Source organism: Atractosteus spatula, chromosome 5 (genome assembly GCF_055471065.1).
Source record: "Atractosteus spatula isolate fAtrSpa1 chromosome 5, fAtrSpa1.hap1, whole genome shotgun sequence".
In the NCBI taxonomy this organism is placed as follows: domain Eukaryota; kingdom Metazoa; phylum Chordata; class Actinopteri; order Semionotiformes; family Lepisosteidae; genus Atractosteus; species Atractosteus spatula.
This window is the reverse complement of record NC_142710.1, coordinates 62,624,336-62,730,557: the sequence shown is the minus strand read 5'-3', so window position 1 is coordinate 62,730,557 and position 106,222 is coordinate 62,624,336. Positions and strand designations below refer to the sequence as shown.

General features: G+C 36.6%; 2 protein-coding genes across 2 annotated transcripts; one reads left to right on the top strand and one right to left on the bottom strand.

Annotated features, from left to right (window-relative positions):
• Positions 1-32,615: 32,615 nt before the first annotated feature.
• Positions 32,616-62,308, bottom strand: hdac11 (histone deacetylase 11). Its single transcript, XM_088917564.1, has 11 exons — positions 62,085-62,308; positions 59,473-59,532; positions 59,063-59,211; positions 58,336-58,436; positions 55,981-56,097; positions 51,765-51,807; positions 48,385-48,461; positions 48,027-48,089; positions 40,614-40,710; positions 37,772-37,950; positions 32,616-36,439 (listed from the first exon to the last, which is right to left on the bottom strand). Exons 2-11 carry the CDS (start codon positions 59,505-59,507, stop codon positions 36,197-36,199), a joined length of 1,104 nt encoding a protein of 367 aa, XP_088773690.1. The 5' UTR covers positions 59,508-59,532; positions 62,085-62,308; the 3' UTR covers positions 32,616-36,196.
• A 2,028-nt stretch (positions 62,309-64,336) lies between these two features.
• On the top strand, positions 64,337-104,182 carry nup210 (nucleoporin 210). Its single transcript, XM_088917343.1, has 40 exons — positions 64,337-65,079; positions 67,731-67,867; positions 68,567-68,698; positions 69,550-69,646; positions 70,547-70,697; positions 71,580-71,712; positions 72,161-72,319; positions 72,730-72,798; positions 73,446-73,552; positions 74,402-74,542; positions 74,896-75,033; positions 76,054-76,209; positions 78,526-78,724; positions 79,188-79,333; positions 80,045-80,263; positions 80,703-80,876; positions 82,338-82,530; positions 82,755-82,861; positions 83,404-83,508; positions 83,601-83,702; positions 84,306-84,434; positions 85,402-85,529; positions 85,769-85,904; positions 86,078-86,140; positions 86,679-86,858; positions 87,003-87,083; positions 87,375-87,506; positions 89,149-89,307; positions 90,465-90,556; positions 90,647-90,821; positions 91,041-91,216; positions 92,749-92,969; positions 93,652-93,788; positions 98,529-98,649; positions 99,347-99,493; positions 100,043-100,293; positions 101,294-101,510; positions 101,845-101,967; positions 102,066-102,137; positions 102,656-104,182. The coding sequence occupies exons 1-40, from the start codon at positions 64,913-64,915 to the stop codon at positions 102,757-102,759; spliced, it is 5,676 nt and encodes a 1,891-aa protein (XP_088773469.1). The 5' UTR covers positions 64,337-64,912; the 3' UTR covers positions 102,760-104,182.
• Positions 104,183-106,222: the final 2,040 nt, after the last annotated feature.

Sequence of the window (106,222 nt, the reverse complement as noted above, 5' to 3'; positions counted from 1 at the left end):
TTGCTGACTTGTAGAACTGGAGACCTGGGTTTAATTCTTGGGGAGCTGTCTGGGTGAAGTTTTTTGTATTTTCTCCATCGGTGCCCTTGAGTTTCCTCTGGGTGCTTTGGTTTCCTCCCACGGTCCAAAACCATGCTGGTTGGTTAAGTGGCTACTGGGGAAATCGGCCCTGGTGTGGTTGTGTGCATGTTCGTGTCTGTGTGTGCCCTGAGATGGACTGGCATCCTGTCAGGGTGCATTCTTCCTTGAGCCTGTTGATTGCTGGGATAGGTTCTGGCTCTCCCACAACCCTGTGTTGGATAAAGAGGTTAGAAAATGGATGGGTGATTTATGATGTGAAATGCCATCCATCGGAGCTTAAGATGGAATCACCCAGCCTTTTCCTTTTTAGGTTCCTTAGACATTCGGATTCAGAAATCGGCAAATTACAATTTCACTATTGCCTGAAGTGACAAATGGTAGAGTTTGAAGGAAATTCTCTGATAATGACAATCATGATTGTATAACTAATGAAAGATGATGGTTTTTAAGGAGAGGCGAAAATATCAAAGGGAAGAAAATAAATGCATTTAAACTCCCCTGTTCTGTTTGTATGATCTTATTTACTTCCATGAAACTGATTTTGTGGCATACACGTTCCTTTCTATTAGATGCTGAGCTTTGAAGAAAATGAATCACATCAGCATGACATTCTGAGTAATACATACAGCGAATGCTTTGAGATTTATTTTTTAGAGTCTAACCAATTGAAACCTACTGCCGTATTTTAGATCTGAATTTTACAGACCATCTCCAGACTTTGATTTGAACCCATTTCAAAGCTGGTTGACTATAGGCTTCTATAAACCCTTTTAAGTTGTCCATACTGATCAAAAGATACATTTTGGCAGCCAAAAATTCACTTTTAGTGTCTATCCATTACATTAGACCAACACATAAAGGAACTAGAGTAAATAGAACTATAAACAGTAACATTTAGATGTGCACTAAAACTGTCCAAACATACTGTAGGCGAAGGTTTAAATCTACAAATAAAAAATTCACATTAGTAGCACATTCCCATACAACTTTAATTTGAAACAGCCTATACATTCTTATGTATGAGTAAAATACATTTGCATTGACTGGTAATTCTTTACTAGTCAAGAGGTGGCTAAAGAAGTTTGATTTCTCAGCATTTGCACAGATATATTAGAAGACATGTTAGTGCAATAGCTATTAGTACTACTAAGATTAATAATAACATATTACTACATATCATTGGTCAGGTTCTTTCTGTGTTAAAATCAAATAAAAATTATAAGGCTGAAAATGTGTAAGTACAATGACCAAAAATACAGTGTCATGGGTTACACTCGCTCAATGGTACTGTGATCACTAGTGGATGTTATGACAGACACAGACAAGAGCACCCACAGAGACAGAGTACGGTTGCCGTTTTGTATGCATCCTGTTTCTGGCTGAATGTTCTACCTCGCTATGGGGGAGGGGTTTCAAATGAAAATTGGATCTACATGTTGGTCTTAACTGCTGCATGAAATCAATAACACATTTATTTATTTCAAAAGAACGTGGAATTATGGTATGCCATGCTGTGTGATATACTGTGCAGAGCTGATGTAAGCCAATTTACCATGACTATCTACAGGGTAAGCATTTTAGTAATTAGTCTATAAGTTATCATCCATTTTTTAAGCCAATGATTTCCAAATCCATGCAAACATATTTCACTACATTGCAAACCCAAAACCTATCTTGCAATATAACATATATATATATAACATACAAATAGATCGTACAATGACTACATTTATGTTGCCATACACTTTGGAGACAAATACCATGTAAATATTCTTATAGTATCAAAAACTAATATACTGTACATTCAGTATTAAAATTAACTTTATTCTTGATGCACTACTCTCTTTTCTGCTCTACCTCATGCTTAGCAAAAGAAAAAACCCACACAGGTATGGTATACTGTATATCATATCGTATCCTTTAAATCACTGTTTGATTAGATTTGTTCAGCAAATATAAACATAAATATAAACAGCTTCCTTTAGTTTGCTATATTTTGCTTTTTATTCTAAATCTTTAATAGGTTAAATATGCATGAAGAAAACATCTTCAGAATAGTTAATATATAATGCAGTTAGTCCATATACTGTATTATATTATCTGTTGTAAAAAAGTATGTCTCTTATATACTTATCATTAAGTTGCATAAAAGATAGTGTTCCAATTTTTAGATAGCATTAGATAGATTTTTTACAGGGTACTTTATCATTTTCTCTAATCTACCATATAATGAGATATTTGATCTGAATGTTTCTCATGATGTACTGCATTCAGGTTAGTCTTATAAGGTAATGAGTAAACATGAAAAACTCTCTACCTTGTATAATAAACTATTTACATTTCTAATTGTATTTTGTCTGAAGATGAAATCCTTTCACTAATGACTTATAAGAGTATTAAAATATGATGTCTGTTGTTCCATACTACTGTATATCTGTTACTTGCTGCAGCCAACAGAAACTAGAATGTTGCACTCTGAGAAATGCACAGCTTGAGAATTGAATAAAGATAATAAATATTTGATAAATACATACTTGTCCACCATGCATTAAAGGTCCTTATTACATTTTGCTAATATATCCAAGTTGTATTTATCCAATACAGAACTACATAAGAATGCCTCCAGTTCACAAAGCAAACCAGCTTAATAAACATACTTCATAACCTAACCGTCAGACATTATGAACACAACCATGACTACAGTAGTGGAACCAGCTTCTTAAGACAACCAGCTTCTTAAACTGCTGATGTATAGACATACACCAGTGAATGGCAACTCCAACTCTTAAGGCTGCTAATTTGTCTGGATTTCATTTCAGTTTTAATCTGAATTATTTAATTGAACTATCTGAATTAATAAGGTTGAAAAAACTGATCAGATTTGCCTGCCCATTGAGGTTTTTATTTCATGACATGCTGCAGGTTTCACAACAGAAGGTTAGCACCAATTGGATGAGCAGTATATCCCTCCCTGAGATCACTGCAAGCGTTTAGGAGCTGAGAGAGCCCTCACTGCCTAGTCTCCACCCTATCCTCGGCATCGCTCTGCTGTGCCAGTTGTCTAGACTCAAGCTTTTCTGATTGAGCCACTAAGGTGCCCCTTCGTCAGCTGCCAGTTCAAATATACGTATAAAACCTGCAGGCATCCGGTCCTTAAGGACTGGGATTGGCTCTCCCTTATGCATACATTCCTCAGTAATGAAAACAATATTACATTTCTGTGCATGATTCAGAATGTAACACAAGTAACTATTTGTAAGAATGCAGGAATATCCAAGAATTGGAAACATGTTTTATGTTTTTAAAGCAAAAGGTACTTTTAAACGTTTTCATAATCCAAGATACAGTTCTTAGCAAAAGACTGAAGCTAAACGCATGAAGACATTCACTGTGAACAAATAACCTGATAATGATTGACGGCCATGTAGAGCTGTCAATTTAGGAAGCAAACCTGCATCTAAAAGAAGATGATTCTCATTGCAAAAATAATCTAAAATGCAATTTGCATTAATCTGATACATGCGAGCTATGGATTATGTCTGCAAGGAAACAGGACATTTGCATATTAAATTAAAACACAGAAAGACTACTAGAGGAATTTATTAAAATAAGCAAAATGATATAATACTAAGATTTATTTCACATAGCAGATTTCAATGTTTGACGTTTTTTAATACTTAATATTTAAAAATAGCAGCAAGCAACTGGAAACCAAAATGAATGCTTCAATATTTCAGGTATATCTTCACATCCCTCTTAATCCACCCAGCATAAGATTAAAAAAAATGCAAAGATTTTACGACAACAAAAAACCTTTTTCTGAGGGTAAAGGTTTCACACTGCAACAATATGAAAGAAATATGATTAAAAGAAAAGGCTGAGGTGAAATTCACTTCAAATGTATTAATTCAATTTTTTATGTTTTCTTAAAAGTTACATTTTAGCTTCTTAGAGGTCTTGAGGAACTTTTTTCAGCAATATTAAGGTAATGCCATAAACGAAAACAAAACAGTATGTAAGCTATTAAAAAGTCCACATAAAAAACCACATCAGCTATATGACTCTGGTCCAGTCCTGTTTAAAAGTTATCTGTTAATGTTTTTTTAATAAAGTGCACACTTATTAGGGAGATCAATTTCTACCACATTAAAGTTTCCACATTTAACATGATTTGTCTTTTACCTACTCCCCATTTTCAGGAAGAAAGAATTGCCAGGAGCCCTCATATTTAAAAACCATAGTATCTACCTCTAAAAAGTAAATCATCGGTTCACATAATTCACTATGTACACCTCTACCTGTTTTTAGCATTTGCACAAAACTGATTCTCTGTGGTATTTAATATTGACATCACTCTTGATATAAATATTTAAACAGATCAAACTTTTTTGCATGGCAAATATGACCCCTAACTCTTCAAAATGACAGAAGTTGTAATTAAGGCTTTAATCCAAAAGCAACATACTAATTTTCTATGTGAATATTGCATTGGGATATAAATAATGATACTGCCATTTCTTTTATTTCAGTGCTTTTATTCACAGATTTGTTATAAAGCTTAATCACTGAATCTTTTATTCTAAGGCCATCTATGTGGCCTATGCTGTATGTGATCAAAAATGATTACTCAGATCGTTTTTTATCTCTGTCTATGACAGCTGTCTTTTGCCTTTCAAAGATTTTTCAACATTTTATTACTTAAAAGAGTTAAATAACAGAAGTTAAAAGAATTAATAATCCTGTTCTATACCAATTGTGTTAGGAGAGTGGACAAAAAACATTGCCTTCATTCAGCCTTTAAATAGGTGTGCACCATGTCTAGTGAGATAACCTAATCACTAGACATGATGGCCCCCTGGGACAGGAAGTGGGTGTAGTGCACCAGGAGAAAGAATGACAAATACTGTTGTTGAAGAGGATGTGGAGACTCAACCCTTTTGTGGAATGTTCCACTTTATCTTAAATATTATTTTATGAAGCAGAATCTGTTAACAATGGGAAATGTGCTAAAGGCGTTAAAAATAAAAAATAAAGAAAATGAATAAGAACAAATCAGATATCTGTACCATTGGGGTACCAGGACACAGAAGATGTTGTAATATGGTCATTGTTCAGTACAACTCTGAAAATATATGATTAACCACTGAAAATCTTGTATGTACCTTTCACAGAAGTGCATCTGTATGAGTAACAAGAAAATGTATCACTTTCCTGGCAAATAGACTGATATACCACAGTGTGCCAGTGTGCCAACATTAAAAGATCTTATTTCAGGGGACTTTTGCAAAGGGAATCCAATTTTATTAGATTTTTCAAGGAACAGCAATGTTTGGTTTACATAATGTTTCCTGAGACAGTAAAATGGGAGAGATCAGTGATGTAGAGTTGCTTTAGTAAATTGTCCTCGTTTAAGAAAGGCTAAATTAATATAAAACAAAAACCACCAGCTGGGCTTGTCATTGAAGTGATACGGAGCATATCACTTCCCTGCTATACAACAGATATAGATCTGTCAAATATTAAACCCCTGTTGTGAATTGTAAATTGGAGAATTTGGGTTTCCAGTCATTTTAATTTGTGTGGTGTTCATTATGTTAAATTTTGCCCTTTTTCTCAAACTCTGAGCAAGCTTTCTTTATTAAGCAGAGTCCTGGTGTCCTTTGTAATAGCAATTTAATTCTTTATACTTTAATGTTAATGCAGTACAGTGAACTGTAGATGATTGAGGTTTTCTGGTACAGCTGTTGGAGAATACTGGTGAAATATTCTGAAGGCAAAGGGAAATAAAGGAATATCATCCAATATTTATTTTAACATAGCTTGCAAATTAACAGGCGTAACATAATCATCTTCATTAGTTATATATTTCATTGGCTGACATTTAGTAAAAATAAAAAATAGATTAGTAGTAGTAGTAGTAGAACAATATAGAACACTAATAGCCTAAGTAAAATATCATTATAACCACTGGGTTCTTATATTCAAAACACTTAAGAGCTGAAACCCACTTTGTTTCCAATGAGGAAGCACCAAAGCATTTTGTGCGTAGTGCCCATTGTTGTACAAAACACTAATGAAGCCCCTGATTGGTGATTTCTTTCCTTTAGGCATTAACATTTTTCCTACAGAATGTATGAGATAAAGAATTAATTGAACTTGATGACGTCACTTTTTAGAAACTTGTCAGCGCTGACTACTGTTCTGCATCCTCTGTTGTTACTATTACCCTCTGTAAACAGCACATATGATTTGACATTTAATGCATTACATGTATTTTTTCTGTTTTAGATCAGTGTCCATGTTATTATTCCCTTCTGTCTATTGTTCTGTTGAAAGTTTTTATATAAAACACCTCATAATTTAAAAAGCCTAATCATTTGGGGAATTGAAATATTAACAAAAGACCTGCAGCAGGGAACCAAGCATTCAGAAAATAAGTTTAATTAAGTTAGAGTTTAGAACACAATGACATATTTCAATTTACTGAATGGCGCATAAAGTATTTTTTTCAAAAACATGAAATGAAGTGTATTTCATTACAGTAAGAATAGTATTTGATTGTTATCTGCTAAATGAGACTTTCTCAGAAAATCTGCACTCTGTGTAAATGTGTGCTTCAATGACAAAACATCCTACATGAAATAGGATTATTTTGATAAAGAAAGCTGAAACATATAAGTACAAAAGAATGGATGTAACTGTTAGTTGCAATAGTTATAACTTATTTCCTTAAAAGGAGCTGTCCCCTATAATTCTGCTTTACAATACATTAAATTCACTAGAAACAACACCACCCATGAATAAAGTTTTCCTGAAAGGATTACGGAGTGTTTAGTAAAAAATTTGTCTGAACCCGCTTGGCTGAAGGCTTTCCTCCTGGCCAGAGGACGAGGAGGCTGGGACCCCAATCCAGAGTGAGGAGTGACCAAGGGGCGGCTGCAGAGGTGGAGAGGGGGTAGAGACGGGATGCAAAAGACATGCAGTATGCGAGGGAGAGAATGCGATCACCTATGGTATTCACAGTGTTTTAGGAGAGGAAATGAGTCAGGCGTGATTGCTAATGACTGACACCCGCATCTTATTGAATTTGGTTGTTGTCATCCCTCCAGAACTTTTGTTACAAAAAAACTTTTTGTTCATAATTCAATCCCAAAACTTATTATGCATTTGTTACAGACTCCATTTAAGGGATGCCGTGCTTGCTACTTAGGTAATTAACTGTAAAAAGGGATTTACAAAACTTTAGGTTATGATGTGCACATCAACCAATGGAACTCATATCCATGGTAAGAACAAATCCTTCAGGCTGATTCAATATACAGTAAGTGCAGAATACTGACTCTAAAACAATAATTAGCATCATTTTAAATTGAAATCACACACTTCCAGAAAAGCTACCTGCTAGAGTTCGTGTAACTGTTGCAATCTCTAATGACAGCTGACATCACCTTTAGCTCCTACTGCATATCTTAGGGCAGCCTTGCCTGACAAGCGTGCTGATTTGGAGGACTACCCAAGTATCCTGATGCACTGGATAAACTGAGTGTTCCAGTGAGACAATACAATATTTCATTAAGTAAAGAAGCTGAGGGCTGAGATTCTCCATCTAATAATACAGTACGTAATACCTCTGAAGTGTTAGATATATGAAACCAAATGGCCTGAGTGTCCACAATTTTGTGGTAAATTTATTAATCACCCTTTCATTAAAGCCAGTCAACTTCTCACTAATTGTAACAGTGAAGGTAAGAGAAATGTCTGAAAGGGCAAAATATATCTATGAGACGTCTCATTTGTTTGAGGTTTTGTTCAGTTTTCTTTTACCCCATCTTTAAGATTCTTCACCACAATAAGATTTTGAGAGATCCAAACAAGTAAAGTGTTGGAATTGAAATTAAACTGAGATGTAAGGACAGGTTTTGTTTATTCCACTCTCAAACAAACCAAAGGGTTGCTGCATTGGAGGAAGCAGTGGGGTTGATGGAAGGGAATTTGAGAGAAGAAGACTGGGAAGGAAAGGCAGGAGCCCCATGTTTATACCGTACGCTATTGAGTTAGTGATTGGCGAGAGCTTAAGGCTTGTCTTTCCCCTGAACTTTCATTATGAACTCCATTTACTTCGGGCAATTTATTTTGTAACTTAGTGCATACAGAGGCACACGGATCTGTGTGTGCTAATAGAAATACAGATGACTAAAGCACGATCAGCAACCAATAGAGTTCGAAAGGCCAAAAAGGCCTCCTCTCACTTGTAACCTTGTTGATGATCTTATGTTAAAAAAATGCTTATATTCTGCATTTCTAGTGTGACAGAGGTGGAAGAGGGAGTGAGGAGCCAAGTTCTGACATTGAAACAACTGAAAGGGTAACAGGATATGCTTTTCATTTCCTGTCATATCTTTGGGAAGTTGGCTTAATCCTACTTGACAGGTGTCAGATAATTCCTTCCGACGGGCAGTTTTAGGCATCAGAACAGACTGGCTAATTACACATCGGGTCTGTCAGCTGTGGGAGTGAACAGAAGTGGAGAGTTTTGCTCAAGCTGTGATGAAGGTCTTTCTTAGTTAAAAATAATTAAAAATAAAGTTTTAATTAAATTAAGTTGTTTCTTAAGCAAAATCAAGTGTTTGAAAGCAGGTTTCCAAATTTTGTAAATCATTGTTCAGTAAAAGTTCTAGCTTACTTTTCAGATGATAAACTTTAGTTCTATATTATTAATATACAGTAGACATATGCTTCGATATAGTGTACAGTAGTTGTCAACATACAGTACTATACAAATCAACATACTGTAGTTCAACCATATAGGTCAATAGCTTTAGAAATAACACACTAGCAAACAAGGAGAAAATAAAAATCTACAGTTTGTTTTCATAAATTGCTGTTTTCTCCATTGAGGAAAATCCAGTATGTAAAAAACATAATTATGTCTTTCCACTAGGGACTGAGAGTATGTAAATGTTTTCAAACTTAATAAAAACATAATACTCGCCTAAGAAATGTTATAGTTACCGTGGGCCCAAGAAAAAAGAGTTTGCAAATGAGCTTGGCATTTAAATTGCCCTGTTATTATCCATTCTGCTTTTGAAATTGTCTCCACATCTAATTATCAAACACAGCTGAGTGCTCCTTAATTTTTCTATACTCTGTGCTCCTCTTTCACAACAGTCCACATTATCTAATAAGAGCTCATTTTTTCCATCAGCATTACTAATAGTGATAAAAAAACCGTAAATGTTAATTAATTCAAATATTAATTAATATAAATACTAATTGATCAAAATAATAAGTGTAATGGGAAAATCATGGATTACCATACAGATTACCAGACCTCCCATAACACAAGTTATTGTTTTTTGAGAATCAGATATTCGTTATTGAGTAAGGTGCCCCAGAATACGAACAGATCATGAACTGTCATCTCCACAACCAGAGAACCTCTGAAAATTTCTTTTCAGCAGTGCTATCTATACTGTATGCCAGCTGACCGTGCCTGTAGGAGAAAACAGCAAGTGCGTGCAGACCTCCAGTTTCTTGTACTCGTAAAGGAACTTACCTGTCTTTAGATAAAAGAAACCGAAGCTGACGTGTGCAGACATGCATACCTGCTTCAGAGAGCGTGTGGCTGAAGCGCACGCACGGATCTGACCTCTCATTGTGTACTGTAGCTACTCACGCGGATGTCCGTGATCTTCTATCAGCCAGGGCCGACCTTTCCTTTTCAACCTCCTCAGTCTCTGAACAGTAATCATTGTTCCTTTAATTCAACTAATTCGGCCCAACCCCTCCCCCCTCCACTGAAAATCTTATATTATCATTTTTCAATATTTTAGGTGGAGCACAGGGTGAAAGGGTGACAATAGGAAAATGAGATAATAACACAAATAAGTGATTTATTTATAAATCCCTGCAAGTACAGTATGAGGTTTATAAATCAAAGGCTGTGTCCCATCTCTCTAGTTCCTTCTTCTGTCAAGACATTTCTGATTTCTCAGTCATGCATGTCAAAATTGTTACTTTGGGCATTATTAATTTGTCATGAAAAGAGTCAATGTTGCCTAATTATCTGTCTAATGGCTTTAACAATTATCTTTAACAATCCCAAAACTAGTCAACACTGGACAGTTGGAACTGTTGATAACAATGTGTTTCGAGAGACTTCATTCTGAATTCACAATATATGCATGACCTCAATGGTATTATTCCGTGCACTGAATATCATGTCTCACTGATACATAAATCAGTTGTCATCCAAATGATTAAGTTATCAAAATAATTTGAACCTTAAAAAGATGGTAAACGCATAAAGCTTTTAGAAAATCAAAGAACAGAGACAGTTTGAAGCCTCTTCAAGGAATTGAGGAATATTTACTATTACATTACATGATTAAGGAATATAAAAGATTCATGTAGATAAAATGTATAATCATACCATAGCTCTAATTAAAATGATAGCCCATGTTCATTCAGCTCTGGGGTAGTGACACCTGTAATGGCTGTTTTGAAGACATTAAACATATTTAAAACCAAGTCCTTCCACAATAAAAGAAGAAGCATTCAAGTCCTTTAGTTTTAATTGTCTCATTATTTAAATCACATTTTCTGCTGCAACCTCTTTATAACTGGTAAAACATCAGTCTTTGGCCACTGTCAATACAATCTTCCTCACTGCTGACAGGCTTTTAAGATTAATTATTTTTAGAAGCACTCATCTGCAGCACAGATTGAAGACAAAGGTAAGAAGAGGAACCCAGGCATTTGGCTATAACAGCAGTCAGTGGGAGATAAAAGTCCCTCTTAGTGTTTTTCTTACAATTCATTATTGCACATGCAGGCTGAAAGCTACAGAGAGAAAAATAAAGAGGACAAAGAGAGTGAAAGTGAGGTCATTTCATTGGTTGTATTATTTTAATTTCCTCAGGTTCCCAGTCACTTTACCAACAAACAATAATTTTCTTCCAACAACATTTTAAAATCGGTATTGTTTCTACAATATATCAATTTGCCTACAATCTGTTAATGGGCTCTTGATTTAATGAATAATTCATGTGCAACCTAAAGGCTCTTAGCCTGGATCTTTGTTTTTTTTTTCAAAACAGAAAAAAACATTAAAATTTATGCATAGGCTTTAATTAGTCTGCCACATCTTTCACTGTGGTACACTTCTGGATTGAAGTGAACTGCACTTGTGACACAATGACATTTCCCTAAATTACATCTGAGAAGTGCAAGTTATTTAACATTAATAAAAAAGTACCCCTCAGTAAGTTCCATAGTCCTGCAGAGGATGTGACATGGATTATATTAAGGCTATTATTCAAAGACAAGTGAAAACCCAAAGTAATTACTATAAGACCAGGAGGCTTGGTACATGCAAAGAGTGAACACTGAGTAGCAATTTTGCTGAGATAAAGGGAATTAACATTGAATTCCTCACTGGAGATAAACTGCGTCAACACAAACGAGGATACTTGCATCTTCTAAAGCCTTTCAGTCTCTGAAGTCAGTGTTTTCAAAGGCTTTCCTTTGAAGCTGGTGTCCATCAATCCAGAGGAACCCCAGCTGTCAATGTGGCTTTCTCACAAATAAACAGAGGTACACAAGACTGTGTGATGCTGACAGCTTATGAAGGTTCCCTGCCAGAGCCGATCTCAGACACATACCTAACTGTTTATGTAGTGCATGGCATCACTTCAAAAGGGAAACTCAAGCCAAGCTACCAAGTGATCCATATCTACAGGTCCCAGTGCACACTGCTTTCTTATATTATAGCTACAAATTACATAATCCCTCACCTGTGCCATGAAACAAAGAATAAGGGTCAGTCTTCAAAAAAACTCAAAGGTGAAAAGGGCTGACCCTCACTGGCAACAAATTGTGGGAATTTGTTTTGACTATAAAACCTATAACCTACTGTATATATGTCCTATATATTACTGTAAAACCTGTACAGTATTTGCGTGTTAAAATCAGAATCATCTTTAAAATGAACAGACCTGTATGAAGTGTACTGTATACCCTGATAGAGACACTGTTCATAATAACCTGACCTTATAGAAGACCTTCCACTGTTACATTCAGTAGTTCAAGATGATGGCTTGTTGTCTTGCCAGAAGACAGAGCAATTGTTGTATATCATGTATTCCACTAGGGATAAAGTTAATTAATTGTAAGGCAAATTTTCTTTTCTGGATCCATCTCCTTATGTATTTGGACAGAGAAATTTGCAATTTCTGAAATGTCAATTACTGAGCCAAGACTACTCCTCACTCAAGGGGACTGAACTAAATTCTGGCAAAGAATTCCCTTTTATTTACCTCATGTATCTTTTTCTCATGCCTTCAGCTGCTTCCTATCTCCATGTTTATTCCCAGTACAGCATGCCTTCTTTTCAGCACACCCAGTATTCGTATATCTGTAATACATTCATTTCAAGACCTATACTGGTTTTAGTATCTTTGTTAAAAATACAGCAGTCTCTCAGACAGTGAAGGAGACGTCTAATTCTGTCATTTCCAATGAATGGTCCTTTCCCTTCAAAAACTATTCAAACTTGAACGTCAGGGGAGAAGCCTTCCCAGTCCTATGAGCACATTAATTTCCCATAAAGTGGAAAGAAACAAAAACATTGTTCGGTTTGTATTGGCAAATATCTTTGAATGTCTAGCAAAACAAGCTTTGTCTCCCATTATTTGAGCATAAGAAAATCAGACTAACATGTGGTTAACAGACTCACAAAACATAAGAGCTGCTTTTTCAACCTTGCCATTCTCTACAGCTAGTACAAGTGCCCATGTGGCAGAACTATCCTATTAAGCACTATCTCGTGCAGATAGGCAGCTAACTTTGACAGTGACACAGAACAGGTTAGCAACACAGAAGCAATCTTTAAACCAGCCCATACTATATATTCTACTGTATGTGTGCTTGTATCTTCACCCTCCACATCTTCACATTTTCCAGGAGCTTGTAGATGGGCCAGCAAAACTGGAGCATGCTTCTTTTCTTTTCAAAGATGAAAAACAGTTGGACCTAGGATTTATGATGTCTTGGCAGGGTTGGGGAACCAAATTGCTAAGCCCACTTCTATTTCTGTGTTTCTATCCATTAATCCTGAACAATCTATTTCTAATTAAGTAATTGAGTACCATGTAAAGAAGCACATATAATAAAAAATATAATTGGAACCATATGGTTATGTCATTGATATACAGTATAACCAGAAAAAAGCGTTTAATGTTCTGTGTGTGCCAATTTTGGAAATACAGTTATGTAGACAAATAAGCATATTTGGATGGCAATGCGGTTAATTTTATTATTTTTGCTGCAGTTCAACTATATTTGTTTGTTGCTATCATTACGAATTGTAAACCTAATGACTTAAATTTCTGTCATTTCTAATGTGTTTGATTTCATGATAATGTTACAACAGTACGACATGCATGACGTGTGTGTGGGAAATGTGTTAAAGTGATTGTACCATGGACTGCCTGATTTTGAAATAACTACACAGGGCAGGTGCCCTTCACAGTATTGGACAACAAGTAAAAATGCAGTGAATCCGTCGCTACACTTTTATGTAACATAACATACTGTAATTGAGTGGTGGCTGTCACGATCGTTACTCCTCCTCTTAAGGGCGCTCCAGACCTTCCTCGTTCTGTCCCATTCCCCACACCTGTTCTTTATTCCAACCCCTCTTTAGTTCCACCTTTAAAGCCAGACGCAGGCGTTTGCCCGAGGCTTCTCATTGAATCCCGTTTCGTGAGAGCCCGGGGTCCTGCCGCGTCTGGCTCCGTTATGGTTTTAGTTTCCTGTTCCTGATTCCCTGCCCCGCCGGTCCCGACCCGGTTCTGGTTTTTAATTACTTTGGATGGATCCCCTGGTCTTGGACTCTGTCACCTGTATTGGATTTCCCTTTTGGATTTATGCTTGGATTGTTCGCCCCGGACTCACTTCCCCTGGACACCTGCACTTCTTGGACACGCCCCCTGTCTCCCTCCCTACTCCTGCATGTTTTTATTCCTACTGTGTCTTCACCAACCGGATCGCGTCGTCTGCATAGGGCCCGGAAAGAACTGTTCCTGACAGTGGCCCAGTGGTGTGACTTTTGGGTCCTAGGTTCAAACCGAGGCCGCAATGACTTCCGCTTAGAGTTTTGATGTTCTCCCCATGTACAGTATGAGTGGATTTTGTTTAGATACTCCGCATTTTTTCCAAGGATAAGCAGACCAGTCTCTAAATTGTCCTTACATGTACTGTATGCCCTGTGATGGACCAGCTTCCTAATTAAGGGGGAAAAAGTGTTGTGTGTGCTGGGCTGGGCTGTGGGCCTCCATGGCCCTCTTCCAGATGACGGTGGCTGTGGATAATGAAAGAACACTTGAACTGAATTTAATAAAGTAAAAATAATAAAATACACAGTCAATATAATATCCATACTGAAAACAACAGAAGGCCTGGAGGTGTAATGTTTTACTCCTTGCTTTGTACCAGTTATGTGTAGTATCATTTCATGTTTTAGCTTAGCAGTTTTCATCTAGGGGCCATTTCAATTCAAAACCAGGTGACTGGGGAATTTGCCACTCATGGTAATATGAGTTAAGTCTACTTCTCATTACCTTTGTCATAAAAGGAAACAAAACGTTTATTAAAACTTTGGTTCACATGCAAATAGACCTGTGCCTTTCTGTTGTAAATGGAAGCTTGTGAGAAAACAAAACCTCTGCAGATTGTATATATTATCTAGATTGCACAGTGTCCCCGTAAAGTTCCCCAGTCTCTTTCAGACACTTCACAGTCCTGTCATTAACTCTGACAGATGCAGGTAATGAGCAAAAGAATGAGACTCAATTGAGCGTGTACTTCGTTTCACACTCACTGTAGCACTGCCATTTCAATAACTCGCAACTGGCGAAAAGACAGGGGCTAAGCCCTGAACTCCCAACAAGGGACTTGTAAAATCGAGTCTGCGGATATTAGCCAGATCCAAACCTGTACTCGGCAATAACTAGAGTTAAGATTCCATTCCTCATTCTTTTAAACAACCAGGCAGGGTTTTTCAAGGGTGATCGTGCAGTCATGTGATACAGTAGAAGCTATTCACATGCTAAGCTTCTTGATGTGGCTGACTGCTCTGAAAAACTCACTGAAAAATGAGTCCACTATAAAAAATGAGGTGCGTGTCAAGCTTTTCCCACTCCGAGTCTGCAGTGTTAAAGACTCAACTAACACTACCAGGATCATTTGACATCTCCTGCTGTATCTCTTGCTCGCTCCTGTATCTCTCCTTCTTCTCACACAACTGACCAGACAACAGCATGGGGAAGTGAGGATAAGCAAAAGGTGTCAACTTACAAAATGCAATTTTTAAGTCAACACACATCCACCTGCGGTTTTTCTCCCAGATCTTCATAAAATATTTTTTGTGTGAAAGTAATCTGTCACGATCCTCATCCCTCCTCTTAAGGGCGCTCTGACCCTTTCGCATTTTAGTTTATTACGTGCACCTGCCCCCCGTTTTGCCTGTTATTATTTAAGCCTGGTGCTCCCGCTATTCCTGGCTCAGCATTGGGAGATGGACGCCCGGAAGCCCGCCTACCAGCGGGTTCAGGAGAGACCCGACGGCACAGGCTTCACTCCGGCGTCCTGACCATCTGAGTTTTTAACTGCTTGTTCCTGTTCCAGATCCCATTCCGGATTTTAACTCTTGGATGGTTCTCTTGGCACCTGGACCCTGGACTGCGCCGTGGACTTCCCCCTTGGACTCCTTGGACATGTTGGCCTGCACCACGCCCCCCCAAACACTGGATCACCGTCGTCACGCCCCCCCCGTCTGCCATCCTGTCCTGATCCTCATTGTGTTTTCCCTGTTGTCCTTCTCCACTTACTTCCGGATTATACCGTCTGCAAAGGGTGCTAAACTACACTTCATGGGAGCCTGGACCGGCTTCCGGTACATAATCCCTACATAAAACAATAATTTAAGATTAATTCTCCTGACCGATGATGTGTTGGTAATTCTCTGATATGGCTGTAAACCTATAATGAGTCTTTTATTAAGAAATAGGTAAAACATTAGAATATCAGCTGCAAAGTCCCGATGAATTCTATGCTGAACAGCACAGGAAAAATATTTAAACATGTCCAGCAGAAACCAGGATGAATTCTGGCCAAATGATCCACTGCGGTCTGGTATGGCCTCTACCTTTTCCTTAATCTCTGAAGGTGCCAAATGCATAACAGTTACAGGTCGAAATGCTCAATCGGTAAAAAAGTTCATCTAATAATCTTAGACGACTTCTGCAGGTCAGTAGTTTGGTTGTTCAAATAAAGAAGTCACAGAATGCAAGGTAGATTTCTGCATCCTTTTAGAAACTTTAAGTCCTTCACCTTATCCAGCAGCTGTTTTCATTCAGGAAATCCGACATCCTGTCACAGTCATATCCTTCATCTCACATTAAATTCTTAACTATAAGTTTACATTGGATTATCAGACAATTCATAAAACTCTTGGATGCCTCAGCTGACTGTTTGGATTGTCTAAAACAAATAAATTGTCATTATTTCAGTGCTTATCTTTTGCACAGTTTTGTGTTGTCTACTCTGTTCCTAATTATGGTTTAAATGTGATGCATCTTGCTCCCAGCCCATCTGTGTTTTTCCACTCTCTCTCCCACTGTTTCTCCTGAGAGTTTACAGTGGTTAAATATGCATACTCTTCATTTTGATAAAGACTACAGGTGCATTTACATCCAATCAGCTACTGTAATCAGTACAGTGACATTCTCTGCATGCTTACACAAATACCCATCTGTACTGAAATGTTAATGTGCCAATGATCTTAAGATAAAGTGCTTTACTTTGGACATGTTAATTACCTGTGTGAGACCATTGATTTTATTGTAAACAACATGTATTCCTAAGAAGACAAAAGAAACAACCCTAAGGTATTTCTTTCAAGTAACATTTGTTTTGACAATAAGCCCATGTTCAACATGTGTTTGTAGTTAACCGCAAAAAACAAGAACCTAAAATTTGCATTTTTATGTTATTATCTGAGTTTATTTAATCAAAAAAACAACATGGTCCACATAAACGTTTCATGTGCAATGTAGAGAACATAAATGTTTTTGTACTAAAGTGTTACACTGTTCTCGTGTAAAAACGTTCTCCTGTCTTTTGCCTACAATTTTGTTTCGAGTACAACTATGTTTTATTTTTAAATTATCTCCAGTTGCACAAAATAAAAGGCATTCTTTTTGTAAAATGGTGGAAACTATAGTTATATTCAAATAATAATAATACCTTGTATATCATATTTACAGTATCCATGCTCACACAGATGCTTGATTATTTCTCCTCTTAAAATCTAAATTTTACCTTGTATTTGCAAATGTAAGATGTCAACATGCAGGAAAAAGACATGAGTCCAGCTAAAAATGTTTTACAGTGGACAAGTGTGGCTTTCATACCAAGAACTGTAGTTTTCACTAGAATCCTTGCCAGAAATCTCCCCTGTGAATCTTCCATTTATTCCACATAATTGCAATAATAGACCGAACTATGAAATAGCATCAAATACTTTTTTTTGAGAAATAATTGCTTTTGGAGAAAAGAAAAGATGAAGTAATGCTAAGAATGTCACTGCCAAAGCACTCAGGGTACTTATTAGCATTGTAAATGTACCTTCTCATCTCTCTCCAATTTGCCTTATGCTTTTTTTCATTTTTCTTTTAAAGACTTATTATATTTATTTCACTTGCAGAAATGTTTCTGACGTAACACTATGTAACAAAACAGGGGGAAAGATTTATATATTGTTGTTTCATCTCCTTCCAAAATAATTTCTTTCAATCCTTATGTCAAATTGCATTATTCCCATTGTGAGCAGAAAACAAATTGTCCGGGGCACTATGACAAAATCACCTGCAAGCCAATAAACTATTTTTAGTTTATTGGGTGATTTGTATCAAATAATAACACTGTAAAATGTAAAACATGAAATGATAATGTGCCATTTTTTATATAGATTTTTAAAGATATTTTGAAATAAATTTACTAGACATGTTTTTAATCTTTGCCAGTTGCTATTAAGTGAGTTAAGTAAGGTTCCTCACAAAATCATTTTATACTAGACATTCTTGCAGTGCACATTTCAGGAAGATTACAATAATCTTTCATGTAGCAGTTTACATGCTTTAAACAATTAAAATTTACAAACATTACACAAAGAGACTATGCTACGTTTTGTAAAAAAATAATCTCAAAGCAATTGATTCTTGGTCATTTTTGCGTAAATGACGTGTACATTAAGGAACGTGGATGTAACGTAGTCGAATAGCATAAAGCGAAATGTGGAAGTATTTTTACTTCACGAATATCGAGGGCAGTCGAAAATTGTGTGAAAGTAGAATCGTTTATTGAGTTTGTGGAAACTCGGCTTAACCCTCTCGGCTGAGGGCTATCCTCCCGGCCATAGGACGGGCAGGCCAGTACACCCACTCTCGGTGAAAAGGCGACCAGCGGGTAGCTGCAAAGGTAGAAACTGGGTGTAGGAGGGATGCAGAACGAGAGAAGAGGAGGAGAGATTGATGTGTGGTATATATGGTAATCTGAAGGCTCCAAAAACGAAACGTTGTGTCTCTTGTCTTTTCCGTTCAGCGTGGAATACACCTTTACCTGTTCCTTTGCAGCCTACGGATGCTGACGCAGCTCCGTACTTGAACTTTTTCAGCCTATTTGCGACCCGTTTTGGCCTCTGCTAAATCTTCTAGATTTCCTTGTCATTCCTCCTCCTCCTAACTGGGATACATGCCCCATTCTCTCAACGGCATTCCGTCTCTTTCTGAGAAAATAAATCAAGATTGGTTGTGGGTTACGGCAGCTGAGTTTAATTAGTCTGGCTGCCCTCATTCCTCCCGAAAGTTTTATTAACTGTATCGTCATATGCATCCAGGTAAACGCCACTGCAAAAAAAATTAAATGTATGAAACTCCTTCAGAATGACGTATCTTGAATCAATAAATTCCTCCAGTTATGCTTTTCAAATTCGACGAAAAAATAAAACAAGTGCTATTTTTATTGGGGGGGGGGTTCTGTAAAAATTAATCTCACACAATTACTCAAACGCATCCTCCCGCAGGATTCCTGTACCACATGGGTGGACATTTGTGAAGGGTAACGGAAATGAGGGATTGACGTGGAATCGAATAAAATGTGGTTCAATGTGTGGTGAGTTGCTCGTAAATGTCAGATATTTGTTTAATCAGCTGTATGCATTATTCCTGTGAATCAGCACAATTGTGTTCTTATACTGTATGCCAAGAACATACCACAAGCAGACACTAAACAAAATGTGTGGAATTTATAAACTGCTGTTTATAAAGTACTGTACATGAGGCTACTAATTGCTTCAACAGTAGTTTCTTATGAAGCAGTGGATTACATTAGCCACTTTTTCATAGTTTTTTCTAGTAATTCAAAGAGCAAGAATGCATTTCTCTTAAGGCATGTGGAAGCAATTACTGTATGTAAGATAATACTAAATTTGCTTTTAATTAAGAATGCTTGTTGCTGCCATGTAGAAATGCTGTATAGTGTATCTTCACCACGATCTAAAAATTCCTAAATATTTACTGTACACTTTATAAATCGGATATAACTAAATTCCAAAGCCTCATATGCTATTTTGTTTAGAAGGAAATCTTTATTAGACAGGTTCCAGATCTCCTACTGGGAAGGGATGATTTGGGTTTTTTCCTTTCCTATTGTTGGTAATCCTACAGTACCTCAGTAGAAAAAAGTACTCAATTGGTAACATTTACATCTCAAATCTATTTGTTACATATATTTATTATTCTGTCTCCTAAGGCTGTAAATAAAATTGTCTCCATTTACAGGATTGTCTGTCTTGACCTCCTTGGTTGCAAATGGAACTTATTAATGTTTCATACATGGAATATATTAATTCTATATTAACATAAGTGACATAAACGTGATAATATCTAACCTCTGCATGTTAGTAACAACATCTCAATCCTGACCATAGCCTGAACCCCTAACCCTAGCCTTGGGTTATTGCTATGGGTAGTTGGTTCCATCTATAGTATGTTCTAGATATTTTAATAGCAGATTTATTTTCCATGAATAAAGTGCAATTTTGCAACAGCTAAAACAAAATATGACCAAATATACTGGATCTGCTGGGCAATTTAGTCTTAATGTACATTGAAGTGCAAGTAAAACAAAAAAAATGATTTCATTCTGTCAGGATATTTGAAAACACATCTTGTGGACTGCTGGCTCTTCCATATTGACAACAGATGGTTACCGCTAACATGATGCATATGAATTTTAAAACTTTGACAAACTCAAAACAAAATTTAATTTCTATGCACAGACTAGACCTTGGAAGACTCGTCAAATCCATTTCAAATTCTGAAATACCTTATGCACATCCAGACGGGGACTTATAACTGACATTTCTTCCCCACTTTTACCAAATTCCCAACTAACCAGCAAACACAATAAGATTTTAACTTCCTTTGCAAAGTTTCATCACTGAGAGCAGAGAAAACAGCTTGTTGTTTTTTCACCTGATATTTTTTTCTTTCCTCATTGACATTCCACACTCTTTAAGTTAAGGTGATTGGGAAAATCTCAGAAGTGACCTCCCTAAGCTTCTTTCCATGCCACCTTGAATTAGATCACACTGAATGGGCACAGCAAGCGGGTCTTTGTATTACAAACAAAATAAAAGCCAAGTTTAAATCAAACGAATATTCCTTTTTTAACATCTTGTGAGCTATATCTGACGATGAGGTTTATGTTTAATGCTACCTTGCTATAATGGGATTTTCTATGTAAAGCTGTGCTAGAATTTTGAAAAGCTAAAAAAAACACATTAGCTTATTTGGCATTGTAGCTGGCTAGCTCTGAATCCATAAATATTGAAGATGTTAAAGTTGTGTGTGCAATATTCTTTGAATTTTTTACTTAATATTTAGAGGAATTTTTTTTCTTATATAACAGTATTCCTATAGCCTGCAATGACACAGATTAATAATACCTTCAGAGCAGCTTTTCTGGAACGACCTAATGCAAAGTCAATTGGTGAACTGCCCTCACACCTTGGAAGTGTATTTAACACAGTAAAATCAACCAACTGAAGCACTCTGTTAGTGACGTTTTGGACAAAGGTCTCAAAATATTCAATTTTGCTTCTTAATATGGTAATCTTAGTATGTTTAATTAAGGATGAAATGACTTCTTTTGGCACTTTGCTCTTGAAAGCTTAGCTAATGTACCAAATGTATCTAATTAAATGCTTGCTGGCATACTTTGACTAGCTTTTAATCAGTGTACTCTGTGAACACATTAGAAAAATATTAGCATTTTCTTAAGGCACACGTAGTTATGAATTTACATTAGGAGTTTTATCTACTTTCAATTTTCAATCTTAAATGAAAATAAGAATTTTCTCATTTTCCAAAAATGGCAGATTTCCCTTTTGTCAAATTTTAACACATGAAATAAACGTGGCCGTGCGAGAAGCACATTGCTTTTTGAAGAAGACAATGACAATACTGTATATATGGAAAATAGACAAACAGCTGTACATTCTAGAAGTAGGGTAGCTATTCTACGACCATGTTGGTTTGGAACTGTAAATCATTGTAAGCTAATTGCAACAGCTGGAACTGCAGTGCAGCATAACGGCAGATATTTTATTACTCTTTTATATTGGAGTTGTCTTCTCGTACTTAAATAGCCATGTACAGAACATAAACGATCAAGTCAAGTATGTACTGTAAGTTTAGCACCAACTCTAAAATCTTTCTTCCACAGATTATCTACTTTTTCTTAAATTACAACATGCTGCATTCTGTGGAGGGAATCACCAAATTTCACAGTAAAGATAGTGGCTGATTTTGTCCTTTAAAAGGGGGGCTTCGGATAAATGACTTGTGCGCTAACAATAACCTTCTGCATCTGTCTTTCCAGTCACACTACAGCCAACACAGTACGCATGCAGTAACTTCCTTCAGGACCTTGAGAAAATCTGTACCACATGCTGTACAGTTAAAGAGTTTATGAAATTCCGGGATTAATTCTCATGATTAACGAGATTAATTATTTTTAAATCTATACTATTTCTTTCAGTTTTTCATGTGTTATATCACTGCCTGTGTCATATGGTACAGTACATAACATGCAAAATTTCAAGGCTTCATTGCAGTGTTTATTTACATTTGGTAGGCTTGTACCAAAACCATAGTACATGCTTAGTGGTGGGGGATGTACTGTATATGCGGTTACTATCATAATAAATGGTTTTAAAAAGAAGAATTGTTACAATGGTGTCACAATCCGGTTCTTTCCGGGCCCTATGCGGACGACATGATCCAGAATTGTGAAGACACAAGGGGAAAAATAGTCATGCAGGAAAGGGTCAGGAAACAGGGGGGCGTGTCCAAGGTGAGCTGGTGTACTGGGAAAGTGAGTCCGGGCGAACAAACAAAGCCGAAGTCCAAACGGGGAATCCAAACGGGAGAGAAGATTCCAAAGCCAGGAGATCCATCCAGGGATTAAAACCATGAGCCGGGTCGGGACTGGCGGGGCAGGGGATCAGGAACAGAAAGTTAAAACCATAACGGAGCCAGACGCAGCAGGACCCTGGGCTCTCACGATGCGGAAATCAATGAGGAACCAGGAGTAAGGTCCGCGTCTGGCTTTTAAGGGGGAGCGGGATTAGGGACCAGGTGCAGACAATGGGGCAGAACGAGGAAGGGCTGGAGCGCCCTTAAGAGGAGGGGTTAGCGATCGTGACAAATGGCAATTTAGCCACCCAAGGTACAGTACACACAGATTATTAACACCCAGGCACAACTGAGAGCAGTCAACGGCAGGCATTCTTGAAAAGAAAAGTCTGATTTTCAACTCCTACATGTCTCTTGCTTATGTTCAGGCCACCACTCAAGTGCATTACAACAGTGCTTTCTTTTGTTCTCTTAGACATCAATGCCTGTCTGGTTCCAAGGGGAGCTGTTACAAGTTTAAGCTATTGTCCACCACATCTCAGTATTCCTTTCCATTTCCTTTGCAAAATGTGTCTAGCAAGATTTCTCTGAAATTGTGTATTCCCCACCATTATCTCTATTTCTTCATTAAAAATGAAAGCTCTCATATACTGCATATAAAATTCGGTCAGCTAATGAAAATTCAATTTTCTAAAAACAGTCCCCTGATTGTTTTTCCACCATGTTTTTTCAGCAAAATGATTGTGGAACTGCAAACATTAAGCTTTGCGTATGGGTCTAGAGAACCTAATGGTTTAAAATATAGCTGCTGTGCTATGTCTACAAGCTCCAAGCCCCAGCACTAAAAGTAACGGTATTTCCTTTTTTCACATCCCAAAAGAAAGTGTAAAAGTACCATGGAAACGTGGTTCACATAGCATGGGAAATAATACAAGTAATTTGTAATGTCCATAAAAGGTAAAAAAGAAAATAATTCTACACAGGATATAATTATTGTTTTGTAATCATAGCTAATGCATTTTGATAACTAGGTGCTTTGTTAAGTTCAACATTGTATCTTTTATCAGTCTAACTTACAAACTTGGACTGCACACTGCAGTACCAAGCCAACGGTAATAATCGGGACTTAAGAATGTTTGGATATCACTGTTGAAATCTGTCATACAGCTCCTGGAGGGATTAAAGACAGTTGTTGCCCACTTTACTGATTCAAAGCGAGCCATTTCTGTGCCAAACAGTTCAATGAGCAGAATGCAGCAGACAAACTGTCTGCATTGCATTGTTCTCCGATTAGGAGCATGAAAAGGTGAGACTTTCAATCATAAATTGATCGAATATCTGGCAGAATCAAAGGTAAATTCATCTCAACAGAAAGGTGTTTTCAAAAGCCTGTCAAGCAGAGTTTAATGCAGGGTACTGCTGATGTTTCTAATACGAGAAAAGTGCCGTTTCAAAAGATCCGTGGAAGTAAATCTTTGATCTTTGCAGAAAAGTAGTCCTGTGTGTATATCGGCAACCTTTCCTTAAAGTGCACTGAGCACTTTATCCTTGCCTTGTCATCTATCACTTATAGGACAGTTCCATTATGTTAAGGCCTCACTGACTGAAATACAGGGAGACCACATGGCAGCAACAATGCAGTTATAACAAATAACAACAGTGAAAGAGAATTAAAAGGCTCTTCTTCCTTTATAAATCTACCGATGCTCTCCTTAGTCAACAGTTGTATTGACTATTGCTGTTGATCAGGAATTGATGTCATCAAGTGGAAACCAGCTTTCATCAGGCATTTTGATCCTTTTCCATAATCCCCTCCTGCCGGTGGGTCAGCAGTGATAGCCAGTCACTGCTCATCTCCTCCCAGCCACAATTTAACTCCTCTCTCCTGTTCCAGAGCCAGCATGAGGCTCTCTCCTCTGCCTCTCCCAGCCTTCGAACGGCAGTCTTTCTGTCCCTCCCAGTCAGCCCAACAGCTGTCAGCTCTCTCCACACTGATTGTACAGAGAATATTCTGCATCCAACCTCCACCGAGAACAAGCACATCTGCCACTCTTTGCCTCTGCAGTCTTGTCCCAGATCTTCATATTTGGCCCTTTTCCTCTCAAAGGTCTCCCCACGCCCTTCCTTTCATGGCACCGTCAGCTCAATGAGGATGATCTTTCTCACTCCTGGGACCACATCACTACATCTGGCCTTAAGGATGTTTGTACAACCTCAGGAAGCTTCAGCCTTCTTCTAACGTCCACTCTCATGTCCCATGATGGAGCTTTATGCAAGACAGAATCTTTGACTTTCCTTGACCTTGTCCACATCTCGCCCTATTGATAAATGAATGCAACTGCACTCATAGATTTCCCATGAGCTTGCTGTTTCTTTCATCTCATCCTATTGCAACCTATTTATTAGTAGGTACCATACATTACAGTTACTGGGAATAATTACGTGCCATTTATAATTTGCTACTTGACAGAAATTATCAATACAGGAACTACTGTATAACAGACCATTACTACTGTTGTTTCTAACACTAGAAAAGATGGAGTGCTTTTTCAAAAGACTTGGACCCTGAAGTACAAATATGCTTAAACTTATGTTTAAAAACAAATACACAAAGTTAATCTATATTTGACACTGTGACCCATTTTAAAATAGCTAAGTGCTTCTTATACATTTTGTTGTATATCCTATCCTCATCAGCACAAACACTTGTCATGCTTGCTCTGTTCATCTTAACAGATGGGAGGGACAAAAAATGTAGACTGGAAAATGTTCGCAGCTGTCTGAGGTGCTGTGTTGTTGTTACAATTAACCTGCTAACCTCTAGTTCCTGTATGGTTGCACTCAAGATAATTACTATGCTGTTTCTTTTTCTCTGAAGGAGGAGGGTTACAGATATTCTGTAATATAAACTGCCTGGGCAATAGTAATGTTAGAAGAAATTCCATGACATCTGACACATAAGGTTTAAAATAAGCACAATAAAGACTATGACACAGCTATACTGTACATGTAAACTTGCTTTAATGTTACAGTGATTTGGATTAGTAAATGCCCAGTAAAGAAGTAAAGTTTACTTCTAGTGAAAGATAGCCTCACTTTTTAAGTGCACACATTAAACAGGCAATGGTAATCTGCCACACTTGTAATATATCTGGAACATGGCCTGATTTAGGCTGTGTAATGATGTGATCTCATAGTCTGACTAATGGTTAAGTACCTCCAAGAACTGCCCTGGCTTTTAGAAAATATATTAACCTTTCATTAATCAGAGAAAGCATATATTTTCTCTCTCCAATGCTAGAATCCCCAGCAGGATTGTACAGCGCCATGCCTGAGGAACAAGGTGACCAAACAATGATGAGAGTCAAAGGGTTATGCTGTCTAAAATGTACTTGTGTGGGCAGTGTTGTTTTTGGATATTTTTATAAAAAACATTGTCTTATAGATTCAGTGGTGTACATGGCTTTAAAAACATAATATTTATTTGGGCTTTACTTACACATTTCTAACAGTGACCTTATGTCTACATTTTAGATTTCAACAATTTTGAATGTCCTAACTTGCTATCAAGTGATTACAACAATGTGACATTGCCAAGATTGCAAGCTAAAAGTAGCACTGTTCCAAAAATGAAAAACTGACATCATCTGCAGGGCTGCATATAAAACTAAATTTAAGATGTTTAGCAGGACAAAGTTGTGGTTGCACAAACTTGAATTAATTACTCATATACTAACCTTTGTGGCTCTGACATTCCATCCCATTCGCAGAGAAATAATGAACTAGATAGTAGTTAAACGCTAGATTGGTCTCTTTAGAGGAAAATCAAGGTAAACCCCTTATAACAGCATGTTCATGTGGACTTACAGTACATACCTTCTACAGTAGGTGGAAATTCCACATCATACCATGTCTAAATGTTTTTTTTTCTCCAGCTGCTCTGATTTCCTCCTAAAAACATGCGCTTTAGATCTGAATGGCCACACAAATAAAATGGCTTGAAATGCTGTATCTGTGGCACACATGATAGATTAAGCTACCTGTGTATCACTATGCCAAAAACAGTTCTCATTCAGTTGACTGAATGGTTGACAGATAGCCATCACTTCCAAATCATACAGTACATGGTTTATGTATACTGTACCTGTGTATTTATGCAGTCAATAACTACCTATTTTGTGTGATCTTCTGATAACATTGTTTAGTTATACAAGATGAAAAAAGCCTGATTTCAAGCATTAGTCCTCTAAATAAAAGTAGTTTTTCTTATCTTTGCCACATTTCGTTAAGCTGAACCTACAGTAATGTGTATTTCAATAGAGCAATAGAACTCCTAAAACCAGTATGTTAAAATGATAGGAATTGCCTGGGTATTGCAAACACATGTAACCACTGTGTTGTAACTATTCCCAGGTGCAAGTAGTAAGAAACAAATAAGCATTTGTTTCTATTGCATGTTTTTAGCCATTCCAGCAAACATGCAGCTGTAGCAATTTCCATTAATGTTGTTTTGTCTTATCTTATCTAGTGTTGTCCGCCATCACATTAAATGTTCTCTTTCCTACTGACATCCAGAGGAAGACAAATGTCTGTCAAATTGAAAATCAAGATTTCTGCTCCAGTTATTTCACATTGCTTAGTCATCATAATCAAGTGTCGTTGGTCAGTCGAGAATGTTGGGAAGGTATCCAATTTACATTTACATAGAAGTATTTAGTGTTAATCTAAGGTTTTGTGCATTGCACAGAGGTGACAATAAGACTGGCTGTGCAATTGCTCTTGCAGGACTCCTATTGCACTAATGGAAAAATCTCTCATGTGTTCCTCTTTTGTCAGGTGCAGACCAGCAGGCAACACACATAATTTTCTTCACGTTAGGAACCTCCTCCTGTGATCCAGCCAAAGTTGCAGGATACTGAAATGATAAGGGTGGTCCAACAAGAATCATACCAAGTCTTACTGAATTCCTGTAGTAATGTGATTTATTCTCCTGTTTCTACAGAACGCTTTCTCAATATTTAAGTATGGCAAGAATGCAATCCTAATGCAAGACATTTCAGGTCTTGTCACTTGACTCAGAAGTGTGCAGATTCTAATTTTTCAAGTTATTATTACAGCTAGACGAGGGGATTAATTCAAGACTATAAAAATAGGATGTGTTCAGATTACAAAAGTGATTTATTTTAATCAGTTTTCTCAGAATAAAAGATTTCCCTACCAAAGCTGAGCTTGTGCACAGTGTGCAATAATTAGCATTTGTAGCCTGAATCTGTTAGCAAAAAGTATTTTCAGTGACTGCTGTTTGGAAATTGGATTAGGTCAGAATAGATTTGCGAAAATATACTGTTTAAATGAAAAACATAGATTTTTTTCCTTTTTTGGGGGAGCTGTAAACAGCATTTTTCTTAGCCTCAAAACCTTGATCGTGATAAATTAACATGAGAGTAATTTACAACCACGCTAAGAGCATAAGAACTTACAATATCATGGTCTCTAGTATCCTGTTACAAGAACTATTGTAATCACTAAAATATTTACATAATCCTCATGTATTTACTCAAACCATTTAATAAAAATACAACTTTAAAAATGTGTGCAAATCATCAGCTGTTATTTTTAAAGTTGTTAATTCTCCAAAATATTTGAAATGTCTACTTTCTGTGAACTAAACTCCCTGAAGAATAGTATTTATTCTTGTCATTGGTATTTCCAATGCCCCTCGTAATTAAATGTTTTGATTTGTCGCCACAGAACTGTACACTACTTCCTGGTTAAAGAGTATTAACATTAAGAATTCACAGCTTAAAACAGCAACAACTACAGCATCTATGAAACCTGCTTGCCTTTGAGACAAGGCAGTACAATTGTAATTCATATTTATTTGTAATTTATTTGTACAGTAATTCATATATCTCTATGCAACATGAAAATCAGGAAGACAGGAGCATGGCTTAGCTCTAAAACACTGATTGAAGTTGTTCCTGTAATCCTTAATTAAATAAAACCTATAAGAGTGAAAAAAAACACATATGTTTGTAAGACTTCAAAGCATGTTTTTCATGTCCTCTAAATTAATTTTAATTCTGAATTGCAGGCTATACTCTTTGACACGTCAAATTTCTCTATCCCTGGGCAACAAAGGTGCCAATTACCACAGACAGTCATTGTATTTTAAAAATTGTATTTTCTTTTATCAAGATCCAAGTCATTTGTAATATAAAAGGATTCCCTTGGAATTAAACATCAGTGGAATGTGATAATTATTACATTCATTTGTCAATGAGATCTAGTCTAATATGGTACTAATTAATTCACAGCAATTTTCTACACTATAGAAGCATTTACACATGCATTGTTTTTCATATGATTTATGTTTAGAGCCATCCTAGATGTATAATTCAAAGATTCAGAAAGTTACATAGAAAACAGAATAGAAAAGGCTAAATTTATAGTGTAAGTAAAAGAAAATCAAGGCACCATAAAGATTCAATATAAGTTCTGGAATGGACTGTCCAGCAATATAAAGAATAAAATTAATGAAAAACAATAATAATTTTAAAAATTCATTTTTACAAATTTATTCTGAATAGATTCACAATATATTTAATAAACTGTATATACAAATACATTAAGAAAATTTCATAGTGAGAACCAAAAAAGTCACTCAATAAGAATTATCATATGTGTACAGATTTTGGATAATGATTAATAATGAAGAATTGGTCTTGTATTACTGACAGTTACTCAAGTAATGCTGAAAGTTGATTGGGCACTGGTGATGAGGTGATTTAACCTGTTTAATGTCAAGAAAGAAAAATGCAGAAATGAGCCAATATATCCTACTTATCAAGGAAACACCTTCGTACCATTGTTATATTGGAAGATGTACTAAGTCAGCATCATTTGGGTTTGTCGATATGAAAAATTTTAGGCCACAGTTTAGGAGATCAGAATCTTGATACCACACCATGATCAATGAAGAGGTCCAGGTGTGCTGGTCTGGGCAGGAGTGTCTAGTGGCTACAGAATTTCACTCATAGTTATTGATAGCAACCTGATCGCTTGGCACTCCATAGATCAAGTCCTCAGACCTGACTTTCAGGCCTTTCTCCGGGCTCATCCTGACATGACACTGCATGACGCAAAGTCCTAATGGTATAACAGGAGCTCTCTCAAGAGAATTTGACTGTTATATCAAGGATGCCCAACTCATAAGACTTTAGCTCCATTGAACATTTATAGGATGAGCTGGATTGACATAAGGCTGGGAGATACATGAACAAAGCCACATGCTTGTCCAGGCTTTTAAAGAGAAACAGCACAGAATTCCACAAGGCAGCATCATAGCCTGGAAAAATTCAAGATTACAATATACTGTGTCCAACAAGTGATCTGGATGATGACATTTTCATCAGCATAAGTCATTAATAATAATAAATAACTATTATTATTATTATTCATTTCACTTATATAGCGCTTTTCTGGACACTCCACTCAAAGCGCTTTACAGGTAATGGGGACTCCCCTCCACCACCAATGTGCAGCCCCCACCTGGATGATGCAAAAGCAGCCATGGTGGGCCAGAATGCTCACCACAGCCCAGCTCTCAGTGGGGAGGAGAACAGAGTTAATTCAATTCGTAGATGGGGATTATTAGGAGATCCTGATTAGTAAAGACCAATGGAAAATTTGTCAAGGATGCTGGGGTTATACCCCTACTCTTTTTGAGAAATGCCCTGGGATTTTTAATGACCACAGACCTCAATTTTAACATCTCATCCAGGTGCTGACCACACTCATACCTGCTTTGCTTCAGTGGGTTGCCAGTTGTGAGTTGCAGGGTGATATGGCTGCTGGCAAAACAACTGAATGGCCCGTATGGGGAATGAACCCGCAACCTTGGGGTTATTAGTACCACACTCTAACCAACTGAGCTAACCGGTTAACTGAGCTAATATCAATGCTATGTCCGTTTAACATAGTACTAGTGTGCCTGCAAGAAGTTATCTTCCTTATAGCTATGTGAATTTTGTGCAGTTGTTAGCGATGTTTCTTTTGATGCTGAGTATACATATGTAATAGTTCAAGCAGGTAGCTGTGTCAGCATGCGTAGGCTGCAAAGGAACGGGTAATGGGTTTATTCCATGCTGAAAAGAAATGGAATGGAATATCAACATGGAATAAACCTGTTACCTGTTCCTTTACATATTTAATATACATATACATATTTAAATGTATTGCATTAAGGATTTTGAGGAAAACATTTCGTAACAGATTTAACATAGAACAAATTTAAGCTGAGATATAGAATGCAGACTAGAACTAGTGGAGGTCCTGAAATCACTGGGAGAAATTAAGTGAATGAATGGAATCTTAGTGGGTCAATAGGCATGAAATGGAGTCACCTTCACAAATTATTAATCATGCCTCAGGTTTTATAGAAAACTCACTTTCCCACAAATTAAAACTTATGAATAAAATATTTCAGGTTTAAAGAAGCGTTCTTTTATTATTATTTTCTTATGTGATTATGTTAGAAGTGATTTAAGAAACTCACTGCAGAAATTGCTCTGGAATCCCAATGATCATCTCCGTGGTACATGGCTTGATGGGTTTTAGTATCAAGACTATACTTTGCAAAGACAATTCCAGCTGACCCCAACTGCTATTTACATTGTTACCTGGCTAATAATTTCTTTTTAAAAGGTTCCCTAGATCCCTTCTTCTGAAACACCTGAGGCAGAAAAAAAGCAATTACTGCTCTTGCAATTACCTTAAAAGCCTTTCTTACTGCTCTACTTCCTTTGCTTTACACTCCAAATGTCTAAATTTGTGGTGCCTCAGAGTCTTTGATCCCAGCGAGATTAGACGCAGTTCACCAGCTACGTGAGAAAACACATAGGAAGGGAACGGTGAATCGGACCTTCTTCTTGCTAGTGACATGCAAACAAATCAGATAGGACTTATTCTGAACGCAGAGAAATCTCAACAGCTGTGTGAAAGCACAGCCTACTCACACAGCTGAACAAATCGTTCATTGTGTATAGGGACTGCATTTTGTACAGCTTTTTGTGAATGCTAATTTGAACGGAAATACACAACATAACAAAAATATCTCCCCCACTCTACAAAATCTGTGGTACCCCCTCAATATTTCAAGCCTAAAAACCTCCATTTCTGAGATCACACCAGATTGGTAGAAAAGTACAGTATAACTGGACAGACACAAATAGTTACTGTAAATACTGTAGTATGACTGGACAAAAACGGCACTAGTTAAGTCCAATAATGTCAGGAAGGGGAATGCTAACAAAAAGCCATATTTCTTTGTAGAATCAGTTAGTTTTTAAATATATAATCATCAGACTATAAGAATGCATATTTATTTTCTTTTTCTGTTGTATTTTGTGTATATTTTTTAAAAAAAGAAAAAATGTATTAAATCTTGGCAACAGTTGATATTCTTTGTACCCAAACAAGCTTGCTTTAACAGAGCTCTAACTCAGAAGGTTTGTGAAGTGCAAAGCAGAGCCCAACATGCATTTCTATAAAAGCAAACCTGCATAACATATTCAGCTCCTTCCACTGCCGTTTGAAGTGAAACGAGAACGCTATAAATCCAGCAGCAGGGTGGAACTATAAAGCCACTTAGGATTGTTTCTGTGCAAGAGAGAATGGCTGTTTTGCAAGATGTCAGGTGCACAGATGTTTGCTTGTATCAGTGTAATAACGAAGAATCGCAAATGCCTAATGATGCAGCTAAGTCAATGGTTCATGACTGCCATAAATAGACCTCTAGTGTTGGCTAGGGCCACACTCAAAGTCAGATGATGACCACTCACTGCTCTGGGCTTGGAATCCATTATAGAGCTCTCTGCCACCCCTGAAATCTGCAATTTCTAAAACATACACAACATTTCTCTTTAGTGCACGACATGATACAAGTAGTTCACACATGACACAGGCGGGTATTTAAGATGAGACACAATGGACTGGTTTTAAAACATTATATATTTTAATATATTAATGTAATATATTACATGTCAACCACAGAAAATGAACAACTAAGGAAATTGTCGCAAAGGTAACAAAACGTATATTGGTTTGGCACCTCTGTTATATAATATCAATCTCAATATACACAATATTAATTACTTTTAAAGAAATTCACATCAGTTACATACAAGTATAAAAGCTTCAAACCTCCAAATCTCAGAACTACAGTTAATTTCTCAGAAGTCCCAAACTAGGACTGCAATTAACATTTGCTGATCCTGCAATCTTTATTCAAATGGAGCATTTGTGCATCAGAGATAATACTAATTAACACTATCATTGTTACAAAGGGCTACTTTATTAAAAAAATTAATAACTAAATCATCATTATTGAGCCATGGTATCAACTAAAAACTTTTTTAGGATTTTAATCTCTAATAATCTCAAATACAAATATGCAGTCCAAAAATGGTATCTTTGGACAGATTATGATACCGAGTCCAATTGGGTATACAACACTATCAAGGATCAAATTAACTGGAAGACTGAATTAACTACAGTATTTTTCATTTTTTCCATTTCTAATATTTGTTTGATTTAACTTCACATTTCACCTCCACTCTCTACGTTTCTTTTCCAAAACAAATCATTTGCAGTACTTTAAAAAGTACTAACATCCCAGGGTACCTGAAACTTACGTTTGAAATGCAGCATGTTTCTGTACAGGATACTAAGATGTTCTAGTGAGGAAAACTTTTGAATCTAGTAAACTACTACAAAAATCTATTTTAAAAAGCAACTATTTCAAGGAAGAGATGTTTCAAGGGGTATATGCTCATTTCTAAAGTTCCACAAGACATAAATCCATTTTGAGTTTTTCTGACATTTTCATCAGGAAGATAAAATGGGTGTTTCTGTAAGTAAATAAGATCATTAAAGATTAAGAATGAACTCAAATGCAATTCAACAGAGGCGTACTCATTCTCATTGGAACACAAATTTGTGAATTAAAATAAATAAAATTGGATAAAAAGCATTATATAACTGTAAAGCTTTAATTTTATAAGATAAACTACTATACTGCAAGTTTCAAATTTACATTAGATGTGCATGGTTTAAAAGATACCAAGAAATTAAATGTTATTCCACTCGGCTGATACTTTGTCTGCTTCTATAATGAAGGCAGACATATCATTAAACTAAGCCGTCATGCCCTAAAAGGTAATAATGAAGCAACAGTGGGTTTACAGAGATCACATTTACAGCCATTCAATGAAAAACCCACAAATGAGGGTCAGATTTAACAACTGAGCAGCACAGTTACAAGATCTATTCAGTATATAGACCAAATTATATTAATTTTTATGACAGTAAACTGATGTCGCAGAGGACCAAATTGATAAAATCTTTTATGGCATCTTTTTGCAAGTCAGTAAGTAATTTGGTATTGTTCCAAGAAGCTACTAAGCTTTTTTTAAGCAACTGCATTTGTGAAAGAATATTGATTGTTACTTACAGTATATTTGCTCTTAAACTGATAATAGCCATTATGAACATCCTGGCTAAATCTAGAAGGTTAGTTCACAAAAATGCATGTTAATAGCCTTTTAATGTACTTTTCATTTTCCATAAAGTAATCAAGGACTTTCATATTTTTCTCTTAGTCACCTGCTTAATTCTAAAAAAAACTATGAAAGGGGCTATTAAATGTAAACAGAATGAGAACACCACTCTATATGAATAACGGTTCAGGAAAAAAATATTTAAAGAAATAATTCATATAAAATCTATACAAGTTCTAGTTTTGAAACGTACAATTTGGGGTTTTGTGTTGGAATAGTGTTCATTTAAAAAAATAAGGTACCAATAAATAAGCTTCACTAACAAAGATAGTGTTCAATACAATACTTAACCATGACATTAATTTAACAAATTGTCTTCGGTGGGAATTCAAGTTACTTTGTTCAATGCAAACTTGCTACACAAATGAGTAGCCCAGTTCACTAGGGCACAGAATATAAGATGTTGTTCCTTACAATATTTGAATTGTTGAAATACATGTCCTTTTGATAAAAGCAGACTGAAAATGTACACCATCTTTTTTGTACCATTACAAGAAACCAGACTAAATTCACCTTTCTACAGCTGCCTTTCAAGCCATGTGTAGCATATCATGGTCTTTTATCACATCATGTAAAAAGGCATATTACAAATTATATCTTTCAGAAATTGCATGATATGAAAAACTGTTAAATATGTTCACTCTAACTGAATTTGAGGAATATTCTATGAGTGAAAGACTTAAGTTTCCAAGTCTCCTGTGGCTTTATACAGTACTTCATTGTAGTGTATTTAAAATGAGATTTTGTACCATTGCACAACATGATCTACAAGATTAATCAAGTTAATGCGGCAGCATTTTATATTATTTTCATTCATTTCCCCTTGATGTTCTCCCTTCTCATGTGAGTTTTCTTGCCCTTTTTAATGTTGTCTAGCTTATTATTTCTTACTTTAAGACTTCGAAAAACATAAGACCGTGAGCAATGTCATCTAACTTATGATGTTAATAGGTAATATGTGAGAGTATACACATATGGTTTTCTACATTAGTCACGCTAAAAATACCCAAAATAATCAAGAAGATCTACATAATTGATTTCTTAAAATGGGAAAAATTGACTTGTTTTTAAAATACTACTCATTTGGAATCACACAATGTTAAAGGAAAAATGAATCTGCTATTATCACAAAACTGAAAGATCACTTAACAGGTCACATAACAGTTTTCTGTAGTTTTCTTTCCAACTGGTTTGAAAATGCTAGCGATGATGTTATCATGGTTTCTCTGAGGAGGTCAGAAACATTCGTTTAATGGGGGTTGGTTAGACTGACCGACTGCACTATTATACTCTGACATGAGTAAAACACAATGTCTGCAGTTTAGGGTGCAGTTAACAGTCATACATAAAAGTACATGTTTGTACTGTTGTATGTCTTATAAAGCTATACTGCAGATATACTGTATATGAAACAAATTAAAAACATTTTTGCCGTTTTCTATACAGTCTTTATGCATTAAATGAGTGATATCACTGTCTTTTCTTCCCAGTGTTTTCACACACCTATCGAAATCAAATGTAGATGTGGTAGCCCATATTTAATTTTTTTTTAATGCTCAGAGCAAGCAGTTTCTTCCATCACATTTCATTCTTCCATGTGTTTCTTCAATCACATTTCAGGTCATTATTCACATTCAGAGTCACAACAAAGAGCACGGAGGTCAAAAGGCAGTACAAAATCAACGCCATAATTATTGTACAACTACTCATGTGAGCAGAAGTATCTAGTACCATTGAACAATACAAATAGTAAATCAGTATTGATATCAGTAATATCAAAAGCTGAACAATTCTCTCCAGAACTACTATGAGTGAAATTAAAAGTGTAGATTTTACAAGGAAAACTTTAAGAGGATATGCCACAATATAAATAGAAGATTTTGAACTCAGTCTGAAGTTAAGTAGCCAACATATACGTCAAGGGAAATTCAAAAGGAAAGCAGAAGGGTAAGAGCGTCAGTTGGTAGAGAGCCGAGTGCCAGCAGAAACAGATTTGCTCATCATCAGGGGAACGTGTGAAGGCCCTGCTTCACGTGCAGCACAGTCGCAGTCCACCAGACCTTGATTATTCAAGTTAATTATAGAATCGGCTATTATCCGTGCCGTCCTCTTCTGATATCCCCCGGAGGTCACCATGAGGATCGGTATCTGCCTTCCACGCGCCGCCTTGAATATGATTTCATCCCTTTTAATAATGCCCTGGGTAATCGAAAGGCAGTGGTTGGTCTTTTTTGCTTCCTCTCATTTTATCATTAATGAAAAGACATGGTCCTCAATGCATGCATGCAATACTGGTGAGGTAATGTACATTTATGCCTGATCCTTATCCACAGAAACTAGCTGCCAACTTCTTTAAGTTTCCTTTTGCAGTCCAGGGACCTGAATTTCCACGCAGAGAGTGACTTACTCAAGGTGATGGGAGTGTGACCCATAGGAACAGGATGGGACGGCAGGATGCAGTGTGGTTTCCACATCTGTCACTACAAAACTTTGCCTTTTACTTAAGAACACTACACTACGAAGTATGTGCATGCACAAAATCAAGGTTTCACTTGTGGTTTCCACCTTAAGTGGAAACAAGGTGAGCTAAAATAAAGTGCAAGAACAATAAACCATATCGCAAAACCAAGTTGTTTTTGTCCGACAGAAATAGTGTATGAAATATTGTTATATTGGTGTTAAGTGGCCAAAAAATATCTGCATTACAATAGTGCAAGTTATAGTACAGTAAAATACAGTTGTGAGTTAAGGGTTTTGATAAGGGTAACATCTTGTACAGGAACAAGGAATGAAGTGACTTTAAAAACAGATTATGCAAACTATTAATGTTACTACTTAAAGTGACAATGATTGCTAGGGATTTGCTATGGCAAACAGTACAGTGAACAGATTGTCCAGGTTCAACAAGTGCCAGGAGCAGGACGATGGAATACTATTGTACTGGGCTGTTGTGCTACTGAAAAAGGCAATGGGCTGGAGAAGTTTCTAGTCTGACAATTGAGAATAGGATAAGAGGCTGACAGCAGAGTGATGCTGATTAATCCTGGCTAGCCTCTCAAGACAGGATGATCTAATAGGAGAGCATGTGGAATAATCAATTGCTTCATTCTCAGCATGAACTATAGCAGCTATTGCAAGCAAGCTGGATTTGCAAGTTTCAAATGGTCTTGTACTCGGGGGGCTTGTAGCACGTGTAACACGAAGTCAAATTGAAATTAAATACAGGAAAATAGTGGTAAAGATTCATTTAATCTTCACGAGAATATGTTTTTCTAAAAAAGCATTACAGCAAATCAAGCCTCTTCCACTCCCCTGGCTATCTAGTTACTGTATATTTCTAATTATAAAACCATGTCAATTCCCATGCTCGATTTCAAAACTTTATCACACTGATTTAATATAGAATACATAATTCCCTCTAGCAATGAGTTAATGCATGTTCAGCAATATTGATTGCAGCCCTCTAAGGGTCTATACCTCATTGCCAGCAGGCAAAGTGGTCAATAATGACAAGATTGAGTGTCTACACACCTGAGGCGAAATAGCAAGGCCCCCCAGTGGATCTCCATCCAGGATATCAGTGCCTGCGTTGTAGACGACGATGTCAGGTCTCATTTCGTTCAGCGCTCCCTCCACATGAAGCTCAACCTTTTGCAGATATTCTGGGTCCTCGGTGCCCCAGTCAAGCTCAACCTTTCTCTTTATTGCTCCTGAAGTGAAATGGCATCGGCAGTTAAATCATAATTAAATCAAAACAGCCACGCGTGCTGGGATTGGTCCAGAAGGCTTACTGAAGCTTAGAATACCCTACATACAGCCCCACACGTTGAGACACCACCAGGGAAAAACGAGATTTTACAGTTCTCATGTATCACAATTATTGTTTCTTAGTAGTGTATCAGTGACATCCTGGTACAGAGCACCCTAAACCTCTAACAATATTAAAACACTACAGAGCAGACTGTTTTAATATCCCAAATTAAACTTGTCAGGTAGTTGTTACCCTTGGACGTTTAGCAGTAGTTTTTATACACTTATTTTTTCACACAACTCTGAAACACAGGAACTATTTTTTGCAATGGACCAACTAGAGCGTTCTGCTGTATCATTGAGAATTGCAGGGAAGGGCTATATGAACATCCTACAATAATTAAATTGCCATCTATATCAGTGAATAAAGCTCCGTGCCAGAACAATTCCTGCTCTCGTCCAGCTGACAGACGAAACCTGTAACTCTGAAGAAGTTCTGTCCACTGCATTCCCATCAGTTCACAGAAAGAAAATGACAAATTGTTATCCTTCTATAAATGTATTTGATGAATGAGTGATAGTCCTATTGCTTTTAAAAGTGGTTTACATTGTTAAATATATGCCCAATCATAGCAGCAGAATTTTAAGAAAAAATAATAGTGACATCTAGAGGTAGAAATGAGAAGATACAAATTTGGATATCTTTATTAAGCAAATGACTACACTTTCACAGACAACTTTATTGAATTATGTTTGCGGGAATATAGGTGAATCGCCAAGAACACAAACTGTAAAGCAATCCTTTTGAAATGATTAGATCTCTGAGCTATACTGATTCTTTTTAGTTCAGTACCCCCCCCAAGCTCCAACCTCACCGTCTGAGAAATCCATACTTTCTCTAATGTCACACAGTGCACAACACTGCCACCTGTAGGAATGTAAATGCATTACATTTCACTTCTGAGACTACACCCTTGCGTTTCCATCTTTTCCAAATGGTGTCAGCATTTTCACAGCAGACAAAAAGCTTGTGGCATTTTGTTTTTACTAAGCCTTTAATTATGTGAAATTAAAACTGCACAGACTGATTCAGTGAATATGCATATCAGTTTACATGCATTCTTACTCTGATGAAGCACTGTAATTAAAACTGAATGACTTTACAATCCTTACAGGTGTCCCAAAGATATAGAGTAGATCCTGCTGAAGGTATACCTGCCAGAAACGTATTATGAAAGTATTTATTAAAACGCTGAACCATTTAATCAACCGATGTTTTCCATTGATATATTAAAAAACACTGTTGTCTCAGCATTTTAACTTTAAAGTAACAAAAGTCGTGTCTGTACTGCAGTGTTTGCTACTTCAGCTGCAGCAATGAAGCAATGAGATTAGTTTTACACCTGTAATTACTATCCATTTGCTTATCTGTTATCACTATCCGAGCCTGCACCTGACCCATCTCAAGCTGGAACCAGGCTGATGCAGAGTTCTAACTGAATAAATACTGCTGCACTGCTGCGAACTAACTGAAACTGTCCCAAACCAGTGCCCTTGCTTAAATAATACATTGCACACCTTAAACGACTAAGCCTTGAAAACGCATTTGTGGAAAGAAATCGAAAGCATCGCCAGTGTGAAACATTCTTAAATGGGTCTGGATTTAGATACTTGTGCCTCTCTGCTCTTTTGAAAATGATGCCATTGAATGAAAGGCAATCTAATGACGTGAGTCCAGGCAGCACAAGATGCACAGTATACCAACTGAATGTCATGTAAACTGTTGCCCAGCAATCGCGGCATAATATTTAGAAACAGTACCCGTAGGAAAGAGAGAGAGTGACTCGACCACAAGAGAAAGACAAAAAAAAAAGACTCTGACAAGTGTTCTGTATCTCCCGTGAAAACAAAGGACTTTCTCAATGTTTGTCATATACACTACAGTAGTGGAAATAATTCAGAAATTTTGGAGACATATTTGAGCTGTTTGAGAATACATTTGCTTGGTAAATAGTTGTTGGAAGGCAGCCCATACAACAGGATAGAAGTCAATCAGCAATGGCTATAACAAAGCATGAGGGAAGTATGGGGCTGCATCACATACACTGAAGAAGATACAGGCAGATTCTCATCCACCATGACCACATCTCACTGGGACTCCAGGCATTCAGCCAATACAGTGCAAACATATCTGGAAGGCAAAGAGGCTGATGGAACACTCACAGGGAGGTCATGGCCTATACAAAATCCTGTTATGAACATCATCAACGCCATATGAGGTAGCACTGATGCTGAGAAAGTTAAACAGCAACCAGACAATTTGGATGAACAGTAGCATGGGGAAAGTGGCATAGGATTTCGAAATATTTCAGTGCTCTTCACAGAATGTCATTCTCTGCAAAGAAGCAAAGGCTTAAATATAAAATATTAATGTCACGAACAATTTAAAGTATTTGTTTTTTCTGTAATAATGAATTACACTCATGTTTATGCATTCATGTAATTCACCATACTGGTACTGTATATACCCACTTTGTCCTGCATTTCAAATACCTTACACATCTTTACCCTTATCAAACACTGTAGACATCCTTAACATTTTATATCACAACCTATGACTTACGTTTCGCATATCCATCCCCAGGATATATGTATCTATTGTAGGCATCCATTATGTAGACCCTGTTGTCATCCAAGAAATCTCTCTCATGTCCATTGCCCTAAAATAAAAATAAAACATGGTTCCCATAAAAGCTTTAGGGTAAAAAGGCATGCACAAACCAGGAGATATTCCCTTGCAATCAAGATGGTGGGAATCTCAAACCGGCTGTTGTACAGTAGCTGAGGTTTTCTCCATTAGATAGGGTTAATAAACGTCCAGATTTTCCCAGACATGGCTCTTAAATCCCCATTCAGAAGAAATTTTAAAATATCTTAAAAACTCTGGAATGTATCCCTTACTCTCTTTCTCCAAAGGTTTTCAAAGCAAAATGGTCCTTGGGATTAATGGAGTGTTGGTCATTTGAGAGAGAAAGACTGTGCGTGATTATAGTCAGAGACTTGTCTTGTTCACTGCCCTTTGGGTCACTGTGAGTAAGTACGATTTTTCCAAAGCTTCCACCCTAGGCTCAACCAAGATGTGAATTTCAGTGTCTTATCTGATGCCTTACTCACGTCCTGTCCATACCAGTCTAGGCCCGAGCTTATAGAAAAGCTCTATAACATGTCGCATCTATGAATAAATGAATGGAAAGCATAAAACATATTTGTATCGCCCCATTTTCAAATGGACTGTCATCTCGAGTAGCAATTTTGTGACTGCCTTCTTGTTTAAGTCAAGCTATCCGATTTCATTTTGTGTTCCCCTGTTTTTTCTTCTCTCCAATCTTTTTGAGATGTCAGTGACAAAATACCAGAACATCACTTCAGTCCACGCAAAGACGTGATGAGTACTGCAATTCTTTTTAAAAAAAAGTCTCCAAATCTCTTTTGTGCTAAAGGAACTGAAGTTAAAACCATCTAAAAGCAAGCTTAAGAACACTTTATTCCCATTTATGTTTACATCCAATTTGTTCTTTTAGAAACTGCACTATTTTTAAAGATAATCATCTGAGGACCATATAATTCTACTGTCACTGAATTACAGATTTGCATGTCCAATACAGTTCATAAAGATACTGCAAAAGGTACTTAGACAGTTTGTGAATCATCCTCATACACTTTGAGATAAATTAAGCCTCTTAACTGCCCACTGTTTTTAGGCAGAGGATAATGTTTCTTATCCAGTCATATTCTTGTAAAGACAAAATAATTTTTCATATGCTATCATATTGGGCTACAACTGCAGTGTGTGCATAATCAAAACAGAGTTGAAATAGTTGCACTGTAAATCCAAAACTCACATTAAAGTGAAAACAAGCTTTTTAACAAATAGAAATCACATGGGATAGCTTTACTACATTTTTTCCTTTTTAAATGAATGCATCAAAATTTGTGATATATCATTTAGAAACACCTGTACTGGAATTTCACTAAACTGTATTAACACAAGAGACAATGCAGTAGGCAAATTAGGTACAGTAATTATCTTGTAAACAAATACAGACTTTGAATCAACACACACAATCAGTACATCATTTTCATGTCCTGTAAATGTTAATGCCCATGTTAATGAGAAGCTCACATCCCCCCAGTACAGCTATCATTACTAAGAAATTCAAGTTAATTACTATAGTTAACACAACTCTAAAGCCATACATTCACAAAGCTTCCTTCTAGCTTGTGCTACTTGTATTTGTACTCCATGCATTTGAAACAAATATTAAATTCAACAGTGTTTAAAAAAATAACCTCAATTACTTCCTTTCTTGGAACTGCCTTTAAAGCACATCTTTGCAGTGCTAAATCTTAAATAACTAAACCATATCATTTTCACCACAATGTACCAGTAAGATAAGTTCTGAAGACCAAAGTAATGTTAATATCCAAGCCTTTTCATTTCAGCATTAATAATGACTCCTATGGAAATGTTCAGTTTTACTTTCATTATTACATGGATAATGTATCAGTCGTGAATAAGCATAATTTATATTTTTGCACAAAAGAACCAGGCTTCAGTGTGAGCCAACAGTAGCTTTTTTGTTTTGACTTTCATCTGCTAGCTCATATGGGTCTGAAATTCATCTGAAAATAATCATACTGGTTTTGGTTTTTCAAATTAATATCTTTTTAATAGTTGTGTTTGATCATTTTCATTTCAAAAGTATTGATAAACACGCGCTTTTTTGCATTTTAGGTATACCTATTCGCTAAGGAAGACAAAAGAATAAGTTTAATAGGGCTTAGGCAAAATATTGATTATTGTTTACTAAGTTTTTTTATAACAAATACAGACTGGCCGTGCCGGGATTCAATAAATGTTAGAATAGAAAATATATGCTAGAAATACTAAAAAACAAAGCCCTAGAGAAGAGGACGCACATTTGCAGGTAATTACAGAGACCTGCTGGCAGAACTGATAAAATACTGTACAGTACATCATCTTCTGAGCCCCCAGATTAATAACAAATTATAAAATTTAAAAATATATAAATAATAATATAAAAAATAATTTGAAAAGGAACTTTATTAATGGTTTTGTAACTAGGATGCACAAGACAAGCCTGCAAGATAACAGTAACAGGGGTCTTCCCAATTATAGTGATTGGACTAACAGATTAAGGAGGAAACAAAATCACTTCATAATTGAACACCATGTGAATTAAGCTTTGGGTACCCATAACCCTAAGAGCCCCACTGTCAAATAAATTAAATTGTATTTTTAAGGCATAGCAACCACGTCAAAATTAATCCTCTTACTTCTTTGACTAAGAGATAAAGCATGTGTTCCTCAATTTCGGAATGCCCTGAAGGAGGTATTCTCAGACTTCCTATTTAGCTAAGGATTCATGCATTTATAATTAAGATAAAAACATGACTTTGTTTGGAAACTTTCTTTAGAGAGGATATGACCAATAGGAGCTTGCATTCGTAAAACTGCCTGCTCCAGAAAGATAGCAGGATTACAAAAGGGGGCTGCACAACAAAATAAGATTTTCAAGTATTCCCTTTTAACAGGCCCCAGAAACCATCAATTTATTAAGAAATTCCACAACAGATTTTATAGGAACTACCCTTTAGGTACACAATGTAAGCACGCGTGTATTTCAAGAGGAACTTTGCTATTCAAGTATACCAAGTGGAAATAAACAAATTTGTATTTTCTGAAATTCAATAAGCTATATGTAGCTTGTAGAAGTTTTTAATAAACTTTAATTAATTTAATTAACGTTTAATAAATGATTACAAACATGAGTGGAATTAACAAAAAGTGTTGAACACAAGTCTTAAATTGAAACAATACCCAAAATAATATTAATACATAAATATAAGTCTATGGCCACTAGCCAGTTACCATCTATCAATTGTAATTAAAATCTCAGAATAATTAAGTTGGAAATATCAAGAATAAGGATTCAAGATTTTGAATAAGATGAAGCACTAACATAATAACACAATTACCTCCATTTAAAAACTATACTACATGAGACATTGGACATGAAGTCAATATACTTTCCATATCACTGTGATTAACACCTCTAGGATGATGTAGTCCATAAATTTCAATTATTTATCAGTGTGCATACTGTAGACTGTAATACTGCTGTGTGTGAACATTTTCTGAAACTAGAGACCTTGTTCCAATGTCTGTGTGTAGTTTGTTCACGCTTGCATGAGAAAGCAGAGACTTAACTTTTTCAATTAATAACCTTAAAACGAAATTGCAAGATTCCTTATTTTGCTATTTCAATTTTCAAATTAATGAGCTAACAAATTCAAATAGCACATCATAAAATATTTGCATATTCAAGCATAGAATTGGACCTCAAAGCTTTTTTCATAAAATGCAGCAAATGTGACACAGTACCTGACAACTGTATGAAGTCAGCCAAAATTTCTGCCCCTCTCCCTTTTCCTAAGTTACGCATAGGCAGCATTTTCTTTCCAGTTTTTATGCTTCTGTGCAGGTCTTTAAAGCCTTTTGTTCTTTCCACAGCACTCATGAATTATTTACCGAGTATAAGTATTGATCGGATTTCCTTGTCTTGTTCTGTCAATAGGTAAAAGCTGTAATTATAATCAAGCCAAGTTTTAAAATGAATATGACAGGTTTGGACTTCTTCCAAGAGTCCAGTGAATCATAGTTCATGGTCAATTCTAATTCAATGAAAAGGCAAAATCGCTGTGAGAGTCAAACGAGAAGTGTCATTATGGAAAATAATGAAAATAAGAACTAATCAAGACACTCGAGTACCACTAATTAAAACGCATTTCATCTATTATAACCCACATGTAACATGGAAAAAGCATTGTTGTCTTCAACACAAATGCCCCATCTACAGAGGAAGAGTTGTAGGAATCTGTTACTACATTGCTAAGGTCTTATCCCTTTCATGTTCTTGTTTTCAGAATAAAATAAATATTCTTAGAATTACAGACATTGCCAGAATCTCAGTACGATGCTATGTGACAATAAACTACATTTTGTGAGTTGAAACCTAGTCCTGTACAAACACAGGACATAAAACATTACAGTACATGACTATCTTTTAAATATCAAGAAATAATTGCACGGGTATTGATACAATTTTGTTTTGTTACAAATGATGTTCCAAAAAGTCTAGGTGATTACAAAGCACCAGCAGCAAGTAGGCTGTAAGGCGTATTTGCTGACACAAGCAAGAAATGAGTCGAACCCTTCCACAGTTTGATCCAAGTGACACAATTTCCTGTGCCTGGCAAGATTCCATAGCTGTAAAATGTAACCTTAATAAAAATTAACAAATAAAAGTCAGCCTGATACAATAAAAAACTATTCAAAGATATTTAGTGTAGGAAGTTTTTTTCTTTCTAATAAAAAACTTTAAGATTCGAAAACTAATCAGGAATGCTGTCATTTCTAGATACGTTATACTATACTAAGACTGCATTATTTGATTAAGAGCTACAACAAGACTTTGCCAAGAGACATCACTGTAGCAATGCATATCTCTTAATACAGCTGTATATATAAAGCTAAATTGACTACATTTCACAAAGACCTCTCATTTTTCTGTATTTACAACTTGTAGCAAAATAAAAACAAATTTCTAACCCTTTATAGCAAAACAATTTTAAATCAAGTGTACAATTTATACTCCATTTCTATTAGCAAATATGTTTTTGTGCTTGAAAACGATGTACAAAATGTGTCTACTGTACATTGAATATAGTACTTTCTATAATAAAATCTGTATTGTGGGGACTGACAAAATATGATGTACTTACAAACTAAAATAAAAAAACTGATCACGGGTGGATAATTAAGAATAAATACTACAAAACCCTGGAAAACTATATTCTCTTAAGCATCATAGATAAATTGTTAAATGCCAAAAAGTGATAACTGATTTGCTTTTAAAACACTTCAAATAAAATAGCTAATTATATTCTAGGTGTTAATCATTAAGCCATTACTAAAGAAATTTTAAGTTTTTCTTTGAAAGGAATCCTATATAAGAATGTGCAATAGAAATGTTTTATTTATATTCATAATTATTCCACTAACTATGCTTTGTACTTCTGTTAAAAGGGCAGATTTTGGTAAATCTAATTTTTGTAAATTACTTTTCTGTACCTTACATTTAAAGTTCTTTAATCAGCCCCTTTGAATTTAATCTTTAATTTGACATAATTTATTATACAGTATTTATGCATTCCTAGAATGCTACTTGCTGTGACATCTATTCCTTATGAAAAAGCGTTCTTCCGCAACCAAAGTCTATAGAGAACTGATTCAGCACAGAAGCATTTTTAGTATGAAAACTAAGTGGTATGTTGTCTATTTTTTTTGGATTCCCCCAATCACTTTTGAAAAGCACCTTCTTAACTTGTTTTAGATGGAATAGTTTGTCAAGACTGCATGTTACTGAAGAAGACATAGATTGTTGGAGAGCTTTCTGTACAAGTAAGAAAAGTAATAACAGCAACCCACACCTGACACGAAACTATTCTTTTAAATGAAACAGGTTAAGGAGATAAAGTACAGTAGAAAGGATATCTTCTGTGGGTCTCCACAGGTCTCAGAGATGAGATGTCAATGATCCTGTGTGACAATTTCTACCACATGATGGAGCTGACACGCGGAAAACTCAGTTTCCACTGGCAGTTCCCTAATAATGAGGCCTAAGGTCAAATTAAAAGCAAAACAGCAACATCCGATTTCTAACACCATGCAGCTGGGGTTATCAATTGCTAGGATGTGACACGTACACGGAGAGTTTTCTGACCACTGCAAAGCACTGAGAATAGAAAGATCCTAACATGTTTTGACATTTACTGCAACATAGTTTTAAAAAAAGTAATTGTTTTGTACCTTTCAGAGGTGTTTTTTTTTATTTTCATATTATTTACTGTCATTGTTATCATTGTAAGAGAAATGCTGTCCACAACTCAATTCTCAAATTTCCATTTTATCCTATGGTCTTAGGTTTTTGAACAAATTTAAACAATGCAATTTGTTTTGTAATGTACTTTCTGTACATTCTGATATTTCATTTTTTACTGATACGGAAATAATTGAACAATGTGAACAGTATAAAATAAAAAAATACCTTGTGAATTAAAAACTGCTTTTCGATATATTTCTGGAAAAAAGAGTATTTGATAATCATGCATTCTAACACATATTACAAAATTGAAAAATCTAAAATTCTTCTCTGTCTGCAAGTAGTGTCAAATTATGGTACCTTCAAACAAATGGAGAAGTTCTCCACTTGACGTAAGCTAAGAAAGATGGATTGCCATAGTTGACAGATGTTTAAGGACTCCTGTAGACACTTAAGATAAATTCTGTTCTGTTCAGACTGCTACAAATCAATTAAATGCTCTGTGCTTAAAGGCAAGTGCTGATTGCACTGAAAGCCCTTCAAGTCAAACTGCTAATTTTATGCAGGATGTTATTCATGATGTCACTTTGCGTTACTAAAGAAATTCAAAGTTTTCTCTGAAACAAAACATGTATAGGAATTTACTTTAGCACAAAAATACTTTGGAGATACATACTGCACACTTTGCTACCAATATTGTATTGCTGAATGCTAATGGAGTCTTTTATGGTTGCTACAAAGGTAACCTTTGAAAGCCTTATCATCGGACGATACTTGATTGCTAAGTACATCATGAACGTCAACTACATAAATTCAATGCCACAGAAAGAGAAAACACTATGGGAGTAGAGAATAAGCTGTCCAGCCATATTGTTGAAACTGATGGTCTGGCTTCTTGCAAGATCTTTAAAAGATCCTTGGATCAAGTAGGTACCAGTACCAGTACTAGGTACCAGTAGATAGATTGAATGGCCTCCTCTCATTTGGAGATGTGACTTTTTTTGCTTGACTGCAGGTATTATCTCAAAGCTATGTTGTTTGCAATGCGCATGGAAAGGACTTGATCTTACCTGATGTGCATCCAGATCAATAATTGTAGCCTTGGATACCCCTTCCACTCTCTCAAACAGAAACTGTGAAAAAATGTTATTTTGAAATGTATTCTGGGGAGAATTTGATATCGCTCATATATTTAGAATGTAGCAATATTTTCTTCTTTATGTTTCATCTTAATATTATATAAAATATTGAAATGGATATCAGCCTCGGACTCTCTTATTAAATTTTATTCCCTCTCTCCTCATTCACATGGAATGCTAATACGTTTTTGAAAAACACAGATGCTCAGGTTTTGATATTGTCTTAACAGATTCCACTAGGATTTATATTGGCCTATATATTTTCATCAAAATACAGAAAACAACTTACCTTAATAGCTAGGGTAATATCAGCATAGGCACAAAACCCACCGCCTTTATCACTGGAACAATGATGGAAACCTCCTCCTATAACACATGAACAGATACAGTAGGTGGGATCTGTTGAGTGTTAGTGATGATGGTAATAACATGTAAAACTAATACAGTACAGAGTCAATAACGCTAAATCAAAACTTAATCAGCCTCTTGGTTATTAAGTTTTTATTGCCATTACACTGCTAAGCCAAACTGCTTTCAAACCTATTAGTATTATATTGTATTTTTTCATAATAATCAAGCAGCACAAATATAGAATGTCATATAAACCTTTTGTGACTGATGTTGCATTCCCCACAGGTGGTTTAACATTCTCTTTTTCATTTTAGTCAGATGCAAAGTGTTTTTATCCTTTCTCACAAGAAAAAGTAAATTAAGCATGACTGTGACCCTCAAGCTTGAGATTAATTTTAAGTCACTCATGAATATACCTTTCAATTAATTCCAGTCCTTCTCATACATTCATACATTCAACCAGATGACAGGAGCTCTGAATAAATCACTCTTTTATGTACTAAAGCAATGTTTATCAATGCAGAACAATGGGTTAGCTTCCCCGATTCATTAGAAGTGTTGAAGAAAAGGCTGAGCCAGCAGGAATCTTTTTTTTTTAACTCTTACTTGACACAAGAAAAATAAAGATGTGCAGAAAACGGGTTTTGATTTCCCTTAAGATACAAAGATTGGAACTAGTGAATCTATGCCACCAAGAAAATACAAATAAAGAGAGGTAACAACTGAGTGGACATGTTTATTTTCTGAATGCAAGTTAATAAATTAAAGTGCTGTTTTCACATAAAGAACAAAATAGCTACATACAGCGTTATCACACATTTCATTACTATACTACTATTTATTTTCTATACCAAGCCACACCTGATAGACCTTCCAAACTGACAGTTCTAAACCGGACAAAAGTGATTTAGGAACAGATGATGAAAACATAGAGGGATTTATTTTAAATAATGATATTGTTGTTTTTTTTGGGGGGGGGGGTGGGGGGGGTATTGGGAATGTTTAAAACATTTTAGAAATGTATACAAATTATCAAGTAGATCAGTTACTGGAATTAATTTCCAGTTTAAATCATTTGTGTAAGATTTTTTAATACTCTTCCATTTTCTAATACTCACACTTATGTTTCCACACCAGTGTGTGTCTTTTAGATACAGTAACTGCTGCTACCTGCCACAGGTTCTCAGTGTCATGCAATGCTTCTCTGGGATTTGATCAATCTATATGACATTTCACAGAAGAGCAAATCTTTTTAGGTTTTAAGAAGCACATATTTAGAGGTTTTCCAAAGTATTAAGCACTCCATGCATGTTTATTAAGGTCATACTTGACTCGGCTAATAATAACACTCGACTTGCCTATGGCACATCTGAAGCCTTGCTCTTATTCCCTTTTGTGTTTAATATGCATGATCTGTGAACCCCATCCAGAGAAATGTGTTTTTATGTTGTAGTGGTGCCATCCTTTGGCTAAAAAGATTTGTATAGATATATTTGACCTTTTTTCTAGAACAAATACTTATTATTCCCATGTAGTGTTTGATGATTGCCACACTCCATTTTTCCTTTTTTCAAAGTGAAATTCTCTTTTTTTTTTTAGCATTTACATACTGAATCATAAGTAAAGCCAGCGATATTCTGTCGGTGCATTTCTTCTGTTTAAAGATGTGAATTTATGTTTGACTATAGGCTGTTTATTTCCATTTCCTGGTTCAGCATTTCTTCCATTTGTAAAGCCATTTAAATGCTGTATCACTGCATATTAAAAATGAATTAGACAATGACAATGTAGACAGAATGACCTTAGTGTATTAATGACATGGCCTGTCACCACGACGTTCTTTTGAAGCGGGATCTCATTCTTATACCCCTTAGATTACTGCAGAGTAATTATTTTTCAAATGAAATGTAAATTAATTCTGTATTGTTTACATAAGTCTCTAATTCAGTTTGCATGGTAAAATGCAACAGTTAGAACCTCAAAGGTTCCACAATAAGTAGTAACTGATGTATTTATGAATTAATTTAATTCACAAGCAGCACATATACCGAAGGTATTGGAAAATTTGAATAATTACCAGAGCCTGAAAATAACAGCCAGAGAAAGAATTTTAATTTTTTAAGTGCAGAAACAAATGTATCCTTAGAATACAACCAATGAAATGAAGCATAATCATAAATTATAATGGTATGTATGGTTCACCAAACATGTATGTATAAATGAAAATAGTGGAAAAGATACAAACTACATTTTAATAATTAAGCACATGTTATTATTCATTATTGGATCTCTTATTGCCAAGGCAAGTTTTAAAATACACACTATTAGCTGTCTTAACATTTATGACACATTAGTTAAATAAGCCCTTATGTGAGAAAATCACTTTGCACAGGTCACATAAAACATACCCAAGATAGATTAGAATTATTTCAATGATACATTTAATGAGCCATTTTTAACTTTATAATAAAATGTTTCAGGTCCATTAGAAATTTCTGGATAAGTATATGAGGACCAAAGGTATAAGCTGTAAACAGTCTACGACGCAATTTAACCTTGAAAAGGAACAAACATTCATTAGATAGTATTATGGAAAGATCTGAAACTTTGACTTGATAATACTAATTTCACTGACCATGCCACAGTTTTTGTTCTTACTTCACATAGTTGCTAAAATATAAAACAATACTTTATAATAAAAAATATAACTGGCTTGTAAAGCAGAACATTAAAAGTTACAGAAAACCCATTTCCATTTCACTAGCTTCCTTTTGTGAACTGGACTAGAAATGAAGTGGGTAGGTGATCTCAATTTAATTAACAGGTTAAGAGAAACATTTTTTGTTTACATCTGTAAGTAACCAGACCATATTGTTTTAACACAGAGGGTTCTGCATCAAACAATCACTTGTGTTAGCTTCCAGTACTTGAAACTATGAATGTCATAAAACAGTACATAATATACTCTGTTACACCTGGGAGTTGACTTGGGATTCCAAAGTTCATAGATTTATGTTCGGTTTTTTGGAGAGGATGTAGCATACACTTTATTATGGTTGACTTCTTAACAAAATAAACAGACCTTAATACTGCAATAGACATAAGCTCCAAACAACTACATTTAATAGCATAGTGAAGTAAATTTAACCAGAAATCCATTTCATATCCATTTGTTTCTGTGGAGATGACATTAGGTTCCTTTGAGGCACAAAGATTTGATTGTTACATATGCTTTAAAATATTTTTCTCTACAATGAAAAATAAATGTTCCTGGCCTCTATGTACGGAAAGGATATAGAATCTAGTATTTCTACTCACCCACATTTATTGCCCATCCTCTGTCAATAGCGAGCTTTCCTGCCTATAAATAACAGAACAAAATGAGTTCTATAAATTATAATACTTTACAATCCAATCACATGGGAAATGTACTGTATATGGAAGACCATCAATAATTCACAAAGCAATTTGTATGGCAACTGCAGCTACAAATAAGAAAGGATGATGCTACTTGTTAAGTACTGGGGTCAACAACTAGTCATTGACACACAAATATAAAATCAACATTTGTAGTTTTAGATCCAGTACATTCTCTTTAGTTTTGTTCCAGGAGCAGGAAATGGAATGGCTTCCGAAGAAAAAAATTCATCTGTTTCTTGAAGAAGTATTAGTATCCTGTGTTATAGTACATCCTTGGAGAGATAATTCCCATTTACCATCATCTCTAACATGATGGCCTGTTTATTCTTTAAAGGCCCATTGTCAAATTCAAAGTATTTTGCTCATTTACAATTATTCCAAAAGAGTAATTGAAAACCTAGATTTCATCCAGCAAAAACTGAAACTGTGTCCAGAATATACCCTGCATTCATCTAGGGAGTGCTTAAATTTTCAATTTCAATACGTTCTGGGACATTTGCACCAAATTCCATTTTAAATAAAACTTAAAAGTCCTCTACTATTTTTTATATCTTATAAACTGAATGCACCAAATTGTGTTGCAAAGCTCTTAAAGTGGAGTCTAAACTGTTCATCCACCAGGCAATGAAAAGTTCACTCTGATCCGAATTAGCTTGCTTGGTTTGTCAGGTAAGAACTGGGGACAGAGAGGCCTTTACTTCCTGTTTCAAAGCAGTGGCAGTAACAGCAGAAACTTAACAATACTGACATGGCAATATATATACATTTTAGTTAGAGTAGAGAAGAGCTACAGAACTCCCCTTCTTGGCACCAGATCAATAAAACAGCATAAAACTGTGCTACTAATACTATTGCTTTGCTCTTTATAATGCCCAGGTGACATTCTCTGTGAGGGGCCAGGGGTACAATGGATAATTTTAGACTATTTTAGCCTGTGAAAGAGGGGCTATAGTCAGTCCTGATTCCTCCTTTTGTGAAGTTTATAATACCATTTGATCAATTCTCAAAGTAAAAAAAAATCATTTAATTACCATGCTCGTGAATTTTATAATTTGCCTCCTACTGTAAGCACTTCCCACTACTAAATACAAACCTAAATAAAAATAGGTGTATCATCATAATTTGTACCTATAATATATTTTAAGCATAGTTAAAACTGAATTTTCCACATAAGGTACAGCAAGAATCAGGTATCCAAATGATGACTGAATGAATACATAAATGCCCACAAATGAGAATGCCTTTATACATTTCAATCACTGACACCCTTTCGTAGGAGCAGAGACAAAACATACTGTATAACTTTCTGTTGGATTCCAGTGTAATCCATATGGCCATTTCCATGTATAAGGACAGTTATTAAGATATGCTAATACACTTTGCAAGTAATGCATACTGGACCTATTTATGTTACAGAGTGTACATGTTTCTCTTAAGCAATGATCATCTGTCAAGTCATTGTCAATATTGACATGCTCTTCTCGTACCCTGCTGGAGCACATGAGTAACAGTACGTCAGGGTTCCCACTGAATTTGAGCAGTCATTGTAGTTTGTTATTGATCACAGCTGTGAGGCAGCGGTGCTAACTGTCACACCACCATGTCACACAAAGTTAGAAATATGGGCTTTAAATAAATGACAAGCAAACAGGTGTAGCTGGGATTTTTGTCCACAGAATTAGAATTCAATAACACATAAAAATGCAATAACATTCTTTACAAATCAGAGGCTTTCTTATATGTCTTCAAAAAACGATTTGGTGAGCAGTCTGCTTCCTCTATCTAAACACTGAAAACCAAAAACATAAGAAGCATATGTTAAATCATGTCCATCTCTCTCAAAAGCTGTATCCTGTGCAAAGTAATCGAAGTAGGAGGTCAGAAAAAAAAACTAGGCTGTCATTACTGCAACTAATGCTAAACTAAACTGCTACCATAACTACGCATTCAAAATGATTTTCACATCCAGTGACGTAATTATGGTGGAGGGCCTCTGTTGTAAAACCCAGCTTCATGCTCAATGAAGAGGTGCTGGATGATACATAAATGTAATAAACATCTCCAGGCTAGGAATACTTCTGACATTCTCTTGCTGAAATTGTTTTAGGTAGTATTAGTGATTTCTTCATTGCACAGCACTGGTACGTAAAGTGTGAAAAAACAGATAATGTTAAGTAATTTTTAAGGCAGGCAGATTATGAATTTGCAGTGCAGTCATTCTGACAAATGGCCTTTTAAGCACAGAGAAGAGACCTTCAGCAAAATTCCATTTCCAACTATTTTATAGCTTCATATGTATTCAATTCACTGGCCTAACCAATCCCTCTGGGGTCACTATTGACTTCCTAATAACCTCTTTACATAATCTGCCTTGACGCACTGGCCTTCAGTTTCTCCTTCAGCTTTCGCTGAATAGGCACTAACCAATACTGAAAGGAAAAGAGCAATCAAGATTTTAATGCGTCTTGAGCTGGGAGAAGGGGGAGTGACAAACAGACAAAACAAGCGTAACACCCCAATGATGCTAGAATGAATTTGAAAAAAGATCGATGTTTGGAGATTAATCGATGGAGTAATTCCTCTCACACATGGACCTGTGATTTGCACTGTCTGAAGGTACGTTCCACCTCCCAGGGGCATAGAGACTCCTCTTCAGCCATGCATAAACATGAACTGAAAGAAGCACTTGACACAGTTTAATGCAAGGCTGCTGCTTATTTAAGGACTCTGTAAAACTTTGATTGGCAATACTGACAGCCACATCTGCTCATGTGGGATGAGATACTAACTTCAGTGAATTTTAAAGATATAATAATTTGTAAACAAATTCAGTACTCTTAAAATGTGAGATTTTATCCCCTCAAGCTGCCACTCAGCAGTATAGCCAACACACGGTGAATTTAAAATGTAAACCATTTATTTTTCAATACATGGTAAAGAAGTGTTTAATAAATTCCCTCTTTGGCTCAATGCCAGACAATAGCCATTGCCATGATTCACAGGGTATAGTTCAGCAACATTTTTTAGGGAAACTGGCATTTTATAGCTAGCTATTATTTCCCCAGGTAATACCAAAGCAGAGCAGGGCTTGACGTTGAACAAATGGATGGCTCACTGCTAAAATATCACTCCTTTCCCATGTCCATTTCAAAATAAAACGCTTCTCAATGGAACGAGTTTCTTTAAAGAATAGCCTTACTGTTCTGTCCATCTTAAAGTGACAAAATGCACAGCAGAAATGAATGCAGAGCTATTTCAGTACAAATCTGGGGATTTATTAAAATATTAAAACAGACACACATCATAGGACTTGCTGCTGTTTTGAATTTAATTCCAAAGCCCACACTGAAAATTGCAACATAAGGCTTAGCTTTCCCTTTGAATACACTATACAGTTCTATGCAGCTCCAAGGCTGGTGGTCTTTCTTCTTCTTGAGAATGAGCACTAAAACCAGAATTATCAGCAAGTATTTGTTTTAAATGTAAAAAAAACAAGTCAAAACGAGGTTGTCAAAGGGAAACAAATGTAAAAACCCAGATGTGCCATGGTCAGTGTGACAAAAGAATCGCCAAAACTGTTTCTACTAAAATATCCTGGTATATCGTAACAATTTTGTCACCCTTACCTAATTGTGTGAATTGTTCCCACAAAAACGGAAACATCTCTTGGGATGCTTATCAACAACAACTTAAGAGGAACAAGCATAAGCCTTATTGTGCTTGATATAATACTACAATGGATGCTAATATGGAATGTAAAGCACACGTACAGTATAACATATAAAAAACAATTAACCCCCAACAAGTCTCCATCTAGCTCAACTGTAAAATGCTGCAATGCCGTAACTCATTTCTTGATATAGGAGCTCAATGTGCAATCACCCATCCCTCATCACCCCCCTTCCCTCTGCCAGCAGCGCTCTGTCCAAAGTGAGCTTTCTATGAAAGTACTGCAGTGCTGCGATGCTATACTTCACATGCTGAGGCAGCAGGACAGAAAGGTGGCATCTCCAAGGGCATCAGGTTAAAGAAAAAAAATCGAGTTCAGCAAACGCTCACACGGGGAGTATTTGAGACAACTGCACTACGAAGGATGCGGCACTTCCTGTCTTACCATGATTGTTCCACCAGTCTGAGTCCTCAGAGGTCGAAGCACTTTCCTCTGCACCAGGAAGTTCGGCAGAAACAGGAGAGGCGGAATTTCTGTGATCGTAGCCACTACGATCGACCACTGAAAGGACAGGAAAAAAGGAACAAAATTCATACCACAACAGGAAGCTGGTAATGAAGCAGTACTGATGCCATAAGTAGCTGACACAGCAAATCTCTTCACACCTCCTGAGCCATCCAGAAATTGTAAACGGAATGAGGCTGGGCATTTTTAGAACCTCAATATTTCAACAAAACCATTACACATACAAAAAGAACTGTGGTCACCAATAACACACAAAACAAACAAGAAAAACACACAGCACAGGGATATAGATAACATCCAGGGAAATTCATAAACATCAAGCTTTAAAAACAGTTTTTTAGTCACAGTTATTCAATAGTACCGATTACTGCAGGCAAAATGTTAAGTGTACAAGAAAGGGTTATCAGATCGGCTCTGATTATAGCGTTGCAATTCTTAAATGAATATTCAATCACAGCAGAAGCATAGAATGATTTTCTGGGATACCTCTCGTGAGCCTTCCAAGATATGGTTCTGCATGCAGTAAAAAAAAGAGAAAATATACGTATTTAAATGAAGAAATGAAGGATCGTTTGAGATGCCATACCTTTGTCCTAAATGTTTATTGCCAGAGCTAGAGAGCCTTTAGCCAGAAAAAGAGCAATCCATCACCAGGGACACTTTCACCCCAAACACCTCCCTTCCACCTCTCCACCAAGGCAAATAAATATTAAAAAAGCAGTTGAATTAGGAATATGATGTGGACTAATAACCTCTGGGAGCTAAACTGAGACCCAGGGGTTTCTTTCAGAACTGAAGTGGGATGACCCACAAAGACAATTGCTCAATGATTTTATGAATAACATCCACTTGGGGCCCTGCTTCACCTTGCACCCCATTCTAAAAAAAACAACACTTTTTTTTAAAACCCAGTATAGTACAGGTCACTGTACAGATCAGGTGATCTTGCTCTCATCTCACTGTACAAATGGATTTGTAATGCACGCTCAAGGGACATGATAAGAAACTCTCAGATGCAAATGGTATGACCTCATTGATTTTGTTACAAGATTTTTCAATCTGGAGGTGAACCAAGGCACCTCTTGGGAGTTGGGGGTGGAACACCGGAAGAACGTTAAAGTAGCTAACCATTTAGTGCATCTGCACAGAGCTGTTGCATAGCAGGTACAATACAATTGAAATAACAGGGAACTGGCAGTGCAGCTTATAAAACAAGCCTTACTAACACTGTAAGTTTAACAAAGCTGTCTTACACATACCTAAACACGTCTGAAATGCACACACTTTAAATGTCTTGAATTGCTCACGTCTGTAAACAGTAACTTTATACAGAACGGCTTCAGTTCCATAACATTATGGGAATCATTTTACAGACTGAAATATACTTTCTAATAAGACTCAACAGCATTTAAGATAAGTTTAAAAGTACAACAGATATACCTACACTACATAACATTTTCTCTGGATGTTTGAACGCAATAGAAAAATGGTTTACATCAGTCAATCTCTACACAAAATACAGCAGCCAGGTGGTAAATTTATGCATTCACTGACACAGCATTTACCACTATTTAAGACAAAATTGTATCTAGTATGGGTTTATGAGAAAAACACCTTTTTTCTAGAAGGTCTGTCAAGGAGGTTCATATCTAGCTTGCGTAGAAGGGAGAATTCAGATTACAGTTCAGCTGGTGCCAAAGTGAAATTTTGCAAATGTGAAAAGGCAAATATTTTTCTATAGCTGTTGTGTACTTGAATTGGTAAAATTACAAATTAACTGTTACATTTATACAGTAGATTGACCTATTTCGCAGTGTACCTCTGGTACACTCACTGGTCAATGTAAATTGCTCATTATCATCCTACTGTAGTTCTCAGCTTTGCAAGCCGAGGAATTTGAGTTTTTACATACCTTCTTATTCACTTTAGAAGGTACTATGAAAAATGATGTTATTAACTGCATGGAATACCCAAACAGCACAAGTTCAAAAGACTTCAAGAGGTAAAACCCAATAGCACAATTTTTTTTTTATTTATCGCACATTTGCTTCTGCTTTCATACGAAGATCCCAATGTAACGTTTTGCCGACAGTACTACAGCAAGCCTTGAACTAAAGTACAGAAAAAAAAGACATGTCTGGACTAAAGAATAAGAAATAGACTGCACTATTTATTGCCGTTCAACATGCTCAATGAGAACCTGTACATCCCGCTTTTGTGTGATTGACATGGCTTTCTTCAGTGGAGAGGGTTCGAAAAGAGAAATCAAGTTACCTTGAGTTTGTTTAGATAACGTCTCGTGTGGACAACCAGGAGATCCTCCTCCGCAGCCTCACGCGCTGCCACAATGTTTCCATCTGTGATCAACTGTTCCTCTATCACATAAACACAGAGTGCATTATGAGCAGAACATTCACTGCTTTAACTGAAAACGCAACAAACACAATTCTCGGAAAATGTCTCGGGTCTAAATTATACACGGGACGCATTGCGGTCAATAACATTAATGGCCTCCGAATCATTTTTATGTCAGTAAAATGATTTTTTAATTGATAAGAGCTTTAAAGATGTTCGCTTAGACTACGCCTTGAACACATCCTTTCACACACTGTGTATTTAAACATTCAAGATCAAGCAAGAATCAGAAGAGCATTTGCAAGAGAAGGTAATTGGTTAGATAAAAGGACAACATGCACCTGAGGTATAACTGACATCATGCCAGACTTCTATGGCTATTCTGACCTTCAGTTCAAACACAGCATGCCTGGAGTGTGAAGCAGGGAATTTTTAACTTTCTTAATTATCTCCGACTCGGTGCACTGCTTCACTACTTCGATGAATGTGCCAAAACTATTTCTATCCAACTCAAAAGTTGCATTTTTTTTTAGAAAAATGACATTGATTTCATTTATCACAGGAGAGCTTTATCCATGTACTAAATTCCTTCACAAACAAGAGTCCCTTTGATTGCGCATTAACACTGTTTAATCATCCAGTGTACCTTTTAAAAAACGAATAACCTTCCCCCATTTCCCAGCATCAAAAGGGTGAAGCTTCTCAAATCCCATAAAGGTAATGTTGTAGTCTGGAGAGTACACAATAGGCAGGCACGTTGAAGGGACTTCGGTGTAAAGCTCGGTTCTGTGCGAGCTGAAAAGCATACAAAACGCAAAGGATTCCTTATGGTAAAATCAAGATAACAAACCACATCTCCAGTCCTAAACCTTGGCCAGGGGTCTCATTTTCAATTCCTGGAAATCCTACCCTAGGAATTTTGACATGTAATCGTTTGCAGGAAACATTTATAACATTATTAATAAACACCTTAATAGCATTTTATAAATAGTTATAAAAAAGATTTCAAGTGTGACCACATTCTTCATACTATTTTTAAGGTAATATAGTGTATACCTTGTTTTTTCTTGCCTGCTTCCTTTTTGAGACATTTTTCATTCACATTTTCATTTTAACCTGAAAAACAAATGGGTGTTTACCAAAAAATGTACTCAATATAGTAGAATGCACAATACTCTTAATAACACAAGAAATGTCCTTGGCTACGACTTTAGCTAGTGGTACCATATCATACCATGTTCTTTCCTGTAGTACATTGCTCTTTGTGATCAAGTGCGAGAACATGTTTTGCATACTTTTAAACAATACTTAATGATCATGGATAATCTAGTTGTAACAAGGATTCCTACCTAAATTCCTGCAGTGCAAAAGCTTGTAATAAAACCAGTTTGTTTGTTTGTTTGTTGAACTACATCTGGTTAGATTTTAAGTCTTATCATAAAACCTCCAAAATTCAAATTCACTAGAGGTTAATATATAGTAAGAGTTTCTGGAACAATTAAAAAAATCAAAAGCAATCTATTATGCATGCACTATAAAAACTTTCTCCAAAAACATCCCTGCCAATCAATAAGCATATTGGAGATGAAAACGTCACATTAATAAAGGAAGAGGTTCCAATTCTGAAATCCAAATGGCAATGAATAAACAACTTCAGTGCAGGCAATCAATCAGAGCAATGTGGACTACGTGGCTGTTTCTTGTCTAAATTAACGATGGAGCTTCCAGGCTTTTTCCCCCCACTCACAGCTTGTGCATTGATTCATCTCTTCAAACTCTTGAAAATGATCAGATCTACAACTTATGCTAATTTAGGAAACAGCACAAAAGTTGAGGGGTTCTGAAGTCACACTGTCAAATCCAAACCATTTTTACAAGACTGTAAAATACCCCTTTGAATCCCAATCCATTAACAGAGGTTTATTACACTTGGTGATTTTAACCCATACCAATAAAATACAGAAATGAATGATTTGCAAATATTCATATATTTTAAACATACCATCACATTTAAAAAGCCAAAAGTTATTTGTCATTCAAAATGACAATCACTGATCTGAACATATTACTGAACATATGAAATTTTACACAAGTAATGTATCAAATCTACCCTAAAAGCATTTAGACAACTCAAGAGATTAGGCCTCATAAACCCAGTTTACTTTATAATGTTTATGCAGCAAATTCTGGAATGTTATGTTTTTGTGCATTTTTGAAGGACTCATCTTAAAAATATGCAATTGCAAATATCAGCCTTGACGTTGAATGTCCTATTTACAACATACTTCTCTTTTAAAATATTCCATATCTACAGCGCCTGGTTCCATAGAGACATACATACATTTGATGTGCACATGCTGTCTTTTCAAAAGGGTGACACACCACATTACTCAGCTTAATTTTGTATACAAATAAATACCTAAGAGCGAGCTTTTAATTTTGACAACTTTCAGACTATGATGAGAAACTGAGTACCACAGAAATTAACATAGCAAAATAAAAAAGTGACATTGCATCAGCTAATAAAATAATTAAAAACCTGTTAGTGTATTTCTCAGCTAACAGATTCTTACAGAATTCAAACCTTTAAGGCTTTCAATATAATTCTGTACATACAAAGTCTCCTCTACCCCTTCTTTCAATACAAAATGTTTGTTCATTGTTGTGAGAAGTATTACAGTGCTTCATAAGAAAAAGCTCACTGTCATCTGTTCCTCAGACACGCTCCATACTCTACACCTGCCCTATTTCTCTGACCTTGAGAAGAAAAAAATCAATTTCCATAATAGATTCATGATATTAAAATTTAATCTGCCTAGAGATGTTTAAGAAGACAAGCCAACATCAAGACTATGCTCATATACTTCATTCTATTAATCTGTTCAAGAGGAACGTGACCAACTATTCCATTCAAAATGCTTTCTGATACGATAGCAGTTGTGCAGAAAACATCTGGTTGTGTGAAAGGGTGAGGAATTAAATGACAAGAATAGCATTGATGGTAAACTGCAGAACTTTATTTCAAAAGCAATCAACACCACAGGGTAGCAAAATGTAATGTACAATATAAACAACCTGCAGTCTAAGGTTTTCACAGGTATTGGGGTTTTAAAGAATTTTTGGCTGATACTGGTTAAATTTGTCAAGAAGTTTATTATTCTAGTATTTTCACTCTGTGGCTGAAAATAAATCTGAGCGGTTGTGATTGTGTGCAAAAAATAGAAAAAAATGGTTATCTAGTTTAGGTGTCATTATAAAAGCAAAGGCATTTGCCCTATTCTTTCTACTCTTAACAAGCACCCTTACTCATATTTGCTTTTGTAAATATGCCATCCTTTTACTAAATATAAGAACATGGCGATCTATGAAACAGTTTACTGAGGCACTGAATCCACTCAAATCTCTAGGGGGGGAAAAAAAAAATCAAATGAACTACAATACCCGGAGGGCTTTGCAATTCACACGCATGCGTATTAATCTAAATAAGAAAAGGGGCTTCTGCAACTATATTATTCGATTTATTCAATGTTATCGTGGTGTTCTATGTATTTATTAATTATTACACTCTTCCGTTAAAAGCTCTACACCACAAGCAAATGCCATACCTTATTGCATAGTCGGCCTTCTCACCTGCTTCGTGTGCGAATACGAAACACAGTTCAACTCACCTGTCCACATTTTTTCATTATTGGTGCTGAGTATAGCAAGTCGACTTAGTGTTGCCACACGCTATGTTGGCCCCCCGAAACAAGATTAACGTGCGTGGTCTATGTAAATCGCTTAAATTAGCGTGTATCACTTAACCGAGGAATGATACCCAACCAACTCCCTTTCCCAAATTCATCAGTGTTGTGATGAGCTAGTACGCAGAACGCTCCTACGTCACCTGTGCTCCTCCACAGGGAGCGGAAGAAACAAGGAACATTTCCAAGTCTTAAGTGCTGTCCGGTTGAATTTATTGGCTTTTACGCAAAAACCGCACATACTCTTACCTGAAGCCGTTTGATTTGTATAACGCGTATCCCTGCTCAGTACAGAGCATTGCAACCGTTTTGTTTTTTTTCTACGCAGATATATTTCCAGGAGGTGTTCTGTGTTTCGTTGTTTTGTCGTGTGCAATTGACATTGGTTTACATCAGCGGATGTTATATGATTTTTAAGTTACTAAAAATGAGTTACACAGCCTGGGGTTTGTAAAGAGTTATATTTCAGGTAATGCAGTAATAAAGCTCATGCCACTGTAGTTTTTTTTTGTGTTCCATTAATTGAAAGGCACAATGTCTTTTTTTTGTCACGATCATATAGTCCCTGAATTATATAACGCCTGAGTACCGAGTCGCGTAATTTGTGCAAATAGATTATTTATGATGATTCCGAATAAAACAGTAAGTGAAGTTCATTATGCAGTACAATACTTTATAAGCGAGATAAAGAGAAAGCAATTACCTATTTGGTTGTTCATGATGCCTCTTGTAAATACTTACATTATTAATACCTGAACGTTCTCACACAGAATATAAAAACATTTAAATAGCTCTTCATCCAGCCTTTTCCCGAATGATCCCAAAGGTATCATCTTCACCAATAATTTGTTCCAGACACCCACTACCCTATGTGCAATGTAGAGATTCCTATCCACGGGCAAAGTCCTTGCTCTTAACTTGAAGTTAATTTTTTTTTTCACTAATGATGTTGGAATAGTTAATTGAAAAAAATACATATTGTCAGGGGTGTTTTCAATACAACCTCTTTTGCTCAAGAGTAAGAACTGGAAAACTATGTTTTTTCAACCTGACTATAATACGCCTTTAATACCACCAATTAATGTAGTAGTTCTTTCCCGTGCTCTTTCCAAACCAGCAATATCAGTTTTGTAACGTACCGATCACCATTGTACACAATATTCTAAATTACTTAATTTAATGTCCATAATTTAAACGTTACATCTTTGGATTTATATTAAGCAGTGGTCATTAATAATGAGTTCACTTCAGTTTTTGTCAGATGCACAAGTACAATGATACAGAGACAAAACTGTCCGCCTGCCTCTGAATCTGGAGATTCGTGCCTTTATGCCCCTATAACGCTTACCAGAGGGAAGGGGGAGGATGAGAAACCAGGATGACTGGTTCCACTGATTGTGTAGAGAGGACAACGACAAGACATAAAAAATCCGTTTCACTGGCTGTTTCTTCAAGATCGGTATCTAACAGTCAGTATCTGAATTATGTACCAAGTAAAACGTGCACGTTTTACATCTAGATTAAATAAATCTAAACAAAGAATAGAGTGAAATGCTTCCTACAGGCCGTGTATTCGAAGTTTTTCAAAGGGCAGGCTATTTCTTTCTGAAGGAGACTTGCAACCTTGGAATAATTTTACACGAGACGTAACTCCATGGGTTAATCTGAAAACAATCCCCGAAGATTCAATAGCTACATTTATATCTAATTTTAAACGGGATTGTCTAGTAATGCATTTTAGCGGAGAATTACGCACACTCCAGCATACAGTCTTAAGCCTAATTATCTGTATAGGGTAACAGTATGGGAGACCTGCAGGGTCTTTAAAGACAATGTGACAGATTGTGGGGTGGGCAAAAAACGGAGAGCACAAACTAACATCTAAGGACAAGGAGAACTGGATTTAATTGGGTAGCTCCGGTGGAAACCAGATAGCGGCAAATTGCTTGGTGAACTTCACGGGGCTCTCGTCTTCCAAATTGAATTCAAAGGCGTATGTCGTGAATTCGACGGGTTCACTTAAATCCCGTATTGGAATGGAAACAGTACACTGAACAGAAAAGAAATGCGAAAATAATGTCATTAGTGCAAAAGGATCCAAAGCCTCCTGCGCCTTTAAGGCGCAGTTTCTTGTAACACGACCTTTCCTCCTCCCTCTTGCGTGTAAAACGACTGCCGTCTGCCGTCGTTCGTGACGTTGCTCGAATAGCTGCGAATGGCGGGTGTTTCTTATGTTATATGTTTAAAAATTAATAATGCAGTTATTTAAAATACCTTTTTGTGTATGCAGTAGCGTCGGGTGGACATTTCTTTAGAAGATAGGAAGATAAATCTTGCTGCATTTCCTGTTTGTGGAAATGCTTTGAAACACCTGAAACGGACACCAACTGAGTCATGCAGTAGCTCTCCATGCTGTTTCTCTATATTGAAAGTTTGTAGCCTATTGAACTGGACTTGTATCTTTAAAAAGGGATTACGCGCTTGAAAGAACTTTGTGCGCTTAGTTCACCTTTTCTGTAATCGTGGAACATGTGCAGCATTTTGCACAGGACAGCACCATGAATTTAACATAAAGCATAGGGCAATGGCCTCGAACTAGATTTTGGAATTGGGTACTTTGATTTGTGTTTTTTTGTATAGAATAGTTTAGCTTTTAAACTTCTTTTTATGTATAAAGATCATATCGCGCCGCGTGGTCCGTTAACGTTGTGCTTTTATTTAAAGCAAAAAAGCACTTTAGAAAAAAAAAGGAAATGGCGAGTGCAACGGTACTTTCATTGATTGTGTTAATGGTTTTATTTTATGATCCGATATTTTGTTCGAGTGCCTCTAAATTGAATATCCCAAAGGTCTTGTTGCCTTTAGCCAGAAGCACCAAAATAAATTTTACCTTGGAAGCAACTGAAGGATGTTACAGATGGTAAGTTTGAATTTTTGAAAAGAAAATCGAAAATGAAGCCTAAAGCTGTTCTTTGGGGACAGGAAACACGTGGGACGTTACTGTATGAACCCAGGCAGAGACTGGTGTTCACTGCTATTTATGGTCAACAGCAAGTAATGTAAAGGTTTAAGACATTTTGTAGAAAAAGTACCCTGAGAAATGCCGGTTGAAATTCTATTTAGTCATATTCATTTCCAGGTGCGGTAACATTCATGAATCAACTTTTTATTGGGCTTTTTTTGTGACAAGGTTTTATTTAAGTACCATAGGCGCCTTTCTTTGAGCTACAGATAATACAGATAAAACCAAGGTCGAAAGCAGTCATTCAGTGTACACTCTAATTTAATGATAATATTTCCATTACTGCCCTCCCCTACTACTGCTCAGCTGTCTCTTTTGTCATATTAAGCTGTATAGACTTACACTTATGAAACCATTAAATTTTAATGTCATTTTGTTTACTGTAGTTTATTAATAGACTTGCAATATATATAAGGTGAGCACCACACCTCCACAGACTGCTGAGTGTTGTCCTTAACCTTTTAGTAAAAATTAGAGTGAAAAAATGTTGTCCTTCAGTTGTATTTGAATTGAGACAGTTTGTGTGGCAGAGTGAGGTTCTAAATGTATAAGCATCTGCGAGAGGCGCTTTTGTTGTTTCCTGGAGAGTATGCCTGTGCTGTATGGATATGCTCCAATTGATACAGAAGTTAATTAAATCCAAGCTGATAATGTTTCACAGCACATGTGGTGCAGGAAACCTGAATGCACCCAGGCTGACAACAGCGTGTTTGTCTGATAAAGTCTTCAAGACATTTTTTTAAGGAGGTTTTAAACATTATGCCTGCAGCATTTATGAGCTACTGATGTCTTTTTTTTGCTGCATTTGTAGCTACCTTATGACAGTCATATAATTTACAGCAACCTATTGTAGATCCTAAAATCATTTTTCCTTATTGGCAGCACACAGATTAACTTCCATATTCTTACACTCTGCAAAGACCCAATTTATAAATTGAAATTGGCTAGCTGCACAGGGAAGACAGAGTTCCAGATTATGTCTGCAAATGACGTACATCTGGTAAAAGAAAAGGCTGAGGCAATTATGGAAATCATTCTAAGTCACAAATTTAATTTGTGGGACATAAAGCAGTTAATGTACCAAATTTACAGTCGATAAGTTTTTCAAGAAAGCACATTAGAGAAACCTTCTCTTTGGGGAAGAAAGGGATGAGTTTTGTTATTTCTTTGATGCAGACTGTATTAAAACCCAGAGGGTACATTAAGCAACAAAGAGCATTTTCAGGTTTCCTTTAAGATTTATTGGGATTCTTGCAATTTCTGTCATTTGCATTACTAAAAGCACATTGTTCCTATAAATTGATTTTCAAATTGACCCACAAATTTTGAACATGATAGTTGTCATGTCTTAAGGTTGTAGTTTTAACAAAATGCCTTATGTGAACATTTGTATGAGCGCAGGCCATTTGGCCCATCTAGACCATTTGCTAGTTAGTAGCTAATTGCTGCACGGATATCTTCCAGCTTTTTTTCTTGAAAGAAGCCAGAATATTGTCTTCACTATTGTGGATGGGTAGATTGTTCCGTACTCCCACAATGCTTTGCATAAAGAAGTGCATCCTGTTCCGAGTTTTAAATGCATTTCCATAGAGTTTAGTCTTGCGTCCTCTGGTGTGTGTTTCACTTTTTTGAGTAAGTCAATGCTATTTCCTGCTTTTCCTTTTTGAGTTCATCCTGTATATGCCCAAACATCAAGATGAACATATTTTATAGGTAGACTAGTTTAGGTCATCTTGTTGTCTTTGGTGCATGTGGTTATATGGCAAACTCGAATTACTATTTTCAATACATTTCTAATTACAATTGCAATTTTCTCGTAGTCTGTACTGTATTTCAACATATGTCTTTATGCTTTGCTCCGCTTTTACCATTTAATCAGATATTTTTGCATATACAACTAGCTTTATGAGTCAAAGCTTTCAGAATCATGCATATTGGACAAATGTCGGTGGCTCTGAGCCCCTCAGTCATTGATTTTAATTTCTGTTTGTTATGGTCTCACGGCTGTTTAACTGAAAATGAGTTGTGAACAACCTCTATAAACAAGAGCTGGTCATCACCGTTTGAAGAGCTACCTTTCTAATCTGATTTGCAAAAAGCTGCTGTAATCACTTTCTTTTCATGTTCAATTTGCAGTCTAATTCATTTAAACTCAGTCTTGGCGTCACAGGTAATTAAAATGCCGTTCCATCCAGCATTGGGTATGGAAGATTTTAAATTGAAAGCTGCATTAATAATGGCTAATCTGCATTCATTTTTGCTGCAGCAGCTAGGCAAGTTTTTTGGGAAGATGGTTCTTTTTCTAGGTAAATTAGGTCAATTAATTTAAGATGATACTCCAGGGATACATGCCCATGCCTCTGATGTCTGCAGTGACACATTAAAGTACCAGTTGCACAAATGGATTAACAATAACAAGTTGAGTCTATTCTTAGGCTAAGAATTCACCTTGAATTTTGCAGTAAGGATCCTACAGGGCACTTCAGAGCTGATCTGCTTTTGGCCAGCTTTGTTTGTGCTTGGTCGTGATTTAGATGTTCTTCATGCAGGTCTTCCACCAGACCGGAGGTAGCCAGTATTGATGCTGTTGATCTCGATGAACGCCACTGTTCCCAAAGAGCCATCCTGCAGGCACGCTCCTCCCAGCTTACCAGACTCACCAGTATTATTATTGCGGAGGATGTTTGTAAGTTAACGGTGAATTAAATGCTAAGATTCCAGTGTACAGGCAGTCCTCGACTTACGACCACTCACACTTACGACGGCTGTCCCCTTAATTGTCTAACTGTAAAGTAACGTATCTTATTTTCGTGCCCCGGCGTTTCGTCATAACGTCTAACATTGATGACACCATCAGCCTGCGCGACCCCGTGCTGCCACATGTTATTGTTTGGGTGGTTAGCAAGCAAATGGCTAGCAAGCAAAAAAAGTGAGTGTTCTGATGGTGCCGATTGGGGGAAAAAAACTAAAGCAAATGTATGTTAATTCTGTTTGCATCCCTATGGACCAGTTTTACTGAAGACGGTTAACTTGGCAGTATGTCTTTGGACTGACAGAGGAAATAGGAGCCTCCAAGGGGATCCTGTGCGAACATGGAAAGAGCATACAGATTTCCACTCACAATCACTCTTAATTTATTCAAATGTATGTAATTTTTTTACTCCCACCAAGTTGAATAGGACTGTATTTAATCAACTCTACTCACCACGGCCACCCTCTTATTAGCAAAGGTGAGGCAGAATTGCCTTGTGTTTTGCCAGGCATATACCTTCAGGCCATCTGCTTTTCGTCACACCATGACAAAACCAAGTGCAAACAGCAGATCTGCAGTATCAAAGTAGGTAAACTTTTAATTAACGTTTTACTCCTTCCATCTTCCATCAAGTGACTGGTCAAGTCCTACGCTGTGATGCTATTGTGGATGTTATTAGTGAAATTCAGATTGTCTCAACCACTCGAGAACTACACTTGGAAGATTCTCCCTTAGAACTGAGGATTCATGCACTGGACTCTGAAGGTCAGTATCTACTACTTAGTTGATCGTATTTTCTGAACAGAATCTAATCCTTGCCCTTTCCAAGTATTACGTATTTTAAAATGTGAAGGTGAAAATACAGGCATGTTAACCCAAAGTTCATTAGTCAGAGTCTGAGGATCTTGGTTAAAACACTTGAGCTTCCTTATTTTGTCATTTAATACTAATTAGGATTTAACTTTTATGTAGTGCCTTTGATGTTGTTTAACAGGTCTTGACAATACTTGAATATATTTACTGTTGGGTTCTGTGTTCAGTATTTAAAGTGTAGAATAGGAAACGCATCATAAAATAATGTAGAATGCATTACAGGATATTTTCAGCCTTTGATTGACTTTAAGAAACCATAGCTGAAGGCAAGAATAATCCCTTTTACTATAGTATAAACTACCTGTGGCTTTTTGGTTAATCCATTTGTTGTTTTAATCTTAAGTATTTTAGAGCTTCTAGACCCTAAGATAATATCCAGAATCACTTGTTTGCGTAATTCGATAATAACCATGTGGTTCTGTGTTTAGTTATGTATTGGCTCATGGTTTATATTGGACGTTCACCAAACCAGTTAAGCTAGTAAAGAATGCATGGAAATAAATTACACTTGGAAGTCCAAATCTATTAAAAACACATTTTTGGCAGTTAAATGCTGAATAAATAAGTTCAGATGTGGAACAGTTTTTTATTGAAAAATGACATTGCATTTTTGTTGCTAATACATAGAGCAGCATAATGTTTCTGTGACTAAGCACATTTAGCTGTTGTAGTTCTGCATTTGTTTTTCCTGATCACTGACTACAAAAAATTGAAAATACTGTTGTTCTTGTATATTTTTTCAGGAAATACTTTCAGTACATTGGCAGGGCTGGTTTTTGACTGGTCCATAGTAAAAGATGCAGACACTGCTAGCTTCTCAGATTCCTATAATGCATTGCGGTAAGTCCCACAAGCTCTGTGATTTATTAAGTCAACTTATTGCTCCTGGTGCTCCAGAACAGTTATCCGGAAAACATGAACTATAAAAAACAAGTCTTAAGTGTTCATTGCCTTTAACTGTCCATGACCCACGTGTCATTCAATGACATTTCATGACGGTCTGTGTTCTAGGTATGTTTCTTTGTTTTAAAATTGGATTTTTGCAATAAATATTGATTATTTGATAAGCAGTTCAATTGCAAAAATTTTAAAGCAGACATGATTGTTCATTTTTAAAAAGTTAATTTGTTATATATTGGGACATTTTAGAAATGCAACAGTAATACTTATTCAAGTGATGTCTGCACAAGATTAATTGAAAGTTGTTTTACTTTAAAAATATAAGCAGATCAACCACAAACTTGACAAACAAGATGCAATTGAGCGTCTCCTTTTTGCATGATACATGTTGTACAACAGTGTCTGTACCCACTTAGCTAATAGAATGCATCTATCCTTGGAATTCTAATGCTTGAAATTTGCAAGGATTGCACAAATAGGTGCTTCAGATTTATAACCAAATTCATTTGGCCTCAGAAAAAATTAATGTTGAAAACTGTAATGTGTGACAAAAAACCGCTGACCGTGTGTATCGACTCGACTTTCTAATGTGTTTGGGGAAAATGAGAAAAACTGTTTGCAGAGTCTCTTCATCTGTAACTTCATTCATAAAAACGTATTCTACATTATATCTGATGGTAGTTACATTGCAGTGCTTCAGTTATGTGCCATTCCTGAAGATTCCTGAAGTCCATACTGTACTTTAACAGACACCTAATCTCTTATGCTAGTATTTTATTTTAAAGAGGTATTCTAAGGTTTAAAAAGTAAACTGTATTATACATTCATTTCTTCTCCTAGGGTACTCAAGTTCTCAGAATCTACATATACTCCTCCAGCCTACATTTCAGAGATGGAGAAAGTGGGCAAGCAAGGAGATATTATTTTGGTGTCGGGAATAAAAACTGGAAATTCCAAAATAAAAGCGAAAATACAGGAGTCATTGTACAAGGTATGTCATTGGGGTGTGTGGTGTATGTCATCATAAAATCCACATAATTGTTTTGCTCCGTGATACAATGTACAATATAATTGATGTACTGTAGCATCTGCATGCAAAATTGTCACTCAGACATAAAGCCCCCAGGGGACAATTTGAATATGAGGACCATACTTTAATCTGTTTTCAATTCTTAATGAATGTTAGATAAGGACCTATAAATCTGGGGGCTTTTGTCTTCTGCATTAAGATCTTCTGCAAGGTTGTTACAATGACATGGTTAGATTGACACACTTTAATAGGTACCCCAGGAATTGAGAGCCTTCACTTTTTTGCCTTGACCTGTATAGTTTGGTGCTTCAAATGTTTACTCATCACATATGCTTTTCTTTGTTTTAGCTGTTATAACACTTTTCAGCTCGTCAAACACCATAATGTACCCTGATGTTTACTATTTCATGTAGCTTTGTTATTTCGAGTAGATAAAGATGTGGCTGTCTGGAAGGTTAAGGTAGCAGACTGCTACCCTGCCTAATCGTATTTCTAGGCAGCATTCTCCAGAAACCATGATGGTAACAAAAACCCTTACATCAACTGCAAAATAGTTCTGGCACCTCACCTGCTAGGTCTGTGATGCCGAAGAACTGAAGACTTACATGGCATTCTGTTCTGGATCATGAATGCCTTTCATGCACAGTAAAAGGGAATGACTGAGCTCAGCTTCTGTTACCTTTGATGTTAATATAAGTTTGAGGTAGCATGACACTGTTTAGATACTATATTCGATTTACAGTGAAATTCTGTAGAACTACAGAATGCTGCAATACACTGCTCATTACTCTTCAAGTAAGAAAATGTACCCGTTTTGACTTGTGATACATATTTCTCTTACAGAATGTGCCAGCTGCAGAAGTCAGACTCTTAATCCTAGAAAACATACTTTTGAACCCGGCGTACGATATTTACTTACTTGTGGGTACTTCTATTCAATATAGGGTACAGAAGATTCGTCAGGGGAAGATTACAGGTCAGTTTGCTGCTTTTTATATCTTTAGGATACTGGTTAAATGAAGCTAAGGATTAATCCTTAATTAGGATTTTAGATCCTTTTATCTCTCCAGGTTAACATGTATAATGAGTATCAGGAATCTGTTGCAAAAAAGACCTTCCCAATAAAACTTTTATGAAATTGTTGAAGATGTAAGTGGTTTATTGTGATTCACAGATTTTACTTATTTTAAATCATTTTGACGGTCTACAGCTATGGAAATTATACTTACTGTAACCTATATAGGTGTATTTCATCTTAATGCACTTTGTCATGGTTAACTGGATTTAGTATCATCAGTTGGTTGCAGTCTTAATGGTCTTGCATTGTTGGGAGATCAATTGTTCACGACCAATTTACTCTGAATTATTTTTCTGGGGAAATACAACAGCCTTTTCTTACTGTGTGGTTGTCATCTTCTTGACAGAGTTAGTGATGCCATGTGATCAGTATGAACTGCAGCTGCAGAACAGCATCTTAGGACCAGATGGAGATGTGAGGATCCCTGTGGCAAAACTGGACAGAGCAACATCGACTGTAACAGCGCTCCAGCGTGGACAGACCAACATAGTTCTTGACCACAAGAGTATCCTTCAGACATTGGTTGCCTTCTTTTTTTTAAATGACTTCCCACCTTGTGCTTCCACGTCAGATCCTACATGCTTATAGAATCTCTGGATCCTGCAGAATCGGTGGCAGTGCCGATGATATTTTAAACTTTACAACATCGACTAACATTTTTATTAAAGTTGACGGCAGCATCCATCAACAAGTGTAGCTGTGAGCAGTGAGCTGGCAGGGAATCATAGCAATTTTAAAAGCATAAAACTTTGGTTCCAGAAATTTGTAGTTTTGGGGATGGGGGTGCCATACAGTGCATTGAAATTAGAGTTGACATTTTAATTTTAAAAGAATCCAGCTGAAAATATGGACCATATGGCATTTTCTTTTTCTTCCGTCTCATTTGAATTTGTCCTTGACGGAGGGTTTGAACAGGTCTTCGTATGCAGGGAGCATCTAGATTGCCAAACAGCACGTTGTATGTTGTGGAGCCAGGATATTTAGGTTCGTAACTGATTTCTTTTAGATTTAGAGGGGCTTTCAATAGCCTGTTATAAACATTTATGTACCTTCGGGGCATCAGTGCGAATGTGGACTATTTCCCAGGTGGTCCTACTGTGAGTAGTGTTTTCAAAAATATAAAAACTCAATTCAAATCAATACATTTTCAAATGCTCTTCTAAATATTTGTACAATGTTTTATTTTTCTTTCTCAGATGGGCTGATATCTGGTGAAAACTCTCAAATTCAATTTTCTGGGTTGCAGCTTGAATGCAGTAATGCGGTTTTGATGCTGCTGTTACAGAGCTCCATGTTAAATTGAGCTGGCACTATTTTTCAACAGTTAAACTAAAATCACTCGCTGACAGTTTTGGAAGTACATTAAAGAATACTCTGTGGAGGTTTTACTTTATTTTTTGCCTTTGAGCTCAGCTTTAATGATATTGACCTTAGTGCTAATCATTTGATCAGACCATCCCTTCAAGAATAGTTTCTTTTAATGATTTGGGATTTTAGCTGATTACCGCTATAGGGATCCCCATTTAAATTGCAATGAAAGAGTAAGGTAGGCTGAATGGCCTTCTGATTTACCGATGTGTTTCTTCATGCATTATCAGTGATTTGGCTTTGTTTTTTTTTACTTTTAACAGGGTTTAAAATCCATCCAGGAGACAGATGGGTCCTTGAAACGGGAAGGACATATGAAATTCTCATTGAAGTATTTGACAAATCAAGCAATAAGGTCCATTTGTCAGATGTGAGTTGCTTTTTATTCACAACAGGGGTGCCCAGCTACAATGCAAGAGGTGCTGTTTTGTCAACAACCTTTCATTCCAGTTTGGCTCTTGGTGATCCTGTCAAACTAATCATTGGCTCAATTTGAGCAGCTTAACAGCTCTCACCCAGCTCTTATAGTGGTGATGATTGGATGATCTGTAAAACATGCAGGGTTTGGGAGTCCTGTGACTGGAGTTGTGAATCTCTGATTTGAAGATAAGCAGTTTTTAAAAATAACTATTTTTTCCAAACTGAAACATGCCAGTAACAATTTAGTGCCATCATTTTCCTCCAAATTTGATACTAAACACAGCACCATGATCTTTATTTTTCAGTACAAAAAAGGTAAACAGGTCTAGATGTTAAAAGAAAGAAAAATTCAAGTAAGGCTATGTAGTGCATTAGATTAGTGAGTCAGTGACATTCTAGATGGAATTGGAGAGAATCTGGTTTGTAACTATAAGGAGCTACAAAATCTATTTGTGGTCAAAATGTGCTGTTTATTGCTTCCAACGTGCAGAGGTAAAGGTTTTTGCAGTTGTATTTAAAGGTTAATTTTTTTCAAATTTGTCAGGCAATGGGTGTGTAGTTCTTAAATTATTCACAGCTTCACAGATACAGTGTATTGAAGAAGACCCTGTTGTTAGTTCTAGCTGTATTTGTATCCTATTCATCAAGGAACCTCAAAACGGAAACTCTTTATAATATCGCTCAGGGAACACAATTAATTCTTTCTATAAGTGCTGGGAATATCTAAATTGGAATTTTAAAGATTTAAATAATCTTTTGCGGTAAGACCCACACATTTGATTGATCTCATTGTTTCTAGAACATCCGGATTGAGGCAGTCTTTCCAAAGGCGTACTTTAAGATTTTAGAGTCCTCCTTCAATGGTTCATATCATCGTGTGAAGGCTCTGCAAAAGGGCCAAACTGTAATAGATGCTGCACTTACATCTGTTGTGGATCAGGTGAGTCAATCTGCAATCATTTTGGACCATTGTAGTAACGAAATAAAGGAGCCTTCAGGAATCTTAGGGCTGCTCAAGCCATTTTTCATTAGAGGCTCAAACTGGCAGTTTTCAAAATCATACTACATATTTAAAGAAATGTGCACCTTTAAAACCATATGTTGTTCAAAATGTCCAAATAGAACGTTTTGATATGGTAAATAAGTAGAAAATTATTTTGAGATGTCCTTATTGCCAGTGTTTTTAAATGACTCTTTTAGTCTCTGTATATTGGGGAAAAAATAAGGAATTGAAAATTAAACCAGAACGTTTCTTTTATTTGTTTCAATAACATGACTGATTTTCTCTTTCAGGATGGTGGTGTTCATGTTTTTTCCATTCCAGTCCGTAACCAACAGGATGTCGAAATTTATAATCCCATAGTTCTTACTCCAAGAATTTTAACATTCCCATGGCAACCCAAAATAGGAGCGTACCAGTACACAATAAAGGTATTTATTAAATGTCGACGTTAATGCAATTAAAGTCTTCTGGGTCTTATCAATGCATTGATATCATTTTTAAGATTACCCATGTGGCTAGATTACATGATGCGCAGCATCATAAATGAGCAAGAATAAATACTCCTTTATAATGAGTTATGCCACAGCTATGATTTACAAAGTGTTTGGAAGCCATTATAGGAGGGCTCTCAGGCTGTATATCCTAAAATTGAAGAAATAAATGTTGCAGAAAGATTTAGGATTATCACTTAATGTGCTTTAGGGCAGGAGACTGTATAAATAAAGTAACACTGGATATTTACTGACTGACATGAGAATAACAAACATCCCCTGTTTGAGTGACAGTGAAGTTTTAATCTATAAACTGCTATAAACAAATCCTCCACTAAGATGAGTTCTATTGTATATGTATTGTCTCTGTCTAAATCCTTTTTCGACAACACAGGACATGGCTGTAAGCCATTCGATCAGATTTTACAGTCTTTTTAAATGCAAAACAAAAGGAATAGGACAGGAAAGTGTGCGATTTCATAAACATCTCCAGTGCAGACTGCTGAATCCTTTACATTTCATATTCAAAATATAAAATTCAACTTTTGTCATTTGTTGGGAGGCATTCACAATTTTGTGTTTCAGTCTTTTGTAAAATGGAAGGAAGCAGATCTTTTTCCCTCACTGCAATTAAAAAAGGGGTAGAATTAACAGTATTAAGTAAAAACGGGGAAGTGTTTGAGCACCCCACACTCTGCATTGGGAGTATTTAATGTGTCCTCTCCTTGAAGGGCTGGTTCTATAACTCTGAATTAATAATGATTAGCAGCACTGCTCCCTTTATTACGTACTTACTGTATGTGGTTAATATTATGTAGTATATTCTTGTCATCCTATGGTCTTGCTTTGCTGCACAAGAACTGCTTTTACACCCATCTGTCTCTATATGCTGTTTGTAGCAGAACACATTATTGTAGTGACATCTTTTGTGTTCTGTTTTAATCCCGTGTGCAAAAGGCAGATGGAGGGAGTGGAAATTTTACCTGGTCCTCATCCAACCAAGATGTTGCAACAGTGACTGTCAAAGGAGTTATGACGACTGTCAGCGATGTGGGTGTCAGTGTTATTCAGGCACATGATGTACAGAATCCTCTACATTATGGAAAGATGAAGGTGAGTCCCGTGCATGTTCCATAGGTGCCTTCCATTTAATCCTTTTAATAACATAGGGAAGGTTACAAGTGCAAGGAGGCCATTGGAACCATCTTGTTTGCCTGCAAGGGACTTACCCCTGTTGGAGTATGGAATAAGGGAAACACCCTTGTTGAAGTTGATCCCTTGGCCTCCATCATGAAACAACTGGATTTGACAATTGGCTCAGCTAGCTACAAACTACCAATGGGCTGGATGGGCCACCTCCCCTCATTGGTAACTGCTCTTGTGTTTGTAACACATGAATTCTTGGAGTTATACTAGTGCATTCAATATAAAGAAGTTAAAAAAAATCTTGTGATGGGGCTTCTAGCTTTAATGATCTATAAGTCTCATCAAGTTGTGTCTTGGAAGAAGCCCAGTGCTGCAATGGCATTCATAGGGCAGCTTGTTACTGGGTTGTGTCTGTGGGTTCTGGTGCCTATCACCTAAAACAAATGTTTCCAATCTGTGTAATATTCTATATGGATTAAGTTTGGATTTGTTTTACTTCGGGAAAGTGTGACATGTCCGAGAGCTACAGCAGTACTGTGTTGGATGTTGGGGTCTTCCGTGTACTGTAAATTTTGAGGAAATAGCTTTGTTACCATTTTTGAAAGTCCTTCGTTAAATCACAAGAAACATGCACGCAGAGACAGTATCGGTTACACACAGGAACACAAAGTAACTTGCAGTCTATTATTATTCCTGGACTTCTGCCTTTTCAGGAAAGTTCAGTTTTCATTGCTGGCCGAGGAACATTCTGAATACAGGAAGTTGGCAGATTAAAGGATGATAAGAGATGAGCTCAGGTTTTTTTCTGTTAAGGGAAGTAAATCCAAGGATGGGAATGTCCTGGACAGTTCATTCTAACGGTTAATGAGTGGGCTTAGTAGCCTGGACTCAGCCATGTGTCGGTGTTGGAGAAAGAGAAATTTTGGGATTTGCCTCAGTCTGACATATTGACCCCTTGCTGGTATTATAGTTGCTCGCTAGAAAATGAAAAGAGAAAAGATTTCCAAAATTCAAATTAAAAAGTTATTGAAACATCCTTATATTGTATCATTTTTGCAACAGGAAGATTTTCTCTAAAGACTCTGTGTTGTCTGTTTTTAGCAAGGCTGTTTTATAATGTAAAGTTTAAAAAATTGTTTAAAATAATACAGGTTTTTTTCTTGGACTATAACCCTGATGCAGCACCATATGGTCAAATTGTGTGTCCTGTGGCTGTTTTACAGATGGTTAAAAGTATTTTTTATTATCTAGAGAAAGTTTTCAATTACTGCCTGTTTTGTGAAAATGCTATGATCCATCTGTTCTGCTGCAGAGAGAAGCAATTACCTAATGCAAATGTATGTGAAAATATTTCATTAAAACTGATCAGTATAATAATTACTGTGAATCTTGTTTTAAGTAAGATTTCATTTATGGATTACTATAGTAATCCATATTCTCACATTTCAATACCTGATTATGGAGGTGGTTTGATTAAGATTTAATGTTAAATTGTTAAATAGCAATTGGATTGCCCAGACATCATAAATTCAGTTTTATTTGACCCTTGGAGTAGCTAAGAAAGAATGCTATACTAACTGTGGTGGCAAAAATTGAATTTGTTTTAGTAAGTGGGAAACAACAGAGTTCAGCACAGCAGATGTAGTGAGACATTAACTGTGAGTGACAGGATTGATAGCAAGCATACTCATTTTCTACCACAGGCCTAAACTGTGGACTGCAAAATTGGGTCCAGAATGCTGACTTTGTCTGCTCTTAAGAGCAAGTTTCCTGCATGCTTTAGCAAAGTTGTTTTAAAACTGTAAAATCGTCAATACTTCACGTGGCATTTCTCCATATTGTCAAAACACTTTATTAACCTTTTTATTACTTTTAATATTGGTTTTAAAGTTGTAGTCTCTAGTTGTAAAGTGAAAGTTTAGCAGGGGCCTCGGAGATGGGGGAAAAAAAGACTATTTAAATCTGAATGACAAAAAGCTGGATACAATGAAATACTGCCATCTCAAAATGCTCAGATCAATAAAGGCTGGATCAACAGTGTTCTGAACCTGAGAATATAACATGACTTAAATGTGTGCCTCATTAAAGCCATCAACAAAACATATGCTAACCAAATAATTTTTCCACTTTGTGAATAGAGAGATTTACAATTTAATCTTAAGGAGAGGAGACCGTTCAACAATAATTGCACTTTGGGTTTTTGGTAAGGGGTATGCACAGAGTGTATTTGTGACTGTATTGTGCAGTTTTCCTAAACATTTTCTGCCTTCCTTTTTTTTAAAGGTCTATGTGATAGAACCAGTCGGAATGGATTTTATTCCATGTCAAGTTGAGGCTCGTGTGGGTCAAACGCTGGACCTGCCTCTCAGGATATTTGGGCTTCTCAGCGTGGAGACGGGGGAGAAGGTAACACTCAGTGACTGCTCCCATTTTGATCTGGTTGTAGAAGTGGAGAACAAAGGTATCTTCAAGTTCCTGGAAGGTGAGAAAGCATTGTTGTAACTTTTAAAAAATCCTTCTAATCCTCTATTTTATTTTCCATGGCTGTATTTATCATCTTTCCAGACACGGAAAGGGATATGCTGTTCGTATTCTCTTGCAAACATCATCATTTTAGGAATGTTCATACCTATATACAGGGATCTTTTTCCAGATTTGTCCTTTCCCAGATAAATGAAATAGATTATCCTTATCTTAACTAAATTAATGCTGTAAGCTTTACATTTATTGTATTTGGTCTTTACGTCATCTATATTAAGTTCATGAGTTGTTTAAAGATCTTAAAGTAAATGAAAGCAGGTGGACAATTTCACCATTTACATACACTGAAAGTACTCTGCAGGATTTTACTTAGCAAACAGATATTTAGCTGGATGTTCCTTAAGAAATGTTTGTGATCCTTCACTTTGATATGCTCTGATGATCATTTCCCTCTTCCTATGCAGGGAGGTTGAAACCCGGCCAGGATTACTGCAGTGGAGTGAGAGTACAGGCTTTGGCAACTGGTGACACAGTGCTGCTGGTCAGTTACACGCATGGCCACCTTCACTTAAGTGCTAGAATTACCATTGCGGCCTATCAACCCCTTAAAGTAAGTAAATCACATCTACACGCACAAGAATCTTTTTTCCAGAACTTCTTTTGATGTTTTTTTTCCCCCCTTTCACACTCTGTCTCATTGCTTTGTATTTATTTTTTTAACAAGAAGTCAGGATCGGTACTTTGAAGCTAAACATTATCCCTCAGGGATCAATTATGTGTCTTGTTTCCTACCACTGTATTAAGCAATGTGCGGAAAGAAAAAATTCAATTAGAGTGTAAAGGAATTGATGAGCTACAGTTTAATTAGCTGCAACTACTACAATTGGAAAAGGATGCCCTTTCATTTGAACCTACTTAATATGCCTGTATTTTCCCCTTTTCTCGCCAAATGAATGAATTATCCACAGTAAGCATTGTGACCTCATCGCTCGTTGTAAATTAGCGCTGAAGACACAGTTCACAATATTATACAATAATGTCTCTTTTAGAAAACTCATGACAAAATACAAATGTTCTTAAATGTTCTTGATAGTAGTGAAAATGAAATACATGAAGTACAATTTTTAATCGTCTCTTAATCATGTTTGGAAATAGAAATGCAAAGTATTTTAAATACATGTAGTGTAATATAGAGTAAAGTAGGAGTTTTTGTGTTGCTCAGGTAACTGCTTTGTAATCTGCAGTGCATCCTTTCTCCGTTTAGACAGTCACCTCAGAAAGGTCATGCACATTGAAGAGTGTTCTCTATTTAACTTTTCAGGCAATTGATCCAGTGTCTGTTGCTCTGGTCACACTTGGCTCCTCTAAAGACATGCTCTTTGAAGGAGGACCGAAGCCTTGGGTGCTGGAGCCCTCCAAGTTTTTCAGGAACCTCACAGCTGAAGACCCAGGGAGTGTGGGTCTGGCTCTCTTTGGCCCTGCGTCGAGGAACTACTTCCAGCACTGGGTCAGAGCAACCTGCAGAGCGTTCGGCGAACAGGTGAGGGGCAAGCCTAATGAAATTTGTGTCGCGAAAAGGTCTGTGTCTTATAACACCAGTTTATCAAACTAACCTTTGGTTCATTTTCTAAAGTAGACCGTTAATAACTACATGTGCTTTGTTTGCTATTCAGTTTCTGGGAAGAAAAAATAAAATAAGGAGAAGCTAAAGGTTTATTCCATTCTGAAAGGAAAAGAAAAGACGCACAATGTTTCGACTGTGGAGCCTTCTTCAGGTGTGTCACAGGTGTCTTTCTTTTTTTTTCAGCATGGAATAAACCTTTGCCTGTTCCTTTACAGCCTAGGCGTGCTGACGCAGCTCCCTACCTCTGTAAAATAAGTAGTTAAGCTCCTCGCTTGTAAGAGGTCACTGTGCCTTCACTGATGAGTAAAGGGCTCAAAATTCGAATCTCTGTCTTGTCGTTGTTTTTCCCCACCAGGTCCTTGCCGTGACCGTTGGGAACCAGCCCAGTTTGACGAACCCCTTTCCTGCAGTGGAGCCAGCAGTTGTGAAGCTTGTGTGCGCTCCCCCTTCCCGGCTCACTTTAGTTCCCGTCTACACCAACCCCCAGCTCGACCTGTCCTGTCCGTTGCTACAGCAGAACAAGCAACTGGTGAGTCTGACGCGGACCCAGCAGAGGACGTGGGCACTGAAGAGTTGCATTTAGGGCGGGCAGCAGGCGTCTTGGTTGAAACTTAACAGTGGTGGATAGGAAGAGTATGTCTTCCTGATGGTTGTTTAAGCATGACCACAGAAAAGTAAGTTTTAATAATTCCGGTTTTGCTTTTGATGACCATGTTTTTAATGGAATAAATCTAAATAAAAAAAAACTATATATATTTCCCAGTATAAATATTCAGTCAGAGGCCTTTTAATGCCAAAAAAAGGTCATTAGTAGTTAGCTAGGGCTTTCTCGGCTCCCAGTGAAACGGCAACCTCTTGAGTTCCTGGGGCGCCTGCAGACGTCGGTGAGGGTCGCTTGTCCGTCACCAGGAGCCTGCAGCTTGAGAAGGTCAGTGACTCAGGCAAGCCTGTCTGTCCTCCCTTGTTCTCCCCTTGCCGGTACAGAGGTGGCTGTCGTGAGCCGAGAGGTAGTCACATTTTAATTCCAAATGTAGTGGGTCCTGTATATACTGTAATAACAATAATGGATGATTGCTAATGTTGTCCTGAAGTGGACACTGTGTAAAACCCCAGCCTTGCATTAGCTAGATTTTTTTATATGGAGAGGTGGTGTCTATGATGCGCTGTTTTTGTTTTTAAAGCAAAAGCATTTATTCTATACTGTATCATTTTGTTGCATCGCCTACAAGGTAATATCTGGCAAAGACAGCATAGACAATTTATTGTATAAATCCCTGTAAGCTCTGAAATTATTAACTTGGACAGCTGACAGCCCTTTATTCACCTGAGAATGCACATGCATAATTTGTGGATTCCATATCATAATTGTCTTCATAATAGAATTATTTGTCTTGTGGCTAAATTCCTATATAAATTCCTACGTTTCTTGATTTTCACCAAAAAGATTCAGACTGGCTGTTATTGATTAGTTTTTTGAGAGATTAAATAAGGTAAAGTAATTCAAAGGTAGGACAGAGCTGAGTCTGACTATTAAGTTTACTAGTTTTTATAAATTTTTAGAGAGAATAAGCTATTTTATAGCAGTTTATATATTTGTATTAAGTGTCAAGATGTACTTTTTTTTTTCTTCTCCAAGCCATATTCATTGATGCTGTGTTGCTATTTATAAGACTTGAGTATATGCCTGTATTTTCCCTTTTCTCCCCAAATGATTGAATTATCCACAGTAAGCATTGTGACTTCATCGCTCATTGTAAATGAGCACTGAAGACACAGTTCACAATATTATTCAAGAATGTCTTTTTTAGAAAACCCAGGACAAAATACTAAATGATTTTCAGTAAGGAAAATGTCTCCTAATACGTCACCTTGAGAATCACCATAGATTTAGTTTTTAATTTGGTGAGTGCAATGTTAATACACCAAACCTTTTTTTCTAATTCCCTGTTTTTTTTTCCCCCGTCTGGGATACGTCTTTACTTTCTTGTAGGTACCCGTTTCCAATTACCGGAATCCTGTGTTGGATTTGGCAGTCTACGATCAGCAAGGGAGAAAATTTGACAACTTCAGTTCATTAAGTATTATATGGGAGTCAACAAAGGTTTCTTTAGCAAGTATAGAACCAACCATGCCCATGGAACAGCACATTAAGGAAGATGGAAACGGACAGAAAAAACTTCATGGTATGAAGACTTCTGAAACTACCAAACAATTTAAATCTAATTTCAGTTGAAACCCAAATAGGAGATTGAACTGCACTTCAGCTGTCCTGATTTTCTGGTTGAAATATTTTCTGTTTGGCTTTATTGTAAGAAAGACTGTAAGGTGTAGCTTAGAAAATGTGTTTTGGCCAAACCTCTTTTTATCTTATTTTGCTTCTTAACAGTAAAAACCTTGCTTGTTTCAGGTCGTCAAACGGTGCTTGTCCATCGGGAATCTGGGGTCACTGCTATTACAGTAACCGCCATTGGATACCAGGCCTCACACCTCAGTGCGGCCAGGGTGCAGAGTCTGGTATGAAATTGCATGTTATGAAATGTTTGGTTTTTATAAAGAAGGTAAAAATGGCTGTTTCCCTCTTAATTTGCTTTCTGGCAAGATGAGCGTTGCACTAATTTCCTACGGAAATAACCAAAACAAGCTGTCAGGATATTGTGGGTTTCAAAAGCTTAGGCCCCTGTAAACCTTCACTTCATCTAGCAGCTACTGATAGGTCTCCACAGCAACCAAAGACCAAATAGCAATCAACAATGCTTTTTTTCTCTATTTTGTTTTAATTAGTGCATCATGGGGTGATGGTAACATTTTTTTACACCTCTCTAATACCAGATGCCTTGGTTTACTTACCAATGGCTTGATCAGTATGATTATTAATATTCTTTCAATGCCAGTTAAATATTTTTTAAATGATCCAGGTCCGAGAATCTTTGCTCCCTGCCAAAGCAAATGAGAAAACGATCTATAGTATCTGCTTCATGCGATAAAAAATAACACTAATGTGTCCTTGAGCTGTCCATTAAAAGATTTCTCTTTTTCCTGTTTCATGTTAATTGCAGTATGATCCTCTCACAGCAGTATCAGCCACTCTTGAGCTCTTGCTGGTGAAAGATGTACAAGTTAGTCCTGAAGCCATCACTATATATAACCATCCTGATGTGCGGGTATGATATTCTTTTACATCTTTTTAATCCCTTTGCATTTTTCCAAACAATTTCGTAAATCAGATTCACAGATTTTCAGCATTGTTTTGCAGGCAGAGCTTGCCCTCCGTGAAGGATCTGGATATTTTTTTGTTAACACAAGCATTGGCGGTATTGCAAACATAGCCTACCAAGAATCAAGAGGAACTGCAGAGGTAAGTAAATAAATGTTGCTGTCTCAATGTGTGAGGTGCATGTTAATGCCAGAAGAGTATTCTGGGCCAGCAGATTAAGCTACACTTCCTTAAGGTCAAAGATGTATAGAAATTGATTTTCTGTATTAAGTCAAAATGATAGAAATGGTTTGAAATGTGGAATGTTTATCCAGTCTGCACATTAATGATTTTATTAACATTTATATAGAAGTGGAAGAATTTTATGCATTAGAATCAGTATTGGTTAAATTATTTTGGGTTTTAGTTCTATTAAAACCATTTGAATTTTCTTAATTTCTGGTAATTCTAATACTTCAGTATTATTCCTTTAACATGTTGTACTGTCTTAATTTTGAATATGCAGTGCTGTATATTTCAATTGTAAAATAGCTGTGTAATTACTGTGTATGTTCATTAACATATTTTATATGCCCAGCTGTACTTCTGTATTACATAATGCTAGTTTATTTTTGTCTCATAATGCAGATAGTTTAACTTCAGCACTGACTCTTTGCCCTTTGAGTGGAGAAGAATGTCAGTCATTCTTTAAATAAGGTAATGCTTTGAAATAAGTAACAGTGTCAACACATTTTTTTGTTTAAGGTGCTGCCCATACGCCCAGGGATTCTTCAAGCTATGGTTCATGATCTGTGCTTGGCTTTCCCAGCTCCTGCTAAAGCCTCCATCCACATCTCGGATATCTTTGAAGTGTACGTCCGAGTGGTTGACAAGGTCTGTGACCATCAGTTACTGTCACTACATTCTAAGAGAGAATCAAAAAGTCTAGATGCATTTTAATTGCATGTTCTTTGCCATATGCTTCTTGCTCTGTTGATCTTCTTGATCTGGTTCAGTACCAGATGTTATTAAAATTACACTCAATGCCCTCAGGATATTTACAAGTATTGTATAATGAACTAAAAAATATGCAAGTGCAACTTACACATTTATTTAAGGTAATCTGCTGAAACAGTGTATACCGGGCATTTTGCATAAAACTATCCAGTGACCATGTTATTGCTGTTCCACAAAGGTGCTGTTCCAATTTGCTGGTGGGAGCAGACAGAAACAGATTGATCACATTAGCTAATAAGACAATAGGCCCATGCAATGCTGCATTGCTAGGACCCGATAAAAGGAACACTGAGTTATTCATGCCACATCCTCTCCACCTGGACTGGAGGGTATAAAATTGATGTCTGGTTATGCAATACATTTTTGCCTACCCATGCTGCTCGTTCATACGCAGTTCCACTCTCTTAATGGGATCCCAGAAATAAAAAATATTGCCCATTCACATTGAGCGTCGGAACAACAGAGCAGTCCTGTTTTACAGCCAATAGATGTGACCGGTCGGCTTTGATTCATAGCTTTTGCCATTTAAAGACACATGAAACATGTCATTTTCCTTGGGAAAAGCCACTGATCATTTAAATATCTTGGTGAATGTCCACAATATAACTGTCACTGTTCTGCCCATGTGTCAGACTGAACGGCTTCTTTTTTCAATATTTGTTTTAGTGATTTAGAAAACCCAATAGCCCACTGGCTCTTACCATTATTGGGTTTTCATTTGCAAACTACCATAAACTGTATTTTAAATCTTCTGTATTGATTTCCTTCATGGTTATTTTATATGGCACAGGGCTCTGAGCTTAGCGTGTTTGATTGAGGATCGTGTGGATTTGTCTCACTGCAGGTAGAGATTGGAAAGTCGGTGAAAGCTTATGTTCGAGTCTTGGATGATAACAAGAAACCCTTCTTGGCTAAATATTTTCATTTCATGGATTTAAAACTAAAAGCTGCATCTCCGATAGTTTCTTTGTTGTAAGTATTTTCTAAAATTGCAAGATCTCTCACTTGAATATTCTCTTTGTATATATATGTTATATCTGTTGCTTTGTGCTGTTACTTGATATATTATAACTACTGTATACTACCTACATAATTGTAAAAAGAAATGTAGATATACAAATATTCTGATTATAAAGCAAATAGATAATGTTCATGGTCGCAGGTCAGTTTTTAGTAAAAAGAGGTTTCAGTGGGTACATCTTTTTTCCTAGGCCCCTTTCTGAATCCTCTGAAAACGACACGGCAACCTTTCTAGTCCAGGGCTTAGCAATAGGACAGACGAGTCTGGCTGCTGTAGTGTTGGACAAAAGTGGAAAACGAATCAGTTCTGCACCACAGCAAATCGAAGTAAGTTTCTTGCTTCTAATGAATCATGTTAGTACGCAGAGGGTCATGAAAAAGAGGTCAGTAAGTGAATGGGGTTAATCTGTTGGGATATTACTAAATATAGTGTATATGGCTTTGCATTTGTTGTTGTGGATTTTTAATACCAAAACATCTGGTGCTCTTCTGGGTTTTAGGTATTTCCACCTTTCAGACTGATACCAAGGAAAGTTACCCTGATTATTGGTGGAATGATGCAGGTAAGCTGTACTTATGGTGTTTAAAGGTGGCAAGCAGCCTCCTGCTAGGCTGTGAATTTCTAGTGCTGGAACTTGTATTTTACTTATGAACTGAATCTTTTGTCATAGTCATTCATCCATTTCTAATAGCTTAGCATGTTGCACAGGAACATTTCCTTCAGAGGCAAACGTTTTTAAAATAGTGCATCACTGAAATGCGATTCTTCAGGCCATCTTCGGAGGTGTTATAGGCACTTATCTGTGAAGCCTTTAAAGTTCAATGAATCGGTTGTCTCAAGCTGTTTTAGTATTTCATGTTCTTTCTCCTGTTCTGAGACTCAAGCTTGGCTGATTTTACAGATGTGCCGAAGAGCACTTTTCCTGGAAAGAACTTAACGTTTGTGATTCTCATACTAAAGAGAAAAGGGAGATTAGTCGCAAATCAGTGTAGGTGCCTTTTGTTTTATTTTCAGGCGCTGTATTTTTCAGTCCCTTCCATTTCCATTTGTTTTGCATTTATCTGCTTCAGTTTGAAGGGGTGAATTTCTTTAATTTTCAGATTACATCTGAAGGAGGACCTCAGCCTCAGTCCCATATAATTTTTTCCATCGGGAATGAGAAGATTGCTTCAGTAAATAGCAATGGTCTCGTCAGGGGGATTACTGTTGGAAATGTGACCGTGACGGGAGTGGTACAAGCTGTAGATGCAGAAACTGGGAAGCTTGTTATTGTGTCTCAGGTAATTAACTATTTGCACACAAAGCCTCAGGTATTTACTGTTGTCCACAATTTTTTTAATTTGAATTTTCCGATTGTATCCCATTTAAAAAAAAAATAGCTTTTTCTATGTGCGTTGTCTGAAGCTCGTGTGTTTTACTAACAGGATCAAGTACACGTTGAGGTCGTGCAGTTGAAGGCAGTTAGAATCCGTGCACCGATCACAAGAATGAAAACTGGTACCCAGGTAAATATTTGTCAGGAACATATGCAAAATTCCAATTTCATTTTCCCCCCTCGTTTTCAGTCGGTCTGTTTTCCTCTTATTCATTGTTAACAAGTAATAATAATAAAAAATCTATTGAACAATAGACAAATATATTGTATTTTAAAATTCCTGTATTTGTATTTTGTACTCTGATTTAAGCAAGTACCCGAAACTTGCTGCGTCATAGGGATGCTGTAATCTGAGGTGTTAGCCTGCTAATTTTGTCTCCTTTGGATTTAATGTTTTTTTTTTAACATTGCTTATTTTTAGATGCCCGTGTATGTAATGGGAATAACCAGTAGCCAGACTCCATTTTCATTTGGGAATGCCCTTCCTGGCTTGACATTCCACTGGTCTGTCACAAAGAGGGACATTCTGGATATTCAGACTCGACATTCTGAGGTATGTAGGTAGTTAAAGTATGCACACTGAATGCTTCCCTCTAACATCTTTCATCCTTATAAGGATTAAGTAAACTTGGATCAACCATGATTTTGAGATCCCCCTAAAAGTCCTCTGTCAAAGGTGTTCCATCAAGCTTTATTTTGTTTTTAGAAAACATCCTGGTCCTTCAGGTAGAAATATCATTGAACATGTTAGTAATTGATTGCATGAAAGCTGAAGGTAAGAAGGTTTTCCTCCTGGGCAATAATTAATAAATGCTTGCAGGATTCAATAGGGAGCACTCAAAGGTATGTTAACTGAAAGAATGGAAAAGCCTCAGCTGTTACCTTTCAGCCTGCTCGTTTTTTTGCATTTAAATGACCTGTAATTTTTCCAGAATCAGGTCATTTGCCTGCTTTTTGTTTTTGTTCATCATTAAAAGCATGTCTGCGTGGTGGTGGATGGCCAATCAATGTGAGACACTTTTCTGGACATGAAGCCAGGTCCTCTTTAACTACATTTAAATGATGGGTGGACACCACTGTGTGTGGTATATGAACATGATCTAATCAGATAATTTTCTTTGATGCCCGTTCAAATCATTGCAAGTTTAGATTTTGCCTCACTAACGCAGGGGAACCAGGTTCATGTTTGTACACATTTTAGAAGCACAAAGACTTGCATCAGCTGCTGTAAAAATGGGTTTATTTTGTCCCTTCATTACAACCCAGAACCTAGAAAAAAACTTTCCCCAAAAAACCTATACGCAGCTTCTCATTTAGCATCACAGCTTTTGTGTAAACTCTTTAAGCTCTTAAAGTTGACAATATTACTAGTGTCCTCTCTGGGTGTGATCTTTTTATACTGACACTGTTTTCCTAACAGTGTTGGGCTTCCATCTCAGTCCAGGGTTTTCCAAAGCAGAATGATAGTAAAATATGGTCAGGAATAGCATTTTCCAAAAAAGAGTTTATCAAAACCTTTTGAGAGTGGCAAAAGATGACTTTCACAATGATGATTCATTTTTGTCAGTGTGTTTTGTTCTTTAAATGAAGTAAGCTTGTTCTTTACAGTAAAATTTAAAGTGACATAGGAGCCAATGGTTGTCATATGGAGGCCGGATGAAAAATGTCTTTTAGTATGGAAATTGTGATGTTGTCATTCTAGCCAAAGAGCATAGCTGTCAAGAGAAAAATGGGTTATATACTGTAGTTCTCTGTGCCTGAAACCTGAGAAAAAAAAACACTTCACAGGGTGAAAAACATTGGGGAAAGATGATTGTATTTGCTTTAGAGCTTATTGGTCCATATTTATGAAGATGAATTGTAACAAACTAAAAGTGCTGGAAGCTTTATTTAGCATCATATGTTAATTAACCCTGGATTACAGTGGAATGTTTATGGATGTTGTTTGCATAGATTTCCTTAGTACCTTGAAGAATAATTGTTTAGGACAGATTTTTTTTTTACTTTCAGGTATAAGTTTAATTTTTGGTTTTTCAATTAAATGGTGAAGTTCCCAAATTTCAGGGAAACTGTTTACCTGTTACGGCTTGGCTCCAAAAATTCTTTCTCGGACAGCTGTGAAAAGAGTTCATGATGCAACAAATGTGCACTTACCTCTCGGTTCTTATTTTTGAATGTTTTCTGTTTTCTGGCAGGCATCTTTGCAGCTCCCAGCAGAAAACAATTTTGCTATGAATGTATATGGGAGGACAAAGGGAAGAACGGGCTTGAAAGTTGTGGTGAAAGCTGTCAGTCCTGCTTCTGGGCATTTGGAGGGCAATGTACCGGAGCTCTCTGACGAAATACAGATTCAGGTACTGACGTGTAGTTTTTGCTTTGGTGTGGAATGTCTAATTTTGCACGGTATAGTAAAATATTTTTACTACATTTACTATTTACAATCTGCGTAGTAAGATGTTATGCAGCCAGCTATTGGTATTGTAGACTTATATGTGAGTGGGGAACGTTTTGGGCTAAAACATAGACTCTCCTCTCCTGTAAGTTTTGAAATGTATGTGCCTATATGGTATGTCATAACTTTGAAGTTCTTTTTTTGAGTTTCCTCTGATAATATCAATCTGAAGTTTTATAGTTTTGTATCATTAAAAGACTATTCTTGAGAAGATAATGTTTTATACTATTGGTCTAGCAAAAGACACTGCACCTTAAAGTGTGTAATATGGAGAGGTCGTTAGTGGAGTTATCTTTTCTTTGTCTATGTTCATTTTTATTTTGCTTTTCTTTCTGTAGTTTAAGGTCTTGTTGCATAATTATTTTTTAAAGAGAATATAAGGCTCGTCTCTGTCCCAGAGGTATTCCTTCTCTAGATAAAAGGCATTTTAGAAGGGTGAGGTTAAAGCCGATTCCAAATGAGAAGTCATGTACATTTACTTTGAGTTTATTTTAGACAGTGACCAATTACCTTGTGCCTTCATCAAAACTTTGCTTTAAAAAAGATTAGGCAGCAAGTCAAATTTTTCTGCAAAGTGAGATAAGAGTCCCGCGTTTGAGTATTTGCAGACCTTATTAAACTGATGTCTTCTGCTCTGCTCAGCTCAATAATAAATCTTGGTCACTTTAAATAGCTATTTTTATGCAACCAGCATTAAAACTTTAGTAAAGAATTAAATGTACTCTTTCATTCATGAAGCTGTTTATCATTTGTGAGCTGTAAATAATAGAGTAGGCACATTTATTTTTGTTTTTAAAGCTGATGGCAGTGACAGCTAAATGTAAGGGACAATAACTCATTTTTTATTGTTAATATGCATCGGAGGATGATGGTTACAAGGGTTTAGTGAACTGGAGCAGCAGTTATAATGTCTTGTTCAAGAATGTGCCGATTTGTTTTTACTTTCCCGAAACCTTTTATTTAAATTGCTCTAAGCTTGTTTTTATAGTTGGAATCATCCTTCCAACCAATAGAGACATTAGTACTGTTAATTAGTGTCATTGTATTTTCTGCTTCAAGGTTTATGAGAAATTGCACTTGCTGAATCCAGAGCTTGAGGCTGAGGAGATACTGATGTCCCCAAACTCTGTACTAAAACTTCAGACTAACAGGTATGAAGGTCTTAAATTTCAATTTCCTGAAGGCTGACATTTGGAGAATTAAGATGCCTCTTTCACATCTTTCTTGTGGCTTGTTTCCAGGGATGGTGTCGGTGTTCTTACTTACCGTGTGCTGGACTGTCCTGACAAAGCAGTCTTAGTCCAGGTGGATGAGAAGGGCCTGCTCTCTTCGGGCTCGCTTACTGGCACGGCTTCACTAGAAGTGAATTCCCAGGAGACCTTTGGAGTCAATCAAACTATTATTGTTGCTGTGAAAGTAAGTCTTGTCATTTTTCAGATATACATCGGATTACTTTTGTGCAGAAAGTCAAGCCTTTGTATTAAACTACTTAGCTGCTCTTGTGTTCAAAAAGTACCAGCTTTGTGTGCTTTGATTTTAAGATTAGTCTGGCGAGCATACAGATCTTATTTACCATAATGAATTAAGTAGTATGGAAATGGTACAAATGTTCTGAATGAGATGCTTTTTTTGCAGGTGGTTCCTGTCTCATTCCTGAGGCTCAGTACCAGCCCAGTCTTGTACACTGCAAACAAAGAAACTCTCTCTGCCCTACCTTTGGGAACAACACTTACTTTTACTGTTCACTTCCATGACAGCAGTGGGGATGTCTTCCATGCACAAAATTCTCTCCTTACATTTGCAACAAACAGGTACTGTAACTGTAACCCCCTGAAGATGTTCATCTGTTTTCTATAGCCAGTTCTCTTTATTGCTTCGGTGAACAGTGCGTATAAGGCACAGAGACGTCTCCCACACAATTCATTAAATTGGAATGATTTAGATCCTTTCAGCCTCTTGTTTTTCTACAGCTGAATGGACGGTGATTTTTGCACCCAAAATAACCTTTTAATTAGTTAGTCTTTTAAAATAGAAAAGGGTAGATTTAGCATTTCACCCCCAAGAGAAGGTTCCTCTTCTGAATTTCTCATTCTCTTGTGAAGGGAAAGGGAGAATTTCTCTCCTTATGATTTGAATTAAAATGAAGAGAATGTGAGCTTATCCAGTCACCTGAGTTTTCCTTTTGTTCCACTGTTTATTAAAAGAAGTGTCCAGATGTGTGTAGAATAATAAAATGAATGATCCTGATGGTACTCATTTATACAAGGCGTAAAAGGGCTTCACTCTCACTAATGGTTGCACTTTATTAGACAAAGATAGAACTCCTATAAATAAGTAAGTTAGAGATTGTTAAACTTGTAGCTAATCGGGTTTATAGGGTTCATGCAATAATTTGTAAGATGGTGCTTTCCTCATGATTTCACACAGCAAGTGCCTTTCCACCTGAACGAACTAAATTAATGAAAGTAAGTGAAACACAGAAACATTATAGCATTTCTGTCCAGGGTACTAACTAGGAAACCTTTGATTCAGCCACAGACTAAATTGTTTCTATTACTTTGCTTGCAAGCAGCTGGCAGACCATTTGAAAGCTAATGGGGACTAAATAAGTGAGCGTGGAACACAGCAAGAAGCGGGGGAAAACTTAAAACTAGATTTTGAAAGTTGCAGGCCATGTATGACATTACTTTGTCCTTAACATTTTACAGAGTGAAATTCCCACATACCAATTTGGTGTCTGTAAATGTGAAGAAAGTTAGACCACAGGAGATAACATGAACCCACCAGAGGGAGTTTTCAGCAATAAGTGGACTATACAGTACATCTGCTGTTCCAGATGTAAAAGTTTATAGTCTGTTTTTTTTTAAATGTACACTTTTGGCAGCCAAAGGCAATGTTTTTGAGAGAAGCACATAGTGTAAACTTGCAGTTGTCCACGATTTATTCATTGTGTAATCTCAGTTTAGAAGAGAGGTAGCTGCAGCATGGTGCCCTCCTTTGCTTTTAAGTTTATATAAAGAGGCAAGTGAATTCTGATTGTTTATTGGGAATTCAGTTTGCATTAGGTTTTGGTGCACATGTACAATGTCATATATCACCTTTTCTTGTAAAGTGTTTATTAAGAATGCTGCTGCAGATGGTAAACTGGAAGTTCAGTCAACAGCTGTACAGAATCGTTATTGTACTTGTTTACCAGCCTTGTAAATTCTAAATTGCTTTCCAAGTGCTTTTATTTCAGTATAGATCGTTAGCATTTTCAATTCTCATTTACTGAGTGAAACAAAGCCATTAGCACATAAAGAAATCAGCATTGACAGGTTATTTTTTTTTTGCTCCCCTGTAGGGATGATCTTGTGCTGGTTGGGAAAGGACCAAGTAACAACACCTTTATTGTTCGAACTGTGAATGTGGGACTCACTTTGCTGGCTGTATGGGATTCAGAGCAAACTGGAATAGCCGACTACGTGGCTTTACCTGTTAGGCACGTCATTCACCCTGAGGAGGCTGAAAATCTGGTCGTCGGTGATGTTATCTGCTTTAACACTCCTCTTGTGAGTCAAGAAGGTGGGTAATCACAGCCTCCAATGCTCAGAAATTAAGCCGAAACGTTAAACTTTAAAAATGTTAGAAGGCTTCTCTTAATTGGACTTCATTGAAATCCAACTTCATATGTTTCTCAGCAAAATGCGTTTTATTGAGTGCTTTCAAATTTTCCTGAATAAGTGTTTGAGTTTATAGAGAGCATTTATATACTTGATTGGTTTACCTCTGCCACACTGCCTCATGTAATTCTCTGAAAGAATTGGTTTCTGTGAACCCCATTAATCCAAGGCAAGATACTCTTAAACGTCTACTGTGTAAATGTTCTCAAATAATAAATCCAAGTAGACAAGCTATTTATCTTTGTTAGGTAATGTAATAGCAGAACAAGACGCTCTTTAAGGTGTTTAGTCTTTTGTGGGCACTTGTGTAGCTCGCCATCCTAATTAAAACATTGTGAGTCATCTCCTAATACTATATAATACGTTTCTGTGAATTAGTAGCTTTTAGGACACATTTTGTTGAAAACGATCATGCTAATGAATAGTACTCAATAGCTATATATATATTTTAAGTGTTCTTAAATTTTACATTTAAACATTGATTGATAAGCATTTTAAGATGCTGATTTTTGTTTTTTGCACCAGACAGTTTGATAATTTTCTAGCTTTACTTATTGTACTCATTGAAACAACTTTGATCTTAGGAGTTTCTGGAACATGGAGTTCCTCATCTGGAAGTATCCTCCAAGTTGATGCAAAGACAGGCACAGCAGTTGCAAGAGATTCAGGATCTGTCACTGTGTATTATGAAATTCCTGGCCAGCTGAAAACCTATAGAGAGGTAATTCTCTACACTTCCTTCCCATCTGGTAATATAAAGAACAAAGGTACTGTAACAAAGCTTTTTAATCCCAAGAAGCAAAATTGTATTTACCATGAGATACTCTGGTACTATGTGATACAGTGTGGATTACTAGCATTTAGTGCCTTAGTGAACCTTATGCGGGTTCAGAACATTTCTTTCATGTGTAAAACTTTTGTCATAGTCTTGAATTTGAAATAAAGACCCTGAGCCAAATGAGGAAATGAGAACTGCAGCCAATAACTTCATTTGTTTTAAAAGAGGCAGGCAAACAGTTCCAACATTCCTAACTCACTAAAGAGCTGCAGTGTGTTGCTCTATGTTTTCAAAGTTTATGGTTCATATCCAGAAACATTCCTTAAAGGTTTGGGAAGATTTTATTTTCATGAAACTCAGATCAGTAGCATTTTAAGGTCATCCTGTTCCAGTTATTAAATTTTCTCCAAGTCCTTTTTTAAACAGATTATTTGAATGTGTTCGTTAACTCCTGTATGTATATCGGAATTGGGTTGATTATGTGCAAGTCCACTGGCCAAAAACAGCATGGAACGGTGTCTTTTTCTGATGGTATGCAATGTTAACTATTTAGCCATGCATCTTCATGTTGGATGCTCTGTAATAGCAGCCAGATCAGTTATATTTCTTCCTTTAAAGCGTAGAAGAATACTGTTCCAAAGCTTAGCCATCTAATACAGCTGTAAGGTAATGGATCACTATTTTGATTCATGTCTGAGTAGCTCTTGAAACTATTAATTAATGCCTTGGCACAGTTATGGTTCGTTAGATACATCACCTTGCCCTGACTCTTTTGCACAGAGAGCTTCATGGTGAATTATTCAATGGAAGGACATCCCAGGTTGTTATCTAAAATGTTTACAAACCCATTGCATATACCAGCAGTACTGAGTACTCCATCTGTCTATGCTTTCATCAGAATGCTTCTTAACTGCATCACACATCTCATGAGTGGTTTCATACAGTAGTAACATTGCATGCATCTCCTCTTTTGCCTTCAATAAAATATTGCACTATCAACTGCTATAGAAAATACATTAGTCGCTTTGTAGTCTTCCATCTGCTAATCGTAGCACTCTGTGCCATCAAGAAAATGCAGTCTCTCATATGTAGTTGGAAAGTGGACGTTCTTTCACAAGCGGAATCATTTTGTCTTTGTTGGAAAACCGTTGAACGTGTTTTTAGCTGCTTTCATCTAAGCTTCTTTTAAATACATCGGCCAGTGGCTTACTGTAAAGAAAGCTAGTAAGTAGACAAGGCTATTACTTGCAAATAACAAATGAAATAAAGGCCAGAGATTGCATTATTTAACTTTTCATAGTCTGCATTAGTATTTTCTTTTCTGTCAGTGTTTTGTGGGTTGTGTTGTCAAAGTGATGCTTAATATTTGTGAAACCACACACTTTGCAAAGTACAATGCATAGCTCTGTTAATCTGCCTGGCTGCTTGAATATCTTATCAATTATATATAATTTGCTTTGAAACTTTTGGCAAGAACCCTGTCTGGGTGCAGTCCAAGTTTTGATCTTTCAGAGACCTATCAAGCAAAAAAATATATATTTTTACCTCTCTAAAGATGGCAGAAGAGGTGCACAACTAATATTCATCACCAGTGGTTCTCATTAGTCTTTTCTTACTTTCACACCCATGACACTCAGAATGCTAATATGGGTGATCATAAGTGGTTAATAGAAGATAGATCAAAAACCTTGGCTATTACTGGTATAAACTAAAATATGCAAATGAAAAGAACTCCAGCTAAGGTTTTTCATTGATTCAGTAATGCTGTTTAATTTTAGCAAGAGAATATACACACTTGCTCATCCATGTTGTTAATTAAGGTAAATCTTAAAATACATGAATAACATGTTATTTTCTTCCATTAAATCATTTTTTCTAACAATGGAAGAGTCTTTATGAGATATCCATACACCTTAAAGTTAAAGGATTAAGTTCTCCATTTACAACCGAAAACAACTACCGTTTATTATTTTTACTGACTTCTTCATACATTTTTCAAATTTTTCAAACAGACTGTGCTGATGTCTGAAGCTGCTACTGGAGTAAGAAATGAGTGGTGACAATAAGAAACATATTGGTGGTCTCATTTTCTTTACCTTCCTTATTTTAGAGAGCAAGAGGTGTTGTTCCACAATTCCTTAGCCTGAATATACTCACTTATTGAACACCTTATTGAACACTAGTCAATTTTTCTAGCAGGTTTTTTTCCCCACTGTCACTTTTATTTAGTGATCCTTCAATGCAGGTGTGTCTTTAGATCTGTCAGTTGTTTCCGTGTTTATTCTGAGTACAGTAATTAAACAAGTATGTCACTTGCATGAATAATGACATTGCATGTTTTCAACAAAAATAGGATACCTACTACTATTGACTTTAGTATGGATACCATATCTGTTCCAGCCTAAAGCTAGTTTGAGCAAAAGAGTACAACATTTCCTGCATATACTGCAACTGAATTATTCCTGCATTGTTTTCAGAAGAGGTCATTGATGGGAGGTAAAATGTTTAACAGACTGTTCTAGTGACAGAACCATAACATGGCTATAGGAATTTAATTTCTGTATTTAGTGATTACAGAAATAAATTGTATATATTGTTCCATAATGGAGTTTATCAAAATAAGCAATGAGCAAAGGAACCCTGTAAAAATACAATGTTAAAATGTTTAAAGTGTAAAAGACTCAGAAATCCTCTTATATGGAAGTGTGCCTCACCGTACAAGTCATCATTGATTCTTTGAAGCTTTAAATCCCATTCTTGAGGATAGCCAATCCTTGGCATTCTCTTAAAAAAAATAACTCTGGCTGCTCAGTGATAGGAGTGTGAGTTAAACAGATTTATCAACCGATCTGCTTTTTCTGGGGGAGAGGGGTGTTTACTTTAAAGCTTATGAAATCTTTATGATTTGCAGTACTGGACAGAATTATTTCTTTTGCTATTCATGGAACAGCTGTTGTGCTCTGAGCCACTGCACTGTTCCCCAATCCTCTCATGAGCAGTGCCACAGCAGTCTCTGCTCATACAAAGCTGTTTCTTTTATTTAGCTGAGAGCTTTATGCCAAGAAAATGATCCAGATTTGAGCACAAAAATTGTAGATTTGATGACTCATGCTCAAATGTACAAATTTGTCTTTAGCATTCAACCCTTCTCACGCTAAAATGCTTTTTATTTGGTTGGGCCTGCAATTTGATTTTATTCCTCAATGTGAATTAAAAAAAGAACTAGTTTTGTGTTAGTTTGGTATTACTGTTTTATTACAGCATTATTACAGTTTTATGTATTATGAATATCAAATCATGATATACATTAGCCTTCACTTTCTGTAGTGCATCTTCACAAGAAACTTTCAGATTAGGATTTTGTCATTGGTCATTCTACACCATGTACCAGGACAATCTTTGCATTGTGACAGGACATTGGTACACGTCTTAATCAGGCATGAACAACAGGCTAAGGACTGTTTTAATGGGATAGCTGTATATATACAGTAGGGAATTTAATTCTGAAATAAAAAGATTCCAAACTGTGCAGAGGGTTGTGACATGGGCGCCTGAATTGTGCAGACAAAATGTGAATTTTTAAGGCTGTTCAGTTGCATTAAATGTGCATTTGTGCACACCAGTAACATGTAAAATACAGTATAATGGGTTTTTATGCCATTGGTCTCGTGAACTTTTAGCTGAACTCAACCATGAAAAATACATTAACAGTTAGTACGGGTTTAAGTTTAGTTTTCTTAATGGACTCATAAACATGAAGAACCATAATTCATTTTACGTCAGCCTCAATGGACAGCTTTCTGAACAGGCATTGAACAGACATCATTTCATCAGTAAATTATCACATTGCTGTCTGTACTAACCTTTCTAATCATTCTATATGAGGACTTAAAACAGTAAGATTAATAATCAGTAGCTTTGTTTTCATTTTTTTTTAGAAATTAGATTTTGACTCTTGTGCAGTAATTCTTCCAGGAAGCTAAAGTAAATACCGCTAACATAAATATACTGTATTACTGCATTTCAAGAAAGTTTCCACTCGACATTCATGGGAAAAAATCATTTAAATTATCACAGTTCCTCGTACTTGGAGTATTAAATGTACCTCAGAGCATGAGACAAATACAGAGTTTTCAGTACAGAAATGACCCAGACTTCTCGATAAGTCACATATCACCATCTGGTTCATCTCAGGCTCTATAGATTTACCATATTGGTGCAGTAGAATTCCAAATTTCAAACAAGGTCCTGATGGATAAATTAAAATAAATTACGATGGGGGTGATGTTCATTAATGCCCTAATGTACATTACTGAAAACATTGTAATGGGAAAGTTTAGAGATTTAAGATTTAAATAACTTAGCTAGGTTTGTACCTGTTATATACCAAATGAATTGCTACTTCTTGCTTACTAGGCCGGAGATCTAAAAACTACAGATCTCAAGTTATTACCGTACAGATTTATGAACCTGTTTGAATGTTGTCAATTACACTCATTTCAGAACAGGTGTGTCATTAAAGAATAACTGAAACAGAAGCCAGACTTTTTTAATCCTATGGGCTGTTTCCTACATTTTCCCTTGAATATGTTGAATATTGAGCCTATTTCAGGCTCCGTTTCCCTGTGTAAAAGCCCCCAGTTCATGCTGTTCTTACACAGTCCTTGTTGCTCTGATTTTAAGGTTGTGATTACCAGTGCCAGAAGGACAACTATAATGACGCACACTGGAGTAAAGAACACTGGAGGAGAGATGGGTTCCAGGGTTCTAGTTACCACACGAGAAACTGGCACCAATTTAATAGGTAGGATATTATGAAATTAATCATTTGTTGAAGCATGTATAAAGAGCACTTACATTATGTGGAGAACATGATTATAGCTCTGCAGTCTAATAAATCTGTGATGTATACAGAGTTTTAAGAGTTCTTAATTTTCACTTATCTCAATGTTTTCACTACATGGTTATTTTTCATGATCTGCCTGTATTAAAATGACTTCTGAGTGCATCTAGTCAAAGCACTAAGTGTTAAGTTTTCAACCAAATTCAACTTGTATCTTTTAAAATGTATTAATGCTGTCATTTGTGATGTGGTGTATGAATTGGCATTGCTTTTTATAGGCTTATTTTTTATCAAATTCAATTTTTTTTTTCATATTACCTACCGTTTGCAATGAGTGCCTGTTTTCTGTAATGGGATCTGAAGCAGGTTGGAAACCATCTCTTACTTTGTTTTAGTCCATAGAGTTAAAATCTAGAAGACATTGAGGACTAGAAAGTATTGAACAGAATTAGTCTTATCTGATCACCTAGGAATCCATTCTTTCCACTTGCTTGACACTCAGTAGTGTCAGTATCGGCAGCGTGTGCTGAAATGTCCTCATTTGAAAAATCAACGCTGGCTATTAGTGTTGCAATCAAAAGAAAGCGAAGCTCACCTTGATTTTTTGTGAGATACATGTTTGTTGATTCTTTACAATTGTTTTTTTTTCCCCATTTAGGGCTCTGTTCATCGACTCAGATTGAAGCTATCAGCGAGTTACACCCAGAGTCAAGCATCAGCTGTCAGCTCCAGTTCAGCAGTGATGCAGTTGACTTCCCTGCACATGACGTGTTTGTCATAAAAACAGGATTTGATCCAAGTACAGGTACGGATGCCTGGAATAACTGTGGGAGGAGTAATGTGGAAAGAGATGTGTGGGAAATATCTGAAGAGCTGTCTTCACGTATATATGGGTGTAAAGACTGATTCACAATGTCATTACAGGTCTTTTCAATAAGTTTCATTTTGATCTTTGATCAAGTTTTGTGATACTTATGACTGTATCGAAACATTGTATGCTTTTTTTCTGGCTAGTGATCTAATTTGCTTATATACTTTATACTTATAATAACAGTTATAGTAAAGTGTAGGTATCTGGTTCTTCACTCCATTTGTGAATAAAAAAAAAGCTGCCTGAGACCGCTGACCAGTGCAGTAAAACCCATTTGATCATGAAAGTTTTGTGAGAAGGCATTAAAAATCAGGAGGGGTGAGAATGGGGGGGGGGGGGGGGGGTAAACATGAATAATTATTGTGCAGCTTGTGAGTGTCTTTTAATTAAAAGTAGATGAGGCACTGAGTAAATTATACATTAAGTATTAAAGGCTTAAATGATTTTTAACTGAACCTAATATAACTGTTTTGAACGTTCTAGGTTTTTACTCGTGCTCAATGAACGTGCAGCACTTGAATGACCAGCAGTTGAAGGTCCTGAGTACCACAAGAACAGGAGTAATAGTGAAAGTGGGCATTCAGGGAAGCCATTTCTCAGGGGAACAAGATAGCGCTGAGTTACCTGTTAATCCTGGCTTCTATGCTGATCAGAATGAGATCCTCTTGAGCGACCAGCACTTCTCCACCGATCTGACAGTTTACGGAGCCCTGGACATCCTGAGCCACCTGGAGGTGAGACATTAGCACTCCGGAATGGTTTAATTATCTGGCAACCTCTTTCACTTTTCACCATAGGATGAGAAGGCGTTTCATAATTACAGCTGATCAAGAAACGTTCCCTTGTAACAGAATCCTCCTCAAAATCATTTGTGTTCCACCAAATCGTGTAGATACTGATGGGTTTGTCTAGGCTTTAGAATTATTTCTCTACAGATATGGTCACACAGTTCTACAGAAAACTCCACATCTGCCAAATTCCCAAGGAAGGGAAGTAGCCTCTGTCAGTATTTCAGACACACTAAAGATTTTAGACTTTTAACAGAATGTTTTTCTATTGTTCCAGAAGCTGTGAGGACAAATACCAGTATTTAAGATACTAATGCAACTGGCTAACTGAATATGAAAAGGCAACTGATTGTATGAATGTCAAAGCATTCAATACAAAACCATAGAGAACTGAATTATAGCAGCTTCCTCAATGTATAATAGTCATGATTACTTTGAAATCCCAGATGCAGAAGTGGTTTGATGTTTAGCATGAGAATTCTTTGTTTTTGGTTCTTGTTTCTTTTCTGTTTACTGACCTTTAAAGCTGTAATCAGCCATCATTTAGCCATCTGCATTTCCTGTCTAAAGCCGTGATTTCTATTAATAGTAAAGTACTGAAATATTCTTGTGACTCACGTCTTGTCACGTTTTTGCATAATTTCGATTGATTAAAATGTGCAAAATTTGGATTCCTTCTATTTGAACTGTTAAAAATAAAACCACAAAGAGACTGGTAGATCTTAACTGCACAAATAGCTTGGTTTAAACATGCCTTTTTTATTTCCTAATTTTTAGCTATTTTGTGTACTTCTTTGCCAACAGTAATGTGCTAATTCAAGCTGTGATGTGAACAGATATATACTTGACTATAATTGATAACTGTGTAGATCTATTTGAAGGTGGGCAGATCAGAAACATCCTAAAGCAAAGAGCCTTGTGTAATGAAGGTGTGCAACCTCTTCAGGTAACATCAAGCTCCCCTGTCATCGTTATCAACAAGAAGGAGGTCTCGGATGGGTTTCCCAGCTTTGTGAAGTTCACCGTCAGCATTTCTGACCCAAGGCTAATCACTCAGGGAGCCATGTCAGCAAGAATCTCCATATCTAGCCCACTTAATGACCAGTCCATCATTATTCCTGTAACTGCAATCCATGTAACTGACAGAAGCACTGCAATGCAAGGTAGGTTTTCGTTTAATTAGTCGTAGGTGCTGTTCGCATATTTCAGATCAATTGTATTTTAAAATGCTTGCAAAGAGCCGATAATGAACACCATGAATACTGTAAAGTAATTGTTGTAATATCATACGTAAATGTGTTAATGAGGGGGAAATACTGTTTTTTTTAGCTAGTCACTTCCAACAGTTGACCGTTAAAATGTTCATTAAATTAAAACCAGATATCGGACTGCACCTTAAATGGGAGTACTGCACGGAAAATGTGCAAGTTTAAAGTGCAAACAAGTCTAGGTAGTCTAAACTCCTTTTCATCAGTGATGCCTTGTCCTGTGTTGCAGCTGGGTCCACTGTGTCCAGTTCCTGGGAGGGAGCTGGGTTCTTCCAGTGGCTCATCAACTCCTATCAGGTGATGTTCTTCACTCTTTTTGCACTGTTGGCCGGCACTGCTATAATTATCATTGGTAAGTGCTCGTTTATTGCAATGTATTTTTCACTTATATCCGTTACAGTGACTGCTATGGGGCTGCTCATCTAAAGCATCCATTTATTCTTTGTACAGCCTGCCATGCATTCCTGTCACCAAAGGAGCAGGTTTATCATCCAGCATTTATAAGGACCCCTACATCACCAGGTATGGTATAGAAGGCATTGATTATTTCGTTCATGGATTCTGAAATGTAGGGTGCATTTTCATACTATTGTTTTTGTAAAAGATTACCCTAAAGGAGAGCAGTGTGTAATACATCCATTGCAGTTTATAAGCATAAAATAGGTGAGTGACTGTTTTCGTACACCCAGGGCTTTGCTCTATCCAATCACATTTTGTGATGTTAAATCACAATTGTGGAAACGGAAGGTTACTAAGCCAGCCTTTTAAAAACAGAGCTTCTATAAGACACTTGTGCTGAGGCACAAAACAGGTTCTTCATCACAAAAGGGCACTGTACCTGCTTTCTGAGTTAAGTGAAGGATCGAGCGCTGGTGTAATCGGGCAACTGCCACTTCCACAAATGTGCTCAAATAACAGACTTTCAGCTTGAGTGGAGCTATTGTTGTCCACCTTTTCATCTGTGCACACAAATTGCTTTACACCAAATAGTTATGCCTCCCAGTATTTTGTATTAACACTTGTTGCATGTGTCTTTTTAGGGTACGCCTCTCCTCCGTTAAGCCCTTTCAGTGGCAAAGTACCAGCTGACTTGAGGGGCAGTCCTAAACTCCGACTCTTTTCTCCTGACTATAATTCCCGTTAGGATTTAGAACACTGCAATGCAGAACACAGAGGACATTAAACCACCACCTAAAATAACGTGCCTTTCCTATACAATTTGAGACATGGGGATATTACTTTGCAGGATGATTTTGTATTTCTTTCCACATTTTAAGATCAAAATAGGGTGTTGGGGATGTGAAAAAAATAGTATGTTTTGTGTTGTACATGCTTGAAATCCCGTCCTGTTTTTTTAATTTTACAGTATATATATTGTTTATTTGATTTTTTTATTTGTATTTTCTTGTTGCTTGTTTGCAGTGTTAGACTTTTAAAAAACCACTTTGACTTAAAACTGAGGTACCTGGATTTCGCGATAATGTAATTCTTGCTTTGTGTGTTTTTGAAGCTACTGCATTCTGACCTGTGATTCTAACAGAAAAAGGAAAATTCACCTTGTGAAAAAGTTTTATATTAAAGAAAATGTTAGTTGTGGTAAAGCTCAGGAATGTGATACGCTGATGTCCAGCATGGCACAGTAAGTGCAGGCTTTAGATACAGGCACTCCAGGAAAAAGTAGTATGAAGTTTGACTCGGTGTTTTTTGTTTTTGCAGTGCTGTTAATTTCCATAGAAATACAGCAATTTAAATGTGAATGCTTAATTCCTTCATTTGAGCAGCTCACCTTAATCTATTTAATCTTTTCTTATTGACGTAAAATATCAGTTGAGATAAAAGCAAAGACTGAATTATTTTGTGTGTTAAAAATCAGGACAAAATCAAAGTGCTATTTTTATGTCAGTGTTTTATGCACCATAACCTATAAGAGAGTTGCCTGATGAAAGTACAGTAAATGTATTGAATGCCTTAATACCTCGTTAATGTATGAGCCTAAAGCTTTAGCTGTCTGTCCTGTGAAATCTGGTAATGTGAAAAGGTTTTACTGTGAGTCCTTCCTATGCAGCTTACCTTTCTGTGTTAAAGTCATCCACTGGATATAACTAATAAAGGTGAATGATTAGTGTGACAGACACTGTTGACATGCTAGTTCTTGAAAAAAGTATGAAGAAACCAGTTGTCTGTTTATATGATTATTTTTGGTGAAGTTCAAACTGAGTCTGTTTTAATTAAGCTTAAAAGTACCTGCCAAGACTGCAAAGCCAATTTTAAATATTTAGGGATCTAGGAAAGAATTTCTATTTTTGTTATCTGCAGAGTTTAAAAAGTTTGTAACTTGTCTTCGTTTTGCATTTTTAGGAGTGTTTACTTATACGATGCCTTATGAACAGCTCTGTGTGTAAAGCATGTTAAAGTTTGACCGCTTTTTTTGCTAGACGAATTGTTTTGATGGTCATGGCTTATTTTCCATTTTAAATAAAAGCTATTGAGAAAGTTGTAAACCCATAAAGCTAAAAGTAAATTGTCAAGCTTTTGTATTTCTCATTTAATAAATTTGTTTTTGTAAACTTGATGTCTTGGACATTTATTCATACAGGGATGTTTCATTGTGGTGTAGCAGAGTTGAAGTACTTACTGGACTCTTTACCAAGCAAAAATATTACTGTAGACATCCATGCAGGCACCCTTGCAGTCAAAAGTTAGACTATTTTAGAGTCCATGTGCAGTCTTTTTCCGAAACATCCTTTTTATCAGTTTCTGCAGTGTCAGACATTTTAATAAGGATTTGTTCCCAGTGCAGATTACAGTATTTAGCACATCTTTTTGCATCAAAGATACTTTCAAAGTGAACTTTGTGGTTAAAATTAAATTGTCTGAAAAATCACTAGAGGATAATGAACAAAACCAGCTGCACAGACTGTAGAAATATACCGACTGAATGCTTTGCCTTTCTTTAAGAGCTTCAGATTATCTTAACTGGTAAGGGAGCTTTCTCAGAGCAAAAGTCAAGCTTGGTTATGCTATCAGCCAGCTGTGAGTGGGATTCTTTCTGAGTGAGTGAGTGGGATGCCAGCATCACCCTGCAACTCACAACTGGCAGCCCACTGAAGCTCAGCAGGTGTGAACCCGGCCAGTATCTGGATGGGAGACCTCCTGGGAAATCAAAGGTTGCTGCTGGAAGTGTTAGTGGGGCCAGTAAGGGGCGCTCACCCTGCAGTCGGTGTGGGTCCGAATACTCCCAGTATAGTGAGGAGGACACTATACTGTAAAAAGGCACCATCTTTCAGATGTGATGTAAAACCAAGGAAAAGAGTAGGGGTGTTATTCCTATTGGCCTTTACCAATCATGGCCTCCTAATAGTCCCCATCTAAGAATAGGTGTCATCACTCTGTTCTCCTCCCTACTGATAGCTGGTGTGTTGTGAGTGTGCTGGGCTGCTCTTTGGTGGTGGTGGTTGAGGGGAGTTTCCATTACCTGTAAAGTGCTTTGAGTGGAGGATCCAGAAAAGCAGTATGCAAGTGTAAGGAATTATTCTTCTCCAGGTGACAGGGCATGCTGGGGTTGTGAGCTAGAGTTGGAATGTGTGTTAAGGAGGTGCATCCATGTTGTCCTTGTGTAGTACAGGGGCTGTAGATGCATGTCAAAGTGGTACAACACTCGGCAATTTCAAACTGTTTGGGTATGAACTGACAATGGTCAATATGTTGTTTTCAGCAGAAAAGATTTTACGCATTCTTCTCACTCCTGTCTTTCAACTAGAATTTCAAAAAAACTGTTCTGTATTGACCCTACTAATTTCCACCTTAGCCTTACATAGTCTGGCCTATCTGCACTTCCCCTCTTTTTTTCAATTGGTAGTCATTTTTCGCTTCTCCATCTGATGTGCTGTTTAGTGGGGTTGCTGGGGCGGAGTGGCTGCCATGCTTCAATCGGGTGAGTGATGCACTTCAGTGGTGGACGAAGTGGGTCCCCTCTTGTAGGCAAAGCCCTTCGGGATGGAAAGTGCTATACAAATGCTAGAAATTAAGTGCCCCTGCTTTATAGATTTTGCATTCGTTTTAAGTACTTGTTCTTCAAACAAAGTCAGTCAAGGACAGATGTGTCATGCTTTTAAAAATTTATTGTATTATTTGTTTCTGAAGTAAAGAAATGTTCTTTGCCTCACTGAGCGTATTGATATTCTTTGGCAATTTGCTGTGTATTCATAAATAAGGATTGGAAAACAGGTTGAGCATGGGTTTATTGACTAAGGAAAGTTAAAAAAAAACATAGATGCAGTGCTGCTGGCATACAAAACAAACCCTACCTTGAGGAAGACTGGAATGTGGAATGTGCTCCACTCAGAATGCAAATGTTAATTAACTTGCTTCAGTACCTCTACATAGTCACAGTCTGTCAAGTCCAAGTCTTACAAATGACGGGAACAAACACTGTTAATTGCCAGAAGAAAAGCGTCATTGATATTGGTTTTGGTACTTTGACACTGGCATTGGCCTGAACTGTGTAAATGGGAATTAAACCTTTTAAATCCTGAAATGATCAAGGTTTTTGTAAAGAACAGTTTGATGTCTGCACTCAAGTCAGACTGTTAGTGTGTGTGATTCAT

Coding starts and splice junctions, on each gene's coding strand:
- hdac11 (XM_088917564.1), bottom strand. CDS start 59,507: ATGTCTCAAAAAGGAAGCAGGCAAGAAAAAACAAG. Junction 48,090..48,384: donor ATATTACCCTAGCTATTAAG/GTAAGTTGTTTT, acceptor ATTTTTTCACAG/TTTCTGTTTGAGAGAGTGGA. Junction 37,951..40,613: donor TGGGGATGGATATGCGAAAC/GTAAGTCATAGG, acceptor ATTTCACTTCAG/GAGCAATAAAGAGAAAGGTT.
- nup210 (XM_088917343.1), top strand. CDS start 64,913: ATGGCGAGTGCAACGGTACTTTCATTGATTGTGTTAATGGTTTTATTT. Junction 69,647..70,546: donor GATTCCTATAATGCATTGCG/GTAAGTCCCACA, acceptor TTCTTCTCCTAG/GGTACTCAAGTTCTCAGAAT. Junction 79,334..80,044: donor CGGCCTATCAACCCCTTAAA/GTAAGTAAATCA, acceptor TTAACTTTTCAG/GCAATTGATCCAGTGTCTGT.